Source organism: Scomber scombrus, chromosome 16 (genome assembly GCF_963691925.1).
Source record: "Scomber scombrus chromosome 16, fScoSco1.1, whole genome shotgun sequence".
NCBI lineage: Eukaryota > Metazoa > Chordata > Actinopteri > Scombriformes > Scombridae > Scomber > Scomber scombrus.
This window is the reverse complement of record NC_084985.1, coordinates 22,964,718-23,108,896: the sequence shown is the minus strand read 5'-3', so window position 1 is coordinate 23,108,896 and position 144,179 is coordinate 22,964,718. Positions and strand designations below refer to the sequence as shown.

At 38.6% G+C, this 144,179-nt stretch overlaps 5 protein-coding genes across 6 annotated transcripts; 4 read left to right on the top strand and 1 right to left on the bottom strand.

Moving 5' to 3' along the window:
• Positions 1-15,278: 15,278 nt before the first annotated feature.
• Positions 15,279-38,673, top strand: LOC133997076 (CMP-N-acetylneuraminate-beta-galactosamide-alpha-2,3-sialyltransferase 1-like). Its single transcript, XM_062436632.1, has 7 exons — positions 15,279-15,429; positions 15,977-16,667; positions 19,607-19,800; positions 32,260-32,439; positions 34,368-34,413; positions 36,021-36,140; positions 36,380-38,673. Exons 2-7 carry the CDS (start codon positions 16,377-16,379, stop codon positions 36,551-36,553), a joined length of 1,005 nt encoding a protein of 334 aa, XP_062292616.1. The 5' UTR covers positions 15,279-15,429; positions 15,977-16,376; the 3' UTR covers positions 36,554-38,673.
• Positions 38,674-43,243: 4,570 nt separating this feature from the next.
• Positions 43,244-51,626, top strand: parp10 (poly(ADP-ribose) polymerase family member 10). Its single transcript, XM_062436631.1, has 11 exons — positions 43,244-43,309; positions 44,600-44,775; positions 45,020-45,262; positions 45,368-45,598; positions 45,687-46,723; positions 46,890-47,102; positions 48,099-48,219; positions 48,347-49,279; positions 49,787-49,920; positions 49,998-50,172; positions 50,262-51,626. Exons 2-11 carry the CDS (start codon positions 44,601-44,603, stop codon positions 50,558-50,560), a joined length of 3,561 nt encoding a protein of 1,186 aa, XP_062292615.1. The 5' UTR covers positions 43,244-43,309; position 44,600; the 3' UTR covers positions 50,561-51,626.
• Positions 51,627-52,317: 691 nt separating this feature from the next.
• cpsf1 (cleavage and polyadenylation specific factor 1) lies at positions 52,318-65,440 on the top strand. The gene is made up of 38 exons (XM_062435580.1): positions 52,318-52,446; positions 53,208-53,373; positions 53,471-53,498; positions 53,606-53,739; positions 53,832-53,912; positions 54,008-54,159; positions 54,388-54,534; positions 54,633-54,772; positions 54,963-55,073; positions 55,204-55,297; positions 55,386-55,473; positions 56,533-56,679; positions 56,756-56,807; positions 56,896-56,969; positions 57,052-57,126; positions 57,251-57,331; positions 57,663-57,758; positions 57,873-58,052; positions 58,156-58,297; positions 58,437-58,615; positions 58,787-58,926; positions 59,019-59,199; positions 59,298-59,504; positions 59,603-59,692; positions 59,779-59,925; positions 60,020-60,172; positions 60,413-60,529; positions 60,838-60,928; positions 62,115-62,199; positions 63,064-63,205; positions 63,321-63,473; positions 63,662-63,838; positions 64,207-64,273; positions 64,357-64,404; positions 64,489-64,644; positions 64,851-64,980; positions 65,075-65,213; positions 65,304-65,440. The coding sequence occupies exons 2-38, from the start codon at positions 53,230-53,232 to the stop codon at positions 65,349-65,351; spliced, it is 4,416 nt and encodes a 1,471-aa protein (XP_062291564.1). The 5' UTR covers positions 52,318-52,446; positions 53,208-53,229; the 3' UTR covers positions 65,352-65,440.
• Positions 65,441-66,405: 965 nt separating this feature from the next.
• On the bottom strand, positions 66,406-74,194 carry adck5 (aarF domain containing kinase 5). 2 transcript variants are annotated; one of them, XM_062435582.1, is made up of 15 exons: positions 74,074-74,194; positions 71,684-71,775; positions 71,447-71,596; positions 70,834-70,909; positions 69,524-69,724; positions 69,296-69,436; positions 68,906-69,019; positions 68,693-68,824; positions 68,516-68,599; positions 68,332-68,413; positions 68,172-68,250; positions 67,977-68,068; positions 67,557-67,809; positions 66,640-66,756; positions 66,406-66,544 (listed from the first exon to the last, which is right to left on the bottom strand). In XM_062435582.1, the coding sequence occupies exons 1-15, from the start codon at positions 74,095-74,097 to the stop codon at positions 66,442-66,444; spliced, it is 1,740 nt and encodes a 579-aa protein (XP_062291566.1). In that variant the 5' UTR covers positions 74,098-74,194; the 3' UTR covers positions 66,406-66,441. The 2 variants fall into 2 exon arrangements, with proteins under 2 accessions (XP_062291566.1, XP_062291567.1); XM_062435583.1 differs by lacking the exons at positions 71,684-71,775; positions 74,074-74,194 and having other exon boundaries at positions 69,524-69,719; positions 71,447-71,511.
• Positions 74,195-77,544: 3,350 nt separating this feature from the next.
• Positions 77,545-141,444, top strand: ctdp1 (CTD (carboxy-terminal domain, RNA polymerase II, polypeptide A) phosphatase, subunit 1). Its single transcript, XM_062436427.1, has 13 exons — positions 77,545-77,978; positions 79,567-79,650; positions 80,481-80,574; positions 80,904-81,032; positions 81,257-81,407; positions 82,403-82,493; positions 82,822-82,988; positions 87,142-88,176; positions 91,974-92,115; positions 92,232-92,456; positions 94,420-94,573; positions 109,586-109,818; positions 138,850-141,444. The coding sequence occupies exons 1-13, from the start codon at positions 77,695-77,697 to the stop codon at positions 139,040-139,042; spliced, it is 2,982 nt and encodes a 993-aa protein (XP_062292411.1). The 5' UTR covers positions 77,545-77,694; the 3' UTR covers positions 139,043-141,444.
• Positions 141,445-144,179: the final 2,735 nt, after the last annotated feature.

Sequence of the window (144,179 nt, the reverse complement as noted above, 5' to 3'; positions counted from 1 at the left end):
GGACGGAATGCAAAGTTCTAAAAAATAGTACTGTTTTTTAATTTGCATATTTGACTCAAGACATTTTTACTGGGCGCACAAACACATCTAAGTCCATAAGTAATAGCAAGTCATTTGGTTACAGCATGAATACTACCATGAATTTAGAGTGATGGTACAAGTAATTTAATATAGTCTTCCCGTTCCCCCTAAACTTTTATATGTGGCCTGCATTGCTTTGCTTGAAGAACATTAGCTTTATTTTGACAGTTTATGCTTAAGGGTACCTTTGGCAGTTGCTAATTACAGGGTGTCTCAGACCTCTTAATTAACACATATGACTCAAATTTCTAGGGGGTCTTGAAGCTCTTGAAATGATGAAAGAGGAGCAAGGAGATGCTACTGACAGTCTTAATTTTAGTATTTTATTTATTTTTTACTGTTTATGTTTATCTTATTTTTACCATTTTGTAATTTATTTAGGGTCAAGGGACGAAGGACGTTGTATTGCTTTGCAGATTTTAAAGCCCCATGGGGCAATTTTGTGATTTGTGATGCCTGGCTATACAAATAAAAACTGACTTGACTTGAATACCATGGCAGTGTTTTTCCATGTACTGCTGGGCAGCAGATCTGCCTCTATTTGATTACAAGTCAGAATGGGTCTGGTCCAGCACTGATGTAAAGATGATTACAGGTAATAGATCAAACTGGACTTGTGCAGGACCCAGGTCGGGAGATAAACATTAATGTCTGTATAAAGTAATAATAAATATGTGTTTTTGGGTTTGTCACGCCACATAAAAGTGTCTTATTAATCCAGCCACATTTGAATTATTAAAATAATTGCCAAGTATATAAAATAAGGTTTTAAAATCCTGAAATACAAGTAGTTTCTCTGCTCTGAAATGCTGTGGGCTTGTCCGATAATGGCACTGAAACCACACTATGGCTCAGGAGGTAGAGCGGTCATCCACCAATCGGAAGATCGGTAGTTCAATTCACATGGCGCTGTTTTCATTCGTTTTTCGGGCTCCGCTGCTTGATGATGTAGATTTATGTTTTAACCAGTGGTCTGTGTTTGTTTCCCTAAACTTAATATCACTGTTAGCGTGTCTGTGTTATTCTAACGGGAGGTACACAGAAAGCTACAGGTGTGTTCAGGGTCGAAGTCAGACAGTCGGACACAGCGGTTTCGACCAGTCGTCCTGCAGTAAGCACCACTGCAGACGTTGGTTGAACATTAATATACATGTACATTTTTTGAAGACGTTAGTTAAGGCAGCAGGTGTGTGTTGCTTAGGCGTCCGCCTAAGCTGGAAAGTGCTGTGGGAAACCCTGAATGGTTTGGGGGGGCTTTAGAACATTTTAAGGAGGCTTAAGCCCCCCCAAAATTGGCCTAACGACGTCCATGCCACCACCACCAGGACCTGAAATGGACGCTCCATCTAGCAGCTTCTTCCACTTATACAGCCATACATGTTTTAGCCACTAAAGCCAGAATCCCTGACACTGACCAACCCGAAATACAACCTCTTCTTTTTTTCCTATCATATAAGAAAGTGGGCATCTGTATCACTGACTACCATAACCTAACGTTAGCCAAATAAAATTAGGCTATCAATAAATAACATATAGAACATATTTTGCCACTTTACCTGATAGTTTTATTTGTCTGTATACTTGTAGATCAAACTAACAGCCATAATGGTTTTGGTTTTACTGCATATTACCAAATATATAGGTGCAAGAACCCCCACCATTGCTGAATGTCATCATTGCAACACACCAGCTGAACAAAAGAATATGCTCTGAACCGTTCCGATAACTTTACTGCACACTTGTTCGTAATATAGAAGTGACAACTCAAATGGCTGACAGTATCTTTAGTCACACTGTGAATTAAACTGCACTTGTACAGGTGCGCAGATGTGGAGAATGCTGGACAGTGCTTACAGAGGACCAAATGTCTGCTTCAAATCGATTAATGCTGTATTCGAAGAAAAACAAGTATATGAACATACAACCAGTAGAGTGCTAGAGCTGTAGTATTAAAGCATATTACAACACATACACAGGTTAAGAGTCTGTCTGCCTGAACTCCTACTCCCTTAGTCCCTAGCACCCACCATGCAGACCATAGGCCAGTGGAGATAAAGGAAATAGCTGTGTAAGACAATAACATATTTTTTTTATTGATTTAGAATGTGTAGAAATGTAATATGTGTTGTGTCTTTAAAAAACTCCTAAGGTTTATGACTCAGGAACCAAGCTGCACTGTTTATGCAATCACATTACTGTTAATTCATGTGTAAATGACTACATGTAAAAATAAACTATGGGAGAGTTCACTTTGTTACAGTATCTTGAGGATCAGCGTGCACCGAATCCAATATAATTTGCTTTTAATATATAGGCAAACAAAGGACAGTGATGTTGCATTAATAATAAACTAGCTCTGTGCTAATAATAAACAGCTTGCATTCATGTGGTGCTTTTATACACAAAGTAGAAAAGCACTCTGGAATATGATAATGCAGATATTTCAATAAAAGCAGGAGGGAGATGGGTAGGAACAGACACATTTCAACACTAAAGCGTCATCAGCATTTGTTATACCTCTGGTGACTAAATGAGACGCCTCTTTGTAATCAATAAACACTACATTTGCTAAAGTGCAAAGCTCCACATAAATAAGATGGCATAAAAGATCCACAGGTAAATATATTACAACACATACAATAGCCCATAAAAACAGAATAAAAGAGGCATCTGGGTGTGCTGGTCTCTTCTTCTACCTAACTACTGTTTGGAAAGTGCTTTTATATACACTCAAAGCACACAACAAGTAGCGACTGACTCCCTCATCTCCCTGAGCCACAACCACTCATGTAGGACTAATTAACAACAAGAGAGACCAGTTCAGTCTAAAAACTGTCTTTCAAGTGGGTTTCTCAACCTATACAATCAACCAAGACATAGACAGATAGATGTGAAGCATTAGAATGATGCAAATATGACCAAAATAACAACATTTTGAGTACAGTTCACAATAGTACAGTTGAGATGGTGATTTATATGTTGGCAGAAAGCGGTTGAACACAATAACAAAATACTGAATAAAAGGCTTGCAGTCCAACTGTGGCTCAGCTCTGCGGTGTACGGAAGGTGCATCAAAAAGAGAAAAAGGTTTTCCTGGCTGATGCTTCTAAAATAACAGATTTATTTGAGCAGTATGCAGGTAATGATAAGGATAGTGGCAAAGAGGCAGAAACAGAACTACCAAATCATGCACTGACCATAAGACTCATGCAACTGATATATTTCACACACTCTCATGCCACGCATCTATTCTCTCACGCAGCGAAAGACAAATTCATAACTGATTATATTGACAGCGCACAGACAGACAAGACAGAGCAGCTCCATCAGCAACAAGTTATTCAGACCATGAGGGAGAAAAGCAAAAATATACACAAATGTTGTATTGTAATGTATTCTCATACAATGCTGCTCAGAGTCATCTCAGTCAGTGGCTCTTTTGGCAGTAACACAATTGTTCTCCCTCTCCTCTCACACCCTGCTCACACAGTTACTATGGTTATGGGTGCTCTGTGTGCCTGTCACTCTGTAACTACAATTCACAGTAATAAGTCTTTAGATTAGCTGTGAGGCCATTTCATTAATCCAAATTGTTTCTATTTTGTTTCAATCGTTAGACTTTCAGGATGGTCTTGTGAGTATTGAGAACAGCGACTCTTAGGTTTAACATTGTTTAACCTTAATCCTAATTGGGGTACCTGCAGACCCCAGAGGTATACTATTTTGTCACATCTCACAGGTGCTTTAATCTTTGTCAATCAGTTTGTTCCTAATGACTGCATATCATTCTTTTCTGTGTCTGTTTTAATTAGTGCTTTTTATGTACTGGGGTCCTGGAGGACGCCAGTCCAAAGCACCCAATTTTGATAAATAGACCTGGTTTTAATAGATGGAACTATTATTGAGTTCATGTTTGCCATAAGTCCTAATTTAACGTCTCACTCACTATCAGGGAGATAGGTGCACTTTGTCAGTCATTTTTAAGGCTTTGTGGAAATATTGGACTTGGAATAAAAGCTGCAATTTGTACGAAAGTTTATATTTTCATTTTGAACAACATGATAATAACCACATTTAATTGTCCAAATCATACTGAAATGTGGTAATATTTATATAAACGGTTTGTCCTTGTTGAAGATAGCAGAGTAGCCTGCAACCTACTACTTTTTTATAAACATAATTTAGAATATAAAATATTATCCTTATCCTACGCATTATATACTGTTCTAGATGAAGACTAGGTTTTCATAGCAGACTCAGTCTAGCATCTAGACTAGTGGATGTGGCTGTCTCTTGACTTAATCCAAGAGGTTAGGTGGTGTAGAAATGCAATCATGTATCTTTTCAAGTTTGCTCCCCAGTACTTAAACATAAGTCTTTCTTATCTTATATTTTGTAGATAATATGTCTTATATCTGGAGTGTATATCAAATATAATACCAAATAAACACAAACTGGCAGAAAGAAGGAGGTCAAGTGGATCAATTGACCACAAGTAATTTCTCAATATTATTAAAAATAAGTGCTACTGTAGTCATCCCCCCCCCCCCCCCCCCCCCTAGGGGACCCCTATGTAGACAGGTATGTGTGACAACCAGCCAGTGCCACTGAAGAAAAGAGTTTAAAAGTCATTGAAGCATAGATTCAGTAATACAACTAATTACTGGTCATCTGGAAAATTCAGGTGCAGAGTCAGAGACAGAGAGGTTTGATACAAACATGTTGTGTCAGTTTGAGTTTGGTGTATCAAAGTTGCTTGAAAGCAAACTCCCAGGCTGATTTTTGTTGCCAGTCCACCACTGTATTACAACATCCACAATCAAAGACATCTAGACTCATATTAGGATACTGATACAATATCAGCCCTACTTTCAGACAGTGTTGTCCAGCTCTGCTTCTAATTGGTCAAATTTGAGAGCAGCTTGACTCTCAATCATGCGGACACAATCACCTATGTAATGAATGTACCTGTGTCTATATAGGTACATTCTGTATGTAACTATATAGTCTCATCTTGCTTTGTGATGGTGATTTGACAATGCCTGATGAAGATCTTAAAAGGAGATTAAAAGAAATTAAAAGGAGCTTTTAATACAGTGTGCAGATCCTCTTTCTGGTTTTTGCCTTCAGTTGATTTTTGATCCAGCACCTGTAAAAGTTTTTGGACGTGCATACCCTGCAGCCTGTTTTGCCAGCCCTACTTTCAACAGCTCTATTGTGCATACCTAGAATCTGTCTGTTAACGTCATAGACATTCACAAAGACAGACTAAGAACTTGACATCTCAACATACCTTTATTCTATCTGATTCTAAGTGTTCGTTTACATGGTTGTGTAGCCACAGTCCTTTTCTCTACAAAGCAGTCTGTATGACATCCAACTTCTCTGGTGACTGTCTGCATGATGTCACACTGGCGCACTCTCTCTTGTGTTTGGAAGGGTCTGCTTTGTGAAAACAGTGGGGTTGAAATTACTTGTCTAACGGCTCAAACATATTGATGCATATACACAAAAGTCAGGACCAATAGCACCCTGGTAAAACTAGATAGCAAAGTGTTGTCTGCAAGCTTTCCAAATACTCCAAACCCATTCCGTTAAGGGAGATAATGAAGTCCAATTTTGAACCCGCTCCGAGCAAGTTGAATCGATCTCACTTTATTCACTGTGAACAATAAACAAATGTTAACAGTAATTAAAGAAATAACTATTAGTTATAAGTAAAAATAAGTAGGCCATGTGTTGTGAAGATTTCCTTAATTAAAGGTGAGAGAGAAAATCATGAGTCCAGTAAACGAATTTAGATCACAAACTAGTATTTTAATATATATCTTGTACAAGATGAGCTCAGCGCTCAGCACACGTAAGGTACCAAGAACAGAACTGAACTGTAAAGAAACAGAACCAAAGTTATAATCGCTTTCGGGCTCATCCCACACCTCTCTGAGAATTAGCCCATTCTCCTGATACATAACAAGGCCTTCTTCTGATACATAACGAGGCCTTCCCGGTGGTGTCTTATCAGTGCCTTAGTGGGTGTCCAGTACACAGCACTTTCCCACACTATGAGAAAGATACACAAGCTAACAAAGCCTAACACAGTTTAACAGAATACTGAAATGCATATGGATATAATGAATATTATTTCTCCACTACACATGCAACTCAAACATGACAATCAATTAATCAACAAGCAAACAAACAACAGTAGGAACCCCAAAAAGAACAATCAATATTAAGTCAGGTGGCGTTTTACTGGATGTCCCTCAGCTTATGGAAAGAGGCCAGATATTTAGCTGCCAATATGTAGCAGTTTTGTTTATCACCTAATAGGTATTTGGGTTTTTCTCTTTCTGAACATATTTGAAATTCATATCTGTGTATAATTTTGGAGAAGAATGGTGCTCTAATTTTCTGCAAATTTGTTGCAGTGTAGTAATCTCTATCCACTGTTTACTGTGTGCACAGTGAACACAATATGTCCTCTCTGGGCAGCCAGGTCTATCTAAGATGACCAACCACTGAGTCTGTAACTTACCCAGTGTCATCAATCACTGTGGTCAGATATTATGCCAGCATGTGACGTTACTGTCGGTTTAGTGCCAAATAACACTCCGTCTGTCTCAACTTACAAATGACCTCTGTGAAACAACACACACTGTAAATACAGAATGTTTTGGTCACTTTGCAGCTGTCGCTCTGGTGCGGTCATTGATTATCATTGATATGCATAAGTTCCTTTCATGGTTTTTATATGAGGGATGTTGATGAATCCTGTTGGTACAAAACCATAAGAAGTAGCAAATCAAATTGAGGAGCTAAAGTGGCTGAAAGCTGCTCAGAAGTGCTGAGTGGATTGTAGATTGTCAGCGGTTTGAGTAGTTATCAGCAACTCTTTCACATTACATGATCCAATATTAATATGACAACACAGTTAGGCATATCTTTGTATATCACAAGTCAGATTCCTTCACTGTGGAGATGCCAGTAGGTTGGTATCGTTGGTGGGTCATTTGTATTGGTTCCCTGCATATATGAAGTATCATGGTCTACTAGTCATGGACTGACTGTAAATATTTTTTCAAGTTGTTTTTGTCATGAGTACTTTCACACAGAACAAGAATAGTACCCAGCGAAAAAAAAAAACAATCTTTTTTTCACAATGATGTTGATTTTTCGGAGTTTCTCACACCAAATAAAAGCATCAACCGATCACAAAGCAGAATCTGCACGGACAGCTGTTTATTGCGAAGGCACACATTAGGTGTTGAATATCAAATGTTATGTGAAACTAAGTGATACAGGCAGGCGCTTAATATCCACTCCCATGATGATAACTGAGGAATGTAAAACATTATTAGTTTAATGGCAACACCCAAAACACAAGATAATGGTCGATGAAAACAACCCGATTATTGAGAATGACTAAGCAGGAATGGAACTGATGGGTATACAGGACAGAGCCTTCAGATTTGGTTTCAGTTGCTCCATGGACCAACTTTTAAATGTATTCTGCCTTTATTATTGCATTGTGTTCATTTTGATCTCGCAGTAACATGTTGTGGAGAGCCTGAAGAACTCACTAGCCCAGCTGAACTGGATTTTTCAAAACTTTCTTTCAGTGCTTATACCTGATCAACAAAAATGGGCAAGTTGTGGTTGGAAAAATCAATGTTTTTTTTCTAATCTGTCATTCTTTAAAGTTTGATGAATTTTCGGTGACTAAAACAGTTCGATTAAAGTTATAGAGAAATATTGTGGTCGTAGTTGAAGGAAACCATAATTAGGTCTTGGTGTTGGAGACACCCCAGACCTCACATGCTTAATTTTCAAGGTGCTATTAGGGCAGCACACCACCACCACTTACTGATGTGCTATGGTGCTGAACATAAACATAGGTTCTTTTAAGTTAGTACAAGCAACCAATGCTTATTCTCTGGAGAGGACAGCATGCTTTTCATGTTTTTCTTGACAGAAGTGGATTTTTTCCAAATGCAGAAGTGGATCTGGAACAAGATCAGAGACAGACTGAACTTCTCAGTGGATCAGACTGACACACTGAATGAGAAATCATTCTAAAAAAGCAACAAAAAATCCATTCTGTTGATGTAACAAAGTGACAGATCTGCCATTCTATATGATGTCTAAAGAGTTTCAGAAATTAAACAAAGACAGCATCGTTGTGCCATGCAGTAGAGTGGAACAACTTGCGCTTGGAAACGACTGTGTTTGAAACGTGCTTCCTACTGTACTGTAATGTGTGCCAAATCTCTGCAATCCTCAGAAGATTCTTCCCCACTGTAAGCTATTCTGTTGCCATGTGTAGTCATTCTTTACTAAACATGCCTCTGATCTGTGGCTCACATTTTCATAAAGATAAATGCCAGAACAAAGTGTATCCATCTGATGTAACGCTGCTGCAAAAAAACCTTCCATGATCAAAAACACAGGACATAAAGGAATCAGCAGCATCATAGTAGACATATTTATGCCGACAAAAATGCAAATGAACTGGTATATTTCATCGGGGGCCTCCCACACCTTCCCCAGTGCTCATGATTAATGGGACAAAAATCTTCTTTTGGATGGAGAACTTCCTATACAAAACACATTAATAGTGAGGGCTGTTTTACATTCTCTTTCTGGCTGCACCGTCCTATCAGTGGAAGTGCAGGAAAGACATTTATCTGCATGCAAAATGCCCTAATCAAAAATGAGCGATAAAAACATAGGAAACGGGTGGAAAAAAAACTCCCCATCATCATGGAAACACATATTCTATATTGACAAATGTGCAAATGGAATACCCATCTCATTTCATTGGAGGCATCCCGCGTCTTACGCTTTGTTAATGATTAATGGGACAGACGTCTCATTTTGGACGGGGAACGTGCCTGACAAGACACATCAATAATCAGAGCTACTTTACATTCCTTCCACCTTGCTATCAGTCGAAGTACAGGAAAAAAACATTTGACTGCATGCAAAATGGTTGGAGATTTTCCATGTGAGGGTAAACATCAAAACCAATTTTCAGGGGAAGGCAGAAGCCGCAGCTACCTTTACCTGAGTTTGGTTTTACTACATCGGGGGCTATTCCAATCTGAAAATCATCAGATGGACTGATACTGGGCTGTGAAAAGCAATCGGTTTATACAAACTGTGCCCCTATAAGCCTATCTAGTATTATATAACCCCTTTCACACATGCGGTCTATAGCTGGAATGCTCAGGAACATTTCCCGCATGGGCTCATGTGTGACTGGAAGTAGGGATTGATATTCAGGGAAATCTGTACCACCAATTTCCCAATTTTCCCTCGAGACGTCGTAACATTTCAGGGAAAACTAAGGATCAAGAATTTTTTACTGTCATTCCAGCCATGTAGATACATGAAAGAGAACATGATCTGGTACAGCTGTGTTTTGAGAACAGGAACATTGCAGAGACAAGGACGTAAAGGTTACTGTCTATCTGATGAAAGCTAGCGTTACATGGAGGGAGCAATTACAAGACTCTGCTGATGAATCCACCACTTGTTTACAGTTGCATTGCCTTGCTTTTGCAGGTGATTTTTCACGCAAACTTGTTAAGAATATTGGCATCAGAGAAAAACATCTCCTTGTACACCACGTACCTGAAAATAATCGTCTTCCACTGCGTACACGTACATCGCGCCTTGCCCCATTTTTCTTCTCCTGTTAGGTTTTATGGCATTTGGCAACCATAAGTGTTGTATTACAGCCATCTCTTGGACTGTCTCTTGCCCTGTCTATTCCATCATGGCCATGGCATGTAGGAAAAGGTGCAAGATGGAAATGTTACTGTATGTAGCTATTTGTGTGAATAGTGAAAAGCACTAGCAGTTCCTGAAAGGTTATCAATTTACCTGGAATTATTTGTGCAAGAGGCTTATGTGTATTATGTGTTAGTTTCATTCCTCTTGTTTGTTCTTTTTTCATTTTGCTTTATTGCCTGTAGGCATTTTTTGATTTAGCATATTTCTTACCATTTAAAGGATAGTTTGACATTTGGAAAATACGCTTATTTACTTTCATTGCTCACTTTTAAGATGGGAAGATTGATACCAATTTCATATCTGTCAATCAAATGTGACGCTAAAACCAGAGGAGAAACAGCTAGCCAAGCTCCCTCCAAAGGTTAAAAAAATCTGCATACTAGTGCTGCTTAAACTTAATAACCAATATGTTACATCTTTTTTGTTTAATTCACACAAAACCAAAGCATAAAAACAACAAGATCTGCTTTTCAAAGATGGTAAACCTGAACAGAACCTAGGTTAAGGTTAGCTGTTTTCCCCCTGCTTCCATTCCCTGTGTTAAGCTAAGCTAGCTGTTTCCTGGTTGTTGCTTTATACTTAATGGGCAAACACGAATCTGGTATCATTCTCCTCATGTAGCCTTACTCTCAGCAAGAAAGCAAAATAGGATTATTTCCCAAAATGTCAGACTGCCTTTTAAAAATTCTTCACAGAAGATCACAGACATACTGTAGAATCACCCAGCTATGAATGTTAAACATTGCCCGAACTGATACAATTGAAGTCTTATTGTGAATATTTCACACAGTGTAAGCATCATATAGCTTCAATGAGGAGCTTAAATAAGGTGATACAGATTGTATATTGCACTGTCAGGTAATGCAGAATGAGATTATATTTTTAAAAATTACAGCTATTTAAGGGAGGAAAGGAGAAAACTGTAGGTGAAAGGGTTTAAACTGGTGAGCCTGATCTGAGGAAATGGCTCAGAATCATAGTATGAAGGTTCATCTCAGACTGCACTGCTCTGTGCCTGTATTCTGTGACATCAGACTGAAGTGAATAAGGCAGCCGCAGAGGGAGTTAACACACCAGGGAAACTTTATTGCCCCGGGCAAGTGCAGGTACATGGACGGGTGTGAAGGACATGACAAATAAGAGCTTGCAGTAATCAGTGGAAATGCAATGAGCGAGTGTCTGAGTGCATTATACAATTTTGCTATAATACATTTAGAAATATAATCAGCTGCTGAGCCAGGACAAAGGTCCATTAGAGTTAAGTTAATAACAGTAAAACTAACAGCAACAAGGGCATAAAAGATGAGGATGATGTAAACGGAAAGATCAGTGATGAATATATGTTGCCATGTAGCAACATGCCCTTTGCCGCAATAATTCACACAAGCCAGATACACAAAAGAACAAATGCACACCAAGCACCTCTAACATTTACAGTCATAAGATGCTTCATTTCATCCCAGTCCACATATCATCCTATATAGTGTGTCTACTTGGATGTACAGCAATCAAATGATGTGGCATGCCCTCAAGCGGATCATCCTTTAATTCTGAAAATGTCACAGAGCAGTAGTTGGGTTCACTATGTTTCTGCAAAATGTAGTTAACAGATGCTGCACAGACAAACACATCCAATATGTGTGTGAAAGGCAAACCAAAGTAAAAGCCAAAATGTCACCCTCTGAGTTTTTTTCTCAAGCCAAAGATAGAGTTTAGTTAGAGGCCGTTGACTGCTGTGATTAGCACACTGTTTGCAGTATTCACTCAGTGTTGGCACAGTGTTACCTTGGTCTTTTTTTAAATGAATTGAATGGATAAGGCTGGTGTTTTCATATATTGTTATACTTTATCTTACTGTAGCCTAATAAAGTCCCTTGAAAATATCAAAACTACAGAACAAAGCATTAGTCTGTCTCCCAATACTTTCAGACTTCCCCAGCCTTTATGTGACTGTCTTAATTCATTTAATGCTTCTTAAGATTTTTATCCTTAAAAACAGTCTTGTTTTTTTTTTTACCTGGTAATTACCTCAAACTTCAGGGCACTGTAGTGTTTAGTTAACAAGAATACTCAAAATAATAATATAACTCAAACAAGAATAAATAGTACATTTGTTGAGGACTATTTTCAGGTGTGGGTGAATACATATCTGATGCACTAGTGAGGATTTTTGCAGGAGGATGGTATATTTGGAACTGACTGAAAATAAACTACAGTGCCCACGTAGATTGTGTTGAAAGAATGTGTCAGCCAGTGAAACTGTGGGGCTCATTGATGTGTTTTTAATAGATTTTGAACAATGGAACAGAGGATTTGACTTGACAATACTTGCAAGTGGGATGAATTCATTGTTGATTTAGGTCCTTTTTTTAATGGGATTTACTGGCAGTAAGAAACATTTAGAAAATCACCAGTTTTTTCCTGTAGCCTAATACTGATTAAAACAACAGTAAATAGTCCCCATGGATTGTCATGGTTATTTTTTGTAGAAGTTGAAGGTTGGTGACCTGTTTGAGGACGCTGGTCACATACGCAAATCAGGATGTGTAAACAGCAAGAGCAAGCAAAACACATTCTCTATACCAGTCAAAAATATATAAATAACCCGTTGCCTTTGGGCAAAAATCTCACCTTCAAAATGTCAGGAGCTAGATAAACAACAGCATTTTAAATTTGACCACCATACATCTCCCATTGTATCCACCTGATTTTGAAAGGATTTAGTAAAACCAGGTGTCACATAATGCTTCCAGCCTACCAAGAAGCATGAATTTGTCAAAACGTTCATTTCACAGTAAAACTCTGTTCACAATATAAAGAGCACAAAAGGTGAAGGTGATCCTATTGTGTCTTTTTCAAACTATCAACCTTCATTTTAATTAACTTGATCCGACCCAGTATTATGTTCATATCCGTGAACTGACATCACGACTATTTCTCCATTTATTTTAATCATGTGGGAAGACCCTTGAAGCACTGTGCAATCTCTCAATGTCCCTTGAAACCTCTTTATGCGCTTTAAAAACATAACCATGTCTCCCCTTTTTTATTAAAATAAAGTACTGCCTGAAAGTCAATATCTGTGAAAATAAAATACTCCCCACCAAAGACGATCTAGAGCATGAACACTCATAGATGTGATGCCATCAAAAGTAAAATCTGGAGCTTTTTCATTTTTTATTCTCTGAGTGATATTATTAGTTGTGGAGGAGAAATTTCACAGAAAATCCCACTGGATTTCATCTCTGATGCCTTTAACATCTCATCTTATTCATTCCGTCTGGTGCAGTTTCAGTTATTGAATGTTGATGATAGCAGAGCATCAGCTTTTCTTATTCCTAGCTTTGGCACAATATTGATCAAATTAAGAAATTGGGCTGTCAGGCTAGTTTAGTTTTACATTAGGATATCTTCAAAGCTCATTTAAGAAATAGAATATGCAACATTTATTTAATTGTTAATGTGATGGCTTTTGGCCATTTAGAAAAGTAGGCGTCTGTTACATATTGTAAATGTTTCTTGGGCTTTATTCAGAAATGACAGAACACTTACGAAAAGAGCCTGAAAACTTCAGTCCTCTCTGTTCTACTGTTACTACAGATATGTCAGTATAGCCCTTGATTGGCTCATGGACCTGCCTCCTCTGTCAGATTCAGATTCAGAAACTTTATTGTCTGTCATGACAGAACATCATCTTAGACGTGGCTCAGCATTCAAAACTCAAACATACAAAATATATTCAGCATAAAAGGCAGAATCTAATACATGTTACGAGTGCATGCTCCACTCCTCTGTTGAAACGTGGCTTTTTACTTGTGATGGTCAAGGGCTTATTGGAGATGCTTTTCATTTAAAAACACACACACAAATTGTTGTTTCAAGGAAGAATCTTTCAATTAGACTTGTACAGTGTTGCCATGTAACAAATGTTTCAAGGACAGAAAATTGCTGTCTTTATTTTCACATAAAAATGAAAAAAAAACAAACATATATATATATATATATATAATTTAAAAAACTATGAATACATGACACATATTTATGTAACAACATCAATGTCTGAACGTGGCTGAAATGTCAAGGTTATCTGAGAGGGTTAACTTCTTTTCAAGCAAGCGCACTATTTCAGTTCAGCTTAGATACCTTTTTCCAAGACTGTAATACATGGGAGTCATCAAAACTGAAGTATTTTGATTTCTCTCAAGTAGCAGAGGTAAACCGGCAAGAAAAACAATTTCCACAGAACAGAATCTGAAAACACTTCACTGTAACTACATCTCGCAAAGTTGATGACTTCTCACAACTGAAGATTAGGGTGAAAATCACAGCTCGCACACTTTTTTCCCCCTTCCCCTGCTGCTTTGCTTGCCACCCTCCACCCCCTCTTACACCCACCCAACCACCTCTCCCTCTCTCTCTCTCTCCTTGTCTCCCTCCCCTCTGAAGTGTGAACAGACGCTTTGCTGTCTCAGCTTGGCGAACTTTGATCAGCGCAGGGTTGCCAGCCTTCAGTCGGACAAGGTCAGCGGAATGAGATGATGGCCGGTGTGTTGTCAAAAGCGGAGAGTCGCCACCTGTTTGAGAATATATTCCGCTCGCTCTCTCATCTATCAGGATTCTTAATGGCAGGGGGTTTCAAACTGAGTGGAGTCAACAGCCTCCTTTATAGAAGTCGGCCTGTTCATTGAAGTGCCTATTAGAAGTGTCCCCAGGTATCCTTGTCAAACTTGCTGCCTTAGACAATAACCAACCTTGGGCTGTATGCAAATCTGCAGTCCTCTGTGAGTTACGGAGCTCCAAACAGCAGACAGGATCACTTATAAGCCTTCCTGTGCATTGGTCTGTGTCAGTGCCGCTTATAAACGGCTGTACAGTTTGTTTTTCTGCTCTGATAGGGAGAATGAAATCAACAGGCAAGCTGTGTCACTGCACAGTCTTTCTCAGCCCAGTCTTAAACCCAATCCTCTTTGCTTCCCTCCAGGGTGGAATTTGAATGACCTGATCAATTTCTAATCAGGAAAGACCCGCAGCCTTTCTCTCTCCGTAATGGAGTTTCCCACAAATCTTCTATATGGACGGCTCACTCAGAAATTGTGAAGAGCAAGGGGCAGGTACTGTGTTTTTTTTTTTGGGTTTCATTTTTCAGATACATTTCTCACCCTGTGTGGTGATGATAGCACTTTATCTCCAGCGTGGATCTGCTGTTAGCTAAATATAGAACTATTTGTGGAATCCTGAACACAGCTGCACATCAGTGTGAAACACGGGCCCTGTTTAAAAGCAGAGGTGGCCTTTTCATGTTGAAAACGAAGCCCCAGGAGGTCTGCCTGCTTTGTCAGTCATGAAAAGCCGGGGTCTGAAAAAAAAACCACTCCCCTACTCTATTTTATTCTGGGAATTCTGTCACCAGCATGTGACTAACTGTAGGCTGTACATGGTTCATACAAAGGTATAGAGCCTGGTGGTGGAAAAGCTCTTTTAGAAATCCAGTTTGGATATAAAGTGGCGGAAAGACCTTCAAAGAACTGTTTCCCTGATGTAAACTCTCTATAGGTAACTATGTGAATGTATCACACGATCATTAACTTATTTACGTGTTTTCCCAGTTCGTCAATAATTTGTGTGTTTGTACTTACGTTTTATCTTAGTTAACTGAAGTTGATTCCAGCTATCGACATAGTGTTAACAGTGGGACAGGATGGTGATTAAAGCCAGAGACTGTTTGTTCAAGGAGAAATGTAATTTCTACAATCAACTGAGTCATTTTCTTGGTGTTTGATGGTCTTTTTAAGAGCTGAGAGAAATATGACGCAACATGTGTAATCTGGCAGATTCACTGAAAAACTGAGTGATAAACAAAACACAGTAAATGAAACAGCCTCTAAACTCATGCACAGAAAATGATGGTGTGATGTTGCAGAAACATAGACAGTTTCATCCTGGAACTATTAGTACTGGGAAATTTTGAGAACATTGAGCAGTGCTAAAATGTACCCTTCCTTTTGTACTCAGAGTTTTAAATTATGAAAGGTTCATGGGCTGTTTTTCCCAAAACTCTTCAAGTACATTTAAAAAAACATGTCCTTTGTTTGTCTTTTAGGTGGATCATTACAGAATGGATGACACAGCAGTCACTGACCTCACAGAGTCAACATCTAAGCCGTCAGTAAACTGAAACTGATTAACCAGAAGGCATCAAGCTGAAAGAACCTCACAGTGGATTTATCCTCCTTTGGTGTAGATGAAGGCAATGAATCCGCAACAAAACCACATTGATGGATTTTATTGAGGACATTCATAAACCTAATGCTGTGTAGTCTGAAAAATTAGAGCAACAGAGTGAACTCAGTCAACTGCCACCATATATTTGAGCCACGTGCACCATGCAGTCAACAGGGTTGCTTTTTTCCCACACCTTCAGCTCTCTAGATTTATCATGATGCTATTTTTGTCCGTTGCACTCCCAAAGTTCCCAGCCAACTGATTCTGACTGCGACAACATGTCTCTACCCAAGCGGAGGAAATTCAGGACTTTTGCTCTGTTGTTTTGTGTCATTACATTTACGACGTTCCTGTTCAGCTACACTTTCCGGGACCCGTCGTTCTATTTCCTCAAGCAAGCTCTCCACTTGTCAGACAACTTTTTCTCCAAAGGGCTATGTGCCTGTCAACAGTGCATGACAGAACTGGAGGACGACCCCTGGTTCACTGAACACTTCAATCAGTCCATCCACCCTCTGATGACCAGGGAGAACAGCGTCCTCTCTGATGAAACCTTTAAATGGTGGCAGGTAATATTCAGGGGATGTGTTTAGGGGGGATTTGTGATGCTATCCTACAGAGGATTGGGGGATAAAAACCAAACACTGAGAGCAGATGAGGTGCTGAAAAGCAAGATGATAAATAAAGAACAGAGATCACACACTGCTGTAATGCTCCCAAGAAGAGTTTGTTTTCGCCACATTGATTGTTTCAAATCCAAGGGATATTCAGCAGGATGAATGAGGATCAAGTTGTGAAGCAAACTCCCACGCACAATTTGTTCACATTTAACATGCTGAATATGGAAATTGTTGTTTTTCTCCCACCATTTCTCCCAAAATTTACATCTGAAAAGACACAGATATATTCCATCCTAACTTGACTGTATATATGTGATACCATAACCTTTTACTCACTTAAAATACCTCTGCAATCTGTCCCCATCGTTCCTCCAGGAATAATGCAAAACTGATGCAAACGTTATGCAAACCAGATACTTCCTTCCATGAATATGTGCCTTGGCTACATTTATACAACATAGTTTTACTGTCAGTTCCAATACCAGATGGCCTTCATCCAACTGTAGGCGCCTGGTAAAGGATAAATCCACTCTTCAATACTCTCGAACCCGTGGAAAACATTCATGTATGATGAACAATAGACAAATTGTTCTAACTCCAGGTGGTACATCCACTTCTGCACCTGCATCATCTAATTTCACACCAGTTACTGATATCCTATATCCCATTTTGAAATAGCCTGTATGTTACACGTGACTGGAGTTAAGTTAGTTTGACATTCTATTTGACAATTCAGTTGCTACTATATGTTCTATGTGTTTATTGTGGCCATGCAAAATTCTGATTGGCTGACAGTTATATCAGGTAAACATATCTCTGGTTAGCAGCTTGGTCACCTCTCTAAATCATTCGTATAGGAATAGTTTGATATTTTAGGAAATAAGATTATTACCTTTTTTGCTGATAGTTAGATGATAAGAGTTAGGGTTAACATCACTTTTATGTATGTATGATAAATAAAAAAGCTTCATCCAGCAGGCAATGATCATAGCTATTGATCTTTGCTAAAATACACCTACTAACATCTCTAAAGCATACAAATAATTTTTTTTTTTAAATCCATCAACAAATCAAAATGTACAGTAAAAATTGCAAGTAGTGGTTTACATGCTGGAACAATGTCAGGGATTCGTCTACTGACTTCCTGAATTCTCCACTTGTGGCCGTATAACCTCATGGTGGCAACAAGACTCCAGGATTGTACAGATTAAACAAACATTAATAACTCTTACTAACACTAAACATTGTTAGTAAGAGTTCTGCTCAGAGACGTCTGAGTTTGAAAATCAGGGAGGGTTCAACAGAAAACACTATTGAGAAGCATCATGGGAAGTGTAGTTTTGGGAAGTACAATACCTTAGTGTTGGACTATCACCTTAATGACTGAACAATATATTAATGGTCATCCTAACATAGATAATGAAAACTGTAAATTCCTCTGCCTTGCCAATTAGAGCTAATACTAATACATTAATGCATTTTCAGTCTTGTCAAGTTATAGATAGAAAAAGAAGTGAATGAATTTCCAGTTCCAAGCTAACTGCTACCTGACACTGCAGTCAGGGGAAAAAATGCTATCTCAGTCTCTCCTTTGATGGATATTGTCACCTGTGAGAGCACTCAGTGTCAGTGTAAATGGCTGTTCTAAAAAGAAACTCTTACATCCTGAGTGAGTGACACAAAAACATAATATTCCCTGTTGGTGTAGCTAAAACTGAATTTAAACTCCATGGGAAATATCTTAATGGATGTTATGCCACTTACATTTGGCCAGTCGTCTACAGGGATCATAAAGTACACCAGATATAACAAATGAACCCCAAATCACCAGATACAATAGCTGGTAAAAGTGTTTTATGGAGGATTTCTTCTTTAAATGCACTTTTTGTGACTTACAGTTCATGTCAGCTATATTGCTAATTACATAGCAGAATTATTTCAGTTCTGTGAAGCCAATATATACTGTACTTTCTGTACATCCCATTATTAGATTAGCTATCTAAATTAAAAAACCCTATTTACAAAATTGATGTCACACAATTATTCTACCTTTATCTGGAAGGCATCCAGAGCCTTAGGTACTCCCACATTCACTTCACACCATGTCCAATTAGAGGCAAGAATAGAAAAATTACTGCAAGGTTGCCTCCTGTCACTACTCATTTCAGCAAATGCTTCTCACAGGGAGCTTGATGAAGCAAATGTCATATATCAACTGTAGCCAGCCAGATGGTTTGGCAAGGTAAGGGCATGACCTCCAGGTGTACCCGAGCTTTTTTTCCAATGAGATGTCAAAGGTAACGTGCTACAAGCCTAAATGTAATTTCTGCAAAGGAGAGCTTCTCATTAAATGTGAAATATGTCTAATATTTGTCGTACAATGGCACAAGGTCTGATACTATAACAGCAATAGTAATGATTTAAAGCTCTATTTCTGTAAGTACTATCTTATCGTCCATTAATATCAACCATTTCATTGGCAAATAAAACGGAAAAATGTAAAATGGGTTCCACAAAATTGTATTGGCATGGTGGAAAAGCCTCCAAAATATATTTAGACCATGAAGCTCTAAAATTCTCCATTAAATCTGATGTAAGGTTGTTTCAGAACATTCTGTATCCGTCCTGTTTCCAGCTGCCACAGTACAATATGTAACAGTATACAGTGCACACACATTCCCACATTTATTTGCTGTCTCTCTGAGTTCAAAGCCACCAGAAAAAGGCTAGGCCAAAAAAGCCCCCGCAGACGGAGCTAAGCTGCCCCTGAGGTTATTTCAGAAATGTGCTCGGTGTCTCGAGCTCCGCTGCCCTTGTTCAATCACTTCTACTTAAAGTGGGCCTGAAGCCGCGGCTCTCTCTGAGGCCTGTCTCTGCTGTGTCACCAGTGGTTGCAGTCAGAGAGGCAGCCGGCCAACTTCACTGAAGTGGTGGAGGAGCTGTTCCAAGTCATCCCTGATGAGGTGCTTTTCATGGACGCCAGCCCTGAGCGCTGCAGGACCTGTTCCGTCGTGGGGAACTCTGGAAACCTAAAGGGGTCTCAGTATGGCAGAATCATTGACTCCAGTGATTTCATCATAAGGTCAGTTAGCACGTCAAACTGTACTGTGATTTTAAAAACATATTCACACTTTGATATTCAATATTTGCTGTGACATTTATTCATTTTTGTCACACGAGAAAAAACTATCGCATTACCGTATTTGGATTAAAGGATCATTTTGGTTTTTTATAATTTGGGTTTTATTTTTGGCTTTATTTGTGCTTTGGCCCAAATCTCTATTGGTTATAATGTGATTGTACTGGATTGGTCAGACAATCAAAGGATTGTAAATAAACCAACAGTATAGCCAGATTATCCAAACCATAGGTGTATATTGAATGTCAAGGTACTGCTGAATGGTCCCTACAAATATTTTTTTCACAATTTCCGACATTTGTCAATTTAACCTGTAGGATCCTTTCCATAATGTTGTCAGACACTTATAATAACAATCTGAGTCTGTCAGTGATAAAAACAAGCACTTTTAGTAGATGTACGCTAACAGAGCACAATTGCCCCATTGGTTTACATTGCAGTCCTTTTCACATCTGGAGGCTGAAGCACTCTGGCTCAAATTGGACCAATTTCAAAACCTGTTTTCCCCATTAGTCCCTCAGACACAAAAAGATGGGAAAATAAGGTCAAGATTGAAAAATACTGAAGTTTCCCTTTAACCAGTACTCGACCTGGGTGCCTGAGATATTGAGCTGGACAGGACTGAAAAAAAGTGATTTTCATTTCATTCATTTCTTTGTTTTGTTTTGTTTTGTTTGTGTGTTTGTTTGTTTTTAATTATTTGACAGGGACAGTGCATATTAAGCCAGAGTTAGCCAGAAATGCTTATTTTTATCTGTACTCCCTGGGCAGAAAGCACAAACGAATGAAAGCAGTGAAAATACAATCATCAATAAAAGCAGTGAAAATATGCAGATACAAACAGAGCTTGCACCACATAGAGACAGTAAAGTAGCCCTTAAGACAAACAAAATCAACAAATGCATGACAACAATCAACAAATGGCATCACAACACAATCATAAGCCTGGTGAAGTGCAGATACTATGTACTATGATAAGCAGGAGCAGCTCTAAAAAAAAAAACCACAATCATAATAATGACAAATGAGACAACAAACAGCAGGAAAAAACCTCACTGTTCTATTGTTCACAAGTTTGATTTCTAATGAAGCAGGCTTTTAAGGTTGTGGAGAATGAATGGTTGCTGGCACAGTTTCTTATGTGTTGTGGTAAATTGTTCCAATCTTGAGAGGCTCTGACAGGGGAAGCAAATTGGCCAAAACTACTTTGTCTTCTATGAGTAACACAATCTTCTCTAGCTGTTGTTCTAGTAGTTTGGCTTGTTTTTGATATAATGTAAGTGATGGAGGAGCCATATGGCTTAATACCTTGAAAACAAGATAAAGTCTACTGTATTTAACCATGTTTTCCTAGCTTAGTATGTTCAAAATATTGCAATGATGGTATTCTTATGGCTTGGTGGTTAACTCATAAGTTTTAATGAGTAGTTTCAGGGTCTAGTTTGTGTGCGCTATATCCATTTCATTATACAGTATGTGTGCAACAATGTTTTTTCTTATTTTAAAATCAGTGACTTCTGTGCTCACTGTTTAGATTCCTGTCTCTCTCTCACATTTATTTTTGCCAGTCTGCACACAGCTCAGAGGTGTGGTAAATTTCACCTCACGCACACGTTCTGCACAAGATAAACATTTGAGGAAATTATCTTAACAAAGCAGCAGATGAAAACGGTTGTGTTTGAATATTCAAATGCTTATCGTTCTTTATTGTTTATAGCCTTAGGGCGGCGGGAAACAAGAGGGGAGTTTGTCGCTCGGTGTAATCTGTCACACCAATTGCAGCCCTGCAGAGAATGAATTAGGAAAAAAGGGAAAACAAGACAAGATTTTCTCTGAGGGGTTGCGAGAGTGCTTTCTGCTGCAAAACTGTTGGCTTTATGATAAAATTAAGCTAATTTGGACTTTAAAGGGTAAACAAACATTCTCTGTAAGACCAGCCACAGATTTGAGTCTTAGCTGTCTTGTTGTTGTTAAGACTGTATAAATACTGATGTGTAGCTGCATAAATACTGATAGTGAGCCATAGAGACTGTATATGCAGATTCCTAAAGAGCAAAGAAAGTATTCCCTCGCATTCATCTTACAGTATTGTATAATAATTTTGAATAATGTTAATGAATGCTATCACATCATCTACTACAAGTAAACTATAGGAAATACAAATTCAATCACTATCCTGAGATTGTTTCTTCACAAAAATGACTGCCTTAAGGAGGCAGTTGGATGATGTAAATGGTTGTAGAAGATACTTATCATGAGCAATAGCAGATAACACTCATCTTTAAACAAAATATTTCAAAGCAATGACATTGATAGGATATCAGCTCAGAAACATAGTGCGAACACAGTCCAGTTACTGTGAGCAGAGCACAGACTGAAAACCAATGCCTTTCAAATATCCACAATGCAATTCACCCAGATCCTCTAAAGCCTCCTTTATAGACTATTATGAATATTGAACGGCAGTGGCCTATCGGCTAAAGCCTCTTGTTTGCTCAGCAGATTGCATTGGTAAAATAGATTTGAGTCATAAAAAGAGCCTTTGCATCTGCCTTTGACGGACAAAAGTAAGCTTTGTGGCTTTGCTATAATGACATTTTAAAAAGGATATGTTATTTGAAGCACTAATAAGTCATCGCAAATATTAAAATTAGATTTAAATTATGTTTTTTTGTTTTTCAAAAATAGGCCAATACACATACAATCTTTAAAAACACATTTTAGGGAAACTTAAAACTACACATCATACCCATTTCCAGTTTGTATTTGATCACAGGATTAGAAAAGTACATTTTAGACATAAAATCGATGCTTTCATCTTGTAAAAGTGAAAATACCGCTAACTGCATGGAGCTGAAGAGACAGAGGTAGTGGAATCACACTTCGTCTCTCCTGTAGAACAGACACATATTGAAGATAAGAAAGAACAATTTTCATCAAAGTACAAATAAACTGGCTTGATAGACTCTTGTCTTGAATTATGATCAATTTATTGGAATGGTAAGATCAACATAAAGGCAAGGGACATAACAAAATATTTAATTGTATTGTATATTATAAAAATAACATGAATAATACAGTGGAAACAAATGTCACTAGATTGTATAACTGTGATAAAGAGGGGACAAAACAACAAGAGAAAATGATATGAGTGACCGTGCTTCAAACACACTTCAAACACTTGTCCTTGTCACAAAGCATGGTAACATTTCCATAGGCATTCTCTGATTGAAACATATGCTCAAAATCTGTGAAACAGGTTGTCAGTTATGTAGGCCACGTAAATAATTAGTATTGGACAAACACAATTTTTATTGGAATTGTGAACTTGTGCCTGCATTTCTAATAAAACCACATTGAAATGCTTTGAATCAAACATTCAGGTACTGCTGTCAACAAAACTATGACGAAATTTTTGTAGACAGCCTTTTTTTCACAAGAAAACAATACTACAACTGCAATAAAAGTCACCTTTGTAAACAAGAACAATGACAAAATGTATTTCATTTTCACAAACTTAACTTGTGTGAAATACGGACAAATAAACTAATAAACTAATTTTAAAAACCAAGAACCTGCATGCATCTGTGGAATCACAAATAGACTTCTCATTAGTAAAACATCCTCTGTTGCTAGCAGATAGCCTCCTCAGAGGCTGATAAAGCTTGACCTCTTGTACCAATAAGCAACACCGTGTAAGTAACATTGTGTCCCTGCCAGTAATGTTCAGTCATGTTATCTAATGTCCAAAGGAAATTGATTTGTTGAGTAAATTCATGTACAGTTGAGAAGTGGGATCAAAACAAAGTAAGAAAACTAAGAAAAGCTACAGTACCAGAACATTGTATTTGTTGTAAGTGGATGCTACGTTCCCTCGGCTATCTTTTGTGTTGCTATGGGTAGGAATGAGTGAAAGACTAAAGCAGGCTGTTATCATCTAAATCTTTTTTTAAATGTTCACCAAAGTAATATCGCAAATTTTTAGCTGCTTGCCTGAAGCTAAACCCAAACAGTGAATAGTAGTTTAACAAACAAAGTTGCTATGGTAATGCTAGGTTAGCAAGACGGACGGAGTTAGAATTGGGGATAGAAAACAACATTGGTGTAGAAACTGTACTAACCCTAGTCTCAAAATGCTAAGAAGACAAAAAATAATTATTATTTAAATTACTGACAAAGACTAGACTAAAATGTCTTGTTTTCCTTAACTTAAACTTAGCTAAAACTAACAATAATCAACAGACTGAAATGTTGTGACAACTAATATGCATTTTCATCAAATGACTATACTTGAATCAAAATCTGGTTTCATAATTAACAAAAGAATAAGTTTGAGGCTTTGGAATAAAGATATGGATTCTTCCACAGGGGCTAAGACAATGACTGACCTAACCAATTTTCTGGGTGAAACAAGGAATGTGTTAAGATTGTAAGATTGATGGCAAATGAGCTTCATGATGATGTGGCTGACATGAAGATCTTATCAAGAGAGTAACCAAAGCCCCACTTAAATATCCAAAAGCAAATTTCACGCGGCATTCTTCAACGGTTCCTAATTTATCACAGTACAGCTTTGTCAACCTGCTGTGACATGTTGCTTCTGTATAAAGCCACATTACTGCACTTATCTTCTTTGCCAGCCCCACGCTGTGACAGCAGCATGGCATTGTCTACCAATTCAATTATCGGATGACAGGGACAGCACCAAGACAAGACTTATTACTTAGCTATTTGTTCAATAGATTCCTGCAGTTGCATGCTATGGAAATATGCTAATTTATTTTTATTTATTCTAGCTTAAGCATCACATTTGGAGTCATGCTCGGGTGGAAGTCATGATGCTGAGCCAAAAAGGTCACCCTAGCTACACCAGAACAAGCACTGTAGCAATAAGGTGTGGAATACATATTTTACGAAATGTGGGATCATGCTGTCCAGAATACATTTTTATGAAATGTTGGTGTCTCTAAATCCAGTCATCTAAGGATTTTTTTTTTCATGTGTAATTGCTTATATCTCCTCTGAGCACAGAATATCTGGTCATATGTAATCACATTCTCTCAGTACAGCTATATGCACTGTGGGCACAGCAGCTGTTTTATGTGCAAAGAAGTAGGCTCCTTGGATGTGTGATTGTCTCATCATTCATATTTACTCTACTGAATAGAGGATCAGTCAAGCTTATATTCTACATGATGATGTAAGCCCTTGCAAATAACTTCATTAAGATGGATCTTAAGGCCAGCAGATGTAATAGGTAGGCACATCACATTTGTGACTTAAAGTCCCTGTTTGAAATTGGCTTTAAAGAATGAACTTTTTCACACAGTTTTTAAGCTTTCGCTGTAGTCGGAGTTTGCCTCGCAACTAAGAACGACATTCTTTTAACCTGTTTACAAGAATCAGAAAATGAACTTATGCCTCTCTCTGTGAATGAATGAATTTTTACCATAATGATGTGCTCCTGGGGGTTCAACAATGACCAGAATGCCCTTTACAAATGCTTCTTACCATCAGCAACCTCTGACTAAAGATATAAACTGCACTTTTTTTGTAAGTAGTGCCTAAAGCTTCAACAGAACTCAAGTATAGAAAGCTTGTTTAATATTACTATAATATTACTATTATTATTGCTTCATTATTACAAAAATGTCAAATTAAGACTTAATTATCATGTGTGCCCAATCCACTCTGCAATCAATTGTGTCAATTATGTTAACTACGTTAGCTAAGTGTATGTGCTACACAAGAATTGCAGTTTATTCAATGGCTTGTTGCACACAATGAATAGTTACTGAGGGATCTCAGTTTCTTCATCGGGACCTTTTCTGAAGAGAGCATTAGAATTATGACGTGATGTGACCAGTTCAGTAGAGTCTGCTATCACTACTTCCTCTGCCTGAGTGATAACTGGGGTGGAGGGTTTCCTGCTCCTGCAGAAATCAACAACCAATCACCCTCCACGCTTTTGCTGATGTTGACCTTCAAGTCAATGTTTGACAAAAACAAATGAAAAAACTAAGGGAACTATTTTGTTTTGGTCAAAGCATCTGTAGGTATGTAGATTAGTCATCGGGCAGCTTTCGGAACTGGCAACTTTTCCAATTTGAACTGGGAGTAAGACAAAAGAGAAATGGATGCTAGTTAGTGCAAGTTTCTTTGGTTTACTCCAATGCTGCTCATTATTGCATCCAAGACATTGCTGTCAAACTGAACATCCTAGGGGGTAGCTAAGGTAATGACTTAAGGTATGATACATATAAGAGCCAAAGGTAAGGTGGTCCAAGATCCATACGAATGTGTGGATGCACCAGTTAAAATGATTTCCTGCCAGAGTTGAACATAATATGTGAATTCTTTTGCAGAATTATTAATAAATGGCTTCCAAAAAGCAACTATTAAAGGGAAATTCCCAACATATTATCCAAACATTTTTTTAGAGGGTGAATCCAAAGTTGAGCACACCCAAAATGTCAAGCAATCATGAGCGCTTAACGAGTGCAATTTACACAGTGGAGTACAACTCGTTAGCAGTCCCCTAACGAGTCTCGGCGCTCATTAGGTGTTCCCACATTGTGCAGTATGAGGGCTCCTTATAACAAGCCGCTAGAGGTAAGGAACGATGACGGTGGCGCATCTGCCATTGTTGAATTTGTATACTGTATAAGTGTACTAAGATTTTACTTCCAACTTTGATACCTTTATTAGTATCTTCAATGGTATATATTGGTATCTACCTTTATTTGTTCAAGATCAATTAGAGCATCTTACTTTCTTATAAAGCACAAAAGATACAATATATATATCAACGTTTCAAACTTAATTATTCAATTTCTTGATTTTACAGACCTGAGTTGCTGGTATCATCAGTCTACCTAAAAAAAGAACAGATAATGTCACCTATGGTTCCAGGAAAGATCCGAGCTTTCTACAGAATACCTAACAAGCCAAGTACCACGCTGTTCTCAAAACAACCTGGAGTACCACACTGAGTGAAAGAATAGTATTCGTCCAGTTAATTACAAGGCCTCAAGCTTTAAAATCACACCTGAGACTCTGTGCCTTCATCTCATCTGTTGCCTTGTTCTGGCATTCACTCTACCTAATAAAAATGTACACAGTGTTCATTCCTCATCATGATCATTAGTCAGCTGGAACTGCATAAGCCTTTTGAAAACTCGACACACACTGCACCTTACAGAGTTGAGTAGGGGCAACAGCAGCAAACTAGCGAGCATGTGAAGAAATGAGACAGTACTGAAATACCACTGACCTTTAAAGTGTTAGTTGGCTATTACATGCTGCTTGATCCGACTTGAACCTTGAGGCACAAGGCTGTGTTATGGAATGCTGTGGTTCTTGTCTTTGAGCATTTTTAGGACGAATGAATAATAATCAGACAAATAATGTCCTACAGTCTGCTGGTAGGCAAACAGTCATGACATTAGAGATGCCATTAATCATTTATCAGCATCACAGTAACACGTTTCTCACTTTTAAAGAGGCAGACAAAATAAATGTGTGGCCCAAATCCATTCTGATATCTGTAATGTTTTCATGTCAAAACTAAATAATACTTTGACTGCATATATGAAGACATAACTCTCATCAATAATTTGACCAACATTTATACAGATCTTATCCATCCTACTGACATAATTTGAGTCTCCTTTACATTATTTGATATTACCTGTGAGTTATCAAGCAGTCAACAAGTTGTGACCAGTTCACTCTCTACTCACTTATTGCCACCTACTGTTTAATTTCGCTGTGGTCACTATACCACAGAGGCAAAATGTCATTATCAAGCCTTGCATAGATTTTTCATTAATGAAGTCGTCAATGTTTTCGGTAAAGTCCATCTGAGCTGATGTATTCACCCACTGAAGTCAAAGTTTGTTTTTAGGTTTTTTATTTGAAGGCATGACTTCAGTCATGTTTGCAGATAAATGCATTGACTCCGTAAAAAATAATAGATTCTAATTTAAATCACTGCTTGCTACCTTTGTACATTTCACTCTGCTGGTGTATGGTGTATGGTGTATGGTGTATGGTGGCCTTTCACATTTTTCAAAAGTTTAGCAGTCACCATACACACACGGAAGGGGTGTTGGAGGGTATTTAGTTGGTTGCAATGTCCAACCTCACCTCTAGATGCCACTAAATTCTAAACACTGCACCTTTAAGTTAAGTGAAATTGATTGATAGTCAATGTACCAGCACTTAATACTATTCAGGTCCATATGTTTCTGCTATAAATCCCTGATCAGTAAAACAATTTTTAAAAAATGTCCCTCCACTCTGAGTTTCACTCCTTCACTGCGAATGAGTCATCTGTCCTGGTTTGATGCTTTCTCTGGAGAAAGGTTGTTGCAGACATGTACATCTCTCGCTCTGAGCGTTTTGATTTCCTAAATCTATTATTACAGAGAGCTACAGACATGTTAATCCTAATCATTCCATTTAAATATTTTAAAAGCATTCTTCATCTCAAATTCCTTTTTGTATTCTGTGTTTCTTGAGTATTTGTGTATTCCAGGTAGAGGCCCTGGGTTTCCTGTGCGTGAGCAAACCATCTTGGTGAGATGGGCTTTTCAAAGGCTCAATACATCTGCTTCAGTTTGTTTCAAGTCCATCTGGTACAAATTTCCAGTGCCAGGGGGAGTTAGAGCAGAAGTTGAATATTGATTAGACCAATCTGAAATATTCACCTCCTTAGAGCAGTTGACACCATGCGCCCCCACAAGATTAAGTGGATGAGCCGTTCACTGAATCCACTTAACAATGTAAGTGAACTTCTTGACTGCCCTCACAGACTTGCATTATTATAGCATTGGCCCTGCAGTGAGTTAACAGCAATGTGCATACAATCTTCAACAGATCTCAAGGGCAACTTTCCAGTTACATGAAATATATGTTAAAGTTTAAATGCTGTTGCAATTCCCTGGGTTAAAAAAAATGGTTTTCTTCTTGTTCCTACAGTTAGATGTTTGAGTTTAACAGTACTGATTCATGTATGTGCAGAGTTTGTTACTAGAAGGCCGTTTTCACATTCATCCGACGAAGGATGAAATGTTCTCTTTGCTCATTGAAAATCTGATATTAAGGGGCCTATGAGAGGGATTTGTAACATCACACCTAGTTTGGAGCCAATCATGGTCCACTACTAACTTACATGAGTATTATGTGTAAACTGAAAATGCACTTTACTGTGAAGTAGAAAGCATCTTGTGCCCAGCAGTTAACCTTCTGAGATTAAATATTTAAGTCATATCTCGTGACTGACGGCGGTATATTATGATTATGTTACAACGAAGGGCCATTATTTGCAACAACTACCTTATGTACAATATACCACAGTCAAGAGATATTGCTTTTATAAAATGGTTTCCAAATTTACAATAATCACAATATGTACATTGTAGACAATCAAATGACAACTGTCTTATTAAATAAGAATTACATTACAAAAGTAATTCATAAGAAAGTTGTTCCCAGCCACCTGCGGTTGCTATGTAACATTAGTAATCTGCTAAACTAACATAAGCTAGTCAGCAACTGAACCAGATTATTATTATTATTATTATTATTATTTATTCACATGAATTTGAATGTTCCCATTAATTTCCCATGGGAAAAATGTCCAACATCACTGAGGTCACATTACAAAGTGTTTGTAAAGCATTAGGGCTGACTCATTTTGTTTGGACATGCATTGCTCGGTGCTGCTGCCATCTGCGGACAACTTTGATTGCCAGTAGTTCAGGAGAGAGTTCTCACATTTGTGCCTGTTTACGGACATCATCTCTCTTGCTTAAAGGCCCACCTCCAAGTTTTTGCAACATGGTGCTGCAGAGACAGTGCTTGGTGGAGCTCTGCATGTCCCTGTTTGCAGGCAACATTTTAATGGTAGCTGAGTGAGCATTTAAAGTAGAACTGTAAAAGGACATTAAATGTCATAACTGTAGTATACAGTCATTATATCACAGTCATCAACCAATGAGATTGTGTGATTTTAATTTCATGTTTTATAGATTCTCATATTCATAGACTCTGCAGGGAGAAGGAGTAAATGCCATTTTAAGTATTTTACCAGGGTAATCATACTTGTTTTGTGGAAAAACAATATCAGACACATTATTGTTCCAAGCAGAGTATACATGCCTGGTGGGGGTCTTTAACAAAAGTAAAGTGCTTTGCCTTTAGCAACTGTTGTATAAGATGGTAAATGGTAAATAGTTTTTGTAGTAATTTTGAACTCAGCCCTCAGCTCTCTGTAGTTGAGGAAGTGAGCAACAGGGACACAGAAGAAAAAGACAATGCAAAGTCTATTGTAATAGAAGAGAATGAATTAAGAGCCAAAGAAAATGTTGCCAACCTCTACTAACAAAAATGAAAGTGGTGTTACTGTAGAGTATTTCTGAATGTGCTGCAGCTGTAATAAATTTGTCACTTTATACAGTCAGATATGTGGCTTGGTGTTCCTCAGCCCTTAATACAATACTTTTTCCATTTGATGTGGGCAGCAGGGATCCATTTGCTGAGTGATCCTTAAAGCCCCACATGTTCTAACTGCATAACAGGAGGGACCCAACAATGTAGTCCTGTCAAAAACAGCACTTTTCCACTGAGACACAGCACCATAAAACCTCTTGCCAATACTTCTGTTCTTCCATACATTACACTTTTAGATCAGTCACAGTCATGGACCAGCTTTGGTTTAAATGAGCCAGCTGAGAGCTGCACTGTGTAGCAGCTGACCATGCTTTCAAAACCCTAACAGTCTATTCAGAGTTTTATGTATTCGAGCCATCATTATTGTGTGAAGTACACATTGCTGCCCCCAAAATGCTACAGCTGATGATGATCATAATCAGTGCTGTGTTGATAATAACCACAGTCACATCTGGTGTGGCAGCATTGTTACTGGTGATGGTCCTCTCTTCTCCTGTGGGACTGACTGGCTTTCCCGCAATTTTGCAGCTGTAGCACTGCTTTAGTTAATTGGTGCACCAAAGACAGATTTAATATACTTTATGTTTTAATTTAGGTGCATAATTTAGCTCATTTTCAACCTTTCAGCACACTGATGTATCTGCTTCTATTAAGCGCTGAATTAGATATTTTTGGCTTGAGCACAAAATGTTGAAAGAGAACATTTTGAAGGCCAAGAATGAATTACTAAATTTACAACAGAAAAATGAATAGTGTACTGCTCCTTTGTCAGTTGTCATAAACCCAAACTAAACAGTTTTTGTGCACTCTTATTACTCTCATCAACATCATCCTCAGACACAATAGGCAGCTGTTTTCAGCAAAAAAAAAAAGCCTGTATTCTACTTGCCCAAAACCACATAAGAGACAGCAACATTAGTAGCTAACTTTTGAAGCACATAGTTGCTTAAAAGCCACATATTTCTTTCATGAGTTGGCACAGAGCAAAACTACTACCATATGAACTTAAAAGGTTATAATATATTAATGTTGTGTGGCCAAAAAGGGCTTAATTACCATTTGTGTTTGAACATTTGCACCATTTTTGCAAAACTAAATCAATTGATGTTCCATTGATCTTTGACTATATTTAAGTAGAGAGTTATCCCCAAATTTAACTCATGAAGCTATATCTTATATGTAAAGTTGCAATATGAAATAGCAACTGCTGCAAGCTTAGACACAAAATATGTTTTGCAGGTCAATTTGATTTCTGACAGGCTCAGGCTGTAAATGTCAATTTATTATATAGCTGTTATCTCAGAGTCAGTAATGAGGAGGATGATATTGCTCAGACCCAGGCTCCCAAACAGGTGATGCTGGTCACACGTGGGGTCAGCCTCACGATGTTTCTTCTCTGTCATATCCCTCCTCTGACCCACACCAACTGCCACTGTCAAACTATGTTTCCACCAATTACTGCTCCAGCTTGAGTGAGTATTGTTGGACATAATAATAGGGATGCCTCGCCTTGCTTGCCAAGTGGTAATTGTTGGGCTGTAAATGGACACTGAATTGTTCTCAATTGCTGTTTTTATGTCCAAAACATGTTGAAGTGGGACAAATTGTTCTTTTTTTATTTTCCTTTTTTCTTTTATATATTGTAATATCTTTTTCTCAAATTAGTGATCATAGCTGGTTTTGCATGGCTCGGCGCCCTGGGGTTTGGCTGGCTTGGGAGCTTAGTGAAAACTAAACACATGGTCCATTACTATACCCCCTTTGTCGATTATGTAGATTACTACACCAAATGTTCTCCATCTTTCAAACATGTGGGTGAAATAAACCTCAATTTAAGCTGTCCTGGAAAAGAAAAAACATGGCATAGTTACTCTGGAAAAAAAAGATAAATCATTATGTAAGAAAAATAATCCTGAAATAAAAAACACTGCTTCTTTGTCCTTGCAGAATGAATCAAGCTCCCACTGCTGGTTTTGAGGAGGATGTGGGTGCCAGAACAACTCTTCATGTCATGTATCCAGAAAGTGCCATAGACCTGGACAACACCACCAGTCTGGTGCTCATCCCTTTCAAGACTCTGGACCTTCAGTGGCTCATTAGTGCCCTGACCACAGGCAACATTAAACAGTAAGTGTACTTATCAAATGTTAAAGCTGCATTCATCAATATCTCTACATAAAGAATGGATGAAATGACTGTGTGTGATGTTGAAGGTGTCAAGGTCTCAATGCTCACATTATTTTCATCTTCAGTTGCAACAAGAGGCCAAATAAATAGATGTGTTAGCTTAAAGAGACTAAAGAGACAGGTATTGTGCTCTGGAGGTGGTGGAGACCAAAACAGAGCTAAAAGGAAGCTGAATATTGGAATTGCTGTCATTGGTTGACCGAAAACAGAACCAAAAACAGCTTCCAATGAATGCTAATGTTGCTCTCCGTCTCCATTTGTAAAAAAAAAAGGCAGCTTACACTTATCGTATCGTCATTTATGAGGTGATAAAATGTCCATGTTGTGTTTACAGATTGCTTTGTTGCCCCTGAATGCCCCCCCCCCCCCCCCCCCCAAAAAAAAAAAAAGTCAATGAATGTAGGTTAAAAATAGAGGCATAAATGCTTTTATTGTCATTTGGAAATATGAGGCATTGTTTACTACTCTATTTTTCAAAGCAGAGTTCAGCGTTAACTCCCAGAATCATTACCACTTTTCAGATACCCAGACTGTCATAACAATCACACTCACTCTGCATCCCTATTTGTCAGATTGCCATAACAAGGATAATTGCTCAATTTTAATCTTCCAGTAAATTTCACCTTCAGCCGATGACCTGTCATCATTAGCTTGATTACTGGACATCCAGATGACAAAATGAAGCCCCTGCCAGTTACCGCCACTGTCAATAACTCAAACACCCCCACCATGTTAGATGGTAGAAGGACGAGTAAAATCCAAACAAATGTTTGCTATAAATGTGTAGTTGTCTTCCTACTTTGCCAAAGCAATCATTCTGCATCATTAAATTTCACTTTACTGGCAGTAATGTCAGCAGTGGCCCAGCAGCCATTAGATTTTAACTGAGTGTTAAGAATTATTTTGCTGCATTTTCTAGTCTTGTTAAATAACATTGGGCACTGCGAAAGGACAGAGCTATGTAAGATGGCGCAGGGCTGCCACATTATTCTTCACTTTGAATAAGAGTTCTAAAATTAAGTACTTTCCTGTGTAAAAATGTTATGCGCGCGGGTCGAAAATCAGGGTTTATAGTGTAGCACGTCAAATGGATGACAAGTCATTTTCGTATTCTGTCACTACAAATTGTAAAAGAACTTGTTGGATTGTTATACTGTACAAGCATTAAACCAGTCTGTATAATCTTTGAGTTATAATGAGACACATTTCTGCAGAGGCCTTAATAAACCTTACGTTAATTGGAAACATTTGTTTGAATTGTATCTTACCATGCAATCATAACTTTTCATTTCAGCCAACCCTTTATATTTTCATATCTACACAGTCGTGGTGTAGAATTTGCATGGACTGTAAATTCACACTGTCAGAAGTTTTGCATGTAATCCTGCTTCTGCGTCTGACTCTTCCTGCAGTTCCTTTTCATAAGCAAACTGGCACCTGGTGGATACTGCACACACCTTCCATTCAAACTGCCTCTCCCAATTGTATGTTTTAGCTTTGCAGTTTCTACACCAGCCTGGAATAACAAACAACTCAACATTGTAAACTTTCACCTGCTGAATGACACATTCAGAAATGCAAACAGTGAGCATATGTTCGTGCGATGACTGCCAAATCTTCCCGTGATATTAAATCAGCGTTTCTCACACAGTTGTAATATTCCCGACACTGGGCATTTATTTTTAGATGTGTCATCATTGAAATTCGATTGAAATCATGCAATATGCTTATTCTGCAGTTGTGGATGTGATACTGAACTGGTTGTAGACAAACAAACAGAATTGTGTCCAGCAAAAACATAATTCTAGGCTGTTTTCAATGCAATGAAAGCACACATTTTAAGCCACTGGTACTTTCTTGTTTTACAGCACATATATACCAGTTATATCCAGGATAAAGGCAAATAAAGATAAGGTGAGTAAAGCCCGATTTTTTTGTTTGTGTTATTAAACATGGTTTTGGATGAAAACTTAAAGGTACTTTGTGGAATGTTTGAGGAGTTTTAAATACTGGGTCCCAATTATTTTAATTTCATGGACAAGGATATGTATGCAAGAACACAGGGGTGATGTGACTTAATACTCCACTAATCAACAGGTGGCAATAAAGCACCAAGAAAAGCAGGGGGGGATGAAAACTTTATCTAGCAAACTAAGCTAGCAAACATAATGTAAACAATCCAGGTTTTAAAATGTTCAAAAAATCAGATTTGCACAAGTTTGAGGAATGAAAGACGTTTGTTACACGTCAGTGATACACACAATATTTTGAGATAAGAAAATGATATTGTAAACAGTATTTGCTTTGATTAGAAGAAAACTCTACAGGGTACCTTTAAGATATTCTATACATAAACGTGGCCAAAAGTATGTGGACACTCAAGAAGTATACAGGCACCCGTATGTGATTGTTGAACATGTCATGGCATTAATCTGCTGCCATAACAGCCTTGACTAGTCTGGGAGACTTTTTCCTCAGATTTTGGAACCTGGCAGCAGAGATTTGCTCCCATTATAGGTGGAGTCAGTCAAATTCAGCAAATACCTACTTACAATCTGTGTTCGTAGACACAGTGGTTTGGACTGAGCCACACAACACCATTCCAGCCAATCAGCAGCAAGGGGCATTCATGTTTGTGCACGGGACAGGGGAGTCATCAGATCAGTTGTCTTCGTGAGGACATGACAGTCTCCCATCTCCAGCAACCGATAGATGGTGGGAAAGAGAGATGAAATGTCCAATTCACATAAAAAGTTTTTTTTTCACAGAACAGAGACACTTCCAATGTATCAATCCAAGCTGTCAGTTTGTCTGGCCACTATTCTCTCAGCTCTCCAGGAGCTGCAGCTGACAGTCGGTTGCTTCAGTGGACGAAGACGCTGAACGCAGGTCACGTGAGAAGTGAAGAGACCACAAAGAGATGGAGAGTGGAGATGGACTGTTGAAGTGAAGTGACTCTACATATTTCATATTTCAGCTTAAGGAGCTGAAAGGGGTGTAACTGTTTGGGTGTTTAGTTCAAATATTAAACATGTTTCTACAGAATGACTGACTCTACCTTTAAGACACGAGAGCATGAGTGAGGTCCACCACTGAAATTGATACCAAAGGTGTCAGTGTTGAAGCCAGTCAAGTCCTGTCAAACTGGGAAAATCAGGCTTTGTTCACATGGTAATTATTCTCTAATTGGCAATTGGAAAAGCTGGAAACACACAATTGTCTGAACATGTCCAAACACTGTAAGCTGCAGCATTAAGAAACTCTTTAACTGGAACTAAGAGGCCTAGCCCAAATCATGAAAGACAGCCTCAAATCAAAATTACACATAAGTATGTGGATAGCAATGTCCACAAACTTTTGGTTTGAAGTGTATATTGAACATTCTTTCACCATTGTATCCTTTTCAATACAGTTATTTATGTAGCTGTAAAGTTATGTAAGCAATTAAGAGTACAAAGCTGAATCAATGTACTGTCTCAATAATTTACAAAGAAGTAGAAATTCCTACGACTCTTTTGCAGGTGTTGATTTACAGTCCAACATTTTTTAAGTACGTCTACGAGTCTTGGCTTGAAGGTCACGGGCGATATCCTTCGACCGGCTTCCTCAGCTTGCTGCTCGCTGTTCACATATGTGATGAGGTAAGTTGAACTACTGCATTGAATGCATACTAAACATGACCTTGATAAACCAGAACTGCTCAAAAATAATAATATTTTCACAAGCATAACTTGCCTGATGAGTCTTTATGAGACTTTATTACGTTTTTAGAAGTTACCACTTTTTAAAATAACATGTAATGTGTTTGGAGAAATTCTAAAAAAATAAATAAATAAAAATGTGTGTATCTGAACTGGCTTTTGTTCCTTGTCTGTTGCAGGTCAGAGTGTTTGGATTCGGTGCAGACCAGTATGGAAACTGGCACCACTACTGGGAGGAGAACCATTTGGCTGGAGCTTTCCGACACACGGGTGTCCATGATGGAGATTATGAGTATAATGTCACACTGCTGCTGGCAGACAAGCACAAAATCCGAATGTTTAAAGGCAGATGATACCTAGCCCATATGTGCAGTTGGATGACCACCAAATGAACCTCAGCAGCCTGTATTATTAATTTTTCCGTCGCCTCATACCTTTTTTGTCATGATTTCCAAAGCCATTTTCTCATGAACTCTTCTGGTCTTTCCGGTCTGATGTTCTCCTTTATGTCTCTTATTGACAAAGGTTGTCTCCAAACCTGTGTCCTCAGTCATGATCCATCATCAGGACAAAAGTGACACTGCCACTTGTTTCATTAACTGTAATCCCAAGTCAAACATGTCTGGGAGTGAATAGACAAGAAGACAAGTTGTCTTTTAAAGCATGCTATACATCATTTGTAGCCTACATTGTTTTAGTGCTATTATGTAGTATGTATGTATTCTTTACGTTCTTTGTTCAGTACAGTGGGCAGCATTATGGCCACCTCTTTGTTAATGTTCAATGGGTTGACACGAAATAAGCTCATTGACAAGTTGTAAGAATTACTCCACCACATTTCACCACTTTATCATTTCGTGTCAGGATATTGCCACGGATGTGGTGGTGGTGGAGGTGTTTTATATTATAATGGCAGGTATGGGAGGTAATCGGCTCTTTTTCCATTGTGCTGGCGGCTTCTGACAAAAATCTCATAAACTACCTGCACTACAGAGCCACTTACATCTTGCTTGCCTGATTGCAGCTGTATATGTAGTTCACCAAGGCCAAAACATTTGCAACCTGATACCAAATTATTCACTGACTTGCCAGTAAAGTAAAAAAAAAATTTAAATTTTAGAACATCCCCAATAACTCCCTGCAGCTGAAATCCACAAATTCTCAAAGGTAGTTATTTCCCTGATTACCCGTGATGAAATAGCTCAGTCTTAATGTGCAGCAGAACATGCAAATAGCTGCAGCTATGAGCACAATGTAACAAAGTACAGAAAAGTACTAAAGCGGTGCCAAAAATGGCATCAAAACGCCCCAAGAAATCTAGGATTACATGCCTTAACTGTTTTTGGGTTACATTTTAGAGTGTCCCTTGGCCCCCAAAGGACTCTACTGGAGACCAGGTGTATGAATGGCACTATGGGGAAGCAATCCATTAGATTTATTTTCACTCAGTGTGATGAAAAAGTGAGAGAGGTTTTAAATGGAGTTCTGCTTGAGGCGTAACACAACTACCAAGTACTCGTTGACAGTCATTCATCATGAAAAACTGATAAAATAGCAGCCCATACGTATGAGTAGTACAGCCTATACAAAGGTGCCTTATCATTAAAATCAGTGATGTACTGTACATTTTTTGATGTACATTGTGACACATTTTTGATGAAAAGTCGTTGCAAAGTGCCTTTAATGAGTTTGTTTTTTTTAAGATTAATTTTACCACAACGTTTTACTGTATTATAAGTATCATTATTATCACGCAATTTGTAAGTAACCTTTACAAGCTTATGTTATTGTTTTGTTAACAGTGTACATTTTAAAGAATCATATGCATGATACATATAGTCATTTTAAATATTTCCAGTAGGATTCTTTAATGTATATGCCACAGTACAAAATGTTGGGTGTATACATGTCAACTCGTTTTGATAAGACGCAGCCACGTATGTTTTGTCAAGGCTTGAAATTATAAGCTGCACTTGCTGAACTTGTTGTATATGTGTGAATACTGAATGATTCAAGAAATACAGAAGCCCTTCTGCCATAGTATTATCATGTTCACCAGCAAATCTCTGATCTGAAAGGTTATTTCAGATTGGTGATGCTTGTCTAATATTCTATGATTTGCTCCATGTGCCTTGAAACATAATGGGACATTTGCCCGTCCAGTGTTTTTTTTTATTTTTATCATTTTCTTCTTCCTATGAAAGCAGACTGATAAGAAGAGAGCCAACCACAAGTACATGTATTTGTACAGTTCAGATTTGTCTGCCACCTTGTTTGTATACTGCCGTCACAGAGGACAGCAGTCTGCGTTTGTTCTGCAGGTGACAGTGACCCCTGGTGGACAGGAACGTGTATCAGCATCACCTGAATTGTCTATTAAAAGAATGAATGATAGCTTAAAGGTATTAAATGATACATTATTCATTGTTAAATATTCAAATATCATTAAAAAGGATATTACATGTGTGTATTTGATCTACTTTTCCATCCAGTTGAGGTCACAGATCTTAATTATTAAGTAGTTAAATAAAACCAATTAAAGCTGCACTATCAGAAAAATCTATCTTTTTCTATTTGTATTTATTTTTCATTGTATATATTTTCCAACATCTGAGGCAGTTTAGTTACAGGACTTACTGACTTGTGTGGGTGAGATAGATTTATTTTTTATTTTTAATGCAGTATTCAGTCATTCAGTTGAATCCCACAGTTAAGTAAAATGTTCGCCTTTTTGCTGAAATGTGTGAAAATGACAAGGAAGTTAATTAATTATAAATACTACATTTCAGGGGATTATGCAAATGTTGAACCAGCAAGTGATAATTTAGATGAAGGTTTGCATACGGAGTGGTACACCCAGACTACATTGGAATACATCAGTCGAGACAAGTGAAATGCATCCCATGTATTTGCATATTGAGGGTGGTGTAAATTATTAGATTTTTATTACAGCAAACTAAGGCTATAATACAGATAATTATAAATAAAAGATTATTTGAAGAGAAATACATGACATTGCAGTGATCCCAGACAGTTTAATGATTGTTTCTGAAAGAATTGCAGATTTCATGTCTCATGGCAACAACTTTGAACTTCGTTCTCCTGTTTCTGTTTTTCCTCATAAATATTCATCAGATTTTTAAACTTTTAAATACATTGTAGTTGTTAAACGGTGAGGAAACCTAGTTTGTTAGCTTTATATAGTTTAAAAGAGTGCTACTCTCTTTGTGGTTGTCAGTAATAAGTGTGCCTATTCCAGCTCATATTTGGTTTTTTTTGTTTTTTTACCCTTACATACTGTTCATATTCTACACCTTCACAGTATGTCCTGGGTCAATTTAGACCTGGTCTAAGAATCCCCTCATAAAAAGGGTCAATACCAAATTTTTGACCACAGATCTATTTAGAGTGCATCAATAGCCAATCTGACTGATGAATAAATGGGTGATTAAACCTTGATTAAAATTATTCCTTCCTATTATTAGTGTATTTCTTAGGTTTTACACCACTTGTTTTTGGAGAAAATCTGCTACTATCACACAATATCATGTCCTATTTTACCTAAGACATGAAAATATAACATAGCAATAATGATTGACATGTCTTTTATTGAAACTGAAAATGACCAGAACTTTATGGAACTGTGGGGTTTATTGTATAACCATTAGAGCCATCGGTCTTCACTGCTCCATCATAAAAAGAAATCCTCATAACGACTGTCTTATTACAACTATTAAATATTAATTTAACAAAAAGCCATGTCAATAGATACGGGTCACTGAAAATGACAAGAACTTTATGGGACTGTGGGTTTTATTGTATAACCATTAGAGCCATCAGTCTTCACTGCTGCATCATAAAAAGAAATGTTCATAACTACTATCTTATTAAAACTATTAACTGCTCATTTTACAAAAAGCCATGTCAATAGAGACGGGTCAAATTTGATCTAGAACAGCCTCAACGCACCAAAAATTGTAGTACCTATAAAAAGTATAACATTTTAAAATATTATCATTTTTGTGCATTTTGGGCCATTTAAAGAAAAGTCATCACATTTGAGAGTAAAAGATGGACATATGGGGTGTTTTTTTTTTTACAGCTGTCGAACATCAAAACGGGTCAAATTTTACCCGAACATTATGTAAGTATGTATTATATGATTTAATGTGATGTGATTTCTTCCTGAAGAACTGGCTCAGAGTGCTGTTACATGCTGACTGTCTTTGCCTTTGCCCTCTCACAGCTTGACTTCACAGCACTGACAGTTTCTGGTCACTTTGGGAGAAACCTGTTCATTTTTCACAAATTATTATAATTAGCCTTGCTGATTCAGGTGCTGTTTAATCAGTAGTCACACTTTATGAATACATTTACAGTTTTAATAAAAGCTTTTACCTTTTAATTATTATTTTTTTGCATCAATAAAACATGACACATTATTTTTGTATCAAGGCACAAATTCTAGACAGTACAGTAATTACTTTTGTGTCAGCATGTCTGTTGAAAGCCTGTTCACACTCACAATGATGAGCTATAGAATACCTTAAAGGCTATGGAGTCATATTCACTCCTTTATGCACAATACATGCTATATTAAAATTTCAAAATACTCTGTTTGGCACAATCATTATCTATGTATAAGCTCATTATAATGACATGGAAAAGTAATGAAATATAGAGTGCATTGAACTGTGCTGAGTCTGCTTACTCTATTTATATCTCAGCCAGCGTATACACACTTCAGTCAAATTTCAAAATGCTCAGTATTGCACACTGATCATCTGTACCTGAGCACAATTTTATCAGTTATTATGAGTTATATGATGCTTTAAAGCTGTTGCAGTTAAAACCATTACTGTAAATATTTTCAAATACTTAGTAAGGCACACTAACCAATCAGCTTATAACGCATGCACTTTGTAGATGCATTAAGCAAACTGGAATCCTATTAGATCCCATTGCACACATACAGTTTAAATGCCATTTGATGTTTTTGTATTGTACACTGTTCAATATAAATATATGATGACATGGTTCATTGTGCAGTACAGTCTGTAGAGTTTCATTCATTCTCAGTGTATACTTAGTACAAACTCCACTCAATATGGAAAACTGATCATAATAATAGGCTGTAGGTTATAATGTATGGAAGTCTATTAGACTCCCAGCCATTGTATTTATAACTTCCATACATTCCATTCAAATGATTAACTGATCAGTATGCTGTGCCCACTTATTACAATATTAAATATGTAGTCCATGCTGCTTTCATTGCATTCCCACTATAAATCAGTTATTGGCCACAGTAAAGGTTAAAGTGCTCACTGTGGTCGACTGATTAAATGGCTTTTATGTGAGTCACACGATGTGAGTATAAGTGCTAAAGAGCCTCATTCAGTTCCTCTCTGTAACGACGCCATTATACAGCAGTGATTTCCTTCAGATTTCACATCTATTACAGTCAGTTATGGAACGCACAGTTCCATCTGAAAACAAATAGTTTTATAACTTTTATAAGTTATAAAATACTTAACAGTTGTTCATATGCTTGCAATGCTACTGTGTTCAAACAGCAGTATTGAGTTGTACCACAATATAAAAATAATTCGTTCCAAATAAAAGTCCTGCATTGAGATTTGTTAACATACTATTAAATAAGAGCATTAGAAAAATAAGCTCACAATATCAAAATGAAATGTATGTCATTAAAATGAACATGACACCTTAAAGAGTGTTACATCATTATATATTACATTATTTTACTGCTATTATGGATGCATGAACATGTAAAATGTAAGACAATGATTTGAATGTGGTAGCAGGTCAAAGTTTCTTTATATAATATTGTGTAGTTTAATCAATAACAATGCATCATGTTTTAAGCTTATTAACAATTATGGATAATGATTTTTTTAAAAATAAGTATATAAGTGTGTAAGAACCCAATCGAGTTTTAAAAAAACACATATTCTCTCTTGTGGTAAGTGGAGCAGAAGTATAGAATTAAAATACTCAAGATAAGTCCAAGGCAGCTGTCAAACAGTGAAGGTAAATCAAGGCAGTCAGCAGGAGAACTTTTATATAATATAATCAGATTCAAAGTTCATGCTTGACTTTGGATACAGCAGTTGAGGGCAATTTATTAGCTGTCCAGCAGCCTCAAATTCAATCCTGGGATCTTCATTTGCAGAATAAATAATTAAATTACATTACTTTTATATACAAGCAAGTAGGAGAAAAAAAGATAAATACATATAGAAACAACAAATGGATAACAACATAAAATGTTTACATACAGGTAAAACAGTTTTTGTAATTAAAACAGGATATAAGTTGCTGAAAGATGTGTAAGAGTGTAAAGAGTACTTACATAAATAACAAATAAGCTACTTTAAATACATACAGTAGGTAGTACTGTATAACATACACAGCCTGCTCAAAAAGCTATACATTTAATAGTACTAATGGGTGATATTTATACACCTTTTTGCATATAATATAATATAATAAATTGATATATTTACATTACTACACTAGCGCAGTTTCTCTTTATTTTTTAGAATAAAGTGTCAATAAGACATTAATCAGTAAGACAATAACAGAAAACACTTAGGCATCATAATAAAATAAAGAGGCATGACTTGGTAAATACATTGTAAAAATGAAAATATAAATAGGCCTATATGTATATAATATTAACATAATATCAAACAATAAAATCAGATTTCTTTAAAAAAAAAAAAAACTCTTGGAGCATACTAACTTTGTGTTCACATTTCTTATTGTTCAAACGTTTTATTATTAAAACTTTTTTATTATGAAAAATTCAACGATGTTTGGATTTATGAATGTGAAATGTTCCAAGTAAAATGAATAAACAGACTCTTATTTTGTTTTTCATAATTAAGTTCTGGTTTCCAGTTCATTGAAACTGAGCGCAGTGCTTCCCATATGTCTATGGTGCTTCCCCTTTAACACGGGCAGCTCAGCAGCTCATGACGCCACCTACTGTTCAATCAGCGGTACAACAAGGAAGTCCTCCGAGTCTGTCTCCGGTTGAACCCGCCTGAGCTGTGTTTTGACCAAATGTCTCCTTCGTAGCTAAGGTAAGTAAGTGCTCCAAAAATGGTGTAAATCCTTCGTTGAAATGTATTCGCTCTTTTATGCAGTCGAAGTGAGAAGCGTTCGCGGTAAAAAGCCCAGCGTCAGTACGTAAACAGAACAACAACACATTCTGGTTTCACTTTCTCGTGTAGCAAAATGTCAAAACACGAAGTTCAGGTAAACTACGCACTATGAAAACATGACAAACCGTGCTACAGTGAGTCTACTTGGAAAGCTGATATGAAGACGTCTTCTTTCAAATAATAAACACCTAACATTACATTTCGGTCCTGAAACATTTCAGCTGTTGTAAAGGCCTAAGTTAGCTTCCTGTAACATATAACTTACTGTAGGCCATAAACATTATGACAGTGTCATGTCACTTTCCTGTCCACTAATACGTCAAGTTACTCCTTCTGTCAAATATATCAGACAGAAATGTTTGTATTGTTCAAAGTGTACTCAAAGATAAGTAAGAATATTGTAATTTTAACTTACTTGTGAATATCTTATCAATAGCAAACATTGACTGAGATACTCAACTTCAATTAATTAAAAGTGAGCATAAAATGTGGTCTTTACCATCTTTAAGATTTTAAATACCATGTTTAAGGATTAACCAGAAATATACTTTATAAAGTTTCATAATAGGTTAAATTAAAGCAACACCATCTCGTAAAATTGAGAACAGTTTAACACTTTCAGTTTAACAGCTCTTGGTATAGTCTAGAAAACAAAAAGTTCAAGTATAGGACTGAGCTGCAGGACAGGCATAACCAAACTTGTTCTTTGTGTAGATAATAAGCATAAAATGAATTAGTAAGGTCATGCTCAACACAATTGTGAATACAGACAAATATTTATCAGAATAGTAAAGTTAAGGGCCATATATATTTACAGCAAATGTACTTTTTCATATTGTTGTTATATTGTCATTATTATTTTTATAATCAAATCCAATATTTTTCCAAATATACAGCATATAATCTTAAGTATATGCCGTGTATACATTGGAAACTGTTAAATATGACAATTTTAACATAGATGGGCCTGTATTATTTGCAGTGATATAACAAAGAAGAAGGAAGCAAATTCTCACATTTGAAACAAGGAACAAGCAAGTGTTTTACTTATATGAAAGCAGGGAATGATAATATAGATTTAGACATAAACTGTGACCCCAGATGAAGAGCAGTAAGTGGGCTTTTCTTCTGCAGTTAGAACAAAATATGATAGACTTGTTCAAAAAGTCACTCGTCTAAAGTCTACCTGTATTTTTTTGTATGTTTCAGGATGCCAGTCGAAAGCCAGGAGGAGAGGTCGGTGGAAGTGCTGGCATTGCCTGACGAAGTGGACGAGGAGCTGCTGTATCTGTACTTTGAGAACAAGCGACGTTCTGGGGGGGGTCCGCTTGTCTCTGTGGAGAAGAATGGTGAACGTGCCTTGCTGGTGTTTGAGGAGGCAGAAGGCAAGTGGCAGCATGCACCATATTTCTGTTAAATATTTTGTAAATGTGAACCAACATATTTAGCCGTTGGAATACTTATTCCCCCCCCCCCATGACCCAGACCTTCTATTAAAGCTTTAAGTTATCACTCTTTATCTCCACAAACAGTAATGTGCTGAAAAGACACTGAATGGAAACAGTGTGATAATGTCTCATCAACATATGCTAATTCTACCTGTTCTTTCTGTTCTGATCATTTTGACAGCTGCAGCCCAAGTGCTGTCTAAAGGGCACCATGTTCTGCATAATGTTGAGCTGAGCGTAAGAAGGCCTGCCTCAAAGGACCGATGCAGGCTGCTGCTGCGAGGCATCAAGCCCAGCACCAACATTGAGATGATAGAACTCTACGTGGAGAACATGATTGGGCTGAACATGTCAGAATACACCCTATATCCCTCAAAAGGGAGAGATCTCATCCTTATTCACCTCACCCAACCCTTTACCAAAGGTATCAGAAATGCACATATTTTTTTCTAATGTGTTTAAAAGCTATAGCTGAATCTTTTCCATGGCATTGTGTTTTATACACTTTTTTTGTTTATTTGTTTTCCAGATATACAAAACCTTAATGCAAGACTCTCCAGGCGGTCACTTGATGGAGCCAAGGCAACCCTTGAACAGATTGAGCAAACTGACTCCATTTTAGTGGAGAACCTGCACCCAGGCACAACTTCAGATATGCTCACTTTGTACTTTGAGAGCAAGCGAGGTGGTAATCAGAAGGTGGAAGACGTCACCATGCTATCTGAGGGTACAGCCAAGGTGTCGTTTGTCAAATGTGAATGTAAGTTTTGCATGGTACACCCTTTAAACCTCTTTCAATGCTCTGTTGCTCGGTTGTCTTAATAAACAAAATGTCTTTCTTTGAACAGCTGTGGACCTAGTTCTGGATCACCCGCACAAACTGGACGATGCTGAACTTGTAGTGAAGCCGTACTTCGACTTTCTTCAACCTGCAGAAACAGCACCATTATCAGACTCTGAAACCAGGAGCAAAGACATGACTGAGAGAAACTCTGAGGACATGAGTGATATTCAAATGCAGACCAGTTCTCCCAGTGTGGCCAGTGCCAACAGCCACTCTGACTTATCTCACACGACCTCAGAACCTCTTGCCGCTGCTGAGGCTGCTGAGGCGGTTGAGGAGGTTGCAGAGGAAGTCATGGAGGATCAAACAGAAGACACAGATATACAGATACTATCAAGCCATATTGCTATAACTGACCCAGCAAAACTGTATTTGTTTCAACATGGCACCCTTCTTCAAGACATTAAAAAGACTCACCCAAATTTCGCTATCCAAATCAGAGATGATGGTGTCCACATCGCTGGACATGACAGACAAACATTAGAGCAGATAAAACAGACCATCTTGGATTTTTTTGCCACTTTAGCCGAGGTTCAGTTTACCCTTGAGCCAGAAAAAGCTCAGCTCCTTTCGAGAAAAGATGTAAAAGACCGACTACTTCAAACTATCAATCAAAATGGGTTGCTCTCTGTGTACACTGTATCAGACTGTAATGTGGTGGTAACATCAATATCCCAGAACTTGGCTAACCAAGCATGTAGCTTTTTGAAATCCCAACCCAGTCACTTCAGCATACAGGTGGACATGGAAAATGAGTGCATGTTATATTGCAGAGAATGGACCGAGTTTCATCAGGCTCTGGGTTTCTCCTCTGTGTCAGAGAAAGAAGGTAATATAGATGTGTTGACTCTGAAAGGGATGGAGAGTGAGAAGCAGACTGCTATCGTTGCGTTTCTCTCTACACCCATTGAAAGGGAGACTGTCATCTCCATGGTGCCACCCATCCTGAAATACATCCAGATCCATTGTCATCAGCTGTTGGCTGACATGAGCCAAGTATCTATTTTTCCATTAGAAGCAGAGGACATCTGTGGGTTAAAGGTATGTGGTGCATTGGTATTACATGTAGAAACGGAGATCTTTGAGGGTAGAGGTGATTGAATGTTTGGTGTTGAATCTTCTATTTTGTTAATTTCTGGTATTGTATTAATCAATGTTTCTGAGATCTCAAATAATTATTTAATGTATTTTTGAATGTATCTGATAGATCCATGGCCATGCTGCAGCTTGCCAAATGGCTGAAGAAGTGCTGCAAGGTGTGGTAGCCTCTCTGTGCACCAGAACCATCACAGTTAACGCTCCAGGAGTGATCCGCTTCCTTGAAGATGTAGATTGCAAGAGCATCTTCAAAGAGATGGAGACAAAGTTTCAGGTCTACATTACCCCAAAGCAAAAGCCCTGGGAACCTCTGCCACACCAGGTAACGTAATGTTCTTGAAGCAATATGCAATTTTATGTAGGAAGATTGTTATTTCTACACTCCCCCACAGTTGGCCACTTATACCAGTGGTCATTCCATCTTGACAAGCATTCTGCCTGGGAACAGCATATAGCCTGAGGTGGACTTCACCAGCGTCCATAAGGCAGAAGTGATTGCTCCATTTTCCCATTAAAAAAAAACAAATGCTCACTATGATTTTGAACAAGTCTTGTCTGTTGAATGTTATAGCTTCACATTTTCTCAGCTGTACTTGCTTTGTTATCAGTCTCAGTTCAATGGTCACATACATACAGAATATACTTTTCCAGAGCATACCAATTTTTAAGATTGATAAATGCACTTATTGGCCTACAATAAATATTAGTGATAATACAGTCCCCATATGAGGACTGTTGAAACATTTCTTTGTTGGTGAATATGAATTATAACATCTGAAATGTCAGCCTTTTAATGCCGACCAAGAGACTTTTGATTCTTACCAAGAGAAGGAAAGCAAAAAATAATGAGCATAAGCATATTTATTTAACTATTCCTTTAATGGCTCAGTATTGCTATATAAAGCTGGAAAGCCTGAATAAACAGCAGCTTGCAGTTTTAAAGAAATATCATCACAGACAACATGCGTAGTGGGCCACTCAGGTAAACACTCTGGGTTTAAAAGCAATTACCATAGATAATTGTCATTCTGCCTTTGTTTCAGCAACACCTTGCTAGTGCAAGTGCACACATGCAGCACAACAACCCCAATAATTATATTACTCGGTTAAAGTAGTCTCACAAAAATAAGTGCTAAAACGCAATTGTTAACTAAAATGAAATTGCCTAAATTATGCAAACCACTGTTATGTTAAAAAAAAGAAAAATAAAGTAATTATTATTGAGCTGTACAGCACAATTTGCTAATTAACATGTAAATGTCCAATAATACAAGTCTACCATTCTGTTTCAATAAAAACATTTTATTTGTAATTTCAGGACATTTTTGATACTGCATGGAAGATGATGTCCTATAAAAAATTCCAGAACGTGTCGATGGATGATTCCCCGCAGGAGTTAAAATCAGAGTCAATGCAAACAGATGGAGCTGCAGACAGAGGTAGTGTCTTCTTTCCTCAATATTTTTTCAAACAATCTGTTAATGTCTTTGCAGGCCTTTTTAGAGGAGGCAAAGAAAATTGTCTCAGTCATTGATGAAAGACTTAAAAAGAATGTGTCCAATTCAGACCCACAGGATGACGTGGAGGATGTGGACCTGTACACAGCAGAGGAACCGACAAGCCTGTCAGACCAGAACTCTGATGTGGCAGCTGTTGGTGCTCCCCAGCCTTTAGCTGCAGGGACTACTACGAATGGGTTACTCCCACTGAGTGATCAAGGTATGGGAAATCTGGAAGAAGAAGCCCAACTGTCTCTAGCCATCCAGTACTCTATGGAGTCGAGCCAATGGCCCATGCAGAACGAGGAGGAACAGCTGCAAAAAGCCTTGGAGTTGTCTAAAAAAATGATCCAAGATGAACGCTTCTCTAGTAGTGCTGACAAGCCCCCCCAGGTTGATCAACTGGAGAGGAGAAGCAGTATTTCCTTAGAGGACACTATCAAGGCAGCCAACACAATCCAGATATTTGTGGTTGCAGGTTACAACTGTGACCTAATTCGGGTGGACATAGCTTTTGGGAAGAAGGTCTCTCAGAGGCAGGTCGAGGAGAAACTGGAGCACAGATGCTTGAAGAACATGTCCGGGTACCACAAGAAGTGTCTGGAATTGATAAAAAGGAAGCATGCAGTCGTGATTCAAGTTCTAGGCAACATAATAAGTGTTTCTGGCTTTAAGGACTATGTGACTGGAGCGATCTGTGATGTCAAGCTGCTGCTGGAGAAAATCCCCAATTGGGTAATGGAGCGGGAAATCCTGAGGACTATCGAGTGGGTGCAGCATGACCCAGATTCCTCAGACAAAACTCCTTATTCACCTGATGCTATAGTGTTTATCGAGAATGCTTGGAGGATGAAACTAAAGGACATTGATATTTTGCTTGACAATCAGCCCCACATGATCAGCTTTGAAAAGATGCAGGAATACAACAAAGCTTCGGGGAAATCTGCGAAAATCTCCAGGAAGTTGCTTAATTTGGGAGAATTGGATGAGGATGTACCAGGTAAAGGAAACTTTAAAGTGTTCTAGTACAGAATGATGGCGCGAGAACCTGACAAAATGTAGTAAAAGGTAATCAGACAAGTCAAAAATATAACTCAATACAACCTTTTGAGCAGGAAAGTTAACATTTTAAAAAAGTTAATCAAAAGTCTCTGGCACCATGTTTCTATCTTCAAAATATTATTTCTTCTTTATCAAGGACCACTGAGGTCTTGGACTCAGAAGGTCTTGCCTCTCATAATGTCGGCTAAAGTAAAAGCTTCTCTGTAGGGTTAGCTAGCTAACTATGTTAGTGTTGGCTAAGATAATTAGCCACAAAATCCTGTTCCGAAAATTTTTTTTTTTTTAAAAACCCGGAAAACTAAGTAGCTAAATTGTACGCATTTGACAAGATTACTTAACAATGTATTTAGTTGAAGTTTTGGCTGCTCTGGTAATCTTTCACTGCCCAATGTGGGACTCTGTATCTCAAATATCTGTTCATTAAAACTAAATCATTTATTGACAGAAGAGGAATACTCTCTGCTATCAAACATGCCTGAAGCAACCAGAGTCGATGAGGAATCTGATGAATTTCAGAACGTGGTGAAGAATTTCTATGAGACCATACAAGAATACCACAGCAAGATTAGAATCATACAGGTAAAAAAAAAAAAAAATCTACATTTTATGCAACTATTTATTTGGTTTATCTGTAATAACATGACATTTTTCCCCAGGTGGAGAAGTTAATGAATCGATTGCTGTACAATCAATACAAGCTAAAGAAGGCAAGCGTTCTGCAGCGAGCCGAGTACCCGGAAATTGAACGGACACTCTACCATGGCACTAGTGAGACGAGTGTGAAAGAAATTTGCATCCATGGATTCAACAGAAGCTTCTGTGGAAAGAACGGTATGTTTTTATAAACTACTTCTATTGACTTGTACTCAATTTGTCTCATTTTAAGTATCGATTTTTAACGTGTTGGTTTCTCCACACAGCCACCGTCTATGGCCAGGGGGTGTATTTTGCTGTCAACTCCGCACTGTCCGTCCAGGATCAGTACTCACCCCCAAATGCAGATGGATACAAGTTTATTTTTGTGTCCAAGGTCCTAACAGGAGACTACACCAAAGGCTGCCATTCAATGAAGACGGCCCCGCTGAAGGAGACTGATGATATTCCCCTCAGATACGACAGTGTGACAGACGACATTACCAAGCCGACAATGTTTGTCACCTTTAACGATACACAGGCTTTTCCAGAATATCTCATTACATGCCAGAGAATCCATCGCTGAGTGAACGGATCATTGGTTAATTATTGACGGCGAGATTTGAAAGAAAGGACTGATTTTGTCTGACGATTCTGCCATGATTTTTAAAAAGTGCATTTGAGTTTTAAAAGGGCTAATGTGTTTATAGTCTAAATTTGGTATTTTTCTTTCACTGTATTGTTTTTGATCATCAACATTGCATCAAGTTCTTTACTGTTAATGGTGTCATCAGTTGCTGTACTTTCAGTTTGTCAATTTAGTCAAGTATGATCAAGAGAAACAAAAAACATTGTACACTGAAATTGTATTGATGTCAATATATATACAACTAGTAGTCAACAGTGCTAGATTCATTGTTGTCTAACACTAATTACCAGTAGGAGGTTAATGTTAACATTTTGCAGTCAGTCATTTTCCTAGTATTTTGCTTTTGGGTTTGGTTGTTTGAGGGTTTTTTTCTTGCCCTGAATGTAGTTACAGTAAACTACAGGTTATGTTGGAAAAGCAGCAGTCCCACATCCACTGCTCCACAGTAAAGAAAGAAATGATTGAAAGAAAGCATTGTTGTGATAACAAGCACAGCCTGAAAATAACTTAAATTATCCTTAATATTAATGTAGCTAATTACGCTATTTTTTTCTGGCACATCTATCACATCTACTGTGCACTTTAAATCAATGTGTATAGTTATTTTAATAAAAATAAAATAATCTGTTAATTAAATCTTACAGTGTGCAAAAAGCATGTGATAGGTCTTGACTGTCATCTTACACTTTCCTTATTGCTTACTCAGTGCAGAGAACACAGCTTGCATAATCTGGGGACATAATCATTGATTAACTATCTGTTTCTGAATCATTTCTCATAATGAAATACATCTCTTTGTTACAAATCTTTGGTTTGGTTATGACTACTGTCTGGGAATGTATTTACAGAAGTGTTTTTTTCATATTATTTTGATTATGATTATATGTACCTTATTACAATTATTGTAAAATAATTGGGTTTTTGTTGTTTTTTCTTTTTTTAGAAAACAATATTAAGAAAGACCATTATGGTTATTTTTATGAAAAATAAAGCTTAAAATGAGAAACCATTAAGTGTTGCGGGTGATGTTTTTTGACATCTATCATTGGTGAGATGGAAGCAAATTTGATCTAGGGTTCATTATCTATTTTGCTCTATTTGCCTCGAAAGCTGGTGGGTTATTGAACACAGCAAGCCAAAGAGGTATAATTCAGCTGTAAATGTAAAGCTGTACTGGGCTTGTTTAACTACTGTTATAATTTAATCCATTTTGATTTTACATGTTTCCACACAAACTCTAAATTGTAACAAAAAAAAGCTTTAGAAAACAGGTACATCGGAACTGTATAAAAAAGTAAGTTGTTTTCAGTTATATGTAGAATTGTAGACTACAACAGAGAGAACAGTAAAAATGTATAATCATTGATGATCATTTCTGTATATTTTGTCCTTAAAATGTCCCTTAATTGCAACAATTAAACCTGGTGGACCTGCACCCTCTTTGATGGAGATTTTTGTTTTGAGAAGGGATTTATCTTGAGCATTTTGTGTTGAATAAAAGATTAAACCTGATAAAGTGAAATATTCAAATAATTTGTTTGACTATGGCATTTCCTGAGACTATCCCCATGTCAGCTTCTGATTTTAAAGATACTGAAAAAACTAAATATTCGCAACTTGTATTAAGAGTTTGACCTGTTGGGGGCAGCAACACATTTAGAAGCAGTTAGCCCGCCCGAAAAAGAAACGACGACGAAGACTAACGCAGCCACAACATAACCATAGCAGCTAACTCCTTAGTGACCCACAAAATATGACTTCCTAAATGTGAACAGGAGAAGAACCAATAAAGCAAAAAAACTGTGATAACGTTTTTGACATAGGTACGTTGGCCAGTTTCATTCATAATTTGCTCAAACAGAGGTGCAGAGGCTGGTGCGGGCGATGTACCATGCTAGCTAACATGCTAAGTACAATTAGGAACATTAGCACGCCGCTATCAAAGCTAAGGTTACCCAGCTTATGACACCTACTAGTCACAACAACAAGAAGACTGGACTAATTCTCCTTGCTTGTTTAACAAAGAAAGCTGTGTGTCTGACTCTAAAGCTAGTTATCCTGCGTGCTAAGTGTCACGCTGCCTTAGGTAAAGTATATGGTAACTTAGCTATCGGTTATTTAGCACATGAATAGCATGAAGTGAAGTAGCAGCCACTTTCTAACAGCTTTAAACATCTGCGTCAAAGCTAATTCAAAGAGATTAAGACACTCGCTAGAATTATACTATCTTTACGCTATTAATGTGGTACAATATACCGTTTCTTGGCAGCTATTATTTCGGTAACATTAAGCAGTTACCACAAAATAGGAAGTTTACCCCATATGTGAGCAACTAGACTTATTTTCAAAATATAAGACTCATTTTGATAGGGTGATGACTCTATCTTTAATTCGGCACATAAACTATCCACCTTACCATTCACTATTACCCATATGTGAAGAATGCTTGCCGATTTACACTGTTAACCCCAGTTTACTTTTAAAAGAAAAATACTTCTGGGTTATAAATAGTTTTGTTCATTGTATGTGTCTTAATTAAAGCAGTGTTAAAAGTGGATTTGATATGGATGTTCTTACCTACCAGATGCTGAGATCAGCCCACCAGGATGTATGCTGTACACAGACAAGCCCACACGCCCACAGCAGTGGAGTTTTCTGTCTACTGCAACTTCATTTCCAGTAAGGAAAAGAATTTGATTGTTGCGGGAACGTCTCAACTGTTTGTCTACAGGATAATCCACGATGTTGAGGTAACTGCAGCTCTCCCCATCATTGTGTCGAGCTTTAAAATATATACATAACAAGGCTTCATGTGATAAATGTAACGCGCATTTGTTATTGTTTCAGAGTACATCGAAGACTGACAAGTCCTCAGGTATGTCCAGACATCTTAATTGAAATATATGCTTTGCTTTAAATAGATGATAGCAATTTGAATGAGTGACTTTGTTGTGAGACTAATCTCTTTTTTTCCTCCTATAGATGGCAAATCTCGTAAGGAGAAGCTGGAGCAGGTGGCATCCTTTTCTCTCTTCGGCAATGTTATGTCCATGGCAAGTGTGCAGCTTGTTGGAGCGAACAGAGATGCACTGCTTCTCAGTTTCAAAGATGCAAAGGTATCATTGTCTAACCTGTCCACTACCTAAACTAATTTAAACTAAAAATATGGTTTAAAGCTGATCTTTGGGTGTGTGTGTTCTCTCACCAGTTGTCTGTAGTGGAGTACGACCCCGGCACACATGACCTCAAGACGCTGTCTCTTCATTACTTTGAAGAGCCTGAGCTCAGAGTAAGGGAAAAACAAGATCGCAGTAAATATGTACAAACTCACGCACAAGTGAAATTAACCATTGAATTAATTTGCACTCTTTCTCAACTTTTAAGGATGGCTTTGTACAGAATGTACATATTCCCATTGTCCGTGTAGATCCAGAGAACCGCTGCGCTGTAATGCTCATTTATGGCACACGACTGGTGGTGTTGCCGTTCCGGAAGGACACCCTAACAGACGAACAGGAGGGTGGAGTCGGAGAAGGGTACGTCCACTGTCCACTACATGTTCTGTTCATTAACTTGTATTAACACGTCTAAACTTGATTTTTTTCATGTTATGCTTGAGAATTTCATCCATCTATTTTAGCTTTTGATAGTGATACTGAACTGCCTTTTCTTTAGACTTTCCCCTTTTACACCACTGCTATGAAAGCAATTCAAAGTTGTGTGGCCATGATGAATACAACACTGTCTGTGAATCTCATCTCCAGCCCCAAATCCAGCTTCCTGCCTAGCTACATCATTGATGTTCGCGAGCTGGACGAGAAGCTGTTAAACATCGTCGACATGAAGTTCCTCCACGGCTACTACGAGCCCACACTACTCATCCTGTTCGAGCCCAACCAGACGTGGCCTGGGTCAGTCCACAGCACCACCAGCTGGAATGGCAACTTTATGTCTTTATATTAAATTATGAGCGTTTAACATTCAACTTGTTTTTTGTTTTTTTTGCTAGGCGTGTGGCTGTACGTCAGGACACTTGTAGCATCGTCGCTATCTCTCTCAACATCATGCAGAAGGTCCATCCTGTCATCTGGTCTCTGTGTAATCTGCCTTTTGACTGTACACAGGTCATGCCAGTTCCCAAACCCATCGGTGAGCTCAGAGAATTATCTCTTTTGTCACTACTTATAAACCTGAATCCGAGTTGGTAATCCAACTTCAGGGGCATTCTAATTGAAATTTCCGACTGGGAACTCAGAAATTTCAAGTACAAATGGAACGCACCATCACTGTTCATTGTTGCAGCTCATTTGATTGCTAAACACTCCCCTAATCTCTTCAGGTGGTGTGGTGGTGTTTGCTGTGAATTCATTGCTGTATCTGAACCAGAGTGTCCCACCGTACGGAGTGTCTCTCAATTCTCAGACAACCGGGACCACAGCATTCCCTCTGCGTAAGCACACACATGACACCAGTTGCCTTTGCCAAACACACACCTGTCCTTGTATCTTTAATACATTCCATCACATACCATTTGATAGTTTGTAACACACATCATCGGATCATGTGTTTTGGCTATCCAGGTGTACAGGAGGAAGTAAAGATCACACTGGACTGTTCCCAGTCTGACTTCATCGCCTACGACAAGATGGTCATCTCTTTGAAAGGAGGAGAAATGTGAGTCATTGTCATTACTTCCAGAATGTGCATGAACCCTAATTGCTGTTTATTAATCTTTGCTGACTCTTGTCTTGGTGTCTTGCAGTTATGTGTTGACTCTCATTACTGATGGCATGAGGAGCGTCCGAGCTTTCCACTTTGACAAAGCAGCTGCCAGTGTCCTCACAACCTGCGTAAGTTTATTCTCAGGACAGAGGTAAAACCTCTGAGGGAGGTGTATTATATTCAAGGGCAATGCAATTACATGCTTACAACATCTGTTACATTAAAACAGAATTGCATTATAACAACACATTGGCTAGATAGCCAAAAAACACACATAGTCAGCCCAGCTCAGTTATGTTAGTCTAGTTTAAGGGATACATTCCCATTTTTCAAGTCTATCTTAAAACAATACTGACATGTCCGTATGTACATTAAAAGTGTTATTAGTCACTGTAATATTTCCTCCTGTGCATACTAACAGCAAACGATCCCTTCCCAAAGCAATTTCACTGTAAGTGTTGAGAGACCAAATCCACAGTCCCTGTTCCATGTAAGAAAGTGTGAGGCTAAGATGAAGATATTATAAGGCCAATTTGCTGCCACAGAGGGCAAGTAATGCAAAGCAGGAATTTGGTGCTAGAATAAACTTGATTTGTCCAACAGAAACTGCTGTGTCTTGTTTTAAGATAGACAAAACAGATGTGAACCTGTCCTTTAACTTACAGGAGAGTCACATGACTTGTAATATGTTCTGCTGCCACAGAGTAAAACAAGTCGAAAGCATCTCCTAACGTCTGTACAGCAGAGCAGGGACCACATCATCTGTCAAGCAACCATGAATTACTGGTGTCACTGAATGGTGAAGCTTAAAAGCCTCAGAATGTTTGAAAAATGCTAAAAGTCAGGAAAAATCATTCTGAACGCTTCAAAAGTTGGAGTTATATTACTTATATTATAATTACTTATTAAGGTATACAATGCAGCAATTGTTTTGTGAATTGATTAATTCACAAAGATAAAATCTAAAAGCTGAACACAGCAAAATGATAAGAAAATACAGGCAGAGTCTCTACAGACACAGACACCACCACACACTTCTAATGGGTCATAAGTGATGATTGAAAAGTTGGTTTTCTATTAAGTGTTTCTTATTTTCAAAATGTAGGGCAATTTTCTAATATTGGAGATAATATGGTATTTGGGCACCATGTATGTGACCTTTGCATATCTGTGCTTTCCTCCACCAGATGGTGACAATGGAGCCTGGCTACCTTTTCCTGGGTTCCCGCCTCGGAAACTCCCTGCTGCTGAAGTACACCGAGAAACTGCAGGAGACCCCACCAGAGGAGGGCAAAGAAAAGCAGGACAAGGAAGAGAAGGAAAAAGACAAACCGGTAATGTTGTGTTTGTGTTAAAAGCAAAAAAACACAAAAATAGTGTTCATACTAAATCTTGGTTAATGAATTCCAGGAGGAACCACCAAGCAAAAAGAAGCGAATAGAATCGTCCGCCAACTGGACTGGTATGTTCCAGTTTAATATTAAAATGTGTGTTTGATCCACTAGTGTGATGCCAATCTGTGTTTTAACCTGATGTCTTTGGTTTGACAGATGAGGTGGATGAGATAGAAGTGTATGGAAGTGAGGCCCAGTCAGGCACCCAGCTTGCCACATACTCCTTTGAGGTATAAAACAAATCCATATTCCTTTTTTTGTCTATGCCCATCTTGCATCTTTGTTGAATGTCTTTCCCATGTTTTCTTACAGGTGTGTGACAGCATACTGAACATCGGACCTTGTGCAAACGCCTCCATGGGTGAACCAGCCTTCTTGTCTGAAGAGGTACAAGCATTTAAAACGCCTCCCAGAGTCTCTGTAGATTGGTCACTGCGTTATATTTTTCCAACATGCTTTACCAGGAAATTGTATTTTAAGGTTCCTGCCTTTGATTTCCTCTTATCCACAGTTCCAGAACAACCCAGAGCCTGATCTGGAGGTTGTGGTGTGTTCTGGCTTTGGCAAGAATGGTGCATTGTCTGTACTTCAGGTAACTCCTCCTGCTTTAGTTTTTTCTGCTGTTTAGTGCATGGATAGCTGTATGCATGATAAATGTTACCGCACCGTCCTAAAACCTGTGGTCGCAAGGGCCGTCTGCCACAAGTCCAGTGACGGTGCTATAGTCAATTCTGGGTCTACCAGGGCTGCCTCAGAGAACGACGGAGTAGCCTGTAAACACCCCAGACACAAGCTGACTTAGCTTATACAAAACTGCTGCAATTTGTAACTCCAGCATGTTGCAGGGTTTTATACACAATTCTGCAAAGCATTCTGAACATGTAACACTGTGTTTGGACTGTTTGTTTCCGTTCTGTCACCAGAGAAGCATCAGACCCCAAGTAGTCACCACATTTGAGTTGCCGGGCTGCCACGACATGTGGACAGTCATCTCAAGCGAGGTCAAGGAAGACAAAAAAGTACAGTTTGTTTCTGCCTTACTCACGTCAGCATTTCTACTCTTTTATTATGACAACTTTTTTTCTTTTCTTTTTAAAAAATGTATAGTTAATAATTTCTTGCTCTCTTCCCAGGCTGTGAAAACCGACGAGTCAGAGGACAGTGGAGAGACAGAGACTGGTGAGGATGGTGAAGAGGGAGAAAAAGACGAGGAGAAGGAGAAAGAGGAGGAGGAGGAGAAGACTGAACCTCCTCTGGAGGACGATACGAAGAAGCACGGCTTTCTTATTCTGAGCAGAGAGGATTCAACCATGGTAGGAAATGCTTGTGTTTTGTGATATTGAACTGCGCTGTCTTGTTGAAAACCCTTTAACACTGCAAGATAAAGCTCAACCACCTCTCTGTGTTTTACTGTAGATCCTTCAGACTGGTCAGGAGATCATGGAGCTGGACACCAGTGGTTTTGCCACCCAGGGGCCAACAGTGTTCGCTGGAAACATTGGTGACAACAAGTACATCATCCAAGTCTCCCCAATGGGCATCCGGCTGCTGGAAGGAGGTAAAAGAAAACTCCTTGTAATTATTTTACCTTAAAATGTGGTTCTCACAACAACAGTAAGTGATATAAATGAATGTATATCCATCCTTATCTTTATCCACCTGACTCACTGACATATGCTTATCAATCCTGCTTTCAGTGACACAGCTCCACTTCATCCCCGTGGACCTGGGCTCTCCCATAGTGCATTGCTCTGTGGCGGACCCTTTCGTGGTCATCATGACTGCAGAAGGAGTGGTCACCATGTTTGTGTTGAAGACTGACACATACATGGGGAAGACACACCGGCTGGCTCTGCAGAAACCACAGATCCCCACTGTGAGTGAAGCAAGCTTTAAGATAGTTTTCATTTGACGAGCACGCCCCCTGCTGGCCAAACTCAGCTATTACGCATAAGTGGCTGCTTTTGCCAGATAGATACACTTTGATTCTGGGCTTCATGCAAATGAACAGCCTCACAATTGTCTAATGAACCTCTCATCTCATCAGCAATCCCGCGTGATCACGCTGTGCGCCTACAGAGACGTGAGCGGCATGTTCACCACAGAAAACAAAGTGAACTGCTCCATCAAAGAGGACACGATGGTCAGGGGTCAGTCTGAAGCAGAGACCATCATCCACGACCTCAGGTTAGACTTCACAGCCCTTCCTCTCTAAAAAAAACAATCAGCAGTCACCCCCTGTATTTATTCATGGATTGATTTTTTTGAATGTTTTGTAGTAACACAGTGGACGATGAGGAGGAAATGTTGTACGGAGATTCCAATGCCAGCGCAGCGCACGCGAGGGACGAAATGGGCCGCAATTCGGGGACCCAGGGGCTGTCCGGAAGTGAAGGAAGTTCCAGCAAAACTGACCCCAGCCACTGGTGTATGATCATCAGGGAAAGCGGTGTAATGGAGGTATGGAGTTTACATAAGATCAGTTAACTGGTGACATTATGCATATTAATGTTGTTTCGACGTTGACTTTTTTGTGGTCTTTGTCTTCCTTCTAACAGATTTACCAGCTTCCAGACTGGAGATTGGTGTTCCTGGTGAAGAACTTCCCCGTCGGTCAGAGAGTGCTGGTTGACAGCTCCTCTGGCCAATCAGCGACACAAGGGGACGGGAAAAAAGAGGAAGTGACACGACAGGGAGAGATCCCATTAGTCAAGGAGGTGTCTTTGGTCTCGCTCGGCAACAATCGCAGCAGACCGTATTTACTGGTGGGTTTTTTCCTGACGTTCACTGACCAGATAAATGTTTTGTAAAATCTAGTATAAAGACGAATAAATAAAAACGTTTATGCACTCTTGTTTTCAAGGTCCACGTGGAACAGGAGCTTCTGATCTACGAAGCTTTCTCTTATGATCAACAGCAACCTCAGAACAACTTGAAAGTGCGCTTCAAAAAAGTAAGAAATAAGACCGATACGAGGTGGATTAAATCAAATGAGCTGTGGATGTAGTTGATCTTGATTGCTTGTACTACTCCACACAGGTGCCCCACAACATTAACTACAGAGAAAAGAAATCAAAGGTGAAGAAAGATAAGAAGGCAGAGAGCGGCGTCTCGGACGAGAGTTCAGTTGCAAAAAGTCGGATTGCCAGATTCAGATACTTTGAGGACATATCTGGATACTCGGGGGTAAGAGAGTCCCCAACCCCTAACATCAACGTTGTAAGAACTTTAACATTCTTCTGCATTCATGTCATTTTTCCACTTTTCCTCATTGTCTCAGGTGTTCATCTGCGGACCTTCTCCTCACTGGATGCTGGTCACCTCTCGGGGAGCCATGAGGCTTCACCCCATGACCATCGACGGCGCCATCGAGTCTTTCTCCCCCTTCCATAACATCAACTGTCCCAAAGGTTTCCTCTACTTCAACAAACAGGTAAACAAAGGACAGAAGATAATATCGATGTTTGGACTCAAGTTTCTTCTTGCTTTCACGTCTTGAGCTGACACAGAACACAGATTTGTAATTAAATGTGAAAGACTTGGATATGACTCCACATGACTCCGAATGTGATTATTAAGATTTTTGGTTGTAGAGAGATTATCATTCTAGATTTCGGCTGACAGTTTTGTGTTTCAGTCACTTATCTTTGTGTCTGTGTGTATTTCCTCACAGGGAGAGCTGAGGATCAGTGTCCTGCCCACATATCTGTCCTACGATGCCCCTTGGCCAGTGAGAAAAATCCCACTTAGGTGCACCGTCCACTACGTGTCTTACCATGTGGAAACCAAGGCAAGACTCCTCCCTCTCTCACTTTACTCACAAAGCAGCAACGTGACACAAATTCAAACTGAAACACGTCTCCTGCACTCAAACACACACACACACACACACACACACACACACACCTCCACTCTTATAACGCGATGCAAAATAAAAGCGTATCGACCAGGCAGCTTTGAAAAGTTAGAGATGAAAGCTCTCCGGATTTAAAGTTTTTCTTACTGCAAGGGGGGAAAAAAAGAATCAATCAGGGTGACTTTGAAGAGATTAGACTTTGATGTGAAGCTTTTCTCTGTGATTTTTTTGGCTTTTTTCAGGTGTACGCTGTGTGCACCAGTGTGAAAGAGCTCTGCACCCGCATTCCCAGGATGACTGGAGAGGAGAAGGAGTTTGAAACCATAGAACGAGGTCAGACATGAACACACACACACACCTTTTGTTTGCACATTTTTTTGTCTGACAGACCTCCACAACCTTATCAGATGATCTAAAGTGTCCCTTTATCAACACCAACCATTATGTTCCACATGTGTTTTGAATTATTGGAATCATTCTTAAATTAGGATATTAGTTATAATACGGTACGGTACAATACTAAACTATACGGTGCGATACTATACTGTATGATAAGATACTATATGGTACGATACTATACTGTATGATAAGATACTATATGGTACGATACTATACTGTATGATAAGATACTATATGGTACGATACTATACTATACGATACGATACCATACAATACGCTACGATACTATATGGTACGCTATGATACAATACGATACTATACGGTACGATACAATATAATATGACAAGTTTGTATTCACACTGCTACCACCTGGAATGACAAAAGCTGGACATTACCATTATTTATCATTTTATTTTAGCTATTTAAAAATTGGTTTTAGCTACAATTGCTTGTTATCCATTACTTTTAGCCAAGTGTTTCAACTAATATTTAAACCATTAATTAATTTCTTGTAGATAACTTAAAAGTTACTTTTATCTTGGATTGCAAGTAAAGATTATTTTCATTATCGATGAATCTTTACTTGTTTGGTCTGTAAAATTTCAGATAATGGTGAAAAATGTTGATCACTGTTTTCCAAAACCCTAAATGATGTCCTCAAATGTCTTGTTTTGTCAGAAACCTGAAGATATTAAGCTTACAGTCACTGAGGAGTAAAGACACTGAACAATTATTCAATTTGAGAAGCTGGAACCAAAAATGTGGACTTTTTTTCTTGAAAAATGACTCAATACAATTAATTTAATGTTGGCAACTAATCAAGTTATTGTTGCAGATCTACTTTTAATTACTTACAGCCATTTATTCATTACGTCAGTTCACTAATTTACTGCTATAAAACTATATGAACTAAAACAAATTAAGATATACAAATTTGTATAACAATTTGCAAGTAATTTAATTTCCAACCAACCCCTGTGCTTACTTGTTAACGAGTTTTTCTTTACAATCTTTATCCTGAACACAAATATATGGATATATGTTTCAGTCTTAGCATGCCTGGCTGAGAGTTAACATTGTCGGGATGGTAATAACTGTTTCTCCTCTGTCACCCCCGCAGATGAACGTTACATTAATCCTCTGCAGGACAAATTCTCTCTCCAGCTCATTTCTCCGGTCAGCTGGGAGGCCATTCCGAACACACGGTAATTATATATCGCACAACAACAGTGCAGTTTGAAAAATCAATAGGTCCGCCTTGTTTTTAATAGAGATTAAGCAGCCGGGAATAAAGAGGTCCACATGAGCTCGTGGCTGGGGGTTTTTCTGATTTTCTTTGCGGCGCGTCGTCTCACTGGAGGTTTAATGCTGCTTTTAGAGAAGTGTGGAGTTTAATTGAAAATCTTGGGTCATTTATCCAAGTTACAGACAATTACTTTGGTGTCACATTGCTGCTTTCCTTCATTCCAGTGAGGGTAAACTGTTTTTGGTACACTTATTTCAACTGTGAGAGCATGAGTAAAGTCCCATATGCAGTGTTCCTTCCAGATGTGTTGGGTGAATAATTGTGTGAGAATTCATACAAATATAAAGTAAATGTGTAAATTTGAATGGACCATGTATGACAGTTCTAAAGGTTTCAGTATGCTTCAACCAAAATGGTCAACCACATCTAAAACCTTCATCCCAAAAACCCTTTCCAACATCGGAAGCGAATAGGTCTGTGTCCGAAAAACTTTCCGAAAATCAACAACAATGCAAAAGGGAGTTTTTTCTTGCCATTGTCGCTAAGTGCCTGCTCATGTGGGAATGTTGGGTCTCTTTAAAATTAAAACCTGAAGAGTACGGTTTAGAAACCTGCTCTATGTGTAAAGTGCCTTGAGATAACTTTGTTGTGATTTGGCGCTATACAATTAAAGATTGATTGATTGACCTCATGCAATGACACAATACCTGTAAATGTGACATCCAGGGTTTGAATCCAGTATACATCACACCTAAGTCTTTATTGGTTGATATGAATGTAAGAAATCACCTGATGTAACGTCTGAGCGTTCCGTCTCTGTAAGGTTCGACCTGGAGGAGTGGGAACATGTGACCTGTATGAAGACGGTGGCGCTGAGGAGTCAGGAGACGGTGTCCGGACTGAAGGGCTACATCGCAGCGGGGACCTGCATGATGCAGGGGGAGGAGGTCACCTGCAGGGGCCGGGTGAGCAGCAACTGTTTTTTCTACTGTGTAAAAAAAGGCCTTAAAGCCTGAGTTCTATGGAGATAACTGAGGCTGTTTTGTGTTAGGCGTTTAACTGTTTGATTCTTGCGTTCAGATTGTGATCCTAGATGTGATTGAAGTTGTGCCGGAGCCGGGCCAGCCCCTCACCAAGAACAAGTTCAAAGTGCTGTACGAGAAAGAGCAGAAGGGTCCCGTGACGGCTCTGTGTCACTGCAACGGATACCTGGTCTCTGCCATCGGACAGAAGGTCTCAGATTAGAAATACCTCACACTGTAACTACTGAATCATAATAGGACTGGATCGGAATAAGCCGTAACATTAGATTTGTGAAATTCTGGTCCGCATTGATACAAATGTAGAATTTTGAGAAAACTAGCAACAACCTCACTTAATAGTTAATGTGGTCTGATGGACTTGAATTTGTACTCCTGCAGATTTTCCTGTGGGTCCTGAAGGACAACGACCTGACCGGCATGGCCTTCATCGACACCCAGCTCCACATCCACCAGATGTTCAGCATCAAGAACTTCATCTTGGCGGCCGACTTGATGAAGAGCATCTCGCTGCTCCGCTACCAGGAGGAGAGCAAGACTCTGTCACTTGTCAGCAGGGTGAGGAAATAACACACATACACACACACACACATACAATTCATCTAATGCTGATGGAAGACTTGGTTTATAATTGAATTTAAACTAAATTTGGTAGAATTTAAATTGTTCCCTCGCAGTTGATTGTTTAGAGACTCATTTGGTCTTAAGTGTTGTTGTATTGGAGAGTAGAGGGACATCGACTGTAACCTGTGGGCTGCAGTGCACACAGTGGAGTGTTTATTGATTAGGATGTACAAGTGAGTATTGATGATCTGTCTTCTTTGGGTATCTGGATGTAGTGGAGTTCATCTTGAAGAGAGCAGCTCTGGCAGCTGGAGAAAATTCATGGGGATTTTAGGATTGAACTGTTTGTCTTCTTGTTTTAGGACGCAAAGCCCTTGGAGGTTTACAGCATTGAATTCATGGTGGATAACAACCAGCTGGGATTCTTAGGTAATCTTACAAAAGCCTTTTTGAAGAAATTACACAATTTCACAAACATGTTGCTTCCATTCTCATCGTTCTTTTCTTTTCAGTGTCGGATAAAGACAAGAACCTCTACGTCTACATGTATTTACCTGAGGGTGAGTCATACAAGATGCACATCATGTAACTCAAGGTGATGAAAATCATATCACTCATTTAGTTTTTGTGTTCTGTGATTGCAGCTAAAGAGAGTTTGGGAGGTATGCGGCTGCTGAGGCGAGCAGATTTCAACGTTGGAGCAAACGTTAACACTTTCTGGCGGATGCCGTGCAGAGGGGCTCTGGACGCTGGCAGCAAAAAGTCTCTGACCTGGGACAACAAGCACATCACATGGTTTGGTAGGTGGACAAAACTTTTGCCTCCAATGTTAGATATTTTGAACTATGTAGCTTTGTCACCTGAACAAGACGGTACAAGCTGTGAGATGGGTTGGAAGAATTCAATAGATGAAAAGTGGCATCTTGTCCAGGATTGATTGGGAAAGATAACGTATTAAATGTCTGCAAATATTGGACTAACAAGCCTGTTTATTATGTTTCCACAGCAACACTAGACGGAGGCGTTGGCTTGCTCCTCCCCATGCAGGAGAAGACTTACCGCCGACTGCTGATGTTGCAGAACGCTCTCACCACCATGCTGCCTCATCATGCCGGTCTAAATCCAAAGGCCTTCAGGTTCACATCTGCTTACAGTCCAGTACAGTACTTGTCACATGTTAGAAGTCACAGTTCAAACATGTGATTGTATGTTCTTCTATCACTTGTCCAGAATGCTGCACAGCGACAGACGAGGCCTGCAGAACGCCGTGCGGAACATCCTGGACGGAGAACTCCTCAACAAGTACTTGTACCTCAGCACAATGGAGCGCAGCGAGCTAGCCAAGAAGATTGGTACCACTCAAGACATTGTAAGTACTCTAACAGAAGACAGCGTGCACTAATAGGTTTTCTTATTTTAACTTTCTTTTCATTTAATGCATTTTTTCCCTCCTCTCTAGATCCTGGATGACCTTCTAGAGATCGACAGAGTAACTGCTCATTTCTGAGAGCCACATTCCCACGTCATCCACCAAACACTGTTTTATACTGAATCAAGAAAATGTTTTGCTTCTTTTTGTGAAACCTGATTTGTTTTTTCTTACTTGTTGGACGAAAAGAAAAAAAAAGAGGCCCACCATGTTTTTCGTAGAATATTTTGTATTAAAAAACAAAAGTAAATTACACAAGCTTGTGTGTTTTTATTGTCATATTGAGCTGAAAGTAATGAAGACATGGGTGCATTAAAAAAAGGAGGTAGAACATTTTATTAACACTGTTAAAATAATTTAAAAACATTTGGTTAGGTGTCACTAGACTGTTCTTTTAACCTGCAGAGTGTGTAGTCATGGTTGAAAAGCAAAAACTACTGAGACCAAAATGCCAAAAGGTTCCCGTATTCAGTAGCTTTCATCAAAATAAACTTTAACAGAAATAGTTCATCACAAACATTAATATCAAGTGTTCATATGACAGATTAACATTTAGTAATAATCTGTATTGCTGTGAATAAAGCTGCAGTTTCTTGAGGGACTGAAAAATTTCACTGGAAACCATAAAGAAACATTTTTTGCATCCAATCTTATCTCAGTGGAGATGGAGCAAGACTTCATGTTTGCTTCTTTTTACAGCCAGTGTACAATTACTATATACTCAAGGAACACAATGAATCCAGCTGATGTGTTTAGACATGATGATACAACCAGTTGTTTAAAAAAAAAAAAAAAAAAAATTGAGTCTATCAAATTTGGATTATAAAAAGATTTGCTCTACCAAGATTAGACTAAAACAAATTGAATTAATATAAAATAAAAAGTATAATAAAAGTGATTTTCTTCATTTAAATAAAACTAATAGACTGTAAAGTTACAGTCCTGCATTGTAATAAATTCTGACCCATTTTTAAAACATCAGTTCAGGATATGATTTGGTGTTGAAACAGTGCGCACATACACACACTTGAGTAGCACCGTTACTAGCAGCACATGCTGCAGTGGTGAAAGGCTCCTTATCCAGTGGTTGGCTTGCATTAACTTGTGCTTGACTTGGAAAATGTCTTCAACTTTTTTTTCCTTCAGAAAAGTGTTGGTGAGCTGCGCACTACCTCAGGTACTCGTACATGTCTGCGTCCAGAGATATGAGACCAAAGTAAGACAGCAGGTTCACCAAGGAACGCGTCAGATTCATCATCGCTGTCTCCGATCTGCGAGAGAGTCGAATTATTCATGTGTCAGTAGTTGTGGTTGCAAAGAAGTAAATATTAACTGCACTACTGACAGAAACTCACTGAGTCTTTACCTCAAAGCCATTTCAAACTTGAAGCTCTCCCACGTTGTCCTGACCCAACGGAAGACCCAGAACCTGGGCAGCATCCCCTCTTTGTCTGACTGGATCTTTCCCCAACCTCGCACTGCACTGAAAACCAAAAGTGATGTCAAGCAAGTGAGCCTAAATATGCAGGTAAGTTATCATTCAGCAACACACTTTGATCTGGGTCGTAGGCAAGTCATTATTCAGCAGGTAACAATGCGAGCTAGCAGGGTGAGAATAGATTTAGGTGTGTTGGCTCAGACTAGCACCACTGCAGTGATTATCAGCAGTTACAGTCCATTATAAACAGCTGGGTGGTAATTAGCAAGTAAGTTGTACTAAAAGATGGCTCTATGTGAAAGGTGCTCTGAGATCACTTCTGTTGTGATTTGGCGCTATAAAAATAAAAATGAATTACTAATTAACTTCTGTTGGGCAAGGTTTCCTGAGAAAATACTTTAACAATAATTACCTCATTGAATCCTCTGACCAGACAAGGAACAAATAAAGAATTTCCATTTGTCTAATTGTTTGTAGTTTACAGTTCACTAGTACTTCCAGGAATCATGTGCTGGAGAAAAAACGCTCAATATATACATCTAGAAATACACGAATAAGCTTATCAAATACTATGATATTATGTTATGTATTCTTTCTACCCCAATTCTGAATTCAGTACAGGTAATGTGTACTCAGTAAGTCTGTGCACCAGATGTCAAAGTAACCATTAGTTATTAATGGAACATGTTGGAACTAGTAGATGTTGCTGTTTTACGTTTAGGAATGGGTGTGGTGTGTGTTGTAATTTTAATGGGCGAACCGGTTTTCTTTGAGAACTACAGATAACAAATTTGTAAACGTTGAAAATCGAATCATGTCGGCCTGGAATCGTTGGCTGCACTGACCTCTTGGCCATGACGAAGTAGCGGTCTACCGGAGCTCCCAGAGTGATGTTGATGCTTCGGACCGTGTTGATGTTGCGGAAGACCAGCAGCATCGGCCTGGGCATCGACTTCAGCACCTGCATGATGCTGTCGAAGCGGTGGACGGCCATTTGGCGCATGTAGGTCGTCTCCTCGCGACTCAGTATGTTGGACAGACCCAGCTCCCGCATGTTGATGGGTCGCTGCAGCAGCATCTCGCTGAAGAGGAAGTACTCTACAGAGCAAATAAGGTAAGAAATGAATTTGTTACATTATATTTTACTTGTCTCCGCAATTTGGTCGTTCCGTCAGGATCTTTATCGAATCTAATTAAATATTGTATTTAGCAGAAAAAACTTGCTGAAATAAAGATAAATACTAATGAATGAATGAAGTCATCACCTTTGACTCCAAGGGCATTGGCGTACTTCTCCATTGCTGCCTTATCACGCAGGACTATGGACCTCCACAGTTTACAAAGGGCCACTCTGTTACTAAAGTCGAAGTTGACAGAAATTGAAGACTTTTTTTCATTAGCCGTAACTGGTCAATGGTTTTTGAAAGGTTTTCAATAAACGTGGGTCATCCCAATCTTACCGTTGACTAAGGAATTCGTACAAGCCATGGTCCAAGAGCACCAACTCTACCTTTCTATCTGGACCTCGTCTCACTAGTACTGCAAACACAGAAACATTGATGTAAGATAATTAATAAAATAGTCCAAGAGAGCATCATACACACAGACTAACCTACCTACCATTTCCTGGGTGAGGGTCAGCATGGATGAAACCGGTGTAGAATATTTGCTCAGCAAACGCTCGGATCAGTTTATCAGAAGTCTGAAAAACAAACAGTTGATGAGGCATTTCTTTCAGACAGTGTTTTTTTCTGATGACACTCCACTCTCAGTGTAATTTGTTGTATGGACTGCATCAACTTACATCTTTCAAACTTAATCCTTGTCTTTTAATTTCTTCCACGTTGTTGATTTTGCAGCCGTTGCAAAACTCTGCCGTCAACACTCTCTTTGAATTGGGGAGAATAAAACATGAAGAAGCTTTTAGCCAAAGAGAAAGTATGGATGCCCAGTTATTTTTGACCATAAATAATAAACTCACTTTACTAGTTTGTTCCCAAAAGACTTTGGGTACAACAACAAATTTGAGGTGTTTCAGCTCCTCGGCGCACCGCTCAGAATTCCTGGCTTCATTCTCAAAGTCCAGCTCTTGAGCCAATGTTCCCTTCAAGTCCTGCAGAAATCACAATTATATCATTCTCTCAAGCATACACTGTACAATAGGTTGGACAAGAAATATCACCATTTTTCTGACCTTGAGGACCCATCTGAACCCAAAGCTGGGGTGCATGAACTTAACGATATCCAACAGGATCTCCAATGTTCGGATATCACCATCAAACCGATCTCTGAGATCGATGTACTGCACCTGTGTGAACGACAGTTCAACAAGAATAATTATGCTAAACGTTCTTTTCATGCAAGTTCCGGGAGATGTTTTCATCTTATCGGGAACCAGTGGAATATAAGGCGATATATTTTCCAGGTGGTTGGTAATGCAGGAGGTGGCATGACTTCGTGACTGGTATGGTCTATTCAATAGGCCCCTTCACTTTCTAGGAATGCTGTGCCAGATCAAAAAAGTTGGCAAAAGGGGAAATAAATGATGGATAAAGTTGACTTTGGTCTAAAAATGAGTACTTGCCTTCACAGCGACAGATGTTCCATTAAACAGTTCTGCCTTATGGACCTGGGCCAAGCTGGCAGCAGCAATCGGTTCATAGTCAAACTTCTTAAAAAGCTCATCTGGGCTTTTGTTGAAGTCTTCTTGGAAGAGAGCATCCACCTGTTGCAGACAAAAACATGATCCTGAGAAATGTCAGGCTGTCCTCTCTGGCTGAACCACGTGCCTTGTTTATGTTGCAGTTCTCACCTCTTTGTACTTCCTGTTCAATGCCTTGTCTTCAAGTACTTGCAGGGTGCGGATGTACTCGGGGGGTAGCAGGTGGTTAAAGGAACACAGACCTTGGCCGAGTTTGATGTATATTCCTCCATTCTTTATGGCTCCTTCCACCATGTACTCTGCTGCCCTTTGGTGGCAAGCTGACATCTCGGCCAAGTAGGATGGGCTGCTCTAGCAGGCGAGGACAGAAGCAAGACATTATTGTCCACACGGTGTTAACACCCACAGTGACAGAAAATCACAAGCAACAAGTGCACCACCCTTGATGCAGTTAATGTATGTTAAAAAAGGAAAGACCTCAGAGAACACCAATGAAACCTTTGACTAAATGTGGAGTGTGATTTGCTGTGTAATATTACAGTAATGACGGGGACAAAGAATCACTAACTTCAGGAGGCCATAAACTATGTGTTAACAGCCATATTACAATTCCATCATAACCTTAACACATATATCCAGATTTATTTTTCTGTATTAAAAAATAATGCTTACCATGTCCCGACACTACATAGTAGTAGCTTATGGTTCGTAGATCAGTTGGTTTGTAAATGTAAGTTGTAGCCGCAGTTATATTTAGACAATTTGATCCTTAATTTCCTATACTGTCAGAATCTGGATTCGGCAATCATCGGTCGTGGACAATTTAAAACCGCCACATTTGACTGATGACTAGATATTTTGCCACATTTCTCTACTGATCAACTATCAACTATCCTCTGGGACAGCCCAAAATCAGACATCGTATGGGAACCTTTAAGGTGGGGGAAGACTTGGCGATAATGGTTTGAATATGGGGATAACAGTTTATATTTTGTCCTGGAAGGTATTCATAGTATTGCACTCACCTGTACATATAAAAAGTGATACACATTGTTGTGTAAGTAATGAAAATACAGTTAACAGAAATTGTTGGACACAGCCACATCAAATTTTAATGTCAGAAATGTGTGTGGGGAAAAGGGGTTTCAGATGCTGTTCAAAGCTTCTAACAAGTGTTTCTGTTGCAGTGTACGGGCGTCGTGAGGATCCAACATGTGCTTAACTACACCAAAACCTTTTTATAGCAACATATTTTGGCCCTAAATGAAATAGAGCTAATTACGCGTTTCAAAACACGAAGGCCCAGCGCCAAAATGCATTACTGCCTTAGTACAATGAAGAGATGCACCATCCCTGCACATATTATCCAAATCAGACCAGTGGTCACATTGAGAAGTTTAAAAAGCTCCAGCCATAGTGACCAAACCTACCCAGACCCCTTTTCATCACATGGAACTTACCTCATCTAGACCACGAATAGCCACATTGGTGGTCCACCAGTAATCCAAAGAGATAAAAATTCCCACAGAGAGAGATCTGAGGACACACAGATAAGAAGCTCACTGAGACTTAAAAAGGGTTTGACTGAAATCGTAACGTGACACAAACAGGAACGAACACCAGCAGGGAATGTGAGTGATCTGTTTTGGCAACGCTTGAGGTAAATGATAGGTTTTTAAATGACAACATGTAGATTAATTAGAAAATCAACTCAGGATGTTAGTGGAACCAGAAAACATGGAATTTAATTATAACATTATGATGGGGATTTCTTTCTGTACTTAAGTTTTGGCACTGAGTATGCATACTTAAAGAGATGCTGCGAAACTGAGTCAGAGACCTTGCAACTTTGAATTCACCTGTCCAATAACTATGACTCTGATTTCTAAACTGAAATAATTCTAATGATTTTAAGACGCGGTTATTACAAAAAACTATTGTGCTCTTCTTGGTCTTTATTTTGAATAGTATAATAGGTCAAATGGACCAAAATAATACAGTACAATAATACATTTTAAAAAATGTGGAGGAATCAGTCCTGTGATCTGAACTGATTCGGTACATGTGACAAACCTGCAGAACCGACCGAATCCTTCAATCACGATCCTCATCTTCCTCCTCTCTCTGGGTTCTGACACGGCGTAGCGGACACCCACCGCCACAGGCACGCCAACGGTGACGCCAACGAGTGTCTTCCATAGCAACCCTCTGCGCTTACCTTCCCTTAAAAAGGAGGAAACAATCCCATTATACAAGAACCGAGATATCCTCATGGATAAATTCACATGTGTTGTGATTGGTATTTGATACCTGAGTGAACTGAAGGATCTGGTTGTTTGGAGTGATGAGCCGGGATGTGGATATCTCCGCAGCAGAGCCACGTGATGCTGACATAACCTTAACTAGAGAGAAGATGAGCGCTGCGTGAAAACCCTGATCAAAAACTAATCGTCAAAACAAAAAAAGCTCATTCATTATTTACATGATTGATTGATTGACTGACATTTCTTAACAGTCATGACCTACAGCATCAGTGCAGTCTTTTTACAACATTACAGCACTAGGTCCATTAAACAGCATGCCAACTGTGTCAGAATGGCTAGGCTGCAATAAAACAACCCATTGACTATATTTATCTTCCATTTTCTTCTGTCTTCAGCAAAGGATGTTTCAGTTTATTTTACTATCATCATTTAGATTATTGTGCTTGTTGAGAGGCCACAATTAAAAAGGTAATTCTGCTTACCATAATTCCCCTTTACAGTCTACTTTATCTAAAACTGTGTTTAAAAAAAATCCATTCTGCTTTCTCCATTCAATTTTTTTCATTTATTTTACACAATATTACGTTATCGACTTATCGTACAATAACGTAATTATCAACTTCATCATGCCTCTATATGGATTATTCATATGATAAATGGACATGACCTTGATAATTTTTTGACATGAATATTGCCACACTTCACATTAACAGATAAGAGGCTATTCATGTCACATTGGCTAAGCGAGTAGTGTCCTCCATTCCTCACTGTGTACGTCCTGAGTGGAGACTGAAGAAGCGAGCTGCACCGCTGGAATTAAAGGTAAATAACTCTGTCCCCAACCATAATGACAGTCTGTGTTTTTACAGAAGAGCAGCCCCCACTCTCCAATCCCCCTTGCATTATTATGCTATTATATTATCATTATATCAGTGTTATAAAATGATCTTAAAATGACTATAATATAATTTATCACGATTATTTCTGACACATTATATCGTCCAACAAAAGTAGTTATCGTGACAGACCTAGGAAGACATTTATATCTTAATTAGGTTTGTATAGGGGTGACACCCCCAACATTAGTGTTATTCAGGAGGTGGGAATCTGTGGTACCAACTGATTATACCAACGTACAATAATTTGATGGGCTTGAAATATGGAAAGGAACTAACAATAGTTTGTAATATCTCTTTATCTCCAACGGCCAACCACATGTGGTTAACTGCCTGTGTGGTGTGGTTTCAGCATTCCCTGCTTTATTCTGTTTGCTATTTAGTCATAATTTGAATCACAAGGTCAAGGAATGGAACAGAATATGAAGTTTTGAACCTCTTTCCAGAACTCCGCAGTGAAGTTTGTTACGAGTGAAGATGTAAATGACAATAAACTCCAAGTAGTTATAGGTAGGATACAGATTTTAACATCACATAGACAGCTATTTCTATGAGATATTTTATCGCGATTATTCCTCCTCCAATAAAAGTAGTTATCGTGACAGGCCTGTATGATGATTTAATGATTGAGTAGCTGGAACTAAGTAAGAAAACACTTATTAGGATGATCAAAATGTTCTGTTAACTGGCTAACGGACAGATCAACTAATTGTTTAGAACCCCAAAAGGTAAGCCGTATCTTCCTAAACCCTCAGTTTTAACGGCTCTGATCTGTTTGTGTAACATGTCATTTGTTCGCCATTCGTTATGGTTGTTTAGTAAAAGCGGGGGTTGATGAGCTGCCCTGCTGATATCTATTAGTCTGACTGTCACTGATAGTGAGTGTGTGTGTGTGTGTGTGTGCGTTTGTGTGTTTGTGAGTTTGTGATGGGAAGGCAAGAGTAGAGGAGGGGGAAGGGGTTCTACATCAAGGCCAACATGACAAGCCAGGGTACTGTATTTGTTGTTTCAATCTGCATTTGAGGGACAAAATGTGTCCACTGCTGCCAAGTTGATTTACAGATAGCAGTGATGTCAGGGACCTGAGTGCAAAACAAACTCTGTCACTTCTCTGAGGACAGTTTCCCCATCAACACAATCAATGCAACCACAGTGAATGAGGAGATACAATCAGTGCTGTTTGATTTCATCTCACATACACTAACATTATAAATAGAGTATGTCATTATTAGTTCATGATTAACAGTGAACAGCTAGCAGTTAAATTATACACACCAATACAAATGAATACAAATGTGGGCAACCTTGATAGTCACACACAGTAGCAGTCAAAAGCTTAAGACACACCAATGTCAAACAATCACAGTCACACACTCAGTCTGTGATTTACACGTCCAATTAAATGCAGCTTAGCTTCTTTAATACCTTATATGAGTCTAGCTAGTAACTGTTGCTAAAACCAGCTGCTAACTTTAGCTAACTATTGGTCAACCAGCTAACTGACCGTGCTATAGATAATAAGGAAATATGGTTCATTTACCACTCTGAAGGTCTCCCCTGTCATGCTTCCTGCTCTGCTCACACTGATGAACAAGTGTCCAAAGTGTCCTTCCCATGTACGATGTAGACGGTTGACTGGTAGCCTATCACCTCTTTAATTGATCGCCAGCTAGTCCCTAGCATGCCTACTATTGGTGCAGCCGGAGAGTAAGCGCAAGAGGATTCACTGCTGCTCACTTCCGCTTTCGCTTTTAACATGTTCAGTGGACAAAATACGGTCCTGGTGGCTTTAGAGAGCGTTATTTAGTGCTTAATAATTGACATTAACAATCATTTGAATTGTTAATAATAATCATTAGATGAATTGATTCATTTCAAACACTATACAGCTTAATTGAGTGATTACATTTTAATTATGCAGTTAAAATTAAATTCAATGATGTGTCAATAAACAGTTAAATTATATTATTCAGCCTTTTTTTCTTCTTCTAGGTTTTATATCTTTTAGATCATTTTTAGATACTGCAGGGCACTTTTTTATGATTATTTATTAAATATATTTATACATATATTTGTTTTATTCGTACAATTTTGGGTTATTTTTAAAAGTACGTTTTTAGTGTTTTTACATTGGATAGTTAAAGATGTGTTTCTATGTGATGTTACGTGTGGCTGTCTTGTAAATTGTGGAGGTTGCTGCTGTAAACCAAGCTATTTACTGCGAATGATCAATAAATGATCTATCTATCTATCTATCTATCTATCTATCTATCTATCTATCTATCTATCTATCTATCTATCTATCTATCTATCTAAATTGATCAATTTAAACAAACGCTGTACAGCTTAAGTGAGTGATAACATTTTGTATTAATTAATAACAACAATAATAATAATAATAACTTTATAAAGCATCTTTTAAAAACAGAGTTTACAAAGTGTTTTGACATACAAAGCAAAGACATAAAACACAGAGAACAGTAACAAGGGCAACATTAACCAGATGAAAGTAGAAGACAATGAAATACAGTGAGGATATGATGAAAGAGATTATAAAATAAACAATTAAATAAAAAGACATTGACATGAACAGACGATATCACATAAAGGCTAGACTGTGGAAAGGACTTTAAAGAAGTGATTTAAAAGAAGTTACTGATTCTGCATTATTTCCTCAGGTGGATCGTTCCAAAGCCGAAAAAATATTAAAGTAATCATTCATTACTACACAGCTTCTATCGGTTTCTTCATGAAAGTACACTTTTCTCCTGCTGTGATGTAATTTAGGTGTAAGCTGAAAATAAATGAGTGTCGTATTGATTATAAACTTTCCCTCATTAAAAAAATGATAATCTATAAATATGCAAATCATCCAGATGTCTCCTGTCAGCGTATGCCTACTGGACGTCCCACTTGTGTAAGTTGCATATTGGAAGGTGAGAAACTTTTCCTCTCATCAGATGAATGTGAAAACAACTCTGCAAATGAATCATCATGCACAGTAAACACCAAACATCCAAGTGAAGTAACAATGAGCAAAACACATTTTTGAGAGATTTTTTTCTCATCCATAATAACATCCTGTGAGAGCAATTAAGGAGGTCCAACACGACAAGATCTGATTGGCCAGTTATTATCAATATTATGTCTCTTATCAGACATGAAATATGAACCTTGAGCTTTTACCAGGCACAGAAATGTCTCTCCCCATGAAACTGCTCAGGATAAGACAGTGATGCATCTTGATGACGGACTCTCTGGTAGGAGGTATCTAATAAAACGTCATTGATCAGACGGCGTGGTCCGAGCCTTTTTCTTTTTTTTGTCAAAGTTGCGTATTCACTTGTTATTCATGTCTCCTCCTCCATCCGTACATCCCAATATTAACCTGTAATTCCAATATTAACTATAGCTCATATTTAAAAGCTCTAAAGTCCATTTAACTGATATGACCTTGATCGAAGGTCAGAAATGTAACTTATGAAGTATGATTTATAACTCTACTTATAGTACACATTAATCAGTGTGGGTCCATTGCGTGTTTATGAAACAGTCTATTTTCATTACAGTAGTGTATGAGCAAGCACATGTAAACAAGCCTGCTAAAGCTGACTGTGCCACATGGGACGTTAGAGTATTATTTCCTTGTTACATCATCTTACATCAGCTGTGCTCAGGCTGTGGGAAGTGTTAGGAGGAAGAAAAACAACTCAAAAGTAAATGATAATAATACTATTTTCATTCTATTACAGTCACATTTTGTTGAGCTTTCATGTTTATGACACTTGAAACACTGCGTCGCATGTGCGTTTCTGATCGTAACAAGCTCACTACATTTAGCTCTGCATGACCGGAAACGGGGTAAACTTTCAAAAATAATGGTTGTAAACTTGCAGGGGAAAAACAACGACTCTGAAGTTAGCCTCCGTTTCGTATTTAAATATGCAGTGTTTGGGATAGAGATGCATATAAGTATACATTTGTGAAAGAGTGTAATCGCAGCAAAAGCTTTAGTTAAACATTTATTTTGCTTTGAAAACTGAAAAATCTGGACTAGATTACCCAGGAGACTCCAGAGAGTCATTAAAACAGTTTCAGATTTGTGGAACCTTTATTCTATTTGTGAAAACAGATAAAGGGCAATTTACAGACCACATGACACCAGGTCTAGAACAAAAACCCCATGTAGACTCGTCAAATCTGGACCAGATCATTATTATTATCATTAGTAGTAGTAGTAGTAGTAGTAGTAGTAAGACTTGACATGTAGTATAGTGCTTTTTGATACAATGTGTTATGGATGGTGAAACTGACTTTTGTGTTTTTTAGTTAGTAAAATAAAGGTTTCACAAAGCTGATAGGAAGGTTTAAACAGATTTTGCTATGATATTAACAACTTTTTCATGAGTGTAAGTGGTAAAAAAAAAAAAAAAAAAAAAAAAATCAATAGCCGCAAACTATCATTGACGAAACAGAAGCTAACTTCAGCGTCGCGTAAAAAAAACATGCAGGGTGTGCTGTCAGTAAGGACCAGCACTCACGTGTTGTATCACTAGACAATAAATGGAGGGAAATTGTTGTTCTTACAACAACAGTAACGTTGTTAAGTATTGGTTAACCATGGTGCTAGTGTTTAATGAGCTTCTACATTTTCAAACCTTCAATGGAAAACGTGTTATAAACCTGAGCGTTTTCTCACATACACTGGCGACAGTATACCGGATGCGGTAGCTGCAGTGTTGCGCTTTCCTGTTTACGAGAGACTAATGTTTTTTCACTAGGACAGCAAATTTATGACCCGCCTTATCCTGCCTCTGATTGGCTAATACTCGCTGCCTTCGTTGCTTGGGTTTGTTCGGTGTAAGCACGAGCAGTGAGATTCGTTAGGGTTAGGGTATGAATATCTGAGGCGAGCCAATCAGAGGCAGAAGAGGGCGGGTCACGACTTTGCCATCCTAGGAAAAAAATATCGCTTACGGGCGGGAAGAGCGAACATAGCTGACTGTACGCGCTAGCTACGGGGGCACTTTTGTTTTAATTCTCCTTGATGCAGGTGACTGTGAGAGTTTTAATGATTGACAGGGCACTGCGGGGTCTAGTGGATACGTTTTAAGAGGACCGTCGGTACAAAGTTAAGGTTTTTTGGGGAAGTGCGGAGCAGATGGAGGATCCTCCTGCAGACTCTGGCGGCGGTGCTGGAGCGGAGGGGCCCGCGGTGCAGGTGGCAGACATATGTTGGCCGCTCGAAGCTCACCCTCTGCGGCTCTTGGAGTGGAAAGTTAAACCTGGGACCCTCGTTAACGTGGACTCCGTGCTAGCACTGTGCGTTCCTATACCTCCAGAGGAGAAGGGAGCTGCCAGACTGCCAGAGAAGAAGGTGAAGTCGGACCGTGCTGGAGTAGTCAAGGAGCTATGCTGTCAACTCGGACAGGTCATACCTCCCGGGTGAGTCACTGTGCCTGCTATAGCTCGTTAATATGAGTCGCACCTGGAGGAACTACAGGCGACATGTCAGTTGTAGTGTCGCTTCTACTTTGCGCTCTTCACCCGTAATGTTATGCTAGCTAGCTAGCGAGCTAACACTGCTAAGTACAGGTGCTAAGTTAACGTCCACAAACTGCCAAGTGCGTCAAAATAAGCACGCGGAGTAACGGCCAGGACCTTCAAAATAAGACTGTCTTTTCCTTTTTAAACACTCCATTCAAACATACAAATACACTATCGAGCTTCAGTGTGCAGAAAGATGTATGTGCAGTTTGACACTAGAAAGCTGTTTTTTGTTTTGACATTTATTTGCTCAAAGTTTCACAGAATTGAGTTAAAATCAGATTTTAAGCGGTGAGCTTAAAAGCAGGATTTGTGACATCACAACTAGTTTAGAGCCAATACTGGTCCAATAGTAAACTTCTACAAGTGTGAAACTCATGAACACTTGAAGCCTTCAGCATACAAACACTGAGAATGAACTTTTCAGGGAAATAGGAGATGTTTCATCAGGCAGTTAAACTTTTAAGATGAAACATATTTGCATATTTAGAGATCCTGGAAGGGGAGAAGGAGGATATTTAATTTTCAGGAGTGTAACAATATTATATACTGACACAACATAAGTATTTAACAGAGTGCTTAACAGACCTCTTAAAACTTGTCTGGAGGGGATCTGTAAGGAAATTTAGTTATATTCAATTATCGTAATTTTCTAGTTAGAAACAAGAAACAAGTGTATGGGTAATTTTTTTTAGAATATCGTGGAATATCTTTCATATGTTATAATTTTAGTCTAGGTGCACAAGCCAAACATTTTTTTTTTGCCTTTTATTTTGAAGGCAAACCAACGTGTAGTAGCTTGTCTGCTTCTGTTGAGCTTGACAGCAGCTCTGTAGGTTGACAGGTAGGAGACTGGCCCAGACTGATGATCCAGTCCTGCTTGCATATTATATCAAAAAATAATAGGAAACATATTTCACTGCAGCTCATCAGGACACATTTTTGTCAGTGTTAGCTCGATATAGTGAAATAAATACTCTATAACCTATAACCAACAGGGGGGATAATGCACCCCAAGTTTGTATTCAACAAGTCTTTTAGTACACGGACTCACACCACACAGCAACTCTTTCCAACACAGCGATGTTTTCCACTGCTATAAAAAGGTTTGTTTACATCAATAGTAAGAACTGTGGTGTCCTAATTACAAAGCAAAGCAACAGCGAGTGTCTCAACAAGCTACATACTCATTACTGTAATTGCAGACATGGTTAGTTGAGGGGATTTACAAGTTGTTCTCTAAAGGAATAACCTAACAATTACCAGTTAATCCAAAACAAATCACCAACACACAGCTTTGAGACTCACAATGACCCTGTGTGGTGCAAGTTCTAGATTTTTTCGGTTGTGTCTTTTAATAAGTTGCATTTCTACACTGGCTGCACTAAAGCAGATGTTTAATCTAACATGTTTATTAAATGTGAATCTCGCCAAAAGATGGGACTAATGCACTGCTAACTGTTTTGTCTCTTCTGTATTTTTTCAGCGGGGTCATCATCAGAATAGAAGAATGCAGCCATCCGATAGTGATGAAGGGTTTGTGCGCCGAGTGCGGCCAGGACCTGACTCAGTAAGGACATGCAAACACTGTCGCTCTTTCACCATGGGAAATTCACTTTTAAATGTTCAAATTCACCAGCAACTCAATCTTAAATCATTATTTTGTGTGCCACGTTTATATTTTGCCAGTATCTGGTTGGCTGGTTGTAGTTTCCCACCCTGTTCATTCTAAGGATGATGTTTGACACTTGAACTCTTTGACATTTCACGAGCTGCCAAAACATCCCCGTCAAAGAAACACAAGAGTAAACATTACATTCAGTGAGGAAACAATTCAGCGCTGATTCATATTGACTTTTTGGGGGATGACTAGAAGTATTTGTGGTGGATTCTGTATTATTTGATACCATCAGAGGGCACCCGAGATCATACAGAAAGAAATGAATACAACTCAGGTTATAGATCAAGTGTTCACACTCTAAACTCTCCTTGTGTCAGTTTGATTAAGATGTCAAGTGTACAGCAGTCAGTTAGGATCCAGTACAAGTGTTGCTGTTATTGAAGGCAGATAGTTTGCAGTGTGAGGACATATCTTAAAGTTGATTGGGATACCTGGCGTATTGATACACAATCAATGAATGTCTGATGTAGGTTAGAACCAGCAATAATCATCTAAATCACCTGGCAACTGAAGTTTCTGTAGCTCACTGCCACGACTCAATCCAGTTTCAGCCGTTCAACCTAACAAACCAAATTTGCATGTTTGTGAAAGCTGCTTTTCTTCTCAGTCACATATGCATGACTCCCACTCTCTCTCTCTCTCTCTGTCTCTCTCTCTCTCTCTCTCTCTCTCTCACACTCTCACTCTCTTTCTCTTTTTTCTCTTTTTTCCCATCTCAGGCTGCAGAACACAAATGGGAACCAGCAAAATCCCATCTCCACAGCAACAGTCTCCATGGTGCACAGTGTGCCTGAGTTGATGGTCAGCTCAGAGGTGAGTCATATGGGGGAGATACCTGAAAGCTCGGCCTGGTAGTGTCAGCTCCACCTCGCAAATTCTTTACCTGACTGCATTCTTTTTCCAAGATAATATACAGTATTTTGACTACTTTTTGACTGTGCAAAGGGTTTTTCATGCTAAAAACATACCAGGACAATACATAGATACAAATAATCAGCCATGTTTAAAACTGTATGTGGAATTCTGGTAATAAACATTTGCTTGATAAATAATTGTACAGGATAAAAAGCTCAGAGGTCATATAAAACATCAAGTGCTGGTTTCTGTGGTGTTCTCTGATATATTCAATTTATTCTTAACAGCAAGCAGAACAGCTGGGCAGAGAAGACCAGCAGAGACTCTATCGGAACAAAAAACTGGTCCTGATGGTGGATCTGGACCAGACGCTTATCCACACCACTGAACAGCACTGCCAGCGTATGTCCAACAAGGTAATGTCGGGGGTATCATCAGTAATCTTTCACTTTAGCACCCAAACCTCTTTTTGAATTTGTGACCTTTCTGAAACTGAAATGCAGGACTGGTTCTGTTTGCATATATCTTGGTTTATGTCACACATAATTGGTCTTCTAAACTAGAAAAAAAGTTTTCTTATTAAATCTGTTGTTTTTTTCCGTGATTGCGTCATAGTTAACACTCCTGTCATTCCCTACAGGGCATTTTCCACTTCCAGCTCGGGCGAGGAGAACCCATGCTCCACACTCGACTACGCCCGCACTGCAAGGACTTCTTGGAGAAAATCGCCAAACTCTACGAGTTACACGTCTTCACATTCGGGAGCCGCCTTTATGCACACACCATCGCCGGTAACTGACATCACATAACAGGGACATAGACTGAATCATCTAAAAAAAACAGCCCAATTGTTTTAAATTTTGAGGTCTTCTTCTTCTTGCACTACCTCTTTATATCCACTAGGGGGGAGTATCTGCTTATAATAATGTTTTAGCTGAGGTTACTCTGGTTCACTGATGTACATCCACTATGTCTTTAGATACTTCATTTGCAAGCGGCAGGGGTTCAGTTTATGTTTTGCAGCATACAGTAAAAATGACCTTTTTATATTAAGGCTGCTACTTGTTGCACTGGCAGCTAGAGTAGACCAGCATTTGGCTGATATTGGAATGTTAACTTCCTCCATAAGTGAAAATATTTCAGCAGGTTTATGACTCAAAGTTGGATTAAGTAATAAGTTTCAAGGCTATCCTTTTTCATATTCAGGCTACTTTCATCCTACTGTATATAATAGAGGCAGCCCCGGTCCAGTGCTGTTCTGCCTCCATATGATAAAAGTTTAATGCATTTTGAATTGGATTTTACTTCTGGCACTGCTGCAGTGAGGTCAACACGTTTCCACAGCAGCACTTCAACTATTGACAGCTTTTAGTTGTGTTTTCAGTGCAGCCGTCCTGTTGAGACAGTGTAGATCTCTATCCATGTTATAGAAGACTGTCAAGAAAGCCAGAGCAGATGTTTTCAACCCTCAATTCTAAAGAGAGGCTCCAACTAAGAAGGTCATGGATGCACTAGAGAAAAGATTGGGGTTTTTGGTGTATAAAAAGGTTTTTGTCTATATTGTATGTCTAAGAAATTATGTACAAATCAACAGCGTACTTTGTATAAGTAGAGTTACATTCCATGCACTTTATTCAATACCAGTTAAATGCTTATCATGGCCTTGAAGAGGAAATGACAAACAAGCCATTGAAAGTTGACTGTGAGATGTAGCTACATTTTTAATCAAAAATGCATGGTTTTTTTTCTCACATACTCCTTTTGTCTGTTTTTTTTTTTTTTAAAGGTTTTCTGGATCCTGAAAAGAAGCTTTTCTCTCATCGCATCCTTTCCAGAGACGAGTGCATCGATCCTTTCTCCAAGACGGGGAATCTTAGGTGGGAATTGCAATTTTCTAAAGATGACAGTTAAATCAATTTGCACTGACCCTACGCTCATCTGTTCTCTTGATTTTGACTTTGTTTTGTTTGAAAGTAAAAAGAGACAAAGACTTAAAGTATGTTTTGGGGGATTGGATTGAATGATTCGTACCGTCTATCTCTAATTTCTAGTACAATCAGTCTTCAATCTTCAGTGGCTGTGTCAGTAGATAAGCACCAGAAAATTGACATGTACTGTACTTTCTCACTACAGTAATACAACCATAGAGAGATGAATAGCACCCTCATAAACTTTATTTGTCTTATGCATGTCCTTTCCTGACAGGAATCTTTTCCCTTGTGGGGATTCGATGGTCTGCATCATCGACGATCGAGAGGACGTGTGGAAGTTTGCACCTAACCTCATCACTGTGAAGAAATACATTTACTTCCAGGGCACAGGGGACATCAACGCTCCGCCAGGATCACGGGAAGCTCAGATTGCCAAGAAAGGTACACAGCGCCCACACGTTTTATGATGACCGATGCATCGGTAGAAAAAAAGAAAAACTTGATCATGACCGAGTAGCTGAGAGTTTATGTAACACAGAGGGACAAATGGATAGCCAAGGATGTTTAGTCCAAGGATTTGTTTCCAGTACCCTGCACAGTCGCGTCTAAGAGGCACTTGTAGCTGAAGTTGACAAGCAAGTCATCTCAGAGTGCTCTTCAGTTCATAACTGCTAATGCTTAATGTTATTCAGTCTGTTATATCATTGGAAATAAAGGCACAGGAGGGGGTCATACTATATGTGACTGAATATCAGTTTTGACATAATGTCAGTTCAACTAAGAGGACTAATTTTGTGTAGGAGTCCTAATTTGAAATGCATCAGGGCCTTTTTTTATTGTCTCTGTAGCTGTTCAGACACATTTTACTGAGGTTAGTTTAAGCCCCACTTAGTATTTGGTTTATTTTATTTTCAGTGGTGAGTAGCAGATCTATTAATGCCAGCTACCATTAGTGACTGAATATTTCCATATATATATATAATATATGGAAATATTCATATAAAATATATATATACTATATATATATAGATGACATCAACTGTAGGATTTCTTTTTTACATTTGAATGTACAAAATAGATAATATGTAAATAATTAAAGTTCCAGTGTTTACATATTAAAGAATAATTTATAAGTTACATTTCATTATTGAGGCTTTACATGTCTGTCCTTTCTTTCCAGTCTTTTGTATTAAACAATGCCCTCTGAGAATTCTCAATTCTTATTGGGTGGCAGATGTGGTTTAATTTTTAGCAACCATACTATTTAAACAGACACCTATAATGCAGTTGTTTGTTGCCGTTTTAATTGAATGTGACGATATTAAAGGTAAGGTAGGCATAAACTGTATGGCTTAGCTAAATAGCCTGAAGCTGAAGTTCTTTGTGTAACCAATAAAATGCAATAGAAAAAAACAACTTCCTTCACTCAGCGTTAAGTACTTTGTAGATTCCACGTCTTCCATTACAATCGTGTAACGTACAAAATGTCAAAATGGATATTATCGTTTATATTAATATGTTTCATCAACAGCAAAATCAAAATCTTGTCTATCTGTGATCTGCAGTTCATAAATATGTAATTGAGCTTTGGGAACTGTATTCAATTTTCTTTGTTGGAATCTGAAAAGGTCTTGAAAAGCTTTAATTAGATTTCAAACGATGTACAACAAGCCTGCAAATGCTTATCTTAGCACTGAACCTAATAACATATTTGTATTACTGTTTATTTACCCATTGGGACAAGGTCTATATATCTATATTTATTAAACCCAATTCCTCTCATACTATTTTATAAATTATGAAGAAAAATGAAAAATAATTCTAGCACTTCCCTCCACTAACCCTTGTTCAAATACAAGTAGCTAGAGTTGATTAAACTACCTAATCACTTACGGTTAAGACTGGTTGTATATCAGGCAAATAATTACTTAAGATTTCTCTGTCATATAATTTATTATAGAGAGTCACTCAGGCTGGACCCAGAAAATGAATACTCATAAACACTGCATTCTTGTTCATTCAGCATCCTGACTCACATGATCAGCCCACACACTTCTATCCACACACAACATTATAAATCAAAGGCACCTGTCATTGGACAATAATAAAACCGTCTTAAATCGTTCCAGTGCTTCTCCCATGTGGTAAACTCACAAAGTGATGGCCCCACATTAAGGGAATCTTCCCCATGACACACTGTTTCTTTACCTCATTATTATAGCATGAAACAAGCTGCTTGGAGCCCGCCAGTGTGTCTCCTGGGGGGTTATTGTAGGACCACCCCCCCTTCTCATTTACACCCACTCTCAGGCTGCCACATAAATTAGCAGATAACTCCTGGTTGTACTGTTCCCATGTTACAACAGCTGCCAGGCTCAGTCATGTATCTTTTTATAGATGTTAATTCAAAATAGAATAGAGTTTAATTATTTGCGGTAAAAACACACGCTTCAGTTTTGCCCCGAAGCAAATTTGGTATAATGCAAATATAATCTCTGGTTATATGACGCTCTTCCCCAAGCCGCTCTTGTTGCTGCTTTGCAAGTCAAATACACGCTCTAGGAATCTCTGTCACGTATATGACATACACACATTTAAATATAGGATTTTACTAAATCAGCAATTCTCATTGTGGTAGCTGCTGTTTTTTTAGTAATACTATTTGCATTTGAAATGTTGTTGTTGTTTTTTTTTTAAACGAATGCATTATGACAGACACTAGGTCATTTATTGGAGTTTTTAAATGAATATAAAATATTTTTTGAGTAGTAACAAGCCACATTTTTTTGTGGTCTTACTAAGTTGGTGAAGCATCATTCAAAAATAAAAAAGTAGACACCTTACCCCAAAATTTGGACCAGCACAACAACCTGTAAACACAATGTTGATCTACTGAATAATCACCATAACCAAGATAATGAGCTGAAAGGTGCTAAAACAGTATTGGTTAATAACTAATGATAAAGCGATACATGTAGTCATTTGATCGATTTTTTGATTTGTAAATATTAATTAGCGCATCATTAAGCTCACTGAAACCATGTTTATATACCGTATGTGCTAATATACTATTGCCCTCAGAGGGAGCATACTAGGTTTGTGATGCACATGCAGAAAGCAATTCAAGCTGAAAAAGCTCTCTTTGTGTTTGAGAGCGTTTTTGAGGGCTTCTGTCCACTGGCTCGCGCCTGTTCTCTCATGCTCTGCCTCATCAGATTATTTAGCTGCCCTCTCCTGTCCATCCAACACAGTGGCTCCAAGTGACACGCCTCCTTGAACATAGTTATTATAACTGATGGAGATGTATGTTATGTTGAGTTTACATGACATTTTTCTATCTCATTCAAAGATACCAGAATACTTTAGATTGGACTGTATCATTAGTACCACTGTCATGTGAATTATTCTGTGATGTTGACAGGTTATAATTTGACTTTTCTATTTCACGCTCAGATAGTCAGTTGCACTGAAGTGACTCTCATTTGCCTCAAAGGATGATTCAACACAGAGAAGTGTTTGCCAACAGGCAGTCAGGGCAGCTCCTCCTGAGCTAGAATCTGGGTTATCCACAGGGTAGAATGTAGTGTGAAATGTTAGGAAGGTTATTACTGAGAGGTTTATAATCACAGAGTCACAGACCCTCCAGAGTGCATTAATGCTAAGTACATGGTGAAACAGGCCATAACATCACTGATAGTGGGGTGGCATGGTTCCTAACTGTGTGTGTGTGGAGTGTATGACTGAGTAAGGCAGAGAAGCACAATTGAAATATTTTAAATACTGAATTGCACACATCCTGATAGACTACTTCAAAAATCATTTTTTGTTGAAACTTTCTGACTGGAAATTTGTCTTAACGGTATGTTAAATGTATAGTTTATATTATAACTTTGAGTCAAAGGTGGTGAATATTAAGTCAGTGGATACATGAAACTGACAGGCCTGAAGATAATGATAGGTTATCAGACTGGCCTTAATTATAGCTGAGTGCATCAATAAATAAAACTGATAACAATTGACTCAAGCTTCAGACTTTTATTCTTCACATTTTGTTCATGTGAATGATTTAATAACTCCTTTCACAGTCTTAAATAACTAAACTAAAAACTTGTATGTAGCTATAGCTTAGCTACCTTTGATAGTGCTTGCCTCTCAACTTAAACGTTTGAGCCACTTTAACAACAATTATACAGTTCATACATCACATACTGAGGTAAACATTGTGTGGGGGTTTGCAAAAGATAAACGACTAAATTTGTGGTAAGATAAATATTGTCTGTATTTAACTAATAATTAAGTAATTAATTAATTAATAATTCATTCTAAAAAGAATTCTGTCTGTCTCATCTAATAACCTTTGACTGCCATTTGTTGGTTTCAGAGAGAAATGTAAAAACAATTCAGCTGTAAAAGGTCATCTTTGGTGACCATTGGCGTTTACACTTCTATTCACAATGGGGGAAGTGTGATCTGTAAATTGGCCTTATTGACACCAGATTCTTTAGGTTGTAACTGATCGTACTGTATCCTCACCTACTGAATCTGACCGTTGTGTCCATGAATACTTTGTAATTGCTTTGTCTTATTCCAGCAGGAAGCACATCAAGTCGGCCGGCAGAGAGCACAGAATCGGCGAAGACACCTGGCGCTGAGGAGCAAAATAATGGCCTCAGGAAAAAGGCGAAGGACATTTCTGGAAAGGAAGAGTCCTCAACATCTCAGTCTTCTCAGGGAGTACCAACAAATGAACGGACACATCCCACAGGGGTTGTAGAGGATGAGGCACTCCATAGTAAAGGGTCAGAGAATGAGGCAGAATCTGAGGTGGGGTCAAAGGAAACTCAGGTGGGTGACAACCAAACAAATATTAAGGAAGATGATAGCAACAGGACACGAGAGGCACAGGACAGTGTAAACTCATCAGTGCCAAGTCATGAGTCAAATAACCTTGACTTTGACCTTTCTAGTGACAGTGACAGTGACTCCATAATAGATAAGCCTCCCTCATCAGAGAGTGACGGTGAAGGTAAGTCTTGCCAGACAAAGAAACCTGGGCAGGAAGGATCCACGCAAGAGGCCGGTGATGGGGACGGGACTAAAGAAGGAGACAGTAAAGGTCGGAGTGAAGGAGAAAACAGCTCTGACCCAGCAGAACCTTCAGGAGTTCTGCTCCCAGACCCTGAGCTGGGAAATGGCTGCTCAGATAAGAGAGAGCCAGAAACAGAGTCACAGAATAGTGAACAATCTGGGGTAACCATGGGGGAGGAGCTGCTGGACCAGAGTATGGAGGACGAGGAGGAAGAAGAAGACAACGACCAAGACGATCACTTGATCTACCTGGAGGAAGTGCTGGAAAGGATCCACGCTGAGTACTACACCCGTTACGAAGCCCACCTGAAGAAGGAATCCTCAGAAACGCTGGACATCCGCAAGATTGTCCCAGAGCTAAAAAGCAAGACACTGGAGGGCACAACGATAGTGTTCAGCGGCCTGTACCCAACCAACTACCCAATGGAGAGGACTCGTGAGTACTACCATGCCAAGGCACTGGGGGCCAAGATTGGCAAGAATCTGGTTCTTAGCTCCCAAGATCCCAGTTTGACGACGCATCTCATCGCAGCAAGAGCTGGTATGTAAAAATGTATGTATACTATTGACCAAGCATTGAGTAGAAGTATTTATCAATATACTTCTTACAGGAGAAAATCTATCAAAGGAATTATTCCTTAGCCATGCTAGCAGTATGGCTCTAGGAGCAATGTCTGTTAGTCAGTCCACCACTTTACTCCAGAATGACATAAACATTGAATGTATTGACATAAAACTTCCTACAGACATTCTTGGTCCTATGAGAATGAATCTAACTTTGGTTACCCGTTGACTTTTGCTCAAGTACCACCAGGTTATACTTTTTGGGTTCTTTAGTGAAGTGTCTCAACAACTGTTGGATGGATTACATATTTGGTGCAAACATTCATGTCTGTGTTTGAATGAACTGTAACAACTTCAATTATCCCTTACATTTTCACTGAGCAGTGTCATCAGGACAAAATTCAATTCAAATTCAGTTTCTCCATTACTTTATTTTATGTCTGACAAAACTTTCATTCATTCCCATCGGCTTCAGCTGTACATTGTGTTTAGTGTTAATTAACAAGTGATCACATGCTAAACTAAGATGTTAACATGATAAATATTTTACCTGCTAGCATAGTAGCGCTGTCATTGCGAGCATGTTTTAATGCTGACATAAGCATTTAGGTCAAAGCCCAGTTGTGCCTAAGTACAGCCTCACAGAGCTCCTAGCGTGACTGTGTACTCTTAGTTTTGTGTCTCTAAGTAGAAGCTCATTTTGAAAAAAAGTGATCATCCTAAATTATTCATGATGTTGTAAGTAAATGAGTTCTTTTCTTCAACCTGCACAATAGTGGATTTTGGAGGACTGAGGGTGATATAAAGGATGACATTTTCTTAACTATTTTCATTTTGTTGAATACAGTTTTTTAGTTTTTTTGTTAGCAGTACGCTGGAGTGTAACAGATGCAAGTACTCGTTTCCTAATGAGGCTAGAATTCAAGAAGGGTCACGAGAGGCTTGTTTAAATGTTGGGCTTGCTGACATATTGTCAACTTTGTGTGTCCAAGCCTCGTCAAAACCGTCGGCTGTTATAGCCAGAAGAGATAACCAAGATTCAATAATGTGTTAGCCCAATTAGTGTATCTAAGAGGTCAGCCATTTCAGTAAGTTGTTTGCCAGTGTTGTTATGGTTTTGACGTGTCGGTTAACAAGTGACAATAAGGGTGTAGAAGCAGTGCATGGCCAAAATAATCATCCACTTTTGCAGTTTTGAAGCCAGGGATGCATTATATTCTTGCTGGGTAGCTGCACGACCAACTAGTCGTGGACCTGAACTTCTGTATGCATTACAGTTGGCAGGTGCACAAAAATCAGCTGGTTACAAAAGACAAGGATTTCAGTAAAGGGCATCTTGCGTTCAAACACAACCTCAGTGGGATGATAATAGGCAAAAGTTTTCCCCAAATTTTGCCATGACAACTGTATAAGGCATTAATATGAACTTGTTTTGAAGGTCTGCAGGTTACTAGCCAAAATCAGTTGATGCAGCTTTAAATTACAATGTTTGAAATTTAATCATATGTTCTTCACTATAATTAGACCTACTTGATTGACAGAAACATTATTTTCTGCATCCTGATGTTTGAAAACCATATAAATGTTGAAGGCTACATTACTGGATTTTTGTATCTACCTACCTAACCTAGATTATGCTAACCTACATTATTTCCATTAACTTGAGGTCTTCTTTACTGTCGTCAGCTGCAACTGCCATTTTCAGCCTGCCAAAAAAGGATATAATTTTCTGGTTGTTCACAAGATGCAACACAGGACTCTTCACCATCTATCTGACGAGCACCCAAAGTGGATTCATGCCTGTATTGCTGCCAATCCAGTTTATCAGCTGAAAACAAGCACAGGAAGTGGCACGGTTGCCTTGGGAGCCGGCCCCGCTGAGAGCAGCACTTGGCAATCACTCATCTAGTACATTTTACAAGAAGAGAAAAATCAGTCAGAGAGGGAATATGGGCCAATATGAGCAGTAGGTCACTCTGTCTGGAAAGAACTGAATATGCCTGTTGCATGTTCAGAGGAGCAGTTGACAGGTACTCATCTAGCCGATTTCACAAAAATCCATATCTATGCAAGTTAAATTCATACCACAGTCTTCAGCGTTCACTCCTCTGTGTCTGGGATTGTCTGATTTTGAGGAAGACTAGTGTCTGGTGAGAATGCAATTCAATGCCTTGATTGCCATTGCACAATGTACAACGAAGTAGCACTGGTACATACAGTAAACACAACTACATAAAGTAACATACAGACAAGTAGATGCATTACAGTCTGTATAACGAAATAAAAACAAACCATAGATAGTAAAAAAACAGAGTGAATATATTCACTCAGTTATACTGCACACACTGAACTTGCCAATAATCTGGAAGTACAGGTTTTTAAGGACCGTTATGCCTTCTGGTTGAGATGAGTCCCTGGACGTCAGTGTTGGTGGATTAGTTCCTTACCTTTTGTCCACACAGAAATATGTTTTCAATAACAACTATTGGACTGATGGTCATTAAATTTTGTAGACTCCCTGACAGACTTCTGGCTAAGGATACATGACACCAAAACCATAACGCAGTGTTTTTCCTGTGCCTTTGTTGCATGTCATACCTCTCTACCCCTTTTTACTGTGTCTATGCATTCTCAATCTTTTAACAACAAAGATGCAGAAAAGAATTGTTCAAATATTCGTGGTCAGTACGATTCCTCCTACTGACCACAAATATTTGAACAATTCTTTTCATGTTCATATATTTTCACATTCTTTTCAATTCACTCATATGATTCTCTTGATCCTCCTTACTTTTCCCCAAGCACCACTGGAGGTTAAAGGTTTTACTCAGTGAACATGTAATCATCCAAAATTTTGCACCTATATTCATGGTTTTCAGACATGGAATCCTAATGAGTTTTCCACCATGAGGTTGACATTTTTTGGGGGGAGGGGGTTGGTGATATTTCTTGACGATGGGTTGGCACGATGTTTGGTGCAGACATTAATGTTCATCATTCTGCGAAAGTTGGTGATCACGGAGAGCATTATCCCAGCTAGTCATCAACATTTTAGCTTTGTCAGACTAAGTATAGCCTCACAGAGACCTTAGCATAGCTGTAGACTGGTGAGCAAGTAGGAAGAACTTGAATCATTTTCATTTTCTTTCAGCAGATTGAAATCATAGTGGAACGAAGAGACCAGTTTCTAATTTGTTTTCCTTTTGGTTTCTCAGTCAATGAAAAATACTTAAAATACTATAATGAACATCCCTTTGATCAGTTTGCCAGTTAACGACAAACAGTTCTACAGCATACTGTACACCAATTGAGCAAGGACGTTTTCCCAAAGAGTGGGAGTCAATATCTGAGCAAGCATTTGATTATTAGCCATGCATTACTAAAATAACCCAGGGTTAATGAGCTGCTGTGCTCCAAGATTCAATTTGGTGTCTTTGTGTCAAACATCAATAAGTATTATTCAAGCAGAAGCATAACTCTCTGTGGACTTGCCCACACAAAACACGCCTTTTTGGTTTACTAAGAAAAGTATTGAGTTGGCAGAAAAAGTGAAAGGACAGTGGCTCCAAAGGATAAATCTTGCTTGTTATCTTTTGTAGTAATATTGACCAGGCAATTATTTTCTCTTTTCTCATCCAGAAAAAAAAAGTCTGATCATTGATCTGAATTATACAACAAACCCACAGTGTGTGTGATCTGGTAATAGGCTTTGATTGTAAGGTCACAGCCCGTTATCCATTTTCAATTTTTTCCTCTATCATTCCTGTCGACCAGGCACCGAGAAGGTTCGTCAAGCGCAGGGCTGCAAGCACCTCCATGTCGTCAATCCCGACTGGCTATGGAGTTGTCTGGAGCGCTGGGAGAGGGTGGAGGAGCAGCTCTACCCACTAAAGGAGGACTACTCCAAGACACCACGGTAAAGGAAATCACTAACCAGGCCTAGAATGTGTTCCAATAACTTATAAATACTACAGATATTAGCTGCATCACACCAGAATCCCTAATGAGATCTTGTTCTTGTCTGTTTTGAAGGAGCAACAGTCCAGCAGCTTTCTTTGACCACCAGGGCTCCGTGCATAAACATCTTTTCCAACCAGCTCCCATCCACAGACCTCAACCTGCAGCCCCGGAAGTTCGGACTTATGACCCCGTAACAGGGAAGCTGATCCGCAGGGGCCCTCAGGTGTCACGGTCATCCTACCTCCAGGCGTCAGGGTCTATGTTGCTCTCTGATCATAGAGAGCAGTCTTGTCTCAGGTACTGCAAGAACTACAGAATTTGACCTGTGAAATATCATGATAAACTACTGATGAAATAACCTAAATCTAGATATTAATGTAGGATTCAGTTATCGTAAAACCACGATACATATATATGATATCAGTGATAAAGCTCTTTTTTCTTCTCGCCTACTGTTGCACGCTATTTCAAAGCATTTGGATTAACACACATTTAATTTACGCTTATGTAACACTTTTATTTGCAAACATTTCGTGTAAGCTACCTCCTTGATGGTTTGGGACACGCAGGTTATTTCTCACTGTCCGCAAGCTAATTTTGTATATTCCCGTTTAATGTTATTACTGCCCCCAGCTGTCATTTCACTGGAATTACATGTGGCATGTTATCTAGCTAGAGCTGATAGATGGCAACAAAACAAACTGAAAATGTCTATATATTAGCTACCATGACAATGTGGATGAACAGTCATGCCCCCGAAAAAAATACTGCATCATAAATTTGGTCAAAAATACTATATGTGTCCCGCCTCAAAAGTAGTCTCATTATCTGACAGAAATAATGGAAGTCTTCTTGCACAGCATTTCTCCAGTAGTAGTGGGAGTTGTACTATTGATATTTCTCTGTTTAGTATTGACCACAGAATCAGTCATAACAGATCTTAAATCTATGGATTAGTCCTCTCATTCTTTGAAGTAAAAACAGCTGATGGTGTAGTACTACTGTACTTACCCTAACCCTATGAATTACCCCCCTAAAAGGGACATGCGGCACTTCTGCTACCAACCGAAGCACAATAAAACTCAACCTTTTACTGTATGGATTGTTTATAGCATTTGGTGGAAGGGGAAGGCTTCATTTTTCAAAGTCCTCATTCAATTTCCACAAACAGTTTGATGAATGATGTGGTCCTCAAAGTCACCTCTGTCATCTCTCTATTTGACATCCATCTGTCAGTCACACATGCTAATCAACAGTGCGTCCTCTGTTTGTTTGTTTGTTGGTGTTTGTTTGTCATTGGAGTGCAAGACCCCTGCCAGTCACTGTGGCCTGAGCGTTACCTCACATTACTCACACACAGATACAAACAATAACTTTATATTGGACGGTCACGGTGGCTCGTAATGTTTAGAATAGAATATCTCTGTGATATTACACCATAATTAATAATCACAAGCACAAAATTGGCCCAGATAATTAATGGATTAGAGGCACTGGTGGAGTGTTTTCAGGGAGTTACATAAACTTGGATTTAATCATCAAAGAAGATCTGTTCAATTAAGCAGTGCCAAAAGGAAGTAGAGAAACTTCCTATTTCCATTTGCATAAGATTTCAATCTAATGAGTTCTTGTTAGAGAGAATAGGCCTTTCTCTTCATTGATCTGCAGCCTTAACCTTCAGTCTTTACATCTGTAATGTGACTGTGTGAAAAATGTGCTGACTGTGTGCAGTGTCTGCAAATGTATGCAGTCCCCAGCAGTTTGGATTACTCTATCACAAAAAATCCATTTAAATGTAAAAGAAGCGAACCAACGAACACAATACATCTGAGTGAATGATTTTCTTTTGAGATGACATAAATGTATAACATTTTGTTAATAAGTATTCATTTTTAGAGATATGCATTTTTTGATCTGGTGATTGCACATTATTAGTAGAACCAATTGAAGAAAGATGTATGACTTTAGCAGGTAAATGTAAAAACTGTGTCAAATTCTGCACATACATTATTCTGCAAAGTGACGTTCAACCATCACAGTAAAGAAACAATAAGCAACATGCATTTTTTGGTGGATGGGGACAAATAAGACATTGATATTATAGATAGAGTAAATGTCCCAAAACCTACAGTCAAACGTTTGGACACTCTTCCTCATTCAAGTGAATGATAAGGTGTTTCCAAGCTTTGGAATGCTACTGTGTCTAACCCACTAGCTTGGTAGTCCATCCACGTTTTAATGTTATGTTATTGTGCCTCAGGGGAACTTCAAAGAATCAGCAAGATGAGGCTGCAGGGTCCAGCCAAGACGACGAGCAGCCTGGGCCGTCTCGTCGAAAACGACAGCCGAGCATGTCAGAATCGATGCCTCTGTACACACTTTGCAAGGAGGATCTAGAGAGCATGGACAAAGAGGTAAGAACGGAGGAAACAAGTTTGATTTCGCCCTCAGAGTTGTTTGATTGTATTGTTTTTTTTTTTCATTTTGCAACATACAGAACAGTTTGTTTCCCTTTTTCTTGCTTATTTGCCTGCTTGGTTTTCCCACAATCATAGATATCCCTCCTATAGTTGAACCCTGTCACCCTGTTGTCCAATAAATATGGTATCTTGGTTTAACACATCTGATGAAGGGAAAAGAGCAGAATTACAAAGTTGCAATATAATGTAATTTACCATTCAGCACTAATGGACTGTTTATATATGAAATGTCAGTGGTTGACAGGATGTCTCTCACATTTTAGCCAGGCATCCATTCTGATATACAGATCCTAACATATTATCATGTCAGTCTACTTTGTGCATTTTATATATTTTGCCATCCTTGCCAGACAGGTGAAGTGATTACTAGTGTCTGAGAGCGCTGCATCACCTGCTTGGATAATACTCTTTAATGGAGTCTGAATTGTGCTAATTCTTCAGCTGGGGAAAATATGCATAGTCCAGAACTTTGCCGTGTTATTCAGTTTCTGCTCTCATCAACCTTGTTTCCAGGAAACAACAGCTGTTCTTAGAGAAAACAGTTTACAGATGTTTTCAGCCTACACCACCTGCCCAACAGGAAATGATAGAACATGGTCTTATAGAAGAGAGTGTTGCACTTACATTCATTACATGACTAGAAACACATTTGCAATATCACATATATAATGTGATCATTAATACTGCTTTAACACATCATTGTACATTCATACAGTGCATTGAAATGGCAGGATTTATAAAATAGTTAATTTAAGGTGGTTTAATTTCAGTCATTGTACATATTATATTCTTGATGTTGTGTCAAAAGGATATTTGTCAGGTAATAAACCAGTAAATCCATTTGTTTTCTTACACAGATGGAAGGATTATGTTGTTTGTTGGTAGTAAGAAAGACAAATACAGCAATGCATACTCAGCTTTCTAAAAGGTTTACTTGAGAGGAACAGTAATTAATATGGACATTGTTTGTGGGCCTAATACGCTGTACACTGTAAATTATAGCAATGCGTCAATGAAAACGGCAAAACTATGTAAATTATGCAAGTTTAAAATCATTCACTATGATCCATGGTACAAAATACATTCTTATTACCACAGGTTATCGATCCTACAAGGAAATGAGACTTTAAGCGAAATGTAGTTAAATGATTTGGATGTCAGTGTGATTGGCCATGCTTTAAATGATGAACTGATTCCTGTTACTGGAATGTGAAAGCGTCTGCCAGTTTATTAACTCAATTGAACTCTGCAGTTAAGTAACTCTGTAGCTGCAGGTGACAAATCAGTCAAGAACTGCTGTGCAATGTCTTTCTGGAAACAGACTTTTTCTTCTCCCTTTTTCTTCTATACTTTAATGTTTGAAGAAGACGTATGGCTGCAAATTTTTGACCTAAAGTACTGCCAAAGGCAAAGGCTATCGAACATTGCTGTTTTCATTTGATATTGATGTGTCCAAGGTTTCAATGGGGCTGTATGATCAAAAACTATTCATTTTCACACATATTGACTTGTAAAATGAACAACATTTGTGTCATCCTGAGACTACGACATATGCTGCATGCAATGCTGTCAGCTAGTGTCTTTTTTAGTTGTGCCACTGTGGGCGCAAAATTCAGAAATAGATATGAAAAAAGAAAACATATACATATATATATATATTACAATAATATTGATAACTGAGCCCTACTTGACAAGTATTGCTATGCCCTCCTTCAAACGCTTTGTATATAGGGGCTCGCTCTTACTACAGCCCTGTGCACATTGCTTCAGTATATGGAGAGATTCTTCATATGCTGGTTATGGTTGTTAAGCTATCGATGGATGATTGCTGCCCAAGGAAAGGATTTAGAGTAGGTCAACTGCTGACTTTAAGAATGGATTTATTTTTAGAGTTTGATGGGAAAACACGTATTACTTCCTGATAAATGAAAAGGCCAAGCGATTAAACACCATTAACAAAGTTATTCAAATTCAAAATAAATAAAATCAGATCCAATCATATAAAATCGAAATATAACAACACACAAATAAAATATACAAAGGGAACAGACATAAGTGTCAAGTTAAAACATAAAATACCACATGCTACCTAAATGCCTGAACAGATAAGTTTTTTGCTGCTTTTTAAACCAGTCTACAGTATCCAAGGATCTCAAGTTTATTAGTAGACTATTGCAAAGCTTTGGGGTTGCTGACTGGACAGTGCGATCTCCGAGTTTTAACGTGTCTATGGTACACTAGAAAACACTGAGTAGAGGGCGTAAGGGCTTGGCATTTAGTGTGGGGGTGTAAAAGGTCCTCAATATACTGTGTAGCCTGGCCATGTAGGGCTCTATAAGTGAGCACCAAGAGTTTCATGGTATCATGGTTCATGGTCTCGTTGGTCAAGATGAAATAGTCACCCTAAATGTGATCGTTCCTGGTACAGCTCAGTTTGCTCATATATATATATATATATATATATATATATATATATATATATATATATATATATATATATACATATACATATATATATATATATATATATATATATATATATACATATACATATATATATATACTGCAAAAAGCAGGATATATTGTCAAAGGTGTGTGTTTTTGCCTATTAGGCATCATGACGACTGCGGCAGGAAGCATACTGGAAATGGTACATTATTTCAGCAGTTGGGTCAGGCCTTTTTTCATTGTTGTGTGTGTTAGACTAAGAGGTTTTCTCTGGATAATATAGGCTATTTAAAAGGAGAGTATGTGGCATTTGAAAAGTAGGATTCTTCATGGTCATTTGAATCCAAATGTTATCAATATCTTGTGAAGTTTGAAAATGGAAAGCTTTGATACATTACCGACCGCATGGATACATTTAATGCGTTAGGGTTAGGAGAGTGAGCAGAACTCGTAATATATCTCTAATGGATTTGTTAACACTTTTTCATTTTGAAATTATGGAGGTCTGATAACTTTATAAGAATAGCCTCTTGCGAAGATGTGGCCATGGTTGCCAAGTCCTGGACAAATTGAGAAATGATGCCACTAATGTGGTAATTATTCATCTTCTGCAAACTCGTACAGAGAAGGAAATCTATCATAGATTATATGAGATAGATAAATCAGAGATCTATCATTCCAATATCATCAAGTTTCCAGGTCTGAGCATGTGAACTACTGTAGAAATACATACACTTTCATTTCATTTATCTTTTATAACACAAAGAACGACCCCTTTAACTACCAAGGCACTGTGTGTCTTCGTGTGTACTGTGTTTTTATTAATCAATACCATTATGATATTAAACCACGGTAGGATGGACTCAACATTAATTTGAATTCTTAATTAAAGGCTACCTCTTGCACATATAGCACTATCATAGTTGAAGATTGAGTTGGTTAATGAGGTGTTCAGTGCTCACACCAGGCATTGTTCCCAAACACCAAGCACACTTGTTGTGTAAACGTGACATTTAGAATGCTTGAACATAAAGCTCAGTGACGTTCATCGTTAAGTCGAGATGACATCTCTGGTTGTTTTTGTTATATTATAATGCACTAACTCCTCTTTTGGTTAGGGCAAAGCTTATTTCTTTCATTTTGAAGGCCTAAAACATCTGTAAAAATGAAAATTTCAGGCACTCATTAATTGTTATGAGCTCTGCACAGGTGCTGACGACTAGCTTACAGCAATTTTTCGAACTATTAACTCAATTTTATACCCAGTTAGCTGCAAAACAAATACAGCAACCACATTCTGTTCAAGGCATTTAATATAACATTTAATTAAATAAAATACTCAAGGCAAATAGTGTTCAAGACAACATGAGAGGATAAATTACTGCTACAGAATGACCTAGATGGGGCTGTGTAGAACACAAAAGCAAACATGGAACAGCTTTTAAAAGTGCATGCATAATATTAAAATGTTGATCTCACCAAAAACAAGGTGAAACTGCTTCATAACTTGCCACAACGGGATGCTCCCTTCAGGTTAGGTCTATGCACATCCATATTTCTAGTGTGATTAAAGATGAGTAGGCGAGGCTTTTTAGGGAACAGATATAGGACAAGGATTGTGTGAAATAAATGTAAGACCAAGGAATTACCGTCAAGACATCATAATTTAAAAGCAGGACTACTTCTTGCAGGCTAGACTAAATGATTACCCAACATATTTTGTTATGTAGAAAAGTATGGAAATTGACTTGAGGAAAGGGTCCTTTGTAGATACACTGTATTTCAAATGCCATCCTCCCCAGACTGCCTAGCTAAAGGGCAGTCTGTGACATTCTTAAACACTCTAGATCTTCAGGCCAAAGTGAAAGAAACCAGTCTTAATTGGATGGAGCAAGGTACACATCTGAGTCAGGTAGACAGCTTCACATTTAAATGTCACCAATGGTTACATGGTGGTATGTGTCAGTTGATGTAGAGCAACATGTGCAGAGATGCCCAGCAAAGAATCCCAGCTGTGTACCAACTGGGTGACCTTTCACTGAAATTGTTGTTCCCTTGTTGGTTGTGTGATAACTGGGGCTGACTGGATTCTCAATAACGGTAACATCATAATGGACCATATAAATCTCTAACCATTTATTAGATTTTATTAGTCAGCAAAAGTTGCCCTTTGCCCGGAGTATTCTTGCCTAGCACTGTTTGAACAAATTGGAGCTAACACACCATTTATTCAAATTAATTTGAATGCAACCCACTTACCTTATTCCTATACAAATCCAATACTATGTTGTACAATTAACGTTATTCTCTTGTTTTGTGGTGCCTTTGCAGCTAAAGCAAAAGTACATAGGCAATTTGCTTTTTCTAACAGCCTTAGATTTATCTACACTTAATCCATTTATGTTGTTGAATTCAAATGTTATCCGTTCAACACCACTAGCTTGTTTTCCCCATTTTGTGTTATCAAACAAAACAATTGCCTGCTTTACATAATGCACATTGGATATTTATCCATTCCCACAATCTAACTAACCTCAACCAACTGATTTAGTCACCCATTTGTAACCACATCTTAGCTATACAGAAGTTGCAACATGCAAGTAACCTGACCACTGTGGCACATCATCAGGGAAACGTTGAGCTTCAACCATACAGGCAGGCAAACCAGAATGATTTACTAAAAGCTGTTGATGGCTTTAGACCATGGTGATGAAACCCAGTGGAATTAGCAGTACTAGCAACATTTCCACAGTACAGGTAGTGATTTCTTAGACATTTTAATAGCAAAAGTGTGTTGTGTGTTATGGAACTTCAAGGACACTTTGTTTCTTTATAAATGTGAACCATATAAGGTTGTCAGTTCTTTCCAATTAAATATTTCATCCACATTCAGATTTAGAAGTTTCCTCCTTCACTTAAAAGATAACCTTGTCTTGTGGGTCTATTTCATTGTGAGGGTTAGGGTGAGGGTTTTTGTCATCATTGTGGTAACTGCATGAACAAGCTAAACAACAAATATTTTCAGTAATACCTATTGAGTCAGCTATGATTGTCAATTATTCTAGAAAGGCTGAAATTTCACTGGCGGTTATAACATTTAATGATTTCATATCCATGATTATGTGTTTACAACATATGTAAGGACAAGGCCATAACCATAGAAATGTGAGCTGAAGAACAGTAGCCTTCTCTTAGTGCCACGTAAATCCCGCAGTGTTCAACGTCATCACGATGAGAAATCTGGGCAACTGGTATTGCAAGGAGTTCAGACAGGTCGTCTACACTGCGTTCTGATGAAAGGGATAATTGATCAGTGTGAATTTTCTTGGCTCTCTTTTACTTTAGTCTGCAGTCACTGCCAGTACAGTATCCAGTCAGTACGCTGTTTAATATAATCTGTCAGGCTCTTTAAATATATAATTAACTGAAATTTCAGTTCTTCACTCTTTGTAATGTTTCAGTTAAACATAGGGTATTTGAACTTGCTTTAATGCAGAGTTAAAACAGAAGTCCATTGCATGATAGAATTCAATGCGAATGTAGAATTGACAGGATTTGATATATTGTTGCAATAAACATTTTAACTACCTTCAACTTGAGCGATAGTGGGGTTGACACCAGTAAAATGTCCTGACACATCAAATCAAAATCAAATGAAATGCTGATGAGCTTTTCATCTGTGAGTGAATGAATAGTGAGTGATTATTCTACAGAGTCAGGTGAAGATTTAGGCACAGGTCATAGTTTGCGTGACGTGTGAAGTCATAGAGGCCCTTATAGAGACATGGCTCATTAAGCCTGGGCTCATCGGAGACCTAACGCAGTCATCAGTCACAGTGATCCTGGCTCTAACATAGTGATCCCAGGTATTGATCTCTCACATCCTTGGTGAGCTATAATCCTTGGGAGGTACAGAGGAGGACAAGCTTCTGCATGAGTCTGCAGAATTGTGAAGCTTATTAGAGAATGCTTTCTCATATTACCAAGACATATGTGGCATCACATACCACCAACTTTATGTCTATACATTTGTTTGCAGTCAAGACTAAGGGGCTACAGCCATGCTTGCAGCTCTGTGAGCATGCTAGTATGTTGACGATGACCAACATTTACTTGTTGGTTTAGTATATAAACATATGAAAAATTAACGTGAACCAAAGTACAGCTGAAGCAGATGGGAAATTTGCAGGTATTTGGTCATAACCAAAGTACTTAACTTAAAAATTAAATTGTGAGTCAAGGATGGTACCTAATAAAAATAAAAGATCAAGTCAGTAGATCCAAGTGTCTGTGATGATTCACAGTCATCCAGGTCATGATATAACCAAAAATTTTGTAGAGTCTCAAAGGTGTTTCACCTTTCATCCAAACTTTCTTCTTCAGTTCTGAAATTTTGAAAAGTTCTTAGCACTATGAGTGTGTGTACCAAATTTCATACTTGTCCATTAAATAGTTGTTGACGTATTTCTGACTACCAAGTCAGTGTCATAGTATTGCAAGAGGAAAAGTCAGAGGTTCACAACATGTCAGAATATATCCTCTGGGGACCTTGATTGTAGACAATACACAGACCATGTAGATATGGCAGTGCATCTGATAGTAGACAAGATATTTCATTGTGAACCACAAATGTTAACCTCGCACATCAAGGCACTAAAGGAAGTCAGAGGTTCACCACAGTCCACAGGATTCATCTGAATACTGTGAATGTCTGTACATTTTTTAGAGCAATCTATCTAATAGTTGTTGAGATATTTTAGTTTTTATCAAAGGTCTGCATTGACATCGCCAACCCTAGAGCAAAGGCTAAAATGATTGTGCTAATCTTGTTTTGACCTTCATTGTTCTTTAAGGGTTATGGTCAAGTACTCCTTGACCTTATCCCTTTTTTAATTATCCAAAAAAAAAGAAGTAATATTGCTGTGTGACTAGATTTGTGAGTCACATAACAGAGAAAGGGTTAGACTTAGCAATCATCCCATGGCAGCATTTTATCCTCATCTCCTGCCACTGGAGCCGTTAGACCTGTGTTATACCCTTCTGTCACCATGGCTAATATGAACCATAGAGTTAAGAAATCCAGTAAGCAGTATATGAAAGCCTTTATTGCTCTGTTGCAACAGACTTACAGACCTGTAATTGCAGCTTTAGTGTAAAGAATCACAGCAGTCACAGCTGAGCTTCCTTAGATATCAAATGATCCAGAGGATTTGACTTGGCTGATAATGAAGTCTCTTGATTTGATAGCTTAATTTAATTTTCCTCTTTGCAATAACGTCTCAAGTTTACTTGACCTTCAGTGGGAGGCTCCTTCTGAGCTGACCAGACTGCCCTTGCCTGATATATGAGTGCTACTTGTCATTTCACGCTATAGTGTCAACAAAAAGGCCCAAGCTCTTGATTAAATGTGAATGTGAAGGAATGCAGAAAGGCTATGGCTCTAATTGGACCGGTGCACATAAGAGGAAGTCTTGGTCCAGATATCCATTATCCATATATCTCTTTGCTTCACAGAAACCTCAATAGTCAATAGGTTCCTAGATCAGTGGATGCCTCACACCTGTGGAAAGGTCTATGAATCTGATCCATGTGAGGATAATAAAGAAACAAGAATATATACTAGATAGACATATTTTTGTCATGTAAGGAAAAAAACTGATGACACTCAACAAATACATCAGTCAATCCAAAATGTAAAGAAGCTGTCTTGCTCTGAAGTTCACTGTTAATACAGTTTGGGAACCATGTAAAGGATCAACTTGGATTTTTCATTGGCACAACAGTCGTAACCTCTTTAGAAACATGCAGTTCATGTTCTTCAATGTTATATCAAACAAATTCAACCTATCTCCTCTTGCTTCTAGTTTCCTCTGTATTTTTAGAATTGACACATTCAAAGCCTTCAAGATTGTTTAGACTTTCAAAACCAGAAATTTGGGAACCATTGGATTATTTTTGTTTTGTTCATGGAAAGGGCTTTTTCTTATGCTTGAAAAGTGCTATACTGTATGAATCAAAATATTAATAATTGTGTTATTATATTCATGAAAGTAATTGATTGTTGCAACTTTGCTGTAGTTTTAACACACCATACAATACACAATGGTAGGCATTGATCAACCACACCTTAAACGCTAGTATTTGATAAAACTGTTGTATTAAAAAAAAAAAGATAAATTGTTGATGTAACTGTTAACTGTAATCTGCAACTGTTAAAGCAATGGTGGGATCATCAGTTTGTAGCCCTAAGTCTGGCCCTGATAATGTTCATACATTTCAGAGTTTTACAGCTCACAAAGCAGTCAGTTATAAGATATCAGACCATTCCTACAGGGTCAGGTGCAGTCAACCAGCATACTGACACAACCAGCAAATTGCTGCTCCCAGACAAGCCTCTCCATCATCCAAACCAGACTCCGTCATTGGTCCCTAAACCTGAAGCGCTATGAATATTCCCACAGCTCTGGTTTCCATTTGCATATAGTTCTTGGCCGCCTTACAGAAATATCTTCAGTTGTCTGACTGTGGCAAGATGTCCAGTTTTGTTAACACAACAAAGACAGTAATTTAATCCGATTTTTTTTTTTGCAAACCTAACAAATTCAAAGAAAGTACACAGTTGATATAAAACCTTGAAATCTGAAGTCTCTGAATGAATTCTCTTAAGTATTTTGTGTTAAAGTAATGTTTTCAGTTCCGCATTATGTAACTACTCTGGTGCAGCGTAGCACATCTTTCTGAGATGATGGTAAAGGAAAGCAATATCTTACTGTTTGCAGAGCCTATCTAAGAATTCTTGTTCTCAAAAGGTTGTATTCTATGCATTTGAGCGCTTCATCTGTCCTTGATGTCGGAGTAGAGGTGGAGTGAAGATGTGAATTCTTTTTTTCCCATCAGAATGGGACTTGCCCTTGAGCCAACAGCTGTATATCCTATACCTGATGTGACCCTGACCTAATGAACAATGCAGGTGAATACGGTTATGAGTAGGGTTGCATTAGAGGTCTTTGTTCCTCTAATTCATCAGTCGCACTCTTTTTTTCTTATATTTTCCTTTGTGGCTTGATTACTGTTAATGCACCATGTCTTCATGTCTTCTTCACCTCTTATACATCTATATCCATTTCCTCTATAAATGCAAAGCCTTTATAGTCCTCTGATGCGCCCTCACATTAAATGACCCTACAGCAGTCTTTATTCAGCAAACCGTCTACCCTATTTCCACCTCTGACTACCTTTCAGAGATGAAGTCAGTAATTCTGGCAGGGAATGAAGTTGTATAATACCCCCTTCAGTTGGGATTTGCTTTGTAAAATTCTCCCTTTGCAGCCCTCAGTCTGGTGAAGACAGGAGCTCTTTGTACAATAACTCGGGAACAAAATTGGCCAAGACAATGAGCCTGGATTGACTGGCTTCATGGAAATGTGTCGAGCTGTGATTCCCGCCTTACCTATTCTGCTGCTGAATCTTTCTGGCAGGGATTTGATTGTGTCTCATCTGAGTTACATTGTTGTACTGAGACATTTACATTTTTCCTTTTAAAGAAATCTAAACCTGTGCTCCTCAAAAACTTTAATCCTCTGCTTGGCTTTAAGTAACTTCACATCAAAGTCTGAGACTGTGGGCCTCCCCTCAGACAAAGCTTGAAAAAAGCTGCCCCTCCCCAGTTTACTTGCTTAGTTTTGCCTATGGGAAGCCTATGGGATCATTATTTAGTTTTTTGATTCCATAGACACAGAACAATTGAGCCAAGATATCGCTGTTTGATACTTAAGATTACACAAAATACATAAAGGTCTTTCTGAAGACATTTATTAGTTTTTGACTATAGGAAAGTGGCAAAACAAGTAAAATTCCCAAGAACTACTGTATCTGAACTGTGTCTTAACCAAATCACACACATTTAGGTTATTCTCTGTGATCTTCTCTGATTTGTCCACAATAACTACCCACAATAGCTACTACTGTATGTTCTTATATATTCTTTGTACATATGTGCAATTCAGAAGAGTGGTCATCATATTTAATATGTACCGTTGCCATGGTTGGAAGGTTAGGATGAAAAGCACAGTTTTCCTTTATTAAGAGGATAATTTAGATAATTGACAGCATACCAAAATCCTATGAAAATGAACTGTAGCCAACTAAAAGCTTGGCGTTAATGTTATATTGTAACTTTACCTTAACTAATGTCAGTGTGATGGCCTACCTGTTATCATGGTTTTCTGCTTGGTCATTATTCAGGTAAGAATTTGAACCAGTGCTCATGCATGGCTTTTCAATCCATCAAGTACAGCTTTTCAATCCATCACATACAATGATAGACTGAAAAACTCAAATTGCAAACATCAATAGACTGTGCAGCTCAAAACTGTCAAGATATAACAAATATTTAGTACAAAGTAAGATGTTACCACAACAACTTAATCAAAGCCCTGTATAATGGCAGCTAATTGGCTTCAACTCAGTTGAAACTCATTGCTCTGGGCAACAGCAGTTCACTGCTCCCTCAGTAACAGCCACTCTAATTGCTGACTTTCATTTCAAATGAATGACTGTTGGCTACTTTTGCTGCACATAAATCTTTCAGCGTGAGTAACACCTCAGGCTTGCCTAGGTCCAGACCTTTGAATCCGCCCACTTCACCGAGTCGACCGATTCTGGTCTGGCTCCAGTGTGCCCTGCGGGAGGGACTAACAATTAGCTAATCAGTGCCATAGGCGGGACTAACACCATTGTCAAGCTGTGCACTTGGAAACGAGGAGTAAAACTAGGCAGCTGATCAAATACCATTTAAGATTCTGTAACCGCATTGCCTATTTCTCATCTCAAATGTTTTCACAAACATATTTTAGTGTACTGTTTGGCTTAGACCCACCTCCCCAATGGAAATAGAGTTGAGGCAATCGGATTGAGATGTAAATGGAGTGTAACGAGATGACATTTCCTCTAGCAGGGAAACTTCAAGCCTGTTTTGATGTAGAAGCTGAAACATGTACAGTATGTCCAGAGTTTCAGTGAAACAGCTTTGCTGTACACTGAAGCTTCTCGTTTCATTGTGATTTATGCGTCAATATTTTAGTCACATTATACTTAGCAAAACAAGGCCAATGTATTATTTTATGTGTCTATCATAGGCAAATAAACAATGATCACATTTATATGTTGCATAAAATAATAGGTTTTAACATATTAAGGATGCAGACACTGACTGCTATGCTCGTTTCTCTGTCCTCTACAGCTTCCTCCAACTTCCTCCGAACATATAACATATTGCTGTAGACAACATGGTAGCTACAAACATTGCTTACTATACAACAATCATGTAGCAACTGAAGCATTTAGTGGAAAATAAATCCTACACCCTGGAATCACACTTGTGTTAAACTCTACATATGGCTCGCAGTGATGAGACCAATAGACTGACTCTAAACCATTTTGATGCCGTGCTGAGCTTTGAAAAGTTTCATATAGTGCTCTTTGCTTGGCCTTTTGATTACAGCCGGGAAAAGGATGCTGTGGGAAGTTTGCCTCGCTGTGTGTAGGGAATTGTTAATGCTTCCAATTCTGCAGAGGTTGTAAGACCCTTCCTGACACAGTGAACTGTAGATTGGTTTTCACAGGGTAGTGATCAGAAGCAGACATGACTCTGCTGGCCATATAGTGTACAATCCCTGTCTGGTTTGTCAGTAATAAATAAGACCTGTTGTGATTCTTACACAGACTGTGCTGTTTTGCTCCTATATATACTGTATGTATCCTGTGCTTAGAAATAGCCTTTTGCTGCTGTAGCCGGGAAAAATGTGTCAAAGAAATGGACCAGAACCACTTAGTTTTCCTTGACATAAATTGTCATGCATGTTTGCTGAAATAGATGAAGTATTCTTTGTAACTATTTCACCTATCATGCTTCACTCTTAAGGTTGTGTAAGAAAATATAATGATGATACTGAAGGTATTGCGCAGATTTATACATTTTTCAGAAGAGAATAAAACCATTTTTGGACTGCCATTGCTTAGAAATGTGTAAAGCCTACAAACAATGATACACAACATTTTGTTCCCCTTTTTTTTAACAAGTCAGGTTAGCTTTGTTCATGTACCTTAAGCATTTTAAGACATTGCACTCTTTACAAATTTCAGCATGCTTATTTGTGAAACTGTTTTTACAAAAGTCTGGGCATGATTACATGGGCTTTCAATACATACTTTTATTTTGGTGAATTTGTAGTCCAAAGGCCAACCCATACCCCTGCTCCATTTGTCTATCTCCAGTTCAATTTAGATTGTTTTCATACTGACAGAAAAATAGGCCTTTTTAAACGCCATTAAGAAAACGCCCAATAAATTGTTGCTCTTGACACTCATGGTTGCTAGAGAAAGGGGAAATGTCATGAGAAGAGAAAACATTTTAGTGAGAAAAAAAGCAATTTGTGTTGAGGCAAAATCTTAAATTGTGTTGCTGACAAGACGGAACAAACAAGAGTCCTTTAGTTGCTTAATTTGTGTCCTGCACTGTAATTTAATGGTGCCCCATGGGGCATTCAAATTAAATTTGTTTCAGAAAATGTAACTGCAAGACAGCCAAGATGTTTAGAGTTTTTCCTTTTATGTTTCCAGTTTAGCCTTGCCTCAGGCACTCTTACCTTCTACCTTTTCCAAGGCTCTCGAGGGCTGTCCAAATAATCAACAAGGTTTTAATGAGCCTGGGTTGATGCCAGTAATGATCCTGGCTCTAACCCCATGAGAACGTCTCTGTGCATTAATCCCAGTTTTTCCTTCAGATACATGTTGCTAATGAGTCAATGTAAGATAGAATGAGTATTTTCTATGGAAATTTTTACCACCGATTTCCATTGATCTGATGGTTTTCCATAAGGTCACTAACCTTTGGGCACCATAAATTATAAGCTGTTAAAGGAATACAGGATTGGTGAACAGGTGGAAGTGACAATTTTGCCTTCGGTATTTGGCAGGATTTTCCAACTGGGCAGGTGTGTACTTTGTTTTGTTTGGCTCTGGATTTTTTTCCTCGTGGTAGAAATCTGATGATGAGCTGATGATGTGTTTATTACTCTCCCTCAAATGTTATTCCGCCTGTTGGGGGTAGACATCAGTCAACCCCTCCATCAGCCCTGTATTAATCATGTTCAGTCTAAGTTTAAACTTCACAGTATCAAAGAGTTGGTGATGATTGAACCTTTAGTTTGTGGTCTTTTTATGTTCACGTCCTTTATTATTAAATTTGATTATAAAGCAACCCACAAATTGCTTTCATAGCCTGACCAATAAATCAACACAGCCAATATTAGCTTATCCCAGATAAACCAGTATTGATATGTACACATATTGCTACCATCAGAGTATGAAAGTATTGACAAGAAACTGGGACAGAAGATCGTGGGAGGATTAGTATCAACATATGTATCAGTATGTCAGCCGATACTCAGCAATACATTGATGTAAAGTCATTAGAGGTAGTTTAGAAGCAGTGACACCATTACATATGATTGTCCACCAAAAAAGAAGGCTTGCATCGTTGTTGTTCAGTTATAAACTGTCCAGACACAACTGGTCACAATTCTTATAAAGACACATTTGGGTGATTGTTTTTTATGTAAAAGAAATGCTATTAGCCAATATATTGTTCAAAATATCAAAATCGGACTTTCAAAATCCTGTATCAACTCTCCCATAGTCACAGTTCTTTAATAAGAAAATTGAAGGCATCTTTTTAAAAATGTTAATGTTACGGTATGTACAAACTGTTGGCCCCAAGTTTAATCACTTTCCAAGTTTAGATTACAGTATGTAACTCAATTATTTACACTGGGAAATTATTTTCCACATATAATTGGATACATAATTGGAATCTGCAGTGCATCAAAAGAACTGGCTAATACATATGACTCCTCTTGATGATTAATCTTATCTGCACTTAAGAGTAGTCCCTATGCAAAACGCATGGATTTTTTGGCATTCATACTGTGTATGCATGCTTGCTGCATAATCTTAATATGTAAACTAAAATCAAAACTGACGGTATAGAGCGGAGTTTAGAGTTGTTGTGACTTTACCTGTTTACATTAATGTGACCACTACCTGTCCATACTGATCATGTGAATACTTGCCAACATGTATTGGAAGCAGCTGAAAGATGACCATCTTGTACTTCCCCTAATGAAGGAGTCAATGGCTGAAAGGCATTTCATGGCTACTTAACTATGACTAAGTAGCCATGAAGTATTAAAGGCTTTATAAATGTATTACCCTCTTGAGTGCCTCAGATCTTTTCAATAACTCTAAATTAGTAGAATCCCCAAACTGCACAGCACCAAGAAGGATACCTTTTCTACAACCAAGCAGCACTCTATGCATCTGTTTTTAAAGAGAGGAGTTGACTAATATACTCTGGTGACACATATAGTAGCTCCCATGACCTGTTCCTGTCTAAAATGTGAAACCATAGCTCAGAAAAGCTCTTTCTTTTAAAAATAGGTGGATGACATCCTAGGCGAGGAGAGCGACAACGAGAGTGAGGGGCGAGGGAAGGAGAAACCAGGTAATGAGGAGGTGGAGGAAGAAGAGCAGCAGCAGCAGCAACAGCAGCACCAGCAGCAGCCAGCATCTAAACAGATAAGAGGAGGGGGGCTCGGTCCTCAGGTGCTGAGAGTGGAGGAGACGATCCAGGAAACATCCAGTGAGGCCACTCTGCCAGCTAGTGTGCCAAGGTGAGACACAGAAAATAATGGCAAAATCCATCTCTCTGTCTAGTCAAGTCATTTACTTCAGCTTTTTTTTTTTATATTCCCACTTCACTGGACCTTTTTCTGCCTCAACTGCTACAACATCAGTAGACCTTCTTGAGTAAACTGAGGAAAGGTTCATTGAAAGCTCTTTCTTTCACGATCTCTGTCACTCATTGTCTATTGCTGGCCCAAATATTTACTATAACATGTTTCCTTTATTAGTTACTCAGTCATCACTGTTACATCTTGCATAAGCAAATCCGTGAGAGGAGGTTGCTTAACTTATAATTGTGTTTGGCAAAGATCGAAATCCACCTAAAATCCTCGTAAATGCACTGTGTATTTTCAGCTCTTACTTTCCCAATGACTATTATCATAACACACCACTTCCTCAGCACGTCTGTGCCGAAGCCAGACAGTCTGGTCGGTTGCCGTGGAGACAAATCCAAACAGACAGCAGGCAGGCGAAGAGTTCTGAACATACGACAATCTTTCATTGCTTAGGGATAGGCCTGAGTTAAGCTGAGCTGTCAGACTGCCAGTGTTCAGTCTCTACTGATTATTTATTTGTCTTTGGCACATCCTTATATGTAATATTTGTCTGTACAGTCATTATCTGCAAAATTGACAGAAATTGAATTTAAATTTCAACACCAAATCTTACACCAGCATAGTAAAAAGCAATAAAATAGACCCAGAAGTCAGTAAACAGACATAAAATAAAATACAGTATTGCAGCACACCATTTGAATTTTTTCCATAATTAGTGCTTTGGTGTATCATAGCAACTTGATGCTGGGTGATCTCAAAGTTTCATATCTAAACCTTTTTAAGATGTTTAGCGTCCTTCTTTGTAGCCTTGTTTACAACATCACTGTTTTTAAATATGGAAAACTCACATATGCAAGGTTGTACAGAGGACACACTTTTATCAGCGCTCTCTGTATCTGTATAGGAGAGTTGTGTTGCTGCTGTGAGACAAATTAAGTGAGTCATCTGAAGACTTATTAATTTCGAAACATACTGTAGATATAGAACTTGATAGGCATAGACTAAAGTATGCTGTTAAAAGTCCAAATCTGAACAGCAAGTTAGGGTAGTTTAACATAATCAGTCGGTCTGACATTATTTTCATGTCAGCCGTTATCTTTTGGGAGAAGGTTCAGTTTGACCTCACAAATCAGTCGACACAGAGACGGTTAGCAGCTAGCAGTTTCTAGATGCAGTCAATGTTTGTCATGTTAATCGAAGAAAAGGGCAGAAGATAAAGGCCTGAGGTAAGAGCTGTTATTTCTCGTCGACACTTGTCATATTTTTTTGTCTCAAGGAGCTGAGGCCTCCATTCTTAATCCCATCTACAAAGCCCTTATTGGCTTGTATTACTGCAGCATTGATTCAGGAGGTTGGCCAGAGCAGTTTGTTTGGCCAGCCTCTAGTCTGAGCTCCTCTGAGAGCAGCCCTAATGTTAGATCACCATACCCTTTTTTCGGTTTCTTGTCCGTAAGTCCATGTTCAGCTTCACTGCGCCGATTGTCAGGTCTTAAAAAAGGAGATGGTGTTTTTCTACACCTGCATTTTCTCTCAGACCAAGGTATCCACGGCTGCCTGGGCCTCAGCAGGCTCAGCAGCATGATAGGCCCCCACCTCATTCTCCTCTTTTAGACGTGCCTGCCTGTCCGTCATCTGGTCCGACACCTTTTGTTGCTGCTAATGAGCCAGCCTTGAAATGCGCTGTCCACTGTGTTGCTGTTGAAAACCTCTGGAAGTCCAACTCTGGTGAGTGCAGTGGTGCAGAGCACATGAAGAGACAGGCTGACACACGAAGGGAACAGTGTACATTTGATTCTTAAAGCAGTGTGGAGTCAAACTGGCAGGTAGGTCTTCCAAAGAAAGATACCAGTGACATAGTCAAACAATATTGTATCTCACCTGGTCATGACCTACTCTATACGTCGCCCCGATACCTGTATTGTTAACCACTACAATGCCCTGCTATTCTCCATATGTTGCAAATAATTCTTAACTAAAGCGTAGGTATAAATAGGTATAATGTCTCATTCATTTTCTTTCTGTTTGCTTTGAAAACTGCTTGTTCTGTTTTTTTTCTGACCTATCTTTTTCTCTGATCTGCTCTCATTCTGCACATTCCTGAGACCGTATGTGCTACAAAATGGAATGGTGTAATTTCTATATCAAAACCGCATCCCCAGTAGCCTCAAATAAAGGACAATTATTTTATTTGGAAATGTTATTCCTTCATTGGGAATAGATCATACAAAAGTAGTGGCCGCACAATAATATAAAAATTCGCCTGGTTCAGGACCGCTGAACAGCCGCCCACGCTTCAGATCAGTTCATCGATACAAATAAATGCGCTGTGCCCATTGAGAGGTGATTCCTTTGTGAGAGAAGCAATCAAAGCAAAGTAAGCATGATTAAGGATTAAGAGGGAAAATTAATTTCCTACCTTGCTACGGCATCAGGAACATTGATACTGATGCAAGGCAGTGTAAAATAACCCCCACCTCATTAAGATATTGGCTAACATGAACACCTTGTCAAATTAAATGTATGACGTGAATTGAAACTGAATTGTAGAAAGATGATCAGGCTTTAATAATGTCTGTCTGCAATAACAAGAAGTAAAAGATTGTTGAAGTACACATGCAGCATAATCCAACTCACAAATAACCAGTTGCATGTTAAATAGGTTTCTAAACACATCTGTCCTCCCTGCAACATTCTCAGATAAAACACTTAAACACTGAGCAATATTTATCAAATGTCAAAGATGAGAAACTGAACATATCTAACTCTTATAACTCATTTTGTATATGATGATGTATATGATGATGTAATACACTAAGCCTTAACAAAGGCTATACACCCTGTAGTTAAAAAAGAAAAAAAAAGTATGACATCCACGTTACTGTCTGCCATACTGCATTAATGTAATTCTCCTGTCAGAGAAAAGAATTTGAATAGATTCGCCCAGTAGGCCGTTACTGGCCAATTAGGATTTACAGAAGAAATCACACACAATAGCTGCTTCCTGATTTAGACATGAATGTGGGACCTCGACTCCTCAGAGAGATGGCTTAATAGTTGCCATTCTGTCAGTCTCCATCCCTGCTTCACCACTCTTCTTATAGTTGGCACCAAATAAGCATCCATCTGTTGCTAAGATACAGTAGCAATGTGTGTTTCTTTTTGTTCTTTCTTCCATTTTTTCCTTCAAAAGATAAATCAACATTGCTCCTATTTGTGTTCTTTTCACACTCTTCGAACACAAAAGCTAAAGCTAGCGCTGGAAATGCAACCTTATCAGCATTCCGATTACTGTATAAAATTGCAGTTCAAAATGATTAGCTTCAACTAAAGTGATCCAGAGATGATATATTATTGGCATTTAATGACAATGATTACAGTTATATTCATACACAGTTCTTAGATCCTGTTACCTTATTGCATGGTACTGTATAAGTCTCATGAATATTCTCATTTGCATAATTACTGTAAATGCTATTCTTTCTTTTTTTGTAAACCCATGAATGCAGTATAGACCCAAGAGATTCTGCAGCAGGCTGATTCCACTTCTGCTGGACTTTTTATGCTTTTGTTTGCTTGTTAATCACCAGAAATGGAATTATGCTTGCAGTAACGTTGCAGTCGCTGCAATTTTTGATCTAAGGCCGCAACTACCAATTATTTTTATACATTTATGTAGGTTATCCCTCATGTAGATAGCAGTAAGTGACTGCCAGCTGGCAAACAGATATCACAATCCCCTGTTAAACTTTATAACACTTCAAAGCACTCAATGTTTTAAGCTTATCACCCTAAAATCTCTGAATTAGGACCTCCAGGATCCAGAGCTTTGAAGCAGCTCGTCCAGTTTAGTTGCTTAAGATAAGGTTAGCTTCACAGTTAAAGTACAGAGCTGTCAGCATCTTTTTAGGGTGTTAGTCCAATGTTAACTATACAGTATGTTAATTATAGACTATATTAATTATTAATAGTTTAATTTCTAAAAAATATATATAATGGAAATTTAAACTCCAATATTAGTCAGAAAAATCCCAATTAGACCTTTTTCCTTAAATTGTTCAGTCGTACTATAAAAGGATAAAGTGAATCAGCTTTATATTCTTTATTCTTTATAAAGTACCTAAAACAATATATCAGTTTAACAGGTGCAGGTTAATTTTCTGTCGATCAACTAATTGTTTAATTGATCAATGGTTTTAAGCTGTTTTGGTTACTATTTCTGAACTTTGAAACTTCAATAGACTTGTTCTGTTATTTAAGATTGAAGTCTTGATAAATTCTTACCTACCAATACGCATGTTTAGTTAGAGCAACTCTGATGTGCACATCGAAAGCTTGAATATTTTTTTTTTTTCCTTTTTGAAAGCAAAGAGCTGCAAATTGGTTCTATGTTGTTCCTCCTTGGCCTGCTTACAGTCCTTTTACTCCACCATAGTTGATGTGAATGACTTGACATCACAGACCACCCGAAGGTCCTGACTGGCAAATAAAAACAATGAGTGCATTTGGAAGTGAAGTAGAGTCATTCCCAATGTGTTTCGAGCATAAACCCTTCCATTACTGTCTCCTCTAATTAACTGCCGAGCAAAAGGAAGAGTTTATTGACTTTGTTCAATCAAAATCCGCCTTGAACTGGCTTAACCCCAACCATCTTAACTTTCTGTCTGTTTGTGCTCCTTCCGGAGCTTATGTCTTGACATTGAATTGCTTTAATGCAAGTTAGATATGTCTCATCTCTTGAAAATGAGGAAACATTCCATCAAGCAAGCATTGGCGATGAGGCTGGATTGATCTGAATGATTTATTACAAGCAGTGGCACTTTAGACTCTAACAGATTTAAGATTTAATAAGAAGGTTGCAGGATGGATGTTAAGGGTGGATGGATTTTCACCTCTCACAGCTCATAGAAACTATTTTCCCATCCTAGTTCCAGGAGGGCAGTCACAGTTTCAGAACATTGCTGTAGTGCATGAGTCAGGCTGACGTGTTTTGATTTCTGCGTCAGACTAAGTGCCTTACTTTAAAGTTGTTCACAGTAGAGTGGGTGCAGACACAAAGGATTTTTTGATTATGTGTCTCTGGCGTTGTGTCACGTACATCAGACGGGGGTCAGAGGAGGACTTGTGCAAAGTACAATCAGCCTTCAAATAAAAGTGATGACTTCTTAAAGTAATCTTAGAACAAGTGATTCTTAAATGAATAACTGATATTCCTTCTTGATAGGAATAACATTCAATCCCGAGCACACTCCTAGATGCCATCTACTCACTTTAGGGCCCAGGTGGGGTCCTTTCTCTTAATCCACAGCAACTGGCTCCCCATTTCAGCGGTCCTTGAGAGGTCTTTGACTGCCTGCTAGTGGACCTTCCCTCGTTGTTGCTCGTCAGCTGCCATGAAATCTGATATCTTCAATTATCAGATGTGAAGTAATCATTGTTTTATGATGAGCACAGTCACAAACTACTAAACAGTCATCACTAAACAATGAGTTTCTAATGTAGTGATAACAAAAATGAAAAGGATGAGTGTCAGCACAGTTATGATGTTAACACTAAACATGAACTACAGTAAATTGTTCTGGTTTTAATGATACAAGTTCTTTGAAGTTGTCTAAAAGCAAAATATTGCTAAAAATATTTCTCGGTGGGACAGTGAAGCCCTGCGAAACACTGATTGTACTCCATATCACTCTGTTTTTCATCCTGTGATTGTATAATTTATTAAAAATGGTGTCTAATATAACCTAACACTAACCCCTAGAAGAGCACTAATGGACCCATCTGACCCCCTTCCAGAGAATCCTGGCATAAAAACTTCTCATGATATATCAACAGAACCTTTGTTTAACAGTTTAAAATGTCACTTATGATTCAGGGTAGACCACTGATCAATTATTATGTTGTAATTTATAGAGTGATTAAGTTTATGCATTTATTCCATTAACCTTGGCTCCAATTCCTACCATTTTTCTTTGGGTATTCTACATGGAAAATCCTTTTTAATCACAAGGGATCGTACAGCACTATAATCAGTCTATTAGGAAGAAGTTTTGAGGCTCCATACTGCAGTGTGATTATAGAGTTGAAGCCAAACAACAAACTTCCAGTGGAGGATTAGTGAGTGACGTGATGCATGACTAAGAGATTTACTCCTAACTTCTGCTACATATTTACTACAGAGATTATCACAATTGAAAGTGCCTGCAGAAGAACACTTGCAGTGTATACTGTGGCAACCAGTGAACAGAGCACCGGTAACAAGGTACAGCAGCTATATAAGCTTTGGGTCTATCCAGATATAAGTAATATCTGAATAAAATCTATCTTAATACGGGCCCAGAAACGGTAATGGTAGAAAAATGAATACAATAACCAATATGAACAATATAAATCTGGAACAGTCAGATTGCATAATTACTTAAATACCCGCAGCTTCACCACTCTCATTTTGTTTACAAGTCTATGTTATGCATAGAGATAAAAAGTTGTTCATGGATGAAGGTGCTTATCAGGTTGCAGGCCACTATGGCAACTTCAAGGTAAAACAAGGAAAACAATTTATAGAAATGAAATAGCCTTGCAACATATCACAATATGATTTGGATAACATTTTTGTGAGAAAGTTACAGAGACAGAGAGCATCCCCTGTAACCATAGTAACTCACCCCTTCTCCTGCCTGCCTGCGTGCATGCACACAGCACAAGAGGATACGGAGAAATGCTGTGCTGCTGCCAGAAAGGCTGTTGACTGAGATTACTCTGAGCAGTGTGCATGGGAATACATTACAGTATAACAGATGTGTGTGTATTTCTGTCTTTCCCCCTGATGGTCTTGCTGCTGCACAGTGCTGCTGTTGTACTGTGCTGCTCTGTCTTTTTTGTCCATGGGCTGTCAGTGTCCTCTTTTCACACTACGGCATTATCTCACCATGTGAGAAAATGGGCATGTGGCTTGGGAGCGTATGTAAAGTGTCAATTGCTTGAGTCTCATGGTCAATGCATGAGAGTTGGCAGCCCTGTTGTTGGCTGAGGAGTGCAACTTGAGCCTCACTGTTGTAGTATAATATATACGTTGTGATATGTAACCAAGTAGTGCATATTTTAAAACTTTTTTAAACCATTCTCGCTTTAAATTGACTCAGTTGGAAACATTAAAAAGTCAGCTGGAGACTGTTCTCAACCATAGTTATTGAGCTAACGTTAGCTTAGATGGCTAGTTAGCCACAGCCAATAAAATGTGCTTGTGACAGTTAGTAGGTGAAATGCTAACTGGGAATTAGAGGCTGTTTTTGTCTTTTTCTATCTGATAGTATTAACATTTTTGACAAATCTGTAACCGTGATTGTAAACGACATAGGACGGAATGATTGACAGGTTCACCCCCAAGGAGTTTAGAAGAAATCCTTGGAAGCAATTACATGCAACACTAGTGTTTTGAATAAAGTTAAGGTGTCTGATTAACTGTATAAACTTGGATTGCCTTGGAACTGTGCCATTTTGAGTCAGTAGCAAGTTTGTAAAGCCATCATCAATTAGTGTTTCTATCTTTCACCATTAGCTTTGTTCATCCAATGATTTCTATTTTCAACCTATGACATCGCACATTTTCTTCTATGACTTTTAAAGCAATTGGACCCATTCATTGCTCAAACACATCTGCTGTTATCAGCTCGTCCCATTTATAATTTCCTGTCTCTCTAGGTGATACACATTCATTCAGGTGCTCCGTCACTCCTCTTTTCCTGCACCGCGTATCTTTGGAGTGTGTCTATTTCCGAGTGAAAAGGAAAGTGTGAAACTTGTCAGCTTGAGTGAGCATGTTATTATAACATCACCAGAATGGAGGTGATGGAAGAGGCAAATGGGTTATAAAGTTATCCATTCAGGTTGTCTGACAGCATGGTGTGAAATTCATAATGTTTCTCATCTTCTTTGACCCTCTTTGCTGAAGGCCGTTTGAGTCTGAGGTTGCTGCGGTGGCTTGATTGGATTTGCGTCTTTGTTGTGACTGTATATGTATATGTGCGTGTATATGGCTTGTATAATGCAGTCAAGCGTCGCCGTGCTGTCTTTACCATCACTGTGCTCGCTGATGACCCACTGAGCCTCCAAGAGAGGATGAAAGAAAACATATATCCAATGAAGAATCCAGCAGCTATATATAATGTCACTGTAACTGTCTAAAGCATTTTCATGATATGGCAGATATGGCAAAATTAACACAATGCCCCTTAAGCTTTGAATTCCCCTGATCGAATTCAAAGGGGATCTTTGATTAGATAACTTGATTAATCCCCAGAGGGGAAGCTTAACAACCTGTCATATATCTACTGTCTCTGTCATAAAAGCTTAACCCTAACCGTTCAAAAATGTATAGAAATATAAATGACTATGATAATTGTAAAAAGGTTTAATGTGCAAACCGCATCTACATAATTGTGTATAAGATTTTCATCAGTATGCCCAAAAGCTAGTTAGTTTGTGATACATCACTCATAATTTAAAGTGTAGGCTCACGAGTGTACAAGTCTCTCTTAAAACAATAGTCAGGTGTCCACATGATTAGGTTTGCTTTCTGTTATCATTCCTCCTGTTAATTCTGACCATTACAATGTGCTTCCCATGTAAGTGATGGAGGACAAAATTCACAGTCTTCATTCCAAGTAAAGATATATTTCAAAATTGATCTGAAGTTAGTATGAGGCTTCAGCAGTCTCTTCAGCACAGTTAATTTTCTCAAAGTTTGCTAAGAGAACAACACTATCCCTGTTTACTAATACAATAGTCTGAACACCACTTTTACCACTAAAAAAAAAAAGTCCTAAAAAGCCATTGATTACATATTGCCCTCTCATTAATCGAGAATATGTGCAGCAGAGCATGAAGTCATGTCTTCTTTTTAACTGCGCCTATTTTGCGATACCACAGAGGTGCTACAGTCCAATAGGCGATTAAACATGAATGAAACACGGAACAGTAATACGCCCCGGAACCACCAAGAAGAAGACTAATTATTTCTCTGCCTTCCTGAACTCTCAATTTAAGTCGACCATCATCCACGTTTCCTGTCAGCAGTCAAACAGTAGTAAAACACCTTATGGATAGATTTTTGACTTAAGTGAATGATGAAAGCTGATAACGCTCTACTATTCTTACATTTTACAGATTAATGGTCCAGCTTGCCACTTGGGATCCCTTATAATTCTTGTACATTTTTATGTCTTTAGGTAAGCCGGTAGTTCCAGTGAGACCAAGGTTATGGGTACCAAGATCTTAAGGTTTTATCACAGATTATTTTATCCACAGATCATTAACAGCGGATTCACAGACCTGTGGGCTGTTGGAAAAACCTTTTTCAAGTATACTGATAATGAAGCAAGCCTCCTCCTCCCTTTTACACTAAGATTACACTGTCCATTTTGCGGCCTATTGCTATATCTCTCTCATTCTTTATCTTTTTGCTGCTGCAGTGCCTCAGATTCCCCTCAGGAAGTCAATGTGATCTAAAATATTCTCCAAACTTCTTTTGGATTGGACTGGCCCAATCATGAACCCAAAAATATTAACAAATGATCATTAAGCCCTAGTATATAATGTAATGTACATTGAAAGATAACTCAATGAAGAATGTAAACTCTGATTTGCCACCGTTCAAACTTGACCTTCTTACATATTATTTAGCTACATTTTTACCCCCCTCAGTAGATTGTAATTGAATGATTAATGCTTGACATTCATCTATATAAATATAAATTGATGCTCATGAATATTAGACAAACATTTCTGCTTCAAAAGCTAAGAAAAGGTAAGTTTTTTTGCAGAGACTACAGTTCTGAAAGCCCATACCGTATGTACCGTATGTACCAGCCACTCTTGTAAATTGCTTTTTTCTAGTTGCTTTGTCAGCTTGTCCCATTGCAAGTAGACGTGGAGGCTGTTCTTAAGTAACATGTTGTTTGCAACTAACAGACACCCTGGGAAATGTTTCGCATAATGGTGCATGTATGCTTCTTAGTGGATATTCTCAGTGCCACAGCAGTAAAACCTGAGGCACATTGTAGAAATGGGTTCAACCAAATGGGCCACTTTTGTTAAACTGAAGGCAACACATCACAATGTTTGATGTATTCTGCCTCTGGCACCTTAACGGACAATGCTTATTTAGCAGTATTTGTTATACAGTATGTTTATATGAATTATTAAAGCATTCACGTCAATGTTTTTCCAAAAGGGGCTACCTTATGCATTCATAAGTAGCCATGAGATTTCTTATAGCCTGTAATACTCTCAAGGGCATAGTGCTGCTATTTTATTCAAACACCTACTGTAGACACAATTACCTTCTTGGAAATGTGAGCAATTTCAGCATTTTTATTTAATGGCCAATACCCTAGATTGTGTGAATCTCTCCGTCATAAGGTCATATTTAGGGGTCATCAAATATCTCCAAGAGTTGATGTAAATATCAAAAGAATTGCCATTTAAAGTAATATTCCATCCAGACTGTTTTTGTAAACCTTAGGCCAGTATTTTAATCCCTAGCTTTTGGTGAGGTGTAGTGAGTGAGCTTTGGTTTCCAAGGAAGACACAACAGAAGATATCATATCATAGCAGCACTCATTTGAGCTATCTCTGAGCTAGTGTTTATACCAAAGCTCTCTCTTAAAACAAGCAATAGGCATGTTTCTAGAGATATTGGATGAAATAATCCAGAAAGGTCAGTTTGAGTAATGCACTAAATGTTGGCTCCGCTTTTAATGTAATGTTTAAATGAAAGCACGGTTCACCCTGGGACACAGTGTGTTCCCGTGTCTCATACTTGTGTTGCTGTGCAGTTGAGGTAGCGTTCAGACCGACAATAGCTCTGCATGAAAAACACCACAGGGTCATTGCTTTTTGTCACAATGCAACATCATCCAGCAAGACACTGTGTTGGCCTTTCACATACATGTGTAGTCCATTCCTGGTGGGCTACTTTGTAACGTGAATGCTGCCTTGACAAAAGATAAAACAGTTGCTGCCATCGGAAATGTGCAAAGTTGTAAAATCTCATGTGCAGTGTTTTGGCATCTTATAACCTTTTAAATGCATCAATGTGTAGCTTAAACAGGACCTCCTAGATTCTATTTCATTGTCTCACCGGTACCTCAAACACACACCTACCACGGCAATGCCTTGTATTGTTTTTTAGTCTGAATGCAGTTTGACTCTTCGTTCTGAGCATTCTTTTCCACGCTGTACTGAAAACAAATTCCTTCGACGTTGCTCGCGTGGCCATTAAATGAAGTGAAATAAATCAGTGGTAAGATTTACTACTCCTGCAGCTCTCTATGCTGTATAAGCAGTGCCCATATCTCATTGCAAACGGCGTACAATGGGATGGCGAGTATAGATTACAGGTTGTTTAATGCAGCATCCCTTGATGAACGAGTTATTTTTTCTATACAGTATCTGTAAACTGGAATAACCATCCCACCGGTTCCAATTCCCATGATCTATTTGTCATTTCTTACATGCTGGCATCATTACTAAATTTCGAGGAAAGGGTGTATTTCCAACAACAACTACAGCCTGTGGTTTTTGGCACCCTAGATTCATTAGAGTAAAATTGCTAGTAATATTGGGCAGTTTGTCAGGAGCAATGAGAAAATCACACTGATTATTGCAGACATAACTTCTTTCCCTCATATGGCATTTAGGCTACTGTTGATCACTGAAAGAAGAAGCCATAGGCTGTTGAATCATAATTCATCATGTGCTTGTGTGGTGAACTAGACAAGATGGTCTCTCTCTTTCTTCTATTCATGAGCTAAAAGTAAAGCAGTCAAATCAAAGTATCCAAGAAAATGAGAAAACCTATTCTATTGTCCCGTCATACACACTCTGACAAGCTCATTTAGAGCCATAGTCACCCTTCTATCCCATTTCAACATTGCTTTCAGACGTGTCCATTCTAAAAGAAGACCGATTTATTCTGCAGACACCAGCGGCTACCACTTTTTTGTTCTTTCTTCAATACAGTGCAGTTGTATTTTTACACGCTACAATGTTCCAACTCTTCAGAATATACTTCTTCTCCCTGGTGAAGCTTTAGACCTGGGCTGATGAAAGAATTCCAGCTGATTGCACCATTGTTCCTTGTCTGGTCATTTCGGCACAGGATCTACAAAATCAATTTTCAGAGTTTGAAATGACTATTCCAAGTTGTTCCAAGAAATACTTGAAAAAGTTCAACTTCAGTGTCCAATTGTATACAGTGTGACGTAAGTGAGCTGGACACAGCACACTCATGTCTGCCAACCCAGCCAGTCTGTGATGCTTTATGCAAAAGAACCACAGGGAGAAGAGAGGCAAGAGATCTAACAGTCTGACTGAAAAGAGCTCTTTTTGTGTTTTCCAGGAGACAGTTTGTATTTCACTCTTGAGATTTTTATTCTTTACATGTGGATGTTGAAGGATTGCTGTGCAAGCAAAGGAAAATCTGCACAACAAATCTTAATAAGAGTCTTGCCTTATGCAGCTTCATTTGTCTCCTACATCTGATGCACTTAAAGAAAGTTTAAGTCTCATATACCATAACCCCTGTTCTCTGATAACATAACATGTCTGTGATGTAGTCTGTTCCAGAAACTTTCCAAGGTAAAGTGGATGCAGTGTTCACACCAGCCTAGTATACATAATGCCACTTGGGCATGTTGCAGCCTGAGACACATAACACACAGACGATGACAGTCAGGACTGTTGATTTTGCTGCCACAGGGATACATTTCAGATGTCTGCTAACACATAAAACTAGCTTCAGAGAGGGAGACTGGAAGGTTTGGAAAAACCTTATTATGGTTGGGCTTTTATAGTAAATTACATGAACTTAGCAAGTATAGAGGCTAGCACCTATGTTGCCTGGGTTGGTCTTTTTTTAATCTCTTTTATTTGCTGTTGTTTTATTATATTTTTCTCTAAAGCACTCTGAGCTACATGCCTTGTATGATTGATGATGATTATTATTATTATTATTATTATTAACCACTAGTACTTTTAGTTTGGTCAGTAGGGCTGAAACTAACAATTATTTAATTAATCAGCTCATTATTTTCTGATTAATCAATTAGTCACCTGGTCTTTAAAATGTCAGAAAATTGTGTAAATGTAGTTTCCCACAGCCAGGATAACACTAAGAAAACACCATATAGAGACACCAAAGCAAATGTTTGAAAGAGAACTAACCACTAAGATTTTATGCAGGCCATAGCATATAATCCGCCCAAAGGTAGTACTGTATAATGGGCTGTGTAAGAATGGAAACTTCAAAGCCTCGTTCAAATTATAATAAAGATACAGCGCTATTAAAGTTCTAGGGGCCAGTTTTCTCTTCAGCTATTTTATTGCATTTCCACTGAATTATGTAAAATGGGACTAAATGTTAATCAGGAGTCAATTCAGGACATCTAAATTGACTCTGTCCGGGACTTATTATGCTAAGAGAGATTTCCATTTCTTTTTTGACTATAAAGCAGGTCTAGGGGCTTTATAAATACTGTGAAAGTATCAAAATGGAGACATGCACACAGCCTGTATTCAGAAACTGTACTTTTAAACAAGCCATTCAGACTTCAGTAAGGTTGTGATGTCACATCCTCTGCATTTCCCCTACCATTGCCTTGCAGGTGCGGCTCACCCAACCTGAAAGAAACAATGTTTATTTAGGTTATTTACTTAATTTGTGTGCAGTTGTTTCATTTCAGTTTAGTCTGAGGGTCCCTACTGTGTGTTGCTGTCATATGTGGTTGCGCTAGTGTCTCTCTTCTCCTCTCTGTGTTCCACCTGTGTGCAGGGCTCACACATACACGGAGCGGAGCAGAGGAGAGACAGTAGCAGAGGAGAGACAGTTGCAAAGGTGGCCGTCGCAACTTACCGTTGTGTTTTATTCAGAACCCTGGTTTTACTTAGTTACCATAGACTACAATCTATTACCTGTGGTTGGCCTGGGTGTGAAAACAGTCAGCCAATCAGAAGAGAGGGGCATTGAGTAGACACAAAGAGTCTGTTTCAGCGAGACTGCATCTATGAATTGCACAGCTGTAACCTGGTGCTTTTTGCCTGTAAAAACATGGCTACATTTGTATAATATATATAAGTAAATGAAAATATTATACTGGAAATGGCAGGGAATAATATGACCTCTTTAAAGCAAAGTCAGATGATGTTTGTGTGTAGCTGAAATACCAAGTTAAACCATTAAATATAATTTTTAATGTCAGAAGTAGAATAAGATGTTTTATTGCATGATCATATAAGCGTTCTAAAATCAGAACCACAGATTCCTTAAAGCTAGTACACAATGGAAACACACCTGCGTTTTGCTACCAAATCCCAGCACGTACACTGTCTTTCAGCTGTAGCTTGTTTGTTTGCAGTGACCCCTGACCACCCACCACAACTCAGATGCACCTAATTAAATAATAGATGCTTTCACACTCCAGAAGTCCTCCCGTGTCAACTTTTCTCAATAAGCAGTTTGCGCAGCTTAGGTAAATTACCGTACTTGACATTCGTCACCTCATCAAATTGCATTGTGGGCTGCCCCCTCACAGTTTCTCCAATGTGATAACAGTACATTTGTTGGGCCCTGTACATAAGTGTTACTCAGAAAGATGAGATTAAATGATCTCACAGTATTGGTTGCAAGATTTATTGTGTGAGAATTAATTTGAAAAGGGTTGTTTTTTTTTCTGGAGGAGTGAGACACATACAGTACAAACACACACATGGTGATTGCTGGTAATGCATCCATGCTGTTTACAGCTGCTCTGCCCTGTGAAAACACCTCAGCCTTGCTTGGGAATGGCAGGATAACATAATATGGCATGAAGTATTTAGATTTTTCTCACCCCACATCTGTAAGAAAACATTCATAATTGCATGTGAGGCATAGCATTTCTGATAATCTAATGAAATCACACAGATTAATGGAAAAATAAGCTTCATTGTGATATTGAAGTTCTCCTAACGTGCCTCTGTGTTTGAATAAAATACTGTAGTACAACTGAAAAACCCTGAAATTCAAATCCCACTTTTTATCGTACTCCTCTCCAAACAGCACAACAGAAACATCATGGTCGGGCTGGTTGGTCTCATCAACATTTGCCACCTTTTGTTGACTGTGTGCTTTGACCGAGATGAAAGGAGAAAAATAAAAATACGACCCATCTTGGCATACTGTGAATTGGAATCTCTCGCTTCCCTTCCTCTCGCTCTGCGTCTTGCAATGCATTTTTTCTCCCACCTGGTACGTTTTTTTCCCCCTCCTTCTCCGGGCTGTAGTAGTGCACGGAGCTGGCTATCTAGTCTGGCAGCCTTCCCCTTGAAACTGGGGATAAACAGAAAAGCCTCGCATATGGACTACATGTTCTCGTGAAACGTCTGTCCTTGTTTGACTGCTTTTAGTTATTCAGTGTGAAATCCTGTTTCCTTCACAGACCCTGTTATGTAATTATTGTTTGTCTTAATTATTCCTGTCTAACAGAGGTTATATGGGGGTATTATACTCCTGCTGAGTATTTTTTTAAAGCAATTGGATAAAAAATGCAACATCCTTTACAACTACACCTTGTATTTTGTGATAAATAAGTAAAATATGCAAAGCGCCAGCAGCAACACTTTCTTGGAATAGCTCCATTTAAATTGCCCTAATGTGTTTTGGGCTGAAAACACAAATACACTTATCGGTTAGTGAATTAGTCAGCCCGAAGACAGCAACAAATGTCTTAATTCACAGTTCCGTCAAATGTAGTTTGTCATTTGATCTACTTGTTTGCCAGTTGCTACAGGTCTTTATTCTCAGATTCCAGACTGGAGCTGACAGTGATGTCAGAAAACATCTGCAGTGATAGAAATTGTGAAGTAATTATAGAATATTTGATGTTTTTGTCGCATTGAGGTTTTTCTCAAAGTGTCAGTGCAGATAGCTATTTACATATCTTTGTTGTTTTTTGTCCTTTGTTTAGTTTTGTTCTGTTTTCTGTGGTTATATTGTTATGGCATTATGAATTACATCTGCAACTGACAATGACAGGTTTTACATTAAAGCAAGCCTACATACATTGTTGCTGAACAGTGGCCCCAGTGTTTTATGGGATAATAGTAATTGCTGTTAGGTAGTGTAATAGTAGCACAAGAGTACTATTTTCCACTGGGTTTGGAGTTGACATGCCCCCAATCAGTTTTAAATAATTATCTCCCTTTGCCCTGGGCTTCACCTCTCAGGCCTATCTTCTTGGCTCCGGTGCAATACACAACCTGGGAAAAAATACTCCCAACTTATCAGCATATTTTTCTAATTCGATTTTAAATGATGCATAGCATTCCTTATTTTCTGTTACATTACCATTAAAAGCATAATCAATTTCATCATAATTTGTCATTTCCTAAACTGACATACATGCACATTAATTTAGGAAATTACATCCCTCAAAGCAAGCAGCCTTTAAAATAATTCTTCTAAATGGAATTTACAAGGTGCTTTGCTACATTTATATCAATATACTGTATATGAATGCTGTATATAAAGTGCATTCAAATTTAATACATAAATGTTGGATGTTTTTAATATGAGGGAGAAACTAAACTTTTGGTATTTTGAAGTTGCAGTGTAAACTGAGTCTATTTTATAGTTCAGTATGATAAATATGTTCTACCGCTGCTCAACACTTTAAGGGACCTATTATTATGCTCATTTCCACCTCTATATTTTTATTCTGGGACTCCACTAAAGTAGTTTTGCATGATTCACAGTTCAAATAATTCCTTATTTATTTTATAGTGGCAGGTTATGCAGCCCCTCAGTTCAGCCTCTGTCTCTTAACTGGCAGTCTTAGCTCATGTCTCTTTAAGGCCACTCTTTTCTAATTGGCCAGCTTTCCAGAAGCTTGCCAAGGGGCAGTCCTATCAGAGTTAAGTTACTGCTGATAAAAACATACATTTCTTGCTTTACTCCTTCATATTAAAAGCTTTTAAATGACTAAATAACATGAGACTTTTATTGGAATTGAAGAATTTTACAGGATGCAAAACGTGTTGCTTACCCAATTAGCAGAGCGTCATTAGTGGCACTAAAACACAGTCAACACAACAAGATATGTAGATATTTGGAGCTATTTGTTGAGCGGATTAGTTAGAAATAATGCAGGGAGGAACAGTAGAAGCAGGAACAGCCACAGTGATGATGATGATGATGTTTGAAGAGCTGCAGACAAACAGCACACCTCCAACAAGTAAACAACTTATTTTTCTTTGCCCTGCTGTGTTTTGGAGAAACACTCACAGCGTGGCAACTCATGGCTCAGTGTGACTACCCCCAAAACAATAGAAAAAAACATAATGTTAGTAGAATGGAGCAGTGAACTGGCACGCTGTGTGTGGAACAGATGACCATACATAGAAATCCATCATGAGTTGACATCGGCTCTGACTGAAAGTAGAAAAAAACAGTTTGAAACCAAGCGTTCAGAGCAGTCTGAAGCTGCTTCTTTTTGCTCTCAATGATTATTTCTCCACACATTTACCTCATTATTTTGACACTCTGGCCATATAACATATAGCATCTGACATTATATAGTATTGTGACTGAAAATAAGGAAAAGCATGATATGTCGTCTGAATTGCTGTTTAAGAAACCTTGTTTGCATGATTAAACATAAAGAAATTGCTGTTTGACACGGGATCGACCTGCTGTTCTTTACATTGGCATAGCTGCTGTGTTGAGCCATTTACTCATCATTTTCTATTGGAGAGGATGTGAGTATAAAGGAGAGAACAAGGCTGTTATCTCCACGTGTGTGTTGTAAGTTAGACTTCCAATTAGAACGTTTGCAGAACCGAGGGGCCCCGTTGTGGGTAATTGTTTTTAAGGATCGGCTGATACCCTGCAGACTGCCGTAATGGCTTTGTATCTTTCCACTATGTGTTCAGATTATTGGCATTTATGAAAGCTGTTGTTTTCAGCCCATAGATATACAAAGCTTTGCCGTTGTACCAAAGCAGCTTTTTTTTCCTTTTTCTCTGAAGCTTTCATATGTACGCTCTGCTGCAGGGCACATTGATGCTCGCTGCAGATTAATTAAATGTCTACCATTACAGCTAGAATTTATGCAGATGTCTGACATCCAGGGTGCGAGCGAAAACAAACAAGCCTAATTAAATTTAGCTCCTCACTTAAAGCTGTTTCTCCCCTCCGAACCTGATTGATATCTGAACTCAGCTGGCTACATTGACTTTGATCCTTTTTGTTTTGTGATACACAGTCAGAACTGTTTCTGTTCAACTGGGCTTCATGAATATAAGATTTGTCTGGTACAAACACTCTTCAGCAGCTGTAGCCTGCACAGTCATTTCTTTGAACAAAGCCTCCATTTCTTTCTGCCACGCTGTGCAGAGTTTTTACAGGATTCAGACTTACTGCTGCTGGATAGGTGAGTTAGAGTTTGTTGGAGTCATAATAAGTTCAACTGTAAGATTACTTGAGGGAGTAAGGTGTGTGACTGTGTACCTGCTCAAAAATACAGTATCAGTCAGACTTGCTTCCATATTATATTATATAGTATCATTATCCTTACATCATTTACATAATATGTACTATAGTATGTTTTTTAGTAGCAAAGGGTTCTTAATTGTAGAGAGAAAAACACAGATTGTGTAGCGGTGTTGTTATGATCAGAGGAACAATAAATACAGTAGTGCGCATAAGTTTCAATCACTAAAAGTCCAGTGTGGATGCTTATCCTATATTAAAGTCATATTTGGTGTGAAGCACACTTTGCCTTTAAAACAGTGCCAGTTCTCCATGGTGCAACTGCACAAATAGATTTTTCAAGGTACTTGGCAGGTTAGTTGTTCTAAGTATCTTGGAGAAGTTTTGTGTGGGGGGCATCACCAGGACGCCTTCTTGTCAGTCAAGATAGTTTGTGACTCTGTTTGTTTGGGAGTTGTTTTCTTTGCTGCAGAGTGAATTTAGGACCAATCAGAGGCTTTTTTCATGGTATTGTATAATGGATACGGATCTAAACATCTGAAATGATGAAAACTTTTTAACAGTACTGCACTTCTGCAGAGGTCTACCTGCAATTTTGAGATATAACTGAGTGAAGGGAACTAGTGAAGTGAATAGATCATGATTGTTCACATTTAAGCACTATCTTGGGCAACTACCTTGTTTATATCAACTCCACTATTTCATTTCAGTAATGCATTAAAGGAAAATATTGAGACTCTGCTATTGCATTATGGTTCCCTGACAGTTACCAGACTTGTCAAAAAAGCATAGCAGCAAGTGACAGTTTATTAACATAAGCTGATCATAGTAGTGCTAATATTAAATGTCTAGCTGCCCATCGTGATAGCTGACTACCACCACATCAAAGCATTTTTCTGAGCTATTGCATTCCTGTCACATTGGTTGACCATGCTTGTCATCTGTACATACTTTCCCAGAGATGTGGGGCCCCAAAACTGACATCAGTCAAGGTATTCATAAGTGTAGTAATTCGAAATCGCATGCATCTGTTGTGAGGGGCATCTTGTTGTCTCGCCTCATGGAGTCCATCAGTCCATTAATCCGGCACATGGGACATTTTGTCAAGTGACACCCAGATGTCCTGTTAGTCTGACAATAAAGCCTGACACCAGAATCCCAAAGGTGCTTTTGAAAGATGCCACATGCGGGAAAGGAGGATTAGGAATGTATCAAGGATTTAGAAGACACTGACAGCGGTCCACCTTGCTCGGCTGCCTCTTTTGAGACACTGAACCCAACAGTACGTGTTTCTCAACAGAGCAGCAGGGAGAAACAGCACAATGATCCCCGTGCTCCCCGAGTCTGATAAACACAGCTCAGCAGTGCGAGAGGGGTAGCAGACTGTGAGGAAGAGGAATGCTTACTCAGGCTTTTGACATATATGAAAAGAGGAGGGAGGAGGAATACACAAGTAGGAAATCTAAAACTGCAAATAATCTGACCCAGTTTTTTCCTCCTGGCTTGTGGCTCCAAGCTGGTGATGCAAGCACTTTTTCTATTTATGCCTTTTGGTTCAGATTGATCTCACTATGAAACGAAGACATGCATCTCAGGGGAAAGCTGGCTTGTTAATAGCTATTGTTCATCACCCCCCATAAACACATGTGCTATTTTTCCTTACACTGAAAAGTGTATATAATTTTTCTTGTTAAGAAGAAGTAGCTTTTGCTTTGCTTGTGAGGACTTCGTATGTTCATTCCCCAACCTTATTCACCACTCCAGGGTTATTTTGTGTTAATGTGTTGAATGTAATTTCATGGTTAATGCACTTTCCTGTAACCTGCCTCATGTACTTTTCCTTGAGAATATGATTGACAGAACACCCAGAAAGAAGTTCTGCAGCTGTTCATTTAATGGGTATTTGGAGAGTGGAATAATGTTAATAACCACAAGAGACCACAAGATTAATTCAACCATGTAGTGTTGTAACTAAAAGTCTGGTAGCTGCATTGCATATTGTGCCATTGATCCTTATGCTGCCCCTCATGCGCTTGAATGAGCAACTAATTCTAATTAATTTGGCAAAAAAACCTGCCTGAATGTTTGGCTCAACACAATGCAGTCCACAATGTTATCCTACAAGGTGCTGCACTGGCCAATCAAATACTTACTGGTAGATTTCTTTATAACGTGAAAACCAAATTTGTGTTGCTTGCCTTGCAATTACTGTGACCAAAGTTCAAATGATTGTTCATAATCCTGTCTCATACTATAAACCACTATACAGTGTTTTGACCTCTGATAAGTCGTCAAACTCAAAGATCTACTATCCAATCTGGATTTCTTGTATTGTATGTGCCATTTCTCTGTTGCCATTGGCTTTAACCACTGCTTATTGGAGACCTCCAGAGTGGTCTCTGCTTTGGGCTCCACACTGAGAACTAGGTGGCTACCACTTACAATATGTCAGATGGCTGCCAACAATGGAGGTGTGAAGAGAAGAGTACCTCATTAGGTGCCACCTTGTCGTTCTGGGGCAATTAGTAGACTGGGGAGGAAATGCTTTGAGCTCAGACATTGCTCAGTGCCATCCACCCACTGAAGGGACTGATGAGGAGAACATGAATGGGAAGGTGGGAGTATCAAAGTAGCCGTGGTTTCAGAGTTGTCCTGCAGCTGTATTTCAAAATCTTCATGCTGAAAACCCTTTCCACTCCAACCATAATGTCCTTCTGGAGACTTTTTGTCAGTATATTCCTCATAGTAATTAGTCTCAGTAATGTCATTCTTATTCAAGATCCTTCCTTTGGGCATCTCTACACTTTTTTTTTAACTTAAACTCTTAAATTCTGTTCAATGTACAATCAAACAACATCTTTATGAGCTTTTATGAGCTTTATATCTCAGTAGGCATTCTGCTTTTGACCGAGTGGGACCAAGGGACTGAAGATGGAAAATTAGCTTTAAGCCAACTCTGGTAAAATACATCAAATGGTAACATTTAATATTAATAATTAATATTTTACATGATCCCTTACAAATCCCTGATTCCTTTGAGGCTCCTTGTCACCTTCACTAGCCATAATGCATAGTATTGCTTTCCTGATTTATAATTTTTTTGACATTAGTAAACACTCATTAGTTTTTTTCTCCAAAAGTTGGACGAGAAGATTGATATCATACTCATATTTGTCCATTAAATATATAAGTGGAGCCAGAAGATAATTAGCATAGCTTAGCATAAAGACTGAACATGGCAAAAGGCTTTGGCTTTGTCAAAAGTTCAAAATCCTCCTGACAGCATCAGATGAAGCAAATTAGATATCATGTGTTAGTAAGTGAGCTTTATAGGTTTTTGTTGGAAGATTTGTTTTTACCTTATGCTAAGCTAAGCTAATCATCTCCTGGCTCCAGCTTCATACTTGGCATAAAAGCATGAAAGTGCTATTGATCTTCTCATGTTACTCACGGCAAGAAAGCAAATAAGTGCATTTCCAGAAATAATAAGCTTTTCCTTTAAACATTTCAGCTACATAATATATTCACAAGCTTTCATCCACCAGATACATTCCCTTTGTTATGGTGACTGGACCCTCAACACCTCCGATTTTTATAGATTAACCATTAACTTTTCACTTTTCCAAGTGACTGGGCTGAATATGGGAACTACAAGTCACTTCCCCTGTGAAAGAACAAACATATGAAGTGAAGTGAAGCGTGCTGTTTTTGCTCATATGCATTGATTATTCCGTGTGACATTCATACTGTCAGGGTTAGATGTTCTATTGCCACCGAAGGCACTCATGCAAACATTTCTCATCAAACTTCGGATAGAGGTATAAACATTTTGAATGTCATTCCTCAGCCTCACTTGCCACACAGATAAAGCAGACAGCAGGGACAACAGGGGTGTTTGCATAGGTCTAGCAGGATGTAGAGAAACTGGTCCAAACAAAAGTTCCATTTTTTTTTTTTATTATTTATTTTTTTTTTTTAAATGTGACTCAGGTAGCCCGGCCTTGGCACTGGAAGTCCTTTGAGTTCTTCTTCTAAGAGTTTTCTGTCCTGAAAGACTTTGTCTATTTATTGACACATTGATTGTTACGAGGATCGAACCCAAGGCCTCTCCTTTATGGCATAGTGCCTTTAACTAATGTACTAGCCTGCCAACCAGTAAAACATTACGAGGCAGGGTCCAAAACCATTTCCTTATGAAAGGAACTCTACAGCCTTGTAGCTGTTGCTGCCAGTCAGCTGACAGAGAAGTTATAAGTTATATGAAAGGACGCCTGGGGGCTTTAATCTGATTCTGCTGCCTTTGGCTGAGCCAGAGATGGGGATTGTTTGATGCAGACATTGGTGACTGGGGAGATATAAATGACACTGACAGTGAATCACAGAGACGATACACTGCATCGCACCTTTTTCACACTTTTTTCGCCATGGGACAATAACATCAGCAAAGGGGTTCTTTTTTTTCCTTTATGTGTATATTCTAGTTGAACTTTATGAAGGACACAAACCATGGTTCACTTTTATTTTATGTGAAAAGTAGTTGAATGTTAATATCAAAATTGCCACCTGAGTATTTATCTGTGGGGCTGCAAAGCATCCACCCAAGTGCTGTATATTACAATCACGATTTCCAGTATTTATGTCTAAGCCACAACATAATGACAAAAAGCAACTAGTCTTCAGATAACCTATATACAATGAATAGCTGAAGTCTGGGTGACAGTGAATCCAAACAGCATGACAACCAAATTACAAGTCACTGCCACAAAACAGAAAGCCACTTGTAGCCAGTCAAATTCAGCTCATTACATTCAATACAAGCCGTGCACGATAAAGCTTCAAAGTTGGCGACTAGCCCTTGATCATATTGGAGCATTTAGCAACTAAAGAGCCAGATAATTCCCTCGGGGAAACAAAACTGAAGTAAAAGGAGATAGAATATGGTACTTCTACTCATGTAGCCAGAAAAAATACTCCAGACAGACAGAAAAGACAGACAGATTTACTCACTTGCTTACTTTAGTCACACAGGAGCTTTGTTTTGACAGCCTGTTCATATTCCACAAAGAAATGCATATAGACCCACTGCAGACGTACAGATATACATAAACACATCCATTCATCTACCTGTATCCCAACACATAAACCTGTATCTGAATACATACCCACACAAGTTTGGACCTATACATCCTGCATCTACATCCTGACAGCAGTAGAGATTAATGCTTATGTTCTTCTATATATATGCATCATCAAATAATTGTAGTTCTGAACAAGTGTTACTCTTAAACATTATATAACATCTTCAGCACGTATTTCATGAGCGAGACTTAAAAGCCTGTGGCCTCAAAACTACCTTGTCATTGTGCGAGCGCCTGTTGTTGCGCTGTCATGCATCTCCGTGTTATTTATTTCCTCGCAACGCTGTTGAAATTCGACTTGTTTTTGAAGCATGGCTAAACAAAACTGACACGATCATAAAAATAAAAAAACCCTCCCCTCCCCCACGCCGGCTCTTATCTTTTCATCCTCCTCTGTTTGTCAGTTTTCATAGTGAGATAATATAATGAGCGGCAGGGGAAGATAATGCTGGTATAAAAACAATCGTTTAACTGCACCGCTTATCTGCTCTCTGCATTTGGAGCTGTTGAATGCACAGGGGATATAGCTAACCATGTGCGTTTGACACGTCTGCTCTAAGTGATATGGGATTGTGGAAGTGTGGGAAGGGATATGATACAGGACAGAGATGACCAGCATTGCTGAGTAGTAGCCAGTATGCCCTTTTTAGATTACTTCTTCAAAGCAATCGCATTAAAGACTGAGTCCATCATGACAACTCATTTATACTCAACACAAAGACATTAATTGCTACTGTAACTAATTGATCCATATGGACAGAAGCGATGGAAGAGTGTAGATGGATACCACATTGATCTTAGTTCTGATTAGTCATTCAGGTCTTTGTTTAGCAAGATCTCTTGGGGGTGAGACCTTTTAGATGTTGCTCCATGGTAAATGGACTGCATTTGTATAACGCCTTTCTAGTATTCCAACCACTCAAAGCACTTTTAAACTACAAGCCCCATTCACCATTCATACACTAATGGGAAGAGGCTGTCATGCAAGGTGCCTGCTCATCATCACAATCTAATTATTCACATACACACTGATGGAACAGCTTTCAGGAGCAATTTGGGGTTCAGTGTCTTGCCACAGGACACTTCGATGTTCGGACTTGGAAGGAAATCGAACCACCGATCTTCCAATTAGTGGACGACCCGCTCTACCTTAACTATTTTCTAAGAAGCCAAACTCTTGGTCCTAAAAGTTTAGTTCATTATTAAGTTCATTACCTTCCTTTTCCTTCTTTCGTGCTCTGTTTTCCCCCTATTTTCACACTTTATTTCCTCCGTTTGCCTTTCACTCCTTCTATCCCTCAGCCCCTCCTCCCCTTTTTGCTGTAAGCAGAGCTCCACAGAGCTGTCAGAAGCGTTTGAAGTCTCTCTGCTTTTTACAGGGCTTCTTCCTCCCCTCATTTTTCTCTGCCTCCTTCCTCTCCAGCCCTAGATTGGGATGCCTTGGGTAGAGTTTGGAGTGTTGGATTTCAGTAAGAGCTCGCTGTTATGTCTTTATCAGCCCAGGATAGTTACTCTGCCGTGTGAAGTGCACTGCATCACAAGATTAAACTGTAGCCCAGCCATTTCTGCTCCCCTAGGCCACATTGGTACTGTCTGGACCAAAGCACACATTCTCATGAAAATGCATTTGAACCTCAGACAGATGCATTTTTCCTGAGTGACATTAGACATTTTATATCACTTTATGTATCTCTAATGATCTGTTGAGGCGGATGTAGCTGCAGGCTGTTTGTTTACCACCAGCCACACTGTAACATGTCCCCTTGACACCCCTAATGCAATCACCCTCCCATAGTACACAGAGATAATAACATTGGAAAGTAATGCCATCAACATCTGTGTTTATAATAAGACACATTATTACCCTTTTCACCCTCATGGCTGGCATTTCAGGCATTGCACATTTCTGTCAAGAACAGAATTTCCAAAACCATCTGGACAGGACTTCACAAGTAATTCTGTTGGCTTGGTCCCAGTTTTCATCTAAATAGAGGTCCTAATAGATGCATATATAACTACGGCCCCGCTCGATGAGTACTACCTGGCAGGTCAGGCCTGCCTCGCCTCTTGTGTCATTGACAGCAGCTTGATTGAAAGTGCTCTCTGAGGGCTGAGAGCCAGCATTCTCAATCCATTCGGCTGTCAACATACAGCAAATACAGTTGTTGACTACCTTTTGTAGCTGTGTTTCACAAGCTGTGAAACCAGGGAATATCAAATAATCAAAATAAAAGATTACAACTGAAGCCCTCTTTGGAGCTGGTGTGTGTGTGTGTGTGTGGGTGTGTGTGGGCGTGGGGATTAATAGACGAGGATTTAGATTGGATGTAATGATGTGAAGCAAAAAGCAATGGAGGAACTCACCCCCACTATCACCCCCGCTGTTTCCACTGTTAATATTTGGAAATGGGAGAGGGATGTTGGGGTACTGGTGTAAAGAAAACAAAAAAAAAACAACAATTTTTTTACTCATCCTCTGCGTGTGTGTCAACTGATACAATGTCACCAACCAGCCCAGGCAGAAGAAATAATAAAACTGACTGTTGTAAATAAGGATTTTCTTAATTTTCTCACATTTTTACCAAAGAAAATATCATTTATCGCTCATCCCGTTCCCGCTTAGCCTCACATTTACCTCTGACCGCTGTGCCGCGATCTTACGGCTCCAAAGGTTGTACTTTTTTTCAATTTGAAGATTCAAAGCTTTTCGCTATTGTAACCCAAACACAACCCCATCCCTCCCACACGCACCTCACGATCCGCAGGGGTCCACCGTAACTGTCATGTCACCGAGCCTCTCTGCTGATATTAGCTGACATCTGACCTTTTAATGAGCACACAACCAGAGTCCCGCTGTTATGAGAGGTTAGCGGGTCTGTCTGACAGCGGTGTGGTCTAATGAGGGGGGGGGCCCCCTCAGCGGAGCCAGTGTTAGACCTCCATACAAAACCTCTACACACCTCATTAGCATCATGCTAATAAGCCTTTCTGCTGATGGTGTCCATGGAGAAGCAGGATTGGAGAGAAGGGATGGCATGTTTACAGCCATATCAGAGAATTCTTTAGCCACTTAGGAATGTGCGCTTTCCTTTTCTTGGCCATCATCTTGAATACACTTGAGTTACAGCAACAGGCTCGCATTCATCACATTTACACATATTTGATGTGTCTCCAGTATACACATCTAAAATTAATTTATGTTTTAGTCACTATTGCCAGAATATATCAACACTTTTTTTTGGCTGCAATGTGTCCGTACACTTGCCTTGGTTTAAGAAGTATTGCTGCTTGTGTTCCGAAAATATTTATAGCAACAGTTTAACATTTTGGGAAATGAACAAGAGATAATAAGATTGATCCCTTTTACATGTTTATGTGTTAATCATAGAGCTGGAGTCAGTACATGCTTAGTTTAGCCTTACAAGTTCACTTATTAACACATTGCTTTTTGTTTAGTTAAAGGCACACTATGCCACTATGATCTCTCTCTCAATCATCACTTATGAGCCATAACTGTATGTTTCTAAAGAGGCTCTGCCGTCTGTCCATATTTTCTGTGTTTGAGATGCGTCTGGGCGTCAATGTTTAGGCAGTGAGTGAGGTCATTTTGGCTGCATTCACTCAAAATCTGTACAAAGTCCTGCAGGATTGTAGGGAGATGAGGAAGGTGTGGACGTGTTTTTTCGTGCTTTAGAACATAAGCGTCAGAAAATAGTGTTTTAATGATCTGATTCATGACTTTGTTCTCGCTATCACCACGCACTCTCTTCATTAATTCTTGACCACCAAATCTGGTTTGAATCTTCAAAGCATTGTCGATCTCATTTACACTCTGATTCTATGAGATTTAATTTTTATCTCCAATCCATTCCTTTCCCTGTACCCTTAACTCTTTCTAATCATCTTCACCCCTCTCCATTTCCTCTTTATTAATGTGTCCTTCATCTCTGTATCCATGGTTTCCCAATTGTTCTGAATCCTTCACCACCGCAGTACTGTTTTGTTCTTTAACATTAGAAGGCCTTTCCATCTCATAGTAGCTTCTCTGAGATCTTTGTGTATTTTTTCTGTTTGGGGTGGTCGGCTGCACAGTGGATACAGTCTGTATGGAGAATAAACCCTTGTTAATTGCAATGTGCAATTCTCAAGAGAGCATGAGATGTATGGCAAATTATTGTCTTTTTATTTGTATTCTTTTTTATCTAGGATTATCGTGTTTATCACTTTCATTTTTCAGTGGCACAATTGAATTTGTTTATTTATCTCAAGCCGAAAGATTTAAGTCTGGAAAACATCCACTTGAGAATCATTTCAGATATGTAATCTGCAAATGTCTCAGCGATTACGTGACACGTGCCTCTACAAACTCCTTGACAAATACTAAAACTCTGCCTTTTGATTGCCTTATATTCATTCAGAGGAAAACATTGATTTCCAGAACAACCACCAAGCCCTTTTAATTAAAAAAATACCATTCAAAGCCAGTAGAGCTCAATGATGGTATATATAGATTGACATCATTACAGCGCCCCAAAAGTGAAGCCAAAACATCTCAATCTCCCCCTGGTGGCTGGCTGCAGTATAGGTCATTAATCCCGCCCCCTCCACGTTAGCAGATGGGACATGAGCCAAACTAAAGAATCAAACTCCACTTGAAATACATTTTGAGATCAAAGATGATTTCCACCATCTTAGGTAGCTCTTATCATGCTCCAAATAACGTCACACCAGCAAGACAGCAGAAAAAGAGACATTTTGGCTTCGCTTTTACTTAGGAAGTGAAGACACGTTGTCCATATTTATACATTGTCAATGGTAAAGATACAGTCATCTTATCAGGTGTGGGAAGGCTTCATGTTTTTGCACATTTAAGGAAAATTCTGGAATTTTTCAAACAGCACATATCGGAGCAAGCAGCACAAACCTCCAAAAGCTTCCTAAGTACATTTAATTTTACATAAATAATTTTGAACACCTCCAACAGAGACCAAAAGTAAACACAGGAATTAGCCCTTTGGATTAGCTGTTGTAGCTAACTTCATAGGGATCTACTTCCAGGGCAACTTGTCAGCTAGCTGTTAAATCAAGTGTCTGGTTTTGTTGTCTTTATCTGGTTTAATTCTATCATGAAACAAAAAAAGACATGCAGCATTTTGGCATCAGTTTTAGAGACCTTCATGTTAATACTTGCAATCTGAGTAAATCCATAATGTAAATCCTGTTTTTGGCAGCACAGAAGAAGAGTCCCAAGATTAAAGCCTTACATTCCTCTTTCTAAATCATCTTTTGTTTTTTCTGTAGGGGCCACAAACGAAAGCACGATGATGCCAAAGAAGAGGAGGAAGATGCGGACGACGACATGGAGGACAAAGAGAAGGAGGCAGACTCTGCCGACGAGTCCTCTAAAGAGTCCAACGAGGAAGAGGAGGGCAGCAGCTCAGAAGCGGACGAGATGGCTGCCGCTTTGGATGCAGAGCTGAATGACTTTATGTGAAGGGACTCATTCATTGGTAATGGACAACAAAAAAAGCCCCCGTCACCCCTTAAAGTGGTACCTAAAAATCCTATTTTCACCACTTTGGAATCCGTGTGTACGTAGGATGTATGAGCCATGAATGTGTGCTGTAATAAAAATGAATGTCCTGTACAGAAATGACATGTTGCTGTGTAAATAAAGGCTTAGATTTTTTTGTAGCATTGATATACAGTATAGCCTTTTTGGCATAAAACACTTTGATGTTAACATTTTATTGTGAGATAAAAAACTGTAGGAAGCATTAAATTTGATACTTTTTTTGTTTTACTTTTTTCTATTTCAATTTTTATATTGATGACACACACAAAAAAAAGTTAAAATTATAAAACCTTAAATTTTTTGCTGGTCGTACATGCCAAAGAGTTTGGAATAGGTTTGCCAAGGCGTGCAGCTAAATGTTTTACTCTTGACTTCCAGTTTTATTTTTCTGTCGGCCTCCTTTTTTAAGGGTCATAAATGCAACCAGCGGATTTAGACATCTGAATGTGTTTTCCTCAGTCGTATCTTCCTCATCATAGTGTTTGTACATTTGATAACATGTCTTGTGATACATGGTCCCATGAACTGAACTTTAATGTTTTTCATATAGCAACAGGTGTAAGCTCTGCTTTCCTTCGTCAGACCACTTTGTTAATATAGTACAGTTTACTGTAGAAAGGGCAGTCACAATTTAGACCTATGGTTATGTACACTGGAGCAAATAACCTGCTAAATGCTGTTGTCTTAAAGGAACAGTGCAACCCAAAGGACAAAAAGTTATTTTTTTCTCACTTACTTTTGATGGTATCTAGTTGATTTTATCTGTAGGTTCTGAAATGTGTCTTTAAGATTTCTCTCTGAGGCAAAGAAAAAAAAAAGGAAAAAAACCCTAATTCCCCTGTGGCATTTAGGGGGGGGGGGAAATAAAACACAGGCATAATGGGAAACAACTTCAACAACTGGACAGCACATACACGGCATTAAAAAACTTAAGCAAATAGAGAAACACTGCAAGTTTCACAGTTAACATTTTCATGACATTATTGGAGATATTAACTAAACAGTAAAAGTCCACTACTAGCACGTTCATCATCTAGTTGTGCATGACAGTGTTACTCTATGCTGTGAATATGTCAGCATATTGGCAAATCTTTCTCTGCTTGTTTTTCTTATTTGAGGTGTAATTTTCTAAATGTATGTACAGTAGCAGTCAAAGGTTTGGACACACTTTCCCATTGCCTTGAATGAGAAAGCGTGTCCAAATTTTTGAATTGGTACTCTGAAGGATTTTTTCCTCATTAGCATGTGCTGTGTGTATTTTGTTCTTTAACTGCAGGGCAGTGAGCTTTCTCAGGCATTCACAGCACAAAAAATATTAAATTTCAAATGTTCAACTGCAACATATTCTTCCATAAACCATGTCCTTTGTCACATAGTTGAATAATTCATAGACCTCACTGTCAACAGTCTTTGTTGGGACTGTTTCTTAGCTGAAAGTTGAATTTAAAGTAGTGCTTTTAATGCTGTGAACATCACCAATGTTATTCTGTTAACCTCCATTTTATTAGGGTGGCAGCTGAAATCTGTGTGATAAACATCTTAAAACCCTGGCAAACAATACTTAAAACTAAGTGCATTGCGAGATACCGTCAGTGGTAAGTGAGAAAATACATTTTTGCTTATTTTGGGTGAACAGGCCTTTTAACACTAGACTACGCAAGCTGTTTACACACAATGAAAATACATGTATGAAATCAGCCTAAATTACAAATTCACGTATACGTTTACTTCAAACATTTTGCCAAGTTTCACATGTCTGTCCACAGGAAGGACAGGACTCACCAGCATCTCGTTGTCTTTTGGTTTAAAGCATCACAGACCTGTCTGGCTGGTACATATGACTGTGCTGTGTGCGCTTTACTGACAACACACATCACAGTCTCATCCTTGCCAAGTACAACTTAAACGGAGCATAAAATTTGTACCTAGGTTCACATTCACTGTGAAGTTTGGCATCATTTTAGAGCCGATAGCACCGAGTCTGTTTTTCCCTTATTCAAAGGAGTTGTAACTGGTGAAAGGTCATGCTTCCATTGCTTTTAGGTTATCAGAATAATTAATAGTAGGTAATATCCCAAGGCAGGAGTGCAGCTGTGTGTTTAGATCTATGTCCTATGTAGGTTTTACCATCAACATCTTTCTACACCACTCACAACATACTTTTTTTTCTCCTTTGCAGTGACAGTCATCCCATTTTTCTTCCTTTGTCTAGTGATGGTTTTATCATGAGTTTTCAATCAAACAACCGACGTGTAAAGTATAAGTCTATTTCCTACTTGACCCTGAGAGAAAAGATACTTTGTATTAAAGATGTTGTTTATAAGTAACAGCTGAATTGTCTGTTCTTTTATTTACGTCCTAAATATATACCTGAACATAATCAGCACGTATACTCCGGATGAAGTCCATTAGCCTTTTGCCTCTTCTGTACAACAGCTGGGTTTGAACATTATAATCATTGTGTGTGATATAACGAGACTCCCACCACGACATATTACTTGAGTTAATGGGCTTTTGTCATGAGATCCATACCAGAACCATTAGGCCTCGTTCCATCTTGCCGGTTGGGTTGATGCGCGAGTAGCAAATGTGTAGCAATCTGAAAAAGAACTTCTGTTTTTTCCATGTTATTACGTTGTTGGAATGTACAGACAGCACGAATCATCAGTTTTGCAATTTTCGATGTAGAAGGGAAATGAGGTAGACCAGTGGAACATTTTCTGCATGGTAAAAAAAACTGTATTTCCATCTCAACTGTCTCAATTTCATTGTTTCAAATTTCTGTTTTATCTTATTCTAAATCAGCTCAATACCTAGCCGTAACCATTTATAACTGTTCAGTTGGTGTAAATTGCCGACCTCAACATCTGTGATATTACTCTATCATTTTGTCATTCAGTCAGAGTAATGGGTAATCAGGTGAGATGGTGATGACCCAGGAAGCAGCGAGGTAAATCACAGTCATAAAGTCTATTAAAAGCATGACTGTGGCATCTCTGCTGTGTTGCTCAGCGCGGTTCTTTCCTGGAACGACCTGCTGATCCTCTGCCTTTAAAAGCCAAAGCAAACAGCAATAAATGGAGAGCTGTTTATCCTGTGATGAAGGCAGGTATTTTGCTCCAGGAGGGATTTTTTTTTTTTCTTACGTTCGCAGACCCATACTTGTCAGTTGTGATAAATAAAAGTCCATTTCGCAGCTGTGGATTGTTGGCGATGATCCACAGTTGGGGTTCAACATAGACGAAAAGGTCCTAAAAAATCCTGCAGATAGGAAAAGATGCCAAATACGATGTGTATTCCCTGAACATAAGTTTGTCCTAATAGATTGTGAGATGTTCTATCTTTCCAGGAACTTAATTACTAAGAAAACTGATTCAGAGCCTAACAGCTAAAGAGTCATTGAATGTTTGCAATTTAAGATAAATTGCATCTCAAAGAACCATGACATTTGTTCATTATGACGCAGTGAGACAACCCAGAGTGCATGCAAAAGGCTTCATTAATTTCTTAAAGTTTTTTACGCATTTCTTTATTTTTAACAGTTTAACAACCCACAAAAACAGCACATTGAGTGAGGTCAGGTACGCGCATTTTTATGGCCTTACCAACCGTTTTATGGCATCATTAGTGACAGCAACTGAAGCGTGCTTGGAATAAATATAATGACACCTGGGTAGCTGTCGTGAGCAGTGATAATGGAAAGAGAAAAAGTAACACCTACTCAAACCTTAACAAATAATTCCAAAAAGATGCACCAGAGCACTGAACACTACAGTGCTATGGTGTACTACGGAAACACCATAGCACCTACAGAGATTGAGAATTGTAAGAGATATGATGGCTTATGTCAGTGTCATCAGAATATTCACTGAACTAAAACATTGAATCTTAGTGAAAGTATAATTCTGTGAATATTTGGGTTAATTATGGAGTCACCAACATCTACATATGCTACAAGTGCTGTTCTTTCATCAGTAATAAGTACAGGCGTGATGTACCACCATCTTCAACCAAAGTGGATTTGACTTATGGTTGATATATTATCTGAACTTCTGTGACTTGGCTGATTAGCACATATGGAAACAGCTTTAAACCATATACCAAAAATGTAGGTTAGTGGTCACTGAGATGATTCACTGAATCCCTGGTTACACTAAAATCATGGTGAAATGAATCACCTTTGTCCTCACATAGTTGATAGTTGTTGCCAACATAGGTGGGAAATTACAGGCACAGTCATGCATTCATTTCTCATTCAGCCTCTTACAGTTAGCATTTTAACTGAATTCAGATGAGGTATTCTGTTATTTAAACGTCTCTTACAAACACGGCATAACTTTCAATGAAACAGCTGGTCTGTTTTTAGGTCAGGTCTGTCTCTCCCACCACACGGCACACAGCCCTATAACGTTATCTACTTCTGTCTTCTTAAAGGCTCAGTTTTTCAGTTCAGTAGCTTATAAAAACTTAGTTCTGGGTTCTTTACCCTGCAGTAGTGCATCCCACCACACAGCAACTTTTAGAAATGTTTCTGTTGTTTGCCAGCTGACAGAAGTGATAAGGAGGAACCTTCACTCAGTACAAAGTCAATGGAGAGTAATGATTTGTTTTCCCCTCTGGAGTGGATGGAACTTGGAACTATCTCTTTGGTGGGAATTTTCACATTTTCAAAGTTCCACTACCTCTGCTGATGAGGGTAATTCAGTTGATAAATTTGTATTTTCTCACATAATTTTGCTATTTTTAACACAGATGTGAGCAGACCTTCAAGTCATCAGGGATGAAAACTACAATCTGTTGTTGAAAGATCTGAAAAACCTGACAAGTAGACCTTTCGTTAAGATTTTTTGTCAGACGAAAAATTGTTTGCTTTGCACAAACCTCGCATTAAGACTGAATGCAAATGGGACCACAGACAGATTCTGCCCTCTTTTTATCACACTTCACTCAGGTGTAAAAGTTGGACAACATGAAAAATGCTTTCATCACTGGTGAGTGACACCTGCTCCCATCGGTACTCCCAAGGATACACCTTCATAAATGTCTGATCTTACTT

Bases quoted from the DNA above. Each gene is read 5' to 3' on its own strand.
- adck5 (XM_062435582.1), bottom strand. From the start codon at position 74,097: ATGACAGGGGAGACCTTCAGAGTG. The intron at 71,597-71,683 runs GTATCAAATACC...CTCCTTTTTAAG, and splicing joins AGATCCTTCAGTTCACTCAG to GGAAGGTAAGCGCAGAGGGT. The intron at 69,437-69,523 runs GTGAGAACTGCA...TGTCTGCAACAG, and splicing joins TGAACAGGAAGTACAAAGAG to GTGGATGCTCTCTTCCAAGA.
- parp10 (XM_062436631.1), top strand. From the start codon at position 44,601: ATGCCAGTCGAAAGCCAGGAGGAGAGGTCGGTGGAAGTGCTGGCATTG. The intron at 45,599-45,686 runs GTAAGTTTTGCA...TTCTTTGAACAG, and splicing joins GTCGTTTGTCAAATGTGAAT to CTGTGGACCTAGTTCTGGAT. The intron at 46,724-46,889 runs GTATGTGGTGCA...TGTATCTGATAG, and splicing joins AGGACATCTGTGGGTTAAAG to ATCCATGGCCATGCTGCAGC.
- ctdp1 (XM_062436427.1), top strand. From the start codon at position 77,695: ATGGAGGATCCTCCTGCAGACTCTGGCGGCGGTGCTGGAGCGGAGGGG. The intron at 82,989-87,141 runs GTACACAGCGCC...TTATTCCAGCAG, and splicing joins AGCTCAGATTGCCAAGAAAG to GAAGCACATCAAGTCGGCCG. The intron at 94,574-109,585 runs GTAAGAACGGAG...TTTTAAAAATAG, and splicing joins TAGAGAGCATGGACAAAGAG to GTGGATGACATCCTAGGCGA.
- cpsf1 (XM_062435580.1), top strand. From the start codon at position 53,230: ATGTATGCTGTACACAGACAAGCCCACACGCCCACAGCAGTGGAGTTT. The intron at 55,298-55,385 runs GTGAGTCATTGT...GGTGTCTTGCAG, and splicing joins TCTTTGAAAGGAGGAGAAAT to TTATGTGTTGACTCTCATTA. The intron at 57,127-57,250 runs GTACAAGCATTT...TCTTATCCACAG, and splicing joins CAGCCTTCTTGTCTGAAGAG to TTCCAGAACAACCCAGAGCC.
- LOC133997076 (XM_062436632.1), top strand. From the start codon at position 16,377: ATGTCTCTACCCAAGCGGAGGAAATTCAGGACTTTTGCTCTGTTGTTT. The intron at 19,801-32,259 runs GTCAGTTAGCAC...TTGTCCTTGCAG, and splicing joins TCCAGTGATTTCATCATAAG to AATGAATCAAGCTCCCACTG. The intron at 34,414-36,020 runs GTGAGTAAAGCC...ACTCTTTTGCAG, and splicing joins TAAAGGCAAATAAAGATAAG to GTGTTGATTTACAGTCCAAC.